We start from the raw sequence: 141,134 nt of genomic DNA on the forward strand, positions 1-141,134 counted from the left end.
CAGCCAGGCATCTGCTCAAGGTCAGGGATGGGGGCCACGTGCTGGGCCAAGAGACTGGGTTCGGGGAAGGTGGTTCTCAGTGCAGGGCTCCTGAGGGGTTTCTAGTCTCCAGGTTGGAGGGAGGAGGTCTGACCAAGGGGGCCTTGTGGTAGGGGAAGCAGCAGCCTCAGGCCTCCGTGGAGATCAGGAGCAGAGCCCAGCGGTGGCTGACTCCACAATCAGGACCACAAAGACATTCACACACGCTCACCTTCCCAGGAACCTGGATAGCTGCTTATCAGGCCACAGCAGCCCCAGTCAATTAAACTCTCCCATTGCCACCTCCCCTCCTGGGTTTAATTTGGGGCATCCAGCTCATCACCAGGCTAGAGGCGAGGATTTCTGCTCTGTGCAGGTCTCACGCGTTTGGTGAGGAGGCAGGTTCTGTGGACATAGGGCCGCATCCTCCTGTCCCCAGCCAGCACTGTGGGCTGGTACCTGCCTCAGGGATTTGTTCTTGAGGCCCAGGTGCCTGTTTCCCCATGAGAGGGCTCAGTGACGGTCCTCTGAGCATGAGGTGGGGACCCCAGCCCTAGTGCCCCACCCCCACCCCCAGAGCCTGGGGCCTTTCTGTTGCTTGCTGCCAGAAAGAATGGCTCCTAGAGACCCAGGCCTCCCTCCTCTCAGGGCTTGTCTACTGTACAGAGGAACTGGGTCCACTCACAGCATGTTCACCACCTTGAGTTGGGCACAGTGCCAGCCTCTTCCCAGCCATGGTGCCTCATTTCATCCCGAAACAAGCCCACAGAGCTGACGCCACCTCTCTCATTCTACAGATGTGAAGCCCAACAAAGTTGTTCAGCAGGGTGGACAGGGCCACTCGCCAGCTCAGAACATGTCATCGAGGCGTTCCAAGCCTCAGTTTCCTTACCTGTAAAATGGGAATAATCACACCTCCCTCACTGGGCTGCTGTGAGACATACTTAGTTAACAGCTGCAGCTTGGGCTAAATGGTGGCATGAATTACCATCACCGTAAGAGGCCTGGGGCCTGAACCAGGAATGTCTGGCTCTGAAGCTCAAACTCTTTCTTCTGCTTACACTCCTGGCCCCAGTAGACGGCAAAAGCAGGTCCTAAAGATGGGCTCCAAGGCCTCTCTGGGAGATGTGCAGCCTGTGGGTGTGTGTATGCCATTCAGGAGAGAGCAGAAAGCTGGGAGAGGAGCAGGGCTGGGAAGCCTCTCCTAGGGTCCTGTCCTCCTATCAGTCATGTTTCTCTGTGTCGTTCTCTCACCTGGGCAAGGGCCAAGCCCAGAGATGGCCCAGAGATGGCTGGGGACCAGGCCAAGGTCACACAGCAGCCTCCTAGGGCCTAGCCAGGCCCCCTTCCAGAGGAGCCATCCTCCAGATGAGCAAAAGCCTCACGTCTGCTGCTTTGTAACCACTGGCCACACCGTGTGCTTGTCCATATGGGTTGGACACAGTGTCTGCAGGGCATGAAATTCATTTTCTTTATGTTTGATGGAGGATTGACTGCTTGGCTGAAATCCAACAAATCGTAGCAATTGTGGAAACGAGCACAGCCATGGCCCTGGTGTCGGTGTGGTGCACACTCACACACACTCAGGCACGCACAGCCTTGCACACTCATATATGCAACATACGTACATGCTCCAAGTCTTGCTTGCACATGCATACTCACACTATCTCACACTCACACACACATAATCTCATTCATTCACGTTCACTTCTAGTCTCTCACACTCACATGCATTCACACTCACCATCTTGCACACACACTTGCACTTGCTCTTGCTCACACATTCACAGTTTCACACTTGTGCACACATCCTTATACACTAAGATAAATCACACACTTCCACACTCTCACACCTCGCGTGGCTCTTGGATTCCCAGTTCTGCAACATCGGTGATGCTCTTCCAAACATGGGAAGGTCCAAGCAGGAGCGACTTCCCATTCCCCTCCCCAGATCTCATCATTTGCCTGAACCCTTCCGAGCCCAGCTCCACACTTGCCTTCCCCAGGAAAGCTCCCGACTTCACCCCTTCCCACCAGCCTGATGGGCCCTCTCCTTCCTCTCTGGGCTCCTGTAAAGTTAACAGCAGCAGATTTCTCTGCTCTTGTCCAGCAGCCAGTGTTTGCTGAGCACCTATTATGTGCCAGCCATGGTGGGTCGCATGGCCTCCTCCGCTGGATGGAGAGAGTCCCTTGAGGGCAGGGAGGGTGTCACACCATCTGTGCCCCAGCACTTAGGAGGGCCGCGGGCGCATGGTACCTATTCCAAGCACCTGTGTAGAGTAGATGAAGGTGTGCCTCCCAGGGTCGTGTTGGCCAGTGTGCTTCCAGTGACAAAGCATTTCCCAAAGCCAGCTCTTCCTCATGCCATTCCCTCCTCCCAGATCACCCTTGCCCTTCATGCCTATCTCCCTCTGGACATCTGTGCAGATCTGACCCAAGTGCCATCTCCTCTGGGAGGGCTTTGATCAGTTGCATCCCAGAGACCGTCTGCTCTAAGCTGGCCCATGCCTGTCTCCCCATGGGACCCCCAGCACCTCAAGGGCAGGACTAGGTTTCCACAGAACCCTACACAGAGCAGCTTCAATCAGGTTTTGAGTAGAGCACTGCAAGGTGTGCTTTCTCAGTGGAAAAGGCTTTCTCTCCAGGGTGATGAGAGCCAGCCACAGCCTCAGTCTTCCCTCTTCACTGAAGCCCAGGTCCCCACGGATATTGTAGTTTGCTGAGACGGGACAATCTCTTGCCTGGGGCTTGAGGCTCCACCCACTTCCTCCTTCCTGTCTCTTTAAAGGTCATTTTCTCCAGGAGGCTGTCTCTGTTACCCAGAACCTATTTAGGCAGATTCTGGGTCCCCCCAGCCCCCATCATGGCTCCATCCTGCTGTATTATAATTTCCTGTTCTGCGTCTGTCATCCCAGCCTGTGTGCACCACAGAGAGAGATGTTTTGTCTGTCCTCATCCCTGTTGCATCTCCAAGGCCCAGCATGTGCTCAGTACACAGCAGGCATTCAATAAGTGCTGCAGGAAGGGAGGGAGGGAGGAGAAAATATTCACTGGTTTGTCCTCCCCTCCAGGGTCTTACAGATAGTGAAGCTGAAGGGAATCCTGGTTTTCCCTTTCTACAGTGCAGCTCCTCCTGGATAAGGGTCCACTTTGGGCCCATGAGTCTCATTCCGTCTTTGTTTTTTTTTTTTTTAATTAATTTATTTTATTGGCTGTGTTGGGTCTTTTTTGCTGTGCGCGGGCTTTCTTTTCAGTTGCAGTGAATGGGGGCTACTCTTCGTTGTGGTGCCCAGGCTCCTCATTGCCGTGGCTTCTCTTGTTGCAAAGCATGGGCTCTAGGCACGTGGGCTTCAGTAGTTGCAGCACACGGGCTCAACAGTTGTAGCTCACAGGCTCTAAAGCGCAGGCTGAATAGTTGTGGTGCACGGGCTTAGTTGCTCCGAGGCATGTGGGATCTTTCTGGAGCAGGGATCGAACCCGTGTCCCCTGCATTGGCAGGCGGATTCTCAACCACTGTGCCACCTAGGAAGCCCTCTCATCCCTTGCTTGGAAGCTTCATTCCCTCCCCAGATATCCACTGCCCTCAGCACTTTCTCTGGTGCCTGAGTGTCCCCAACTTGGTCATCTGTGCTGTAGGCCACATTACCCAGAGGCTGTGCTCAGGGGTAAGGAGGACAAACCAACCCCACACCTGGGAGACCCCTGACCTGGGGAGAGCTAGCTCCATCTAATTCCCTGATTCCCAGGCCACCGCCACCCCGTGACAGTGCTGCGTCTGCTTCCTTTGATAACCTGGGCTCTTGGAGGAGACAGTTGGGTCCTCTTTAAGCACTGTCCAGGGAAAGAAAGGCAGAGCAGGCCTCTTTGCCTCTGGGCACAGGGAGGCTGGAGAAGATAGCTCTCACCCCTTCCTGGGGCTCCATAGCTGCCAAAGGGGATGATGGGAACTGAGGAGGTAAGAGGCCACCATGTCCTGATGGCATAGTGGGGGCTCATGGTCTGGCCCAGGGTCAGAGCTGGCTCTGAGTCTCCCTCAGTGTGTGACCCCGATTGAGTCAGGTAACTGTGCATCTCCGTGGCACGTAATTCAAGGGCCTCCACCCTCTAGTCAGAAATAGTCTTTCCACAACCCTTATTACTTTCCTTACTACCAAATTCCCAAACATGCCCTTAAATTTCCTGCCTACAGGACCTTGCCTATTGCAATTGCCTCTGCTGGAGTGTCTCCCTCCCTCCCAATACAAAAGGTGGAAACTCTGTCCATTCTTTGAGCCTGAGGGCAAACGCTACTTCCTCCAGGGAGCCTTCTCGAATTGTCCCAATTGCCATAACTTCCTCCTCCACTAGGCTCTCAGAAGCTCCTCTCTGTGGCTTATGTAGGCTCTGCCTACACTCTGGTCTTGCAAAGAGGCACATGTGGCTGGGAAGATTGTTGCAGCTTATATAAGTGATGCCGCCAGGAGTTGTGCAGTGCCTAACCTGTGCAACTCTACATGGCAGGCTTCCTGGGTCTTGCCTCTGAGTACTACGCTGAGGATCCCATGGGATTCTGAGCCTGGGCTCAGTAGGACAGTAGGCTCTGTTCCAGCTACTCACTCTCCCCAGGTGCTCTCACTAAGGCCCATGGTTTAAAATACCATTTCTAAGCTGATGATTGACTCTCAAATTGACATCTGTAGCCCTAACCTCTGTCCCAAGCTCCAGATTCATATCCCCAAGTGTCTGCTGGGAATCTACACTTAGAGGCATCACAAGCATTACAAATTTAATCCGGCCAAGCCAACCTCGTGATTCCTGCTGCACACCTGTCCTCTCATTCTTCTCAATTTCAGTAAACCATCAACCCTCAGGCTGAATTCTCAGAGCCATCCTTGATTCCTCCCTTTCCTTCTCCCTCTACCACTAATCCATCAGCTTGTCCTGTCGCCCAGGTTAAGAAATATGGACTCATCTCCAGATCTCTTTTGCCTGTGCTGTCACCTACTCCAAGACACCAGCATCTCTCCCCTGTCTTACCTGGGGTTCCCTCAGGATCAGAGCACAAGAGAAGGACTTGGGTGCCTGCAGGTCGTTCATTTGGGAGATGAGACAGGAAAGAGGGGAAGCCAACCCAGGGTGTCCTGCTGCTGTGGCGGCTGCTGCTGTGGACCTCTGTAGCCAGCCCTGCCCTGGGGAAGGTCTCTCCAAAGGACGGCAGCCTGGGACATGTGATCATTGACTTTTGTCCCCGTTGATAGACAGTTGCCTCTTGAGTCTTGATTTCCCTGCCCCCTCGTACTCCCTGTTGTGCAGGTCGAATGAGCTCTTCCAAGGAGAAAGGCAGAGAGGAGCTGCAGGCACTTGGAGGTGTTTGTCCTCAGCTCATCAGCTGCAGCTGGAATCACCAGTGGGCTGTGGGGAGCGGCATGGGGCACCAGAAGCATCTGTTACAGCTGCCACAGCCGCCCCCTTACCCTTGCCTATCTGCATAGGACCACCAGGGCGATCTTGTAAAGGACAAACTGACCCTATCTCTTCATTGCCTGAGACCTTTCAAAGGTCCTCGTTGTCTTGAGAATAAAACCTTGGCTGTGACTGACCGGGTCACCCTTGGCCTCCCTGCCCTCATCCCCACTTTCTCTCTAAACTCCAGGCACACTGGTCTTTTGGGGCCTCAGACCCCACAGGCTTACTCCAAACTTAGGGCCTTTGCACTCGCCCACCCTCTCCCTGGACCCCCTCTCCCTGAAGTCTGCATACAGCTGGCTCCAGGTTGTTCAAGTCCATACTCCCAGGTCACCTCCTTAGAGGGCTCTTCCCTAGCCCCATAGTCCCCCATCCCCATGCTCTCCTTTTCTTTTCCTCAGAGCACTCACATCTAACTCATTGACTTATTTGTCTACCTATTTCTTGCCGCTCTCTCCCCCTAGAAGCTAATTAGTCATGGTCATGTATTTATCTCCAGGGCCCAGCCCACCCAGCACCTGGCATGTAGCAGATGCTCAGTAAATGCCTCCTGAATGAATGAATGAATGAATGGAATGGGTCCGTTTCTCTCAGAAGCAAGCAGAACCTGAGTCAGGGATTCTTGTATACCTGTTAGATTAGAGAATGCTCTCTGGTGAGCCCTGTAACAGAGTCAGGGAAACAGATTAGGGCAGGAAGAAAATCTAGGCAAGGGTGTGGGTGCAGCTGGAGTGTAGCCTCAGATTTCCCCCACCAGGGCAGAGGTGTGGCTTTGGAGACGAATGCACCACCTTTAGACAAGGATGACGCTTGTGCGCTATGTCAGGCATGGCTGAGGACTGCCCCAAGCAGAGGCGTGGGGTGGGGGAGGCCATAAGCAGCCAACACGTGCAGCCCCTGGGGGAGGTGCACAGGCCTGGTGAGGGGTTAGGGAGGGCCACCAACAGCATTCATGGCAGGAAGGGACTGCTCTCCTGCCGCTCACAGACCCCCGGGCTGAAGGGGCCACTCATCTCAGGCTGGGGGCTGACAGCAGCAGGAGGGACCAGATGACCTATGGAAGTCCCTTTTAGCACAAGAAGGCTCTGAGTCCCACAGAGCCAGGAGAATGGATGCCCACTGGCCTAAATGGAGGCACCTCAGCCAGGATATCTCAGGGAACAGAAATCCCTCGTGAGTACCAAGTCAGGCTCCTGATGGCCCATGCCTGTCTCCACACGCCTCCTCATAACTGACCTGCATCCTGCTTGTTGCATCCTGAGCCACTTTCTCTTTGTGTCTTCTCACGGGCTATGAGAACAGTGGGTGGGCTTTTCCCCCAAAACAACCCCCAGAGTCTCCCACCCCACCTGTAGGTCTCTGAACCTGTTTGGTCATAGCAGTGGGTGGCCATCCCATCAACCCATCACCGACTACAGTAGTTTCTCAGTGCAGCACGAGTTCAACCCCGCTTATTTCTGAAAAATTAAGGCCCAGGAGACAGTGTTCCCACAGCCAAAAAGTCTGAGGACGCCTTGGGAAGATGCATTGCCTCCTGGTCCCTCTCCTTGGGTGTGTCTAGGTGATGAGAGAGCAGGCCAGGCGGGCGGAACTTGGCATTGACAAATGGCCCAGCCTCCCCCCAACCCTGCACTTTCTCTTGCCCCGATAGCTATTGACAGCTGGGGCACTTGAGTTTTTCTCTTTTCTCTGTCAGCTCTTTTAATGGAAAAATATAAAGAAGACTCCTATTGATTCTGTGTAACCGATAAGCTGTTCACTCCGCGGCCTTTTTAATCAGGAACCGAGCCTGGATTAAAGCCCAAGGGAAGAGAAGGGCTGGGAAAGGAGGAGCACAATTCGCACTCTGGGGGGGCTCCCCACCCCTCCCAACAAACTTGCGGAGAGCCTCCAGGACTAGGGAGAAACGAATAATTTAGGAGCCTTCTCCTTCCTAAGGATGTTTGCTGCTCCTAATTTTTGAAGCATATATCCCTAACATTTACACAATGCTTCGCATTTACAAAGCAATTTCCGTTTGTAAAACCCTTCCACATTTATTGTCTTCTTTGATCAGGCTGTTTACTGCAGGGGACAACCAGTCCAGGAGTCCTCCCTCCACTTACCAAGCTGTGCACCCAGGCTGTGGAAGCCCTGCTCCCCACAGTCCTGGGAAGTAGTCTGAGCAGAGATTTTGGTCCCATTTTACAGATGAGGACACTGACGTTCAGAGATATTGTAATCCCCCAAGGTTGCACAGAAAGTAAGCAGACAGATTGGTCAGGGTGAGAACTCTGAGCCCCTCCAGGTGCTCTGCTCCTTAGAACTGAGTGGTCACCTGGTTGCCAAGATACGGGGCTCACCTGTCAGCCTCATGCTCACTGTGGATCCCAGCCAGATTCAAAGAAGAACTTCCTAAGAAAAAGGGTGATTGATCATTTTAATATGCTAACCAGAAGATTTTCCCTTCCTCAGAGAACACTCATCTCGGGCTAGGGCCTGACAGCAGAGGGAGGGACCAGATGACCTCTGTAAGCCCCTTTAAGCACAAGGAGGCGACGACTCCCAGTGTGCCAGGAGAATGGATGCCCCTCAGCCTAAATGGAGGCACCTCAGCCTCCTTGTCTTCTTTTTGGCAAGCACCAAGCCATGAGTCATAGAAGGTGCAGGGAAAGTTTATTGCATTATCAATATTTAATATCTCCAGGGAGGTGACATCAGCAAAATTGCCTGGCCTGGCAGAGCCATCTAGGTGGACAGTGGGACAGGCCCTTCATCTCCTGGACACCCCATCCTTCCCACACAGCGGACAGGTGACATTTATGGGCTCCTGGAAGAGGCAGGTACATGGCAGAGTGTAACATGTTCCTCTAGCACCTATGTGCTGACCTGGGGGGCCTTCCTCCCTGTGACTCTTCACTTGGTCCAGGGTCTAGCAGGGCAGAGCTGGGGGCTGGTGATTATTCCTTAGGCCTGGGACTTGGGGTCTCTGGCTGTTCTGAAATGCCAGATTGAGTATGAGCTGGTTGACAGTGCTGTAACAGGCTGGGGTCCCAGACCACACAGCAGTTTGTCACTTGCCAGGCAGACAATCACAGGACTCAGGTGTCACCAAAGTTAGTCTGAGCCCAAGAGAAACTTGGCAGGTGGCAGGAAGATATAAACTAAGGCAGGGAGTGAATGCCTCATGGCCACCCTGCCCGGCCACACTGCTCCTCTTCATTAGCCATGTGAGTGAGCGTCTCTGGGCCTCAGTTTCCTTCTCTGTAAAACGGGGGTTGTGGTCTCTGTCTCATAGATTTGTTGTAAATGTTGAAAAGGGATTCCATTTGATGTGTTTCTTGCTCAAGGCTGGCCCAGGAGGGACCCAATCCACCTTCAGTTCCAGCCTCTCCCCTCCACCCCAGGTGGGGGCAGGGGTGGACCCAAGGTACCCCGGGAGCAGGTGGGAATGCAGGGCTGCTGTCAAGAAAGGGAAGAAAATGGATGTGAATGAACTTGTAGGTTTCTGGCTCTCTGGGTGCCTCATTTAATCCCCATTGATAGCTGGGGAAACTAAATTCAGAGGCTAAGTGATATGTCCAAGCCAAAGTCCAAACTTATGACTGTTTGGCTCTTTTTTGGTGTCCTTAAAATGCTCCCAGTATAGGGGCTTCCCTGGTGGTGCAGTGGTTAAGAATCTGCCTGCCATTTCAAGGGACACAGTTTCAATCCCTGGGCCGGGGAGTTCCCACCTGCCGAGGAGCAACTAAGCCTGCATGCCACAACTACTGAGCCTGTGCTCTAGAGCCTGCGAGCCACAACTGTTGAGCCCATGTGCCACAACTACTGAAGCCCACATGCCTAGAGCCTTGCTCTGCAACAACAGAAGCCACCACAATGAGAAACTCAGACACCGCAATGAAGAATAGCCCCTGCTTGCCACAACTAGAGAAAGCCTGTGTGCAGCAATGAAGACCCAATGCAGCCAAAAATAAAGTAAATAAACAAATAATAAAATAAATCTTAAAAAAAATGCTCCAGGTAAGGGTAAGACTGGGCAAACTGAGGCAGTGGCAGAGGCAGTCTCTGCAGCCATACAGGCTGACCCCAGGGAACATCCAAGAGTCTGTCCCTCCCAGAGAGGACTCCTCTCCCATGGGCCTCTGGGGCGTGGTACCCACTCCCAGTTTGACCGGCACACTACGCCTCTCCATCAGGAACGAAGTCCTGAAGGACAGGCAGTCCTGTGGTGCCCAGGAAGTGGCTCCCACCTCCCTCAGGGGGACCAAAAGGACTATTCCTGGATGCTGTTTCAATAGCAGGAAGAACCCTAGCCCAGTCCTGGGTGGCTGTGCAACTCTGGGCAAGTTACTGCTGCTCTCTGGGCCTCAGTTCCCTCATCGCTAAAGAAAAGGACTAGCTGGGTTATCAGCATATTCTCGTACATGACAAGCTTCCCGGAAAGCACAGCATGGTGTCTGCCCACAGAGAGTTCCATCCAGTGGCAGAGATTCCCAAATGAGCTGACTGTGACGATGCTGCATGTGACGAGCTGGGAACAAGTGTTACCCAGGGTCATCCAGACAAGTGATTCCTAGCCCAGCCTGCCGGGCCAGGTGAGGCCACTGAAACAGGGCACCTGCTGGAGAAGATGTGATGTTTTGGAGCCTTGGTGTGACTCAGCCAGATAAGAAGGAGGCAGCCAGGGGACTTCCCTGTTAGTCCAGTGGTCAAGACTCCACACTTCCAATGCAGGGGGCACGGGTCCAATCACTGGTCAGGGAACTAAGATGCTGCATGCCGCACAGCATGGCGGCCAAGAAAACTTAAAAAAAATGAAGAAGAAGAAGAAGAAGGGGGCAGCCAGGACATACAGGTAGCTGTTGGGGTGGGGTCCTCCAGTCAGTTGTGGATCCCAAGGTGAGAGGGTCAGGCAGCGAGTCTGGGAGGGGTCAGAAGTGGTTTTCAAGGCAAAGGGAATAGCAGACAGGGGACTTGAGATCGAGTCTGGAGTTAGGGGCCAGTGTGGCTTAAACTCATCTTCCTGGACGTTAGGAATGACTATGTTGTGCAGGTTAGAAAGGGGGCTGAGCTGTGCAGAGAGGAGTCTGTCGTAACATATTACTGCAGACTGGTGGCTTAGAACAGCAGAAACGTATTGTCTCACAGTTCTGGAAGCCAGAAGTCTGAAATCCAGGTGTCAGCAGGGCCGTGCTCCTTTTGAAGGCCTCTGGGGGAGGATCCTTCTTCACTTCTTCCAGCTGCTGGTAGCTGCCTGTAATCCTTGGCATCCCTTGGCTTAAAGCCGCATCACTCCAGTCTCTGCCTCCACTGGCACAGGGTGTCACTCTGTGTCTCTGCTCTGCCCAAATTTCCCTCTTCTTTAGGACATCAGTCATTGGATTAGGACACACTCTAATCCAGGATAACCTCATTTTAATGGATAATATCTGCAAGCACTCTGTTTCTAAATAAGGTCACATTCCCAAGTGTCAGGTGTACATGAATTTTGAGGAGACACTAGTACATGAGGGTTGGCAGGAGCTGCCCTGATCATATTTGAGAAGTGCCATCATTCTGCTAAGCCCAGACCTGCTGGTTCCACATAGGGCTTGGCAGGAATGGCTGTGACAATGGATTGGAGCTTTGTTGGGCCTTCGGGGCCTATTTTTAGCAGGTAGCTTGTCTGTTTGTGTAGCTTCTGGTGAGTGTAGGAAAATCTGAGCAGTGGGCCAATTGGGCCAGAAAAGTATGCAGTTCCGCCTGCAGAGTAGGGTGGTGAGAGGCAAATACAGTACCCAGGAGCTCTTGTTCTAATCCTGCCCTCATCTGCTTCCCTGTGTGACCCTGGGGAGACTCTCCGAGCCTCACCTTCCCCACATAAGACCCTAGGGCTGCGCCTGGCTGACTGCTGCAGGTCCTTACAAGAGAGGAAATTTGTATTTTAAGTCTGATGCTCCCCAGGATAAAGGAGTCAAGCCCAGGGATGCTAGGGACCCCCCTGAGGCTGGCCCTAGGAGATGACCACTCACTTGGGAAAAAGCTGGCCACTTGTAAGCCCCTGACATGGGTGGAAAGTGCTCCTCCCCACCCACCCACCTACCCACCGCATGATACACAGGCAAGGTCATTGTTTCATTTTTAGAGAGAAATCAGGGTGTCTCCTGTGGCTGAGTGATGCAGACGAGGGGTGGAGAGTGGGAGCATGAAAGGCAGCCGCAGGGACGGAAATTGTGCTTCACCTAGCAACCCTGGCTCTGCAGTTCCGGGGCTGGGGCATTTGAGAGACGCATCCCCAGTCAACTCAACGTTAAATATACACTGGCTTGGCCTGCCCGCACTGAGGGCAGAGCAGGCAGCCACGTGACAACGCGGGAACTCTGTGACACCCCACATTCATGTCCACCCAGGAGGCTGGTCCAGTCTCCACCTGGAGGTAGCATGCCCTACCCTGCTGCTGGCCACCCCTGGGGTCTATGGGTAGTCAGCAGGGCAGAGCCAGTTGGCCAGACTCCCAAAGACAGAAGCCCCTTGATTCTGAGTGTATATGGACACACGGACATGCATGCACACACACACACACACACACACACGTGCCTGAGTACAGGGTCGTGTGCAACATCACACATTTACAGTATACAGACATGCCCCCATCTACCCCCATTCACAGGTGTCTACACTAATATGTGGATATACACCAAGTCTCCCAACCGTGGGTTCCCACCCACCCTCCCAGGCCCAGTCAAGGCAGGCACAGCTCAGTGTGGCCCCAAGTATGTGCCCAGCAGACGCGGCTCTCATCCCTCCACCTGCTGCTGGGAGATGGAGCCTGGCGTAGGCTGTGACCCTCTGTGCTCAAGGAAGGTGTGCAGCTCGTTTCTCGGCCCTTCGCTGCCCCTCACCCCACGCTGACCCAACACACCCCCATTGCCATTTTGGTACTCATACAAGCAACCCTGAGATTAGAATTTGGGGGCAAGTGGTTTATTTGGGAAGTGATCCCAGGAAACTTCATGAGAGAATGAAGGGTGAGGCAGGGAGGGAGGAAAGGGAATGAGGCGTGTGTTCATGATGGGTTTGTGCTGGGAGCCCGGATTCTTCTGGAAGACTGGGTAGCACACACATCAGAACTGCTCCCTTCCTCAAGGGGCAAGGATGCCCAGGTATTTATCCATTGGTTCCTGTCCCTCATTGCTTGAGGATGGTCAACTTCACGAATATCTGTTCTGCTCCCCTCAAGGGCCAAGCATGCTCCTCAACCAAAGAGCCCCTTCCAGAAGAGATACTGTGCATGGGCAACCCTGCCGGGGCTGGAGTAACCGCTGGGAGGGACTGAGGGGGCATCCAGCAGCCACCTGTCCTGTCCCACCCTGACCATGTGTGAATATCCGTGTGTAAGCTGTGCTCACACAGGCACTCTCACATGCTCACACACACATATGCACACATCCTAGTGATTCTCCCTCCTCTCCCCACCTCAGTCCTCTCTGCTTCTAACTACCTGGTCACTATTTGGCCTGGAGAAGTAGGGGACCTGGGCCTTCCATCACCCAGGCTGCCCCCATTCTCCTGGCTCTAGGAACCCTCATTCCCAAAGCCCCTCTGCACTGCTGTCCTCCACCAGGCTCTCAGGTTTCAGCACCTGGCTTCAGCCCAATCTATCAGCCGCAATCTGGAGCTTTGAAGCGGGAGATTCCCCAGACAGACAAAGGGGCGACTGCAAGGTGGGGGGGCCCTGGGGTGCCAGCCCAGGTGTGCGGCGATTATCTTGGGGGCCTAATCAAGGTGCCTTGTCCGCAGCTCGGCTGGTGAATGATGGCTACCCGAGCCCCTCCCATCACTCCCCACACTGGCTGCCAGGACAGCGACAGACACCTGCTAGGCCCCAGACCCCTTCCCTCCCTTGCCTGGCTTCCTTTTGTACTAGCACAAAGGGGCACAAAGCCAGGCCCCACCTGGAGGAGGGAGACCCCAGGGCTCCCACTTCTCAGCTGTGGCCATCTCAGCCTGTGAATGCCAGAATTTTGTATTGAGCGGGGAGCGCCCACAGAGAGACTGACAGACAGACAGCAGCCCAGGATGAGCAGCAGGACAGGAGAGGACCCATCCTGGACAGCTGCCCAGACGAGCTGCCCCCAGGAGTGTGGGTGCTCAAGACAAAGACGCAGAGCTGGGTACAACTCCACCCTCCCCAAGGACTCTGTTAAGATTTCCTTTGTCCCCAGAACCCATTTGGGGAGTAGGACCAGAACCAGCCCCCTCTTTTACAGGAGTTGGGGAGAAAGAAAGTTCAGAGAAGTTGAGGGAGCCAGCCATATTCACACCAGCCCTGGGCCCCAAAGCTAGACCGCTCAGTGCCTGGCTGGGACACCTTCTTCGGACACCTGTCTTGGGGCATAAGGCAGGCTGCCCTCTGCAGGGTGGGCACGTGGATCTGATGGGGAGCAGGCGAGTTTAGTGGGAGCCAGAATAGACTGGCCCAGGCTGACCTTGAGCTGCCTCCTGTCTCCTGGCCCGTCACCTTCCCTCAGGGGTCAGGGGCAGCCAGGCCATCACCTCCCTTTCTTTTTTTTTTCCCTCTTCCAAACTGTCTGAACCCACTACATAGCAGGGCTGTGACTCCCACATAAATATGTGCAGTGGAGTTGTGCAACATGGTGGCTCTCGGCTTTTCCTCAGAGGCTGGGGAGACACAGAGAGACAGAGATCATCTTAGTCCCAGGTTCCTGCTGGAGAAGAGTTAGAGGAACACGAGTGGGACTGAAACAGAGAGAAGCCCAAGTATTGATAGAAAGTGACAAAGCCTGGAGAGAGACCAGCCCGCTACGCTCCTCAGCATCCAGGCCATTAAGATGAGCCATAGGCTTCCCTGGGACCATCCTTCAGAATGGGGGGGATGGGGGGGAGAGCACTGCGATGGGAGGGAACACATTATTCACAGCTAAAGAAAGACTCATTACTTTCCACCAACCTTTGGCTGGTATTGAATATACCAGCGTTCCCCTCTTAACAAATGGCTTCTTGAGGGTTTAATTAACTTCTTAGTACCCTCGGGCAGGCAGCCTGGCCTCCACCATTGGGTGAAGCCTGAGTCAGCCATGTTGAGGGCCAGTGATGGCCTTTAGGAGAGGCAGCTCCTGCCAAAGTGGAGGGGGGAGGGGGGAGGGGCAGTGCCCTGCTTGACTCGACCCTCTCCCATGTTACAGATGGGAAGACTGAGGCCTTGAGAGGAGAAGGCAACTTGGGCAGGCTGCCCAAGGTTACACGGTAAAATAGGGGCACAACTAGGCCTTGCATTCAAACCCTGAGCAAACAGGAGGACACTTAAACTTCCGGAGCCTTACCTATGCCTTCTCCTAACAAGGCGATTAAACTGCAATGTGTACACAGCACAGAGTGATTCTGTAATTACTGGTTTAACTTGATCAAGACTCAAGGCAACAAGGAAGGGAGGGAATATGGGGATATGTGTATAAAAACAGATGATTGAACCTGGTGTACCCCCCCAAAAAAAAAAAAAAAAAAAAAGACTCACGGCAAGTTGGCCTGCGACTGAGTCCTTTCAAATCATCAATCTCACCTTTCTAAACAATGATCAGGCCCTTGCAATGTATCACATGCTGTGCTAAGCCCTTTCACGTATTATCTCATTTAATTCTTACAACACTCCCAGGAGGCTATCCTCATTTTTCAGATGAGGAAACTGAGGCTCAGAGAGATAAGAAACATTCGAAGTTCACTTTGCCTGAACTCCTAGGCTATACTGCCTCTCTAGAGAAGAACCCATGTCATTGGACCCAATCTTTCCACTGAAGGGGAAGCTGAGGACCTGCCCAAGGTCACTCAGGTCAGAAGTGGACTCATGGCTTCTGATTCTGTGCCCAGTGAAGGCCCCTGCAAGCATATGGCATATCCCATCCTCTCTGCTTCACTCCGTGCTTCCCCTACACTTAGCCTCCTTTCGCTCTGGAGGGGCCAGGCCCCCGGCTTCATGAGCCACACTGAGAAGCCCCAGGGAGCAAAGGGTGAATCCAGGTTCAGGAGCCGGACCCAGGCTGAAATCCTGCTCTGCAATTTTGTGCTATGGTCCTCAAGCAAGTCTCTCCCTCTTAGCAGAGCCTCAGTTTCTTCATCTGGCAAGTTAAAGCGTGCCTCATAAGACATTTCTGAGGATTAAGTATGTGCTTAAAGCACTTAGGGCCAGTGTCTGACACATCATGGACTGCACTCACAGCAGAATCATTGGGGTAAGGGAATCCCTCCCTCCCTCCGTCACCCAGCACCAGCAGTCCCTCACAGCTCCCCCCCCCAAATCCCCAGGGCTGCCACCAGCCCTCGCCCCCCTTTAGAATTGGGGTAGAGAAGCCCTGGAGCACACTAGATGCCAGAACAGAGCCCTCCCTGCCCAGGGGGAGCAGGAAGACCGCCTCTTGGGCTGTGGGCTAATTAATTGTACTGGGCTGACAGCAGAGAGGGGCTGAGCTTTTTGCCGACGAGTCCAGAGCAATGATGGAATAATGGGCTCTAATGCACTGGTCTTCTCCGGGGACCTGTCTTTCATCCCCAACAAAACTAATTAATGACAGCAATAAATAAACCAATCCAGCCCGCACTGCCCGGAGCAGCCAGGGCTCTTGGAGAAAAGCCTGTTGCTGGCCAGCCCAGAGAGTGCTGAGGCCCAGGGTGCTCTGTGCAGCTGGGGTGAGGGCTCTATGATGTGGGGTGGGGCAGGAGGAATCAGGCCCAAGAGGTCCACTCCATCCCAGGCTGAAAATTGGGCAACTGTGAGTTTTAGTCCCAGACTAGCCACCATGTCGCTGTGTGACCTTGCCAGGTTATTCTACATCTCTGAACTTGGGAAATTAACCCTATTTGGATAAAATGTGTATAGCCTATAAGCCAGGGAGGGTCACATTTCCTTTTATGGTTTAGAAAGTGAAATAAGGCCAGGCATATCACAGGAAGGATGTCCCACTCATGGCCTCAAGTCAGTTCATGCTGTAACACATAAAAGCACTAATGTCAGTGATTTTAAACTTTTAGCATGGATCAGAATCCCCTGCAAGGCTTGATGAAACCCAGACTATGGCCCTCCCCCAGAGTTTCGGAGCCAGTGGGGCCTGAGAATTTGCCTTTTCAGCAAGTTTCCAGGGGATGCTGAGGCTGCTGGTCAGGGACCCCACTCTGAGAATCTGTACTCTAGATTGAATGCCAAAGACTTCGGTTCTCACCCTGTCTCTGTTTCTGGCTAACTTGGGGGTCCCTCACTTCCCCTCTCAAGCCTTAGTTTCTCCATCTGTACATGTGAGTATGTGTATGTAGGGAGACCGACCTCTTATGACTCTGGGGTCTCTGCTCTGCCTTTGGAGGCAGCTCGAGACCTCCCACGTGGCCTGTGACTTCAGGGCCACCCTCTGTGCATGCCTCAGTCCTCTTGGGCTAAACTGGCTCAAAGCAGAGGGAGCTGATAAAAGAACCAGCATATTTTCAGGAGCCCCCACCCCAATTCATAGTGAACCACATGCCCCCAGGAGATGGCAGCCCCCCAGTCAGTGTGGGAATCCTTGCTTCTTTGCATATCCCCACCGAGTGGTCCCTACCACTTCTTGCACACCTCCACTAACAGGGAGCTCACTCCTTCCCATGGCGGGGCATTCCATCCTAAGGTCATAAGAAAGGGGTTTTTTGTTTGTTTGTTTTTAGCGCAAGTTCAAAATCTGCCTCCCCATGATGGATTCCCTTGACCACTTCCTCCTGGGTCTCAGTTTCCTCAAAGGTGCCTTTCATCTTGATATTAGAACACCTGCATTGGAGACTAGTCCCTACCACTCATTGCTTGGGGACTTTGGGGAAGCCAATGTGAGCTCTGAGCCCCTGTTTCCTCCTCTGTAGGAGGGGCAAAAATGGGATAAAGAGGTGAGAACCCAGAGCAAGGTGTAAATGCGAAAGGTTCTAATCACTATTGTGTGGTGACATGGTGCTGCCCTGAGTCTGGCTGGGAATCCCATTTCCAGGTCAGTTGACTTTTCCTGAGGCCTTTCTGTCTTCAGCTAAGAATGAGCTACAGCCCCCTCCCTGGATATGGGGCATTTTTAATCATAAGTTACCCCCTCTCTGTCAGGACTTGCACCTGACTCCCTTAGAGCCTGTGGCCAGGGCTCTGGAGTGGCCCTCCACTGAGTCTTCTACCAAGGCCAGCAGCCTGGGGTGTCCGCAGACTGGATGTTGCACACGCGGCTTGAGTCCTGGCTCTGCTTCCCTGAGCAGCAGCTTAGCACCTCAGGCCTTGCCCGGGATCTCACCCGTGTCTGAGCCTCGCAGCAGGTCCAACAGAAACTTCACGCCCCTCTCTATATGGTCGGGGTCCTACCTTCAGGCAGCAGAGATACACACTGACTGAGCAGAAATGGGATCTATTGAATGGACACTGGGCATCACAGAATCTCTGGGAAGGGCTGGAATACAGTGTCCAGAATGCAGGCTGAACCACCATGCCACCAAACCAGTTTGGGGAGGGCACTGCCACAGAGCACAGATCATCCAGTGCTCTGCCTCCAGGCCCACAGGACTGCATCGCTGCCTACTGCCTGCGCCACCCCGGATGCTCATGTAGCTGCCCTGCGGCCCCTGCCCACCACCAGAATGGTGTTCCTAGAGTCTTGCTTATGTGTGTCATGGCCCACTTCATTAGCAGACCTCAGCTAATGGGTCTGCGCCTGAGCTGCCAGACAGGCTGGGAAAGTGACAAGCTGGGACATTCAGCTTCTATAACAGCGAATAGGCTCTGACTTCCACCAGGAGTGGGAAATCTTCCAAATACAGAAAGAGGGTTCAGATCTGGGCTAGGAAATGCTAGTGGCCACTCCCATTCAATGCAACCCACCTTTGGCAAGCACTGATATGCAGCAAGGTCATGGGCAGGAAGCAGATAAAAATAACAGCTCACCCTGGGCACGTGCTGTGTGCCAGCTGCTCTTGTAAGGGCTTGTCATGGATCATCTCATTGAGGCCTCTCAGTATCCTTAAAAGGAAAGTCCTTTTATTATTATAACCATCCCCTCTGTTTCACTAACAAGAGAACAGAACCAGAGAGGTTGCCCATGGTTGGGCAGCTTGTGAGAAGCAGACCCCAGGCTTGAGCTCTGCTGTTTGGCTCCTGGGCTTGTGTTCCTGGGGCTCTCTGCTCTCCCCCTCTGACTCACATACGGGATACCCAGCCACCATCCTCAGGGAGCAAGAGAAGCACACACCGCTGAATACAAGGCAGATGGAATACAAGGCAATGGACTGGAACCATTGAGCAGCCAGGGACTTGGCTATAGAGGGTGTAGGGTTGCTGTGCAAAGTTAATAACGTGGAGAATGTAAAATGCCTAGTGCAGATCATGGCACACAAAAAGTATTTTTAAAAGTTCCAACTACCATCATCACTGCCACCATCATCACCATCATCATCATGGCCACCATGGATGCCTTTGTTCATTCTGGCCTTTCCTCCTGGACCACCCTTCACTCCTTTCTCATTTACAAAGGGTTGTAAGCGAGCATGGGTCCTACTAGTACATCCTCCATGGCCCAGCTCAAATGCAGCCTTCTCCATTTAGCTTCCCTGATGCCCACAGTCAAGGACTGCAGGAAGCCTACCAGTGCCCTCCAAGTACCACGTGTGTGCGTGTGTGTGTCCTCTTCTCTCTTGCACCGAACTTCAGAATTCTGCAGTTCACCAACCCTTGCTTCCCTTTCACACTCTTTACTTCCCTTCATCTACCCCCCAACTTCTCTGAGCTGCTTTCTGGGTAACCTGGCCTATGGCACAGATGATCAGACGGGGAACACTCAGGCCCCTGAGGAAGTACTGGGGTTACCCACTCCTGTCTCCCTGGCCCCCATTAGCTGCCTCATAACCTATGTCCCTTCCCAAAGTCACAATCTACCAAGTTTAATCCACATGGCAGTTCCTCTCCTATCCTAGATGAAGGCACAGACAAGAGGCCTCACATCTGGTTTTGAGTCTGGGTTCTGTCACTTTCTGGGCATGTGTCCCTGAATGAGTCACTCCGTCTTTGGGGGCCTGAATTGTCCCTCCATCTACAGGTTGTGTAGATGCAGGAATGGACGATTTCCCCATCCCTTTCTAAGTCTCAGCATAGGTAGGAGAGCGGTTTGGGCCTTGCTCATATGGCCTTCCTCCCTTCTAAACTATAGGTGTTGTATGGTGAGTAGACGGTCATTTAAGGTGGCTTTGCATAGATCAGGTCTCCTCCTTGCCCCCAACACCAGCAGCAGTCTCTCTGTTCGGCAGTGGCTGGCTGGGCTGGGGGCTGAGGCAGACCCCATGCTAGGGGTACTTGGCCCCGTCTCAGCTGAAAGGCTCAGAGCAAGGGGCTCCCAGCTCTGTTGCCTTCAGCTGAGAGTCTTAGAGCTCTTGGCCCGAGACCCCGAGGGGAGGGATATTTACGGTTTAATAACTGGCCTATTGATTCTCATTTATTTGCCGCCAACGGGGCTTACCAAGGAAGTGAAGGCGAAAGGGCTGTGTTTGTAAATAAGTCTCCAGTTGACCCATCACTCAGCCTGCCAGGCTTGCTTCTGACCAGGGAGGTGAGCTGGATTAATATAGCACAGAGCCCTCTGCTTAGCTAAGCCCTAACAGGCAGCCACAGGGATACCAGCCTGTCCAGGCCAGCCCCTGGGGCCCTCCTGAGCCCAAGTCCCTTCCCTGTGCTCTTCACAGTTAGCAGTGCACTTCCATATCTATGATATCTTTTGGCTATCTCTTTTGAAGGAGGAAGAGCAGGCTTAGTAGCCCACTTAACAGATGAGAACACTGAGATTGACAGAGATTTTATACTTTGTTTGAGGACACACTGCTAGGAAAGGGTGGGTGAGGCAAGATTGCAACTTGAACAATGTTGGCTGGCTGACTCTCTTAGTTAGCTATTTCTGTGTAACAAACCAGCCCAACATTTAGTAACTTAAAATAAGAACTGGTATTTCTCATGAGTCTCTGGGTCTCATGAGTCTCTGAGTTTAGCTGATCTGAACTAGGCTTAATTGAAGTGGCTGGGCTCAGTCTGTGGTGAGTGGGAGGATCCACTTAGGCCGCTGCTATAGGGCAACCTCAGTGCGGACACCTGGGCTCTGCTCTGTGCGTCTCTTGTATCCCTCCCACAGGCTGGCCTGGGTGTGTTCTCACGGAGGTGGCCGGTGTCCAAGACAGCAGGGCCAAATGAGCATTTTAAAAATATATATATATATTTATTTATTTATTTATTTGGCTGCGTCAGGTCTTAGTTGCAGTACACGAGCTTCTCTAGTTGCAGCATGCAGGTGTCTCTATAGTTGTGGTGCGTGGGCTCCAGAGAGCGCAGGTTCAGTACTTGCAGCATGCGGGCTTAGTTGCCCCGTGGCATGTGGGATCTTAGTTCCCTTGCATTGGAAGGTGGATTCTTAACCACTGGACCACCAGGGAAGTCCCCCAAATGAGCATTTTAAGTGGCCTCTGCTTGTATCAAGTTTGCTACTGCCGCACTGGCCAGAGCAGGTCACTGTTGGAGAGCACTACTTACAGCTGTAGATACAGCAAGGTGTGACAATTTCAGGCCATTGACGCCATCAGTCTACCACACTTGCCCAAGAGCACTGCACTTTCCACAACTTTCCAGCATTCTGCCCTTTCCCTTGCAAAGAATTGAAGGCTGAACAAGGAGGGAATCCCATTGTCTTTCTCCAAGTCTGGGTAGCAAGGCCAGCCCTCTTGAGAAGCATGAGGCTTGGTCTGGGTGGCACCAGAACGTAGAACTGAGAACTAAAGGTTTGGGCTTAAGATACAGAGGAACTTTCCAAAGACCGAGGCTGTTCCACAATAGAAAATTCTCCTTAGAGTGGTAGTGAGCTCCTGGTCACCGGGAATGTGTAAGCACAGATCGGATGCTGACTCCATGGCTGCAGGAGGGATTCTGCCTCCAGTGAGATTGGATGCAGACTAGATAAGCTCCAAACTCCCTTCTAGCTCCACAAATCCAGAAGTTTATAAAAGAGTGGGCCAATCACTGCTAACCCAAAGCTGAGGATTGCTGCTATCCAGCCTCTACCATCTCTCCCAGTCTGGCTTCAGGCACAGTGCAAATCCCAAGTGCAAATCCAGGACAGAGTTGCTTTTTAGCAGAGAGCAAAAAAATCATGAGAGACTGAGAAATCTCCCCTGCAGCCCCATGGAAAGGAAACGAGAGGGAACCCTGGAGCAGAGAGCCCCCAGCCAGCCTCAAAGGGGTAGCCTGGCAAAGGGAAAAGTGTGGACTCTGGAGCCAGACACACCTGGTTGGAATTAACCTCAGGTCAGTGCTCATTCCTCCCAGCCTCGTGCCCTCACCTATAAAGGGATAACGTTGCCGTGTTGGATGGTTACATGAGGCAATGTAAGTGAAACGTCCATGAAGTGGAACATAGATTCAGCAATGATATTTCTTTTCTTTTAAATTTAAACTTTAATTTAATTTGGCTACATTGGGTCTTTGTTGCTACATGCAGGCTTACTCTAGTTGTGGCAAGTGGGGGTACTCTTCATTGCAGTGCGTGGGCTTCTCATTGCAGTGGCTTCTCTTGTTGTGGCACACAGGCTCAGTAGTTGTGGCTCACGGGCTCTAGAGCACAGGCTCAGCAGTTGTGGTGCACGGGCTCAGTTACTCTGTGGCATGTGGGATCCTCCCAGACCAGGGTTCAAACCCATGTCCCCTGAATTGGCAGGCAGATTCTTAACCAGTGCACCACCAGGGAAGTCCCTTCTTTTCTTTTTGAGTCACAGCAGATAGGAGCAAGAGCTGACATGAAATCCATGTTCCCTCAGGCCTACTGTAGCTACTTGCCTCTGCCCCTCCCTGTTCGTCCAGAGGGGGCAGCTCTGACTCCTGGGTCTGGGTGGGAGGATGTGGAATCCCCAAGGGAAGGGCAAGGCCAGGCCAGGGGAAGGAGGCTCCTGGTCAGGACACCCCCTCACACCCCCCACCCCGCATCTGGCAATCAAGACAGGGATGACAGCAGTAGGCCCAGGGCTGACTGGAACAATACACCAACCGCCTACCCCCTCCTCCAATTCCGGCCTCCCGGAAGAGCCCCTTCTCTGTGGCAGGAACCTCATTAATGGAGAGAGAGGAGGGGAGGGGAAAGGGGAGGGCGGTCAATTGATGGCCTTTCCCACTTTCCGGAGCCTTGGGAGCTTTCTCAGATAATAATAGTAGCAGAACCTCGACTTTGGGCAGAGCCTCAGAGTTCTCCCCGAGCCTGCTAGGCTCTTAGTGGAGCGGGCTCAGGGCAGAGAGGCGCAGCTGTCCTGTGGTGACCTGGCTGGCCTGCCGCCTGACCACAGCCACCCGGCCCACTGACCCACTGACACAGGCAGTGACGGACAGACACAGTGAGCGTCCGACTGACAGACTTGAGGGTTGGCTGATGGTGAGTGAATGACACGCATACGGATTGATTGGTGGAAGACTGTCTCACGGACTGACTGACTGATACAGCATCTAACTGATAGGCTCAGGGGTTGCCTAACTGCCTTACTGACTGTGCACTGACAAACTTACTACCTGACTAGTCTGCCTGACAGACTCAGGGATTCCCTGACAAAGCACTGTCTCCCCAGCTAAGTAGCTGAGAATGTCTATCTGGGATACTGATTGCCGGGCTGACCTTCTTATCACTGACTGTCTTATGACCGACTGACTCTCTCACTCACTGACATTATGATTGACCAACTAACTGACTGATTTACCAATCGACATGCTGATGCCTGGCCACTCCATGCCCCAACAGGCCTCTCACACTAACCCTTACAGCAACAGGCAGCAGACCCACTGACTGACTGACAGCTGGGCCGACCTAGGCAGCACTAAGTGACTGCCTGACAGCGATGACTAAAACATTGCCCGATGGACCGCCCTACTAACAGCCCAATTCGCTGGCTGACGTTCAAGCGGACAGGCCCACTCAGTAATAGTCAGCCTGACTTGTGAGCTTGATGGACGGACCCACTGCTTGACAGCGGTGCTGCGGCTCAGCAGACCCCAGCACTGACAGCTGGCGGACCCTCAGCACGGCCACAGCCTGCTGTGCCAGCTGACAAGACCCAGTGGGCTGACAGGCATCCTGGCTGACAGGGGAGAGCATTTTTAGGAATCCTTTGGGTTCCTTTTTCTTTCTCCTCCCTGGGCCCTTATCTCCCAGCTCAGCTTTTTCACCTCACACTCTCTTTAAATTTTATTTTTTATTTTTTGTGTGCTTCATACATACAAAGGAATGTAGATAACATACACGAAAAGCCTAAAGAATGAAAATAAAATGAACATCTGTGTGTCACCCCTTAGCTCCAGGGCTGAAATAGTGGCCCTCCGCCTGCTCCACCAGGGGAGCTTTGCACAAATGGCCGTGCCTGGGCTGCACCCCCAGAGATGCTCAGCTAACTGGCCTTGCATCACTGCTTTTTTCCCCAGCCTTATTGAGATATAATTGACAAATAAGAATCATATATATTTAAGGTGTACAACATGATGCACATATACATTGTGAAATAATTACCATAATCAATCCAATTAACATCCCCATCACCTAACATAGTTACCTTTTGTGTGTATGTGTGGTGAGAACACTTAAGATCCACTCTCTAAGCAAATTTCAAGTATACAATACAGTATTACTAACTATAGTCACCATGCAGTACATTAGATCTTCAGAACTTATCCCTCCTGCGTGACTGAACTTTGTACCCTTTGACAAATATCTCCCTGTTCCCCTCTCCCTGCCACCTCTAGCAAACACTCTCCTACTCTGTTTCTATGAATTGGACTTTTCTAGATTCCACATGTAAATGAGGTCATGCATTATTTGTCTTTCTGTGCCTGGTTTATTTCACTTAGTATAAGGTCCTTCAGGTTCATCCCTGTTGTCTCAAATGGCAGGATTTCCTTCTTTTTTAAGGCTGAATAATATTCCACCATATAGATGTGGATATAGATCATGTCTTCTTCATCCATTTGCCTGTCAATAGACACTTCAGTTTCCATACCTTGGCTATTGTGAATAATGCTGCAGTGAACATGGGAGTGCAGATAGCTCTTAGAGACCTTGATATTATTTCCTCTGAAAATATAACCAGAAGTGGGTTTGCTGAGTCATATGGTAGCTCTATTTTTAGTGTTTAGAGAAACCTCCATGCTGTTTTCTATAATGGCTACACCAATTTACATCAATGCTTTGGAACAGCCCCCCAAGTGAGCCTGGCAGGGGGGTGCTGTGGCAGGGTCAGTGATCCTAGGTGCCATCACAGTTACTTGGCTTAGCTCACTACCTGAAGTGTGAGCCTCACCTGCAGCGTCAGCCTCACCTGGGAGCTTGTAGGAAATGCAGACCCTCAGCCCCCGCCAGAAACCCTCTGAATGAGAATCTGCTTGTTAAAAAGACTCCCAGGTGACCCCATGTACATATCAGTGTATGAGAATCCCTGCCTTAGATGGTCCCTGCGTCCTCCCCCCTCCAGCAGGTGACCACTGCCTCTTGTGTACTTCATCACCCTCCTGCCCTTTTTTGTGGTTTCACCTGAACCATCATGCTGAATTTGCCTGCTTTGGTTCTTTATAGAAGTGAGATCACTCAGCACACGTTCTTCTGCGATACTTTTTTTTTTTTGGCCCCTCATTTTAAATTTCTTTATTTTATTTTTTATTTTTGGCCACGCCATGCAACTTGTGGGATCCTAATTCTCAGACCAGGGATCGAACCCCATGACCCCTGCATTGGAAGCACGGAGTCTTAACCACTGGACCACCAGGGAGGTCCCTGGCCCGAATTTTATTTTGTAGATTTGTCCATGTTGTGTTGCTATAGCATCCCCATTGTGCACTGCTGTATACTACTCAAGTGTGTGAATACACCCCAGGGTACTTGTACGTGCAGAAAATGGATACCTGGATTATTTCCAGTTGCTGTTACTTGGGGTTGTTGTTTGGCAGTGTGTTGTTTGCTCCTACACTCATATTTAGCGATTTCTGCTGGTGCATGTGTGCCAGAGTTTCTCTGTGGGATAGGCAGCCAGTGGGAGTGCTGTCTGGCTTGTTCAGTCGTGTCAGGTGCCCCGCTTACCCTCTCCCTGTGCCCACAGCTTCTCCTCCTCTCTTTGTCCCCCACCCCCACCCCTTCCCCAGAGAACAGAACAGCAGAGCCTCTTCGTTAGCTGCTGCTTCCCACACTGGGGCCACCGTGTTTCCCTGAGGACAGGTATCTGGGATGTGTCTTTTACCCCCTCCGCCTCTCCTCTTCCCTTCTCTTCTCCTCTGTCTTGGCAGCCCAGGCAGCTTGGGAGGAGGCGTGTCTGGATTTTCCTGGCTCCAGCCTGGGCTCAGGCAGAGGGACTGTCAGGAGCTTGAGGGACTTGGGGGCTGATAAGGGAAAAAGACTGTATTACTTGGGAGATCAGGATTGCCATATAGACATTACGAATAAGAAAAAAAATGTCAAATTGTAAAAAGAAAAAAACTATTAGGGTTCTCCAGAGAAATAGAAAGTAGGAGATATAGATATATAGATATAGATATATATAGAGAGAGTTATTATAGGAATTGGCTCATGTGGTTATGGAGGCCAAGAAGTCCCACAATCTACTGCCTGAACATTAGAAAACCAGGAGAGCTGGCACCATAATTCAGTGAGAGTTCAGAGGCCTGTGAAGGGGGCCTGCTGGTTAAAGTCCCAAAGTCTGAAGGCCTGAGAACCAAGAACTCTGATGTCCAAGGGCAGGAAAGATGGATGTCCCAGTTCAAGAAGAAAGAGACAAAATTCGCACTTTCTCCACCTATTTTTCCTATTTGGGCCCTCCCTCAGCAGATGGGATGATGTCCGCCCACTTTGGTGAGGGTGATCTTCTTAACTCAGTCTTCTGATTCAAATGCTAATCTCCTCTGTAAACACCCTCAGGGATGCCCCAGAAACACTGTTTTACCAGCTCTCTGAACATCTCTTAGCCCAGTCCAGTTGACACATAAAATGAAGCATCACAAGTGCATAACCATGGAGAGCAGTAGCACAAGCTTTATGGAATGGTACTTGGACGGGGTTGCAAGAGAAGGGAGGCCCTTCATCGCATGAGACCATCCAAAGTTTGTGGCAAGGGGACCATCATCCAGAGGGGAGGAGGATGAGGGCACTCCCGGGGAGAAATGGGGACACGAGGAGGGGCTTATGTGTCTAGGTACTGTCACTCTGCAGCACAACAGGGACTCTCTGGGTCTGAGCCCTGTTCTATCAATGGCCAGCAGCTGTGGGGGAGGTTTTGTGGGAATAGGCAAAGCTAGTTAGGCAGGGCCTAAATAGTTAAAAATCTGCTCATTTGGGCTATTTTTTAAACTATTAGATGTGTAACAATTTGAGATCAGGGCTGGCAGTCTTTTGAGCTAAGCAGGTCTCGGCCTGCAGTGGAGAGATAAATAACCTAGGGGCCAATCCACAGAGGTCATCTTTGGCTAATTTATATATATAACAAGGACTCCAGGAGATAGAGCCAGATGAAGGCCTCTTTTAGTCTAGAACCCACAGCCCCTACCAGGTTCAGGGTGGGTCTGAGATGAGTCACACAGCCTGACAAGCCTCCATTTACATTGCTGTAAAAATAGTTTATAAGAAGCAGCATGCACAGTATTCCCTCCTTTTGCTGCAAACACCTCCTATGTACCAGGCCCTGTGCTGGTTCCCGTGTCTGCCTCCTGAAGCTCTGGGAGCACTGGACGCTGTCCAGTGTAGCCAGGACCCTGAGGGGCTTTACCAGCTTAAGCTCTCCTGCAGCCCTCCTGAAACCTCTACTGGCCTCCTCTCACTTACAACCCACAACCTTCTCAAGTGTTCACTTACAACCCACAACCTTCTCAAGTGTTGTCCGTGCAAATGCCCTTTCCAGAGAGGCATCAAGGCAGAATGGGAAGGAACTTTGGAGTCAGTTGTCCAATGTTTGCAACAGCAAACACGAATGGAGCATTTACCACTGAACAGACACGGCATCAAGCATTTCCTCCAAACATTGTCTCCTTTTGTCTCCACAACAAACTTCAATTGAATTAGGTCCTATTCTCTGCATACATAGGGATGTGTGCGTATTTGTAAACAGAAGGTAGCACACTATGCATGCAGTTCTGCACCTTGATTTTTTTTTTTCTCTCAACAATGTTCCCTGTAGATTATTCCATTTCATTACATATAGAGCATTTCAGTGTATGGTTATACTATAATTTAGCACACAAACCTCTCTTGATGGAGATTTAGATTTCTTCCAATATTCCTTTTACTCAGTTTATTTTTTGGAAAAATTCCTAGAAGATAAACCTCAGCATCACTTTAAGTAACTCAAGGAATTGGAGCCACTGGGGTGCGATCCAGGTGGGAAGGAAACTCAGACTATGATTCTTGGAGGAGGAAGGGATGAGAAAGAAGGGGAGGAGGTTGCTGAGAGGGGAGGTAGGAGGGAGAGGGGTAGAGTAGGTGGAGGGGTCCCATTTTCGGAGGTAGCAGAGTAGAGCCGGGGCTGGACAGAGCTGTGGGCTGCATCCCAAGGGATGCTTTTGGGCTGCTCAGGTGGGTGTCATCAAGGAAGCAGTGGTGGAAGCCATCTATCCAGTGTGTTTCCACCTTTCCAAAGTCTGTTCCAAATTAGCCTGCTTTACCTCTCCCTGTACCTCCTCCCTCTGCAAGCCACCCCTCACCCCCACTACGCTCAGCCTGGGAAAAACCAGTCAGAATTAATAAAAGCAGCAGATTGCTTAGAGACGAAGGGCGAGGGATGGAGACAGTTTGGGGGCCTGATATTTCCCTCATGTGCAATAATCTGGTGGTGAGATCTTTTCCCTTTCCTGGAGACTTTATTAATATTAGCTCCTAATGCATAATTACCTGGCAAGCCCAGGGGGCTGATGCATGGGTCCCCGCCCCCTCTCCTCTCCCCTGGGCCAGACCACCTGCTCCCCGGGGCCCCAGGAGGGCAGAGGTTCTGGCAGAGGAGGCAGAGTTGGCTCTTCTCACATAGGTGGAGCCATTACGGTGGCCTGGGCTGCTGAGCTTCTGGCCTCCTGCTGACCTTGAGCATTTCACTGCCCTCCATAACCCCAGAGGTGACTGTATTTTTCTGTAACTAAGCCTAATTTCTACTACAGGCTGCCATTCAGCCAGAAATCTGAAACATAATATACGGCAGTTCAGGATCCTTCTGCTTGCCCTGGCATTCTGTCACAATCCAGGGAGGCCTAGGTGTGGGGGAATGGAGGGTGGGTCCCCCGATGCTTCAGTGTCAGGGAAGGACTGTCATCTGTCCACCTGTCACATCCTCATTCCAGTGATGTCTCAGCCTCTGCCACCCCACCATCGTCATTTGCATCACAGCACCTGACCCCATGGCCCTTCCAGATCCCCTGTCATTTCCCACACTGCCCTGGAGACTCCACACAGGCATTTTTTCTGCTCCCACATGATGCCAGGCAGAGGGAAACTTGGGGGTCCCGCCAGGTGGCTAGGGGGAACAGTAGGTATAGATCCTCTCTGCCCTGGGAGTTCTCACACACGATGGGGGTAAGAGAGGCAGGGAAGCAGCAGCAGGGTCTGTCCTCTAGGACCCATGAATTCTGTCTTGCCCTTTCACTCTTCTCACCTCCTCCTTGCCAGGCAAGGAGACTCTTGGCAGAGTCTGGGGAAACAGTGGGGCACCATCTAGCAAAGGTCTCCAGCTACACCTGTAATCTGCTGCTTCTACCCCAAGTTGTTCAGGAATTGACTTTGTTCTGCTGTACATCCTGGTGGTCAAAGAGGGGAAGGGAAGTGGAAATCGGAAACACCAGGGAGAGATCAGCCGTATTAAGCCCATGAGAGGCAGAGTAGCTTAGTGATTACAGTAAGTGGGGGTTCTGGAGTCAGATGGCCTAGGTTCAAATCCTGCTCTGCTGCCTGCCAGCTGTGCAACCTCAGGCAAGTTACTTCACCTCTCTGGTCTTTGGTTTCTTCTTCCATTGACACCGACAGTGTTTGCCATAGTCAAGATTAAACAAGGTAGCACATACAAAGTGCTTGGCACAGTGCCTTCCCTAGGAAACCTTCAGAGATCATTATTAGTCCCTTAAAAACCATCCCCCCTGCCCCCTTAGATAAAACTACAATGTTTGATGAGTATTTGATTAATATCTGTCTCCCCTGTCACACTACAGTCTCCAAGAGGGTAGGGACAGGGTTGCTTTACTGGGCTGCTTGCTGGTTTGGGGGTCACAATTGTGTAGCCCCAGTGCTGACACTCTGGAGATCTTCCTGTTCCTATTTGCCTCCCTGCCAGCTCTGCACATGCCTGACCTTTCCCACCTGTCCTGCTCATGCCTCTTCCAGGAAGCCTTCCCTGATATGCTAATTTAGATAAATCTTCCCCCACTAACACCCCCTGGGTCCCCACAGCCCCCATTGAAAGTGTGGCTCCACCTTCCACACCCAGAGCAAACCCCTTGAGGTCAGGAGCCGCGTCCAGCTCACCTCTATCTCCTGGACTGGATCCAGCTGAGGGGCTCCAAGTAAAGCTGACCTTTTGCCTTTATTTGAGCCCCACAAAAGCTCAGAGAAGAAGACAAAGCAGATCCTATCCCCGTGGATAGGATGGGGGGTGGAACTAAAGCTCAGGGAGATTAAGTGACTTGCTCAATATCACACTGCTCTTTGTGGGGGGTGGGGGACTGGGGGTTGGGCCGAGTTCCTGGGGGTCTACCCTGTGCACATCTCTGTCACCACTCACCTTCCTCACCTTCACCACGATGGCAATCAGAAGCTGAAGGCCCGGGAAGGAGAAGGAACTCATCAAGGCCACACAGCAAGCCTGGCTCAGAGCCCTGGGATTGGGGCCGCCAGGCTCGGTCCTTAGCTTTGAGACCAGGATCTCAGGGTCCTGGCTGGACCTCCCCTCTCTGGGCAACCAGAAGCCGGGACGCAAAGTTTCCAGCCAGGACCTCAGTCCATGATGGGCCAGGCCACCTGCTCTTTGCTGCTGGACTGAAAGGCAGCTCACTCTGCCCCCTGGCTGGGCTGACCTAGATCAGCAGAAAATAACTCGCTCCGGTAAAATCATCGACTCCCTGCCCTGTCCCCTAAGCACATCCACTGAGCCCAGCTTGGGCCCAAGCCCTCAACTCAGCAGGAACTGGGAGCACAAAGAGAATGAAACTCCCTGGGTGGGGACCGTGGCCTGAAATGGGCACCACACCTTTCCTGTCTCTCCTGGAGCCATGGAACTGTCGTTTAGTCTCATTTCATCCTCACAGTAACCAGGAGGTGGACATTATTGGCCCCATTTTTCTGAGGACAAACCTAAGGCTCAGAGATGGGAAATGATTCACCTAAGCTCACACAGGGCAAGAACAATGCTGGTCTGCCAGACTCTAGAGTGGGTGCTGGTTTCATGGTCTGCATTGTGCTTCAGAAGGTTCTGAAGTCCTGCTTAGGGCCCCTTCCTCCAGGAGATCCTGAGCCCTGGTCTCACAGAGACTTGGCCTCCTTGGGCACTTGCAACCTTGGTTTTATCTCCTGTCTGCCCCCATACTCACTCTGCCTGGCAGGCTAGGGTGCTGGCTAAGGGCTCAGGCTCTGGGCTGCAGTGTCCTGGTATTGGATCCTGGCTCCACTCCTTAGAAACTGATTTGGGCCAGTGACAACCTCAGTTTTCTCATCTGTAAAATGGGACTAATAATAATAGCATCCACTTCCTGGGTTGTTGCAAGGTGGCTGTGTGGGGACCTGTGGCACACAGGAGGGGTACAGTGAGTGCTGACTGCTACTGTTGGCCCTCTTCTCATGGTGGTAAGCTGGTTTTAAAGCAAAGCAACTGGCATCCAAGGACACTCCCCCCCCCCCCCCCGCCCCGCAATCATTCCCCCTTTCCTACCCTCTCCCAGCTGGACTGCAACTTCCTTGCAACTTCCTGTACCCCCCACATCCCAGCCCCGTGTTGAATCTTCTGTCACTGCTCAGGTGGCACTCATTGAGTGGGTGGGGGGTTGGAGTGCTGGCTGCCTTCAGGGGAAGAGAGGGATGCCAATGGCTGGAGTGGGAGGGGAGCTGTGTCCAGAGCAATCTCCTCCTCAGCTCTAGTAAGGGAGCTCCGGTGTGTGCTGGCTGTTTGTTGAGTAAGGAATGCACAAATGAACAAGCAGATGGTGGGAACTGTGGGCCCAGTGGTGGGTGGGGTGATTCTAGAAACCAGACTGTGGTCAGCTGGGCTGCTTCCCAGTGAAGGTCACCCTATAAACCCTCTGGTTGGCTTTGGACAAGCCATCTACTGATGTCAGGGCAGAGGCTATGCATTCACTTCCAGCAGATGGCTGGCAATTACCCATTTGCATACTTCCCATGATGGGGAGCTCCTTCCCACCTCCCTCACAAGCAGCCCACTGTATCCTGGATATGCAGACAGTATGGGAGGTCTTATTTAGCTTAAGCTGAGGTTGGCCTCCTTGTCACTTCTATCCCATGGTTTTAGCTTTGCCCTTGGAGCCACCCTGGACATTGCTGTCCCTTCTCCCACACACCTTCCTTAAGTTGGGCTGAGAGCTTGGAGTCTGGGCCTGAGTGCATGAGTGTGACTCCTGTATCTGAAATTTTCTAGTAGCATGGCCTGAAATCAGTTATCTTTCCTCTCTAAGCTTCAGTTTCATCTTCCACAAAATGTGTGTTTTAAAAAAGATTCTGTAAAGAATGTTCTAGGCCAAGGAGCTCCTCAATACCAGATTCCCTTCCCTACATGTGAGAGGGAGTGGCAGAAGTGGCCTCAACCTACCAGGATCCTGCCACCCCTTTTTCAGAGGGCAATGGGGAGCCATAGAAGCCTTTAGACCAGAGGCATGGGCTGACCTGAGGTGATCTCCATCTGTTATTTTACCACACTCTCAGTCAGGGCTAAAGGGGCTCAGATGGGGCAAGAGTCCTATGATCAGGGGCTCAGAGGAGACTTCCTTGAAAGTCTGAGGGGACCCAGAGCTCACTGATGTTGGCACAGCTCCTGAATATTTGCCCTGGCAAAGCTGCACGCTCCAAGGCTAGTGTCTTTAGTGTCAAATGCTGTCTGTATTTGCTTCCTGGTGAAAGACAGAGTCATCACCAATTTCAGCCACATCAGTGGGTCCAGCAGGTGACAAGCCAGTGGCCCATGAGCCACCTCTTCCCAAGAGCTTGGAGGTGACAGGCCAAGAGCCTAGCAGTCGGCAAGGCAGGGCAGAAACCCCTTTCTAGCCTCCCAGGGCAAGGCAAGACCCAGCTCCCGAAGGGATTCTATCCCAGACAATCAGAGTCTCCTTTTGTTCACACAGGATCAGAAGGAAAGAGAAGGACCAAGGTACACATCCTGCATTTCCTGGCGGAAGCCAGAGTCTAAATACCTAGGTGTCAGTCCTGGCTTTCAGTGACATTCAGCAGATCCCTTAATTTCTGTGAGCTTCGGTTTCTATATCTATGTCATCTCTGCATCTACTGTCTCTATCTATCATCTATATCTATCTATCTATCTATCTATCTATCTATCTATCTATCTATCTAATTAAAAGCCCTTATTGATCTCAAGGGTTGTCATTAGCATCCAATAGGAGAATAGATTGAAACTGTAAAGCCCTTTACCTGTAAATGGAGTTATAATCACTGTGCATTTGTATATGGAGAGAATCCCAGATAGCATTTCAGTGAGATGTGGGGTCTTAGGAATGCCTTCCCCTCTCTGAGCCTCAGTTTCCTTGCCTCCATAGATATTCTCTGAGGCTCATCCAGCTCCAAAACGCCAGGTGGTGGATTCCTCCGTGGGAAAATGGACGTGCTGACAGGCCCTCTGTGTCTGCAACATGATCTCCCGTCTCAGGGGAAGCAGGCTCCCCGCCGGAGCGGCTGGTGATTAATACGCCCTGAGTGGGGCTCCTGACCCGCTGTCAGGGACATCAAGGTAAGTGCCCGTCAGCAGGCTGAGGCCTCCGTCGATGAATAAATAATAACAGCACTGAAGTAATGGGATCTGGGGAGGCTGCTTAGGATAATGGAGCGACAGATGACGTGGCGTCGAACCCCAGGGACCAGAGCTGCCGGATGAGCTGGCAGGAGGGGTGGCAGGAACACGGGTGTGTGCACATCCCAGTAGTGGTCCGTCTGCCGACCGTGACAGCGATAACCCCTGGCTGGTCCTGGATGACTCTGCGGCACAGTGGTTCATGTTACAGCCACGAGTGCAGGCTTTGGGGACACAGAGACCCGGTGCCCCTCTACATGGCTGAGCCTCAGCTGGTTTCCACATCCGCACAATGGTCATGATGGGGGGGGTTGGGAACGAGGAGGGTTGTGCATCATGAGCCCCCGCTAGTGCTGGCGTCTCTGTCCCCCGAGTGCTCACACTCCGTTCAGCTCACTGAATCCTTAACTCAAAACTGCCGTGTGGAGCAGGCCAGGCAGGGATGGTGCGCATGCTGCTTTGGGCCCAGCTGCGTGCTTAGGTGACACTGGGGAGTCGATCTAAGTCCCGGAGGGTCTCACAGTCATGAGGGAGGGGTGGGCAAGGCAAAGGGTGCATCCTCAAAATAGACCCCTAAGTGAGAGCCGCAGTGAGATATCTCTATGCACTAGCACAGCCCAATGAAAAACGCTGACCATACCTTTTGTGTTGGCAAGGATGTGGGTCACCTGGAACTCACACATTGCTGATGAAAATGTAAAATGGTACAACTGTTTCACAAAAGGTGTGACACTTTCTCCTAAGTCCAAACATAACTGTCCTTGACCCAGCAATTCCACCCCTGAGCGTTAGCCAAGAGAAACGAAAACACACATCTACACAAAGACTTACACATAGCTTTGCTTATAATGGCCAAAGCCTAAAAACACCCAAATGTCTATTGACAGGTGAAAGGATCAATACATTGAAGTATATCCATGCATTGGAATACTGCAAAGCTACCAATACATGAAACAACACTGATCAGCCTCAGAGATAATATGCCAAATGAAAGAATCCAGACACCAAAGAGTACATACTGGGACTTCCCTGGTGGTCCAGTGGTTAAGACTTCACCTTCCAACACAGGGGCTGCGGGTTTGATCCCTGGTTGGGGAGCTAAGATCGCACATGCCTGGGGGCCAAAAAACCAAAACAGAAAACAGAAGCAACATTGTAACAAATTCAATAAACACATGTAAAATGGTCCACATCAAAAAAAAAAAGATCTTTAAAAAAAAAAAGTGTATACTGCGTGATGTCATTTACGTGAAATCCTAGAAAAGGGAAATCTAGTCACTAGTGACAGAAAGTAGATCAGAGGTTGCTTTCTGGGGCCAGGTTAGGGTGGGAAGACTAACCGCAGAGGGCAAGAGGGGACTTTCTGAGGTGATAGAAAGGTTCTCTAGCTTGACTGTGGTGGTGGTTACATGAGTATACACATTTGCCACAACTCATAGAACTCTACCTTTCTCTGGGTGTATTTCATTGTATATAAACCTCACTTCCAAAAGGTTGATCAAAAACCAAATCAAAACAAAACACAAGCATCAAAAAACAAAATTACTGACCAGAGTAATCCAAACAGCTGGCGAACCCGAAAAGCATATGACTTCAAAGAGTGACCAACTAGAAGCTCCCATACAAGCAACCCATTTGGCATGAGGTCGGTGTCTGACTTAGAGGGAGGGAGAGGCTGTGCTCTCTCTGAGCTGGCTAAGCCATGGTGCCAGGGGGCATGGGTCCATCGCTGAGCTCTGATGGAGGTACAGGCCCTCCTCATGGGCCAGTCTCCTGTTCCCTCCTCCCCAGAAGTGCTCCTCCAGCTGAAGATCAGCCAGCTCAGGGCTGCCAATAGCCCGCACAACTTCTTCATGAAAGTTCAAAAAGGCTCCTCAGGGCTTCCTAGTTTGTGCAGTGGTTAAGAATCTGCCTGCTAATGCAGGGGACACGGGTTCAATCCCTGGGCCAGGAAGATCCCACATGCCGTGGAGCAACTAAGCCCGTGAGCCACAACTACTGAGCCTATTTGCCGCAACTACTGAAGCCTGCACTCCTAGAGCCCGTGCTCCACAAGAAAAGAGGCCACTGCAATGAGAAACCCGTGCACTGCAACGAAGAGTAGCCCCCACTCACCACAACTAGAGAAAGCCCTCGTGCAGCAACAAAGACCCAATGCAGCCAAAAATAAAATAAATAATTTAAAAAATAAACCTTAAAAAAAAAGGGCTTCTCAGCTAGAGTCTTAGCTTACCAAGATGATGGTGACTTTGTGCAAAGAAAAAGGCTCCCCTTCCTCCAAGCAGACATAGCTCCTTCCCACTTGGTTAGCAGAGGGTGGAGTGGATTTCAGCCCCGGCTTTCCCCTTGATCCAGGCCTTTTGTACATGACTCTTCCTGGAGACTTTGGACTGAGCCACTATCCTAGAAACTGCTCTGTTCTGTCTGCCCTTGAGCAAGCCACTGCCCCTCTCTGGGCCTCAGATTCCACATTTGTCAAATGGAACCAAACAGTTGCAAAGATCTAATGAGATGAGAGAAAGGAAGTTGCTTTGAAAAGTGTGATATGATTGACAAATGCCAGTGTCTCTCTAGCACATTGGATGGATGGATGGATGGATAGATAGATGAACAGACAGATGGATGGACTGCTGAATGGGTGGGTGGGTAGATAAATGGATAGACAGATGACAAGATAATCTCTACATTCTAGTTCTAGGTTCTCTATACTCTCTGGAGCAGTGAAAGGCAGAGAGCGAGATTTGGGGCCCACTCATCAGTGTCTTCTGACCTCCCTTTTGGTCCTCCCCGACCCCCACCCCGCCATACTGCCACCATTCCCAAATATGTGAATCCCTGGCTTGTGACCATTGGGACTTCAAATGCCATGGGCAGTCCCTCTGCTCAGGCCAGTGGAAAGAGTTGGGCATGTGAATTATAGGAGTTAAAGAAATAAGCCTGCTCCTCCCCCAGCCAGGGCCCCTCTTCCATGGGGTGGAGGGCCCTGGCTAAGGAGCTTCTTTTTCTAGGCCCTGATCTATAATGAGATACTGATTATTCTTGTCTCTTAGTCTCTTTCGTGGATGGACAGAGATGAGACAATTAAAAGCGTGTTCCCAGCCACCCTGGAGAGATTCAATGAATAATAACAGACTTCCAGCTGCAGTCTGGCTCAGACCTTGGGAACAGCCAGCTCCAAAAAGGCTTACAGGGCCCAGTGGAATGACTTAATTTTCTGGAGAACAATGGGCAGGAGGGAACAGAGGGCCTGCCCTCCCTTTAACAGGTGGAGTGCTGAGTGTCTCCTACAGGAGGGGCCACTGTTCTCTGACTCCCCCAGCCTGCTGCCCAGGGCCACGCTGGAAGAGTCAGGGCAGGGGCTGCAGAGAGCAGGGACTCTGTAGTCAGGTGGAGCAGGGCCACATTGCAGCTCTGGCGCTGCCCAACCTGTGTGGCCTCAGGATGAGTCTGAGCCTCTCTGACCTCCTATTTCTGCATGTGTGTGATGGGTTGAAGATGAAGGCCCACCCTCACAGGCCCACCCCACCTGAGCACAGGTGAGATGCTCTGGTGTATCTGGGAGAAGCCCATTTCATGCTTCTCAGTGTCACAGGAGTGAAACCAGAGGGAAGTAGCTCACCCAAGGTCACTGGGCCCTGGAACTCTGGTCTCAGGACTCCTCAGCTGGAATCTTTGCCTGGTAGCGCTCCCTTGTCCTTGTAGGCTCCACCCATGTGCCTGTCCTTGAGAGCTTTCCTGAGCCCCTAGAATAAGTGAAGTCCCTCTGCCCCATCCTGCATGGATACTGGAGCACATCTCAAATGAACTTGTTTCCCTTGAACATCTGTGCTCCAGGAAACGGAGCATCCCCCAAGGGCATTTTGGAGGTATCCCCAGTGCCTAGCGCAGTGCCCGTGCCTAATAAATACTAACTAAACTACCTTGAACCGTTCTTTGCAATGCTCCCACCCCAGCCTTTCAGCTCCCAAGTGTAGGTCAGGGGGAGTTCCTGCTTGGAGGGTGGGGCAGAGGATGGTCAGAACTGCCCGCAGGCAGGCCGTGGACTTCCAGGCAGAGGCGATCAAGCCCTTGTCCTAACTCTAGCTCTGCCCAGGCAGCACTGGTCTCCACTGACCAGCCAGCTGGTGTTCTTACTGGAAAGTGCAAAAATAGCTGCACACCAGAGCCCATGGCAGTAAGGTGAAGATGGATGGAGAGCCAGGAGAACAACGAGCTAATTAGGGGAGGTGAGTGATGAGCTGACGCCAGGTGTTTACTTAGTAAGCAGGAGTTTGGGGGTGAGGACAAGCGTGTGCATCAGTCTCACCCTGGCACGTGGCTGGGGTCCAGGCTCCCCTGCCCCTGTCTCTGCCCTGGGCTAGGGGGCCACCTTCCTGAGGCCCCTGTGTCTCAGAGAACTGGGTGGGGAACTGTATCCCCTCCCACGGAGGCCAGGTATTCCAGGTTCATCTCCCATCAACTCCTGCCTCCTCCTTCCTCACCCCATTCTTCATCTCCTGGGCCCAGGTCTCCAGGGTAGAGGAAAGAAGCTGAGCATCCAGGGTCCTTGATTTCAGGCCCTCTGTCAGGCTTTAGTCAGCACAGCACTTGACAGCTCACCAAGATCACACAAACCACATCAAACCCCAGACCCCCTCCTGTTAGGCAGAGCAGAGACAAGGATCTCCATTTCAGAGACAGGAAAAGTGGAGGCCCGGACAGCATGTGAAAGGGCTGGGATACAAACCTGGGTCTTCCGACTCCCAGGTCAGTGACTTTTCCTCATCTGAGCTCTGCTGCCACATTGCCTGCCCCCTCAGGGCCTCAGTTTCCCCATTTGCACGAAAGAGGATTTCTTGAAGGAACATCAGCTCCCTTCACCCTGCCTATCACCAACTCCTCAATGATGTGGCCCAGAAGAGCCATGGCTGTCAAGAAGGGCAGGGCCACAGCTCATCCCATAGGTCCATCCATAGCCTTTTTCCCAGACTTCCTGGTACCCATTCATCCAATCTTGCACCTTCTGTGACCTTGATCAACCAGTTAAGCTATTTGGCACTGCCCAAGAGTCCACATATGTGTATCACAGCCTGTCTCCCTCCCATGGCCACATGCACTGCATGCAAATTTGCCCATGGGAGGATTTGCCCTCAACACTGTCCTTCAGGCCCACTGAGTGGGGCTGTAGTGCAGGGCTAGCACTGACTTACTGCACTGATCTGAATTTTTTCTTGCTCTATCAGTTGGTCCTAGAGATTACCATATGCAGACGTAAGTCCAAGTTGAAGGAAGTGCATTTTTGGTGCAGTGGAATTTTGGACCACCTTGTCATGTACTTTCTTGGGCATTTTCTTATTTGGGATGCTCCTGCAAGCCAGAGGATTCATCACCCCACTGACCAGCCATGGGCTCCTGTGGCTGCTGGGTTGACGAGTGACCCAGCTCCAGGTGCCGTCCTTGGGCTTGCTTGGCTTTCTAAGGCCAGTCTGGCACTTAGTCTGAGTTCTCCTGGAAACAGAACCTGGGGAAAGTCTTGCTTGTAGGTGGTTTGGGGGAAGGTGGTCCCAGGGAGCAGGTGGAAGGAACAGAGTCAGCAAAATAGGGAAGGAGGGAGCTAATAAATGCTGTGTTATCAGATTGGCAACTGCTACAGATAATTGGGGCTCCATCTGAGAAGCCTTATGAAATGGTTCACAACTGTCCCAGAGTGCAATAGACACTGGGAATATTTATCCACCAGCTTCCATCTCCCAGTGGTCACAGGTTGCCCTACATGTGTTAACTGCCCCTTAAACACACACACACACACTCTTCTGGTTGCACATGCAGGAGTGCCACATGGGTTTCTGAAGGTGTCCCATGCATAGCGAGTGGCATTGCTCATACCTGGAGTAAGGGGGTCATTGCAGGTTGCACCTGAGGGAAGCTGGCCAGACCTGTGCAGAACGGATCACCCCAGCAGTGGCTGGAGTGAGAGGTGTGGCTGAGTGAATCGAGGTGTGTACATAGATGCCTGCTTCAAGGTGTAAAGGCAGAACTCAAACTAGACATCTTCAGTGCAGGCAAAGGCTGAGAGGCTGACAATCGACCTCAGCCTGTGACCCCATGCCTTCCTGGGGCCATGCGCGCCCTGTGACCATGACACCTCTGTGCAAAGAAGCCCCAAGAGTTACTCAGGAGTAGGTGGAGGATAGCCAGAGGCTGACCAGAGGGTCTGCGCTCACTCTGGGGGAGGCATGGGGGATAATAGTGAAGCCCATGGGAGGGACCTGTGTCTGCCTTTGAAAAATGGTCCTCTTGTTCCTGTCTCACCATAATGAATGGGGCCTGGTCAGGAGCCACTAGTGAGGCCTGCACACATCAGCCATGAGGCCAGGAGACGCCCAGAAAGGCTTTCCTGTCTGCCACAGCAGACCTGTCCTGTTGGTGTAATTAACCTGCGCTAATGGAGTGAGCCCACGGCTCGCTGTGAGGTGGGCTTTCAGGACCGCTGGGGCCCAGGGAGGATGCCTGTGATGCCCCCTGCTCTCCCCACACCAGCGTTCCCCTGATTCATGGCCCCTCCCTGGCCTGGGTCACATTGGGAGTTCCTGTGGTGGGGAGGGGAGAGGGAGCAGTGAGGATCCGAGGGCATCTTGGGTGTGGCCAAGAAAGCCCACAGCACCCCTGCCTCCACTCTGATGAATCACTGAACAGGAAATTCTCTCTCATTCTAGCCTAAGTATGCCCATGGCATCTGTGGCCCAGAACTCGGAGAACCTGATTTTTGTTCTGGAGTTTTAGGGTAGAATAAGTCTCAGCCCCACATCCTTCCCTCGTGACCCTCCTGGGAAATGAGGGTATTGGGGGCAGAGCGTGGCTCCTGGAGGACCCGATAAAAGCCAGCCTTCCCACACATCCAGAACCAGCCACGCACTCAGCCACTCAGCTAAGCCCTTCTAGGAGCAAGGGCCTTGGGGGAGACAGACTGGGTTCTGAGTAGCCCTGATCAAGTTCCTGCACCTCCCCAAGTCTCCATCTTCTCAGCTCTGACGAGGATGGACACGATTGCCTCACAGGGTTGTCACCAGGAAGAGAGCCGAGTTATGAACAGTACAGTGAATGATGGTTATTACTATTACTAATAACCAACAATGAACGGTGGTTGTTACGATAACAGGATGGAGATAGACAGGGCTATCCTGCTGGCCAGAGAACAATGTCCAAGGCCCACAGCTGAGAAGAGAGTTCAGTAAGGGCCCACATTCTGAGGCCAGAGAAACTGCAGCAGGGAACCACTTCCCGAAGGGCCCTCCATGACATGCCGGGGCAGCAGACCCACCACCACTACCACCACCGATGTCAGAGGAGACAGAGATCTAGAAAGAAGGGGGGTATTTTCCCTCCCAGATGCCAAAGATGAGGAGAACAAGACTAATATTGAGTTAAATGGGAGCTGCAGGTTTTAAATGAAAAAACTGGCTTTTAAATAGCAGGAGCGAGTCTATTTAACAATCAAGTCAGGAGGATGCAGTTAATGGAGCTCGCTACTCCGGGCTGGGGTGTAACAGAGCACAGTCAGTTATTGGCGGGAAAATTAAACCATTTCATGTTCCTATCCTTATCAAACATCATTATCATCATTTATTAATTAATGAATCAGTATATTCATTGAGTACCTGCTAGAGGCCATCCTTTTATTAGGTGCGCTGAGGATGCATAGTCAGGGAACTTTGCCCAATCATCTCCCAGCTCCCTGTCTACCTGGGGAGGGGATCTGGCCCTGTGCCCTCAGATAGAGGCCAGGCAGGCTGGGTGCCTGAGTGCCCTTAAAGAGTGATGGGCCAAGGGCCCCCACCAGAGTGGCTTCCTGTGGTACTAAAGGTACCACATCTGAAGAGTAAAGCAGGCAGAGAAGGGCCAGATCTGCAGCCACTTCCAGCTTGGCAGTAGGAGGTGCAGCCAACCTGGGCTGGTCCCCAGATCTCCATGGTCCCTGGTTCAACCATCTTGGGTGAAGCTGGTCATGGCAGTGAATTCTGCCCCAGGCTTAGTCCTGCCTCTCTGTCTCTCAGCCTCCAGAAGTAGGATGGTGAGTGGGCATCTCTCCAGATTCATGGAAGCCAGGGTCTGTCTCTGCCCTACCCCACATTCCTGCCTCATAGCTCCTCAGAACAGGGCCATCCTCTCATCTCCAGCCACTGCCAACTGACCATCCATCAATCTCTACCAAAGTCAGTGGGTGTCAGGTGGTTTAATAGGGACTTGTGTCTGTCTTGGACAAGACATTCCATGGTCCTAAGGACCCTGAACAATGCCTGACATATAACTGTCATTCAAGAAATAGTTGTCCAGTGAATGGACGACTAAATGGCTACTGTTTACTAAGTGCGTGTTATGAGCCAGAAGCTGGGCTAAATGCTCTACATGGACAATCTGAAGACAGGCCGTTGGAGGGGTTGAGAACTGTGGGGTCTGCTGGGAGCTTTGACCTTACTTTCTCCTGCTTCTCACCACCCCTAGCCTAATGAACCCAGGGAGAGATTGTGAATGGCTCACTCCCTTTAGAGCTTAGAGAGTCCTGAGGCTGAAGTGTCCATCCTGAGTCAGCATTAAGTCTTCTTTGTCTCCCTTCAATTTCATTTTTCTTGTTTAATGTTCAGCAAAAGGAAAAAGTTCCACTTTATATCAGATATTATATACCCAGAAATCCTATTATATTCTCCCAAGAATACTGTAACAAAGTCATAAGGCAGTTGACAAATTGGGGGAAATATTTGCAACAAATATAAGAAACAAAGAGTTAATAGTCTTACTACAAAGAGCTCTTCAAATCATTGGGAAAAAACAAGAATTCAAAGATTGATGGCCAGTAGACTAGAAGGAAATTTAAAGAAATCATCAGCTCCACTAATAATCCAAAAAATGCAAATTCAAAAGATAATAAGATGCAATTTATCACCTAGCAAACTGGCAAAGAGTCTCTAAACCCAATGTTGGTTGGATGTCAGAAAAAGATCATCATGATGGGACATTGTGGGTACGAGTGAAAACTGGCACATCCTTCTGGAGGGCGATTGAACAGGAAGATATGAAAATCTTTAAAGTGTTCACACTTTTTAACCCAGTGATCCTATTCCTAAGTGTTTATCCAAAGAAATGCCTTACGGATGCTTATGTAAATGCTGACGAAGTGTTATTAATAAATGCCTGGTTGTTCGACAGTAAAGGATTAGTCAAATGAATTGTGGGACCTCCCTACGCTGGAATACCATGCCCCATGAAGAATGATGGATAGGTGTTCACATCTTTAGGCCATCTTTAAAAAGGCTCAAGAAATTAGTAGCAATGGGGGGCCCCTTGGAAGGAGAATGAGGGCTGGGGGGACAGGGGAGGGAAGGAAATTTATTTTTCATTCCATCTTCTTTTGTATTGTTTGAATTATTTATCACATACATGTATTAACCATTAAAAATAAAATCAATTAAGATTTAAAAGACAAAATGATGTAGAAATACATTTTTGTCAGGAAAATAATTAAAATAGACTTTGAACATCTATCCACAATAATAACCATGGCAATTGCTGGGAAGAGTACTCCCACCCTTTCCCATGCTTTGGCCCTTCTTCCCACCCCCTTTCTTCTCTTACATCCCATAAGGGAGGAGGCGTTTCTACTAGGAATGGTCCAAGCCCAGGATCTGAGGGGCCACCCTCACTAGAGGGCCAGTTCATTGCACTGAAAAGCCACAGGTGTGGGGCTCCTCCTCTGTTCTGCTTCCTCTACTCCTGTCCTGGCTGCAGAAGGTGGGCTGGTCCTGCCCCGAAGAGGCAGCTATCTCAGATTTAGGGGCGAAGGGACAGAAAGCCACTCTAAGTCTTCTAGGCCTGGGTTCTTCATCCCAACCCTTACCAGAGTCCCAGATCTGTTAATAAATTTATGAATAGAGTAGCAGTTGGAGTCCCATCCAGCTGTTGTTTCTCAGACATGACTTTCTTCGTCGGGAACTCGGCATGGAGCGTGGGTGAGGGGATCACCACCTGGGAATTTCTGCATGCCTGGCTCTATCTAGTATCATAATAGACCAGAAACTTCACTTGGAACTCAGAGTAATTCTCTCTGGGTAGTGGGACTATAGGATATTTTAATTTTCATGTTTATGCAAATCAGCATTTCCTAATCTTTCCATTATTTAGCAATTTAAAAATACTTTTCCAAAAAAAAAAAAAAGGAAAAAAATTCCCTCTCGGACAGCCTTACAGAAGACAGGGCCTTGGCAATGTTTTTTATGAGATAGACACCTGCCCCCACAACTTCCTTTTTAATCAGGTCATCAAATTCTCCTAAGAAGTCTTTTGTGGACATCAAATTACCTCCGTGCTTGCAGGGGATTAGGAAATGCCAGTTTTGATCCCAGGGGATTGGTTTTTGGAAGAACCATGATTCTGAAGTGCAGAGGGGCTGTGAGAGAGGGCATTCGAGTTAACACATATTAATGCCTGACATTTGTACAGCATCCTGCGATTTACAGAAAGCGTCCACATCCATTATCCCCTTTGATCCTCCCAGAAACCCTGGGAGAGGCAGGACTTCCTCTGGGAATGGGAAAGGAATTATTAGTAGTCCCATTTGACTCATGGGGAAACTGAGGCACAGAGAGGTTAATTGCCCATGGCAGTAGAGGCAGATCATAAATGCAAGTTGTCTGGCTCTTCATGCCATACCCTTACACTAGATTTCCCCCCCAAGTTTGAACCTCAGTTTCCCCATCTGACAAATTAGGGAAAAAATAGTACCTACTGCCCTAGGTACCTAGGGTCGTAGTGAGGATTAATTGAATTAATACAGGACGTGTCTGAAGACCGTGTCTGGCATACAGTGAGCATTGACTAAATTAACTGTTATGAAAAGTGGCAGATAACAGGTCTGTGTTGCACTAATTCCTAGGCTCACTGTACCAAACTGACTCCTGCACATTTGCTGAGAGCCTCCTCTGCAGGGGGCTCTTGGAAGGGAGAGCATTAGATGAGATAGAGGGGCTGACTGCATTGGGGTTTGCCCTCTAGCAGGACAGAGAGGCAGAGACACTTCACCACAAATCAAGGCAGAACCATGGCTTTGGATCTCAGGAAAGGGGTCTTTATTCTTCCTCCAGGGGAAGCGTTCTGGGAAGGCTTCCTAGGGGAGTCACAGGGGCTCCTGGCTGCTGTAGTCCTGCGGGACAAGGACTGGGTGCCAAACTGGGATGTGCAGAGTGGCCTGACAGAGATGGTCCATTCCTGGCCATGGTAAGGACGCTCCACCCTCCCCACCCAGCACAAAGCCAGAGGCAGACATGGCTTGGGAGAGGCTGCTTTCTAGAGTGGCTTCCCCCTTTGCAAACCAGGCAGCAGGCTGGGTATAGTGTCAAAGAATCTATGGGGCTGGATAGAGAGGGCTTCCTGCTGGAGCCAGCTCCCCCAGTTGTTACATTTTCAGAAATTTTCAGAAAGACAAAAGCAGCCTCTCCCTGCCCCCTCCCGCCCCAACCTCTATTTGCCAAGCAAGCTTTCCAAAGTCGGGGCTCATGTTTGAAACCACTCAGTGCAGAGAAAGGACAATGAGCCGGTGGAATCTGCCTTCCCCTTCCTATGCCCTCCGCACTCCGTTGCCGCCAGCCTCACCACAGGCACTGCATGCCAACCACCCATCAGGTCTGGCTCTCAGGAAAGGCTCCAAAGAGCAGAGTGCCCACACCTCTTGTAAGTAATTGCTGAGAAGTCCTTAGATCTGGGGAGACACACAAGCTACCCTTAATCACCCCAATGTCACTGCTCCTCTGTGAAGCCCAGAGGGGCACCCCATCCTGCTTACTGTGTGTGACCTTGAGGATGTCAGCCAGTCTCACCTGCAGGACGTATGGGAAGGACCCACTTCACTCCTGTTGTCCTGGCATGATGAGTACCCCCTGCCTGTCTCAAAACTGTCCTGGTTTAGATGATAAAGTATATGGTCTTCTTGTGTTACCCGGGGAGTGGGACTAGTTAGGCTATAGTTCTTCGTTGGCGGTCCAACAGGATAATTCATGTGAAAGTGCTTTCTGCTTTGTCAACTGTGACACATTCTGTCGTGTAAGGAATTGAAGATCAGTATTTTTTTTTAAATCACTGTTTTAATACCTTGAAAAGAGGCACTTTTAATAGGATGAGCACTAGGATTCCTTTGGCTTTCTAATTCTGCTGGCACTTTTTCTTAACAAGACTATTCCACACTCTTAGTTCAGTCCTACTTCAGGCAAAATTAGCCAAAGGGTCCGCCATGTGCCCTAGGACCTAAAAGGCCGCCGTCTTGCCACAGCTGCATGTTTTTCGATGGTCTTGCAGACAAATTCCCAAACCTACTAGTGTGTGGAGTGTTAAAGGCCCAGTTCCTGTCACCAGGGCTTCCTGCTGGAGCCAGCTCCCCCAACTGTTAAATTTTCAGAAATTTTGAGAGCCAACCGACCTTAGGTTGATAGTGGGAAATGGGCCATGGTGAGGTATTTACACCATGGAAATCAGCAAATACTGAAAAACAGGGCTTTTTTTCTTCTTTTTCTTTACTTTTTTTTTTTTTTTGCTGGAGAGCCAGTTGTTAAATATTTAGCATGACACCACTGCTGAAGGCTTACAGTGATGAGAGGCTAAGAAAAAGGTCCCATGTTAATCCCAAGGCTAACATGTGTGCTGCCTAATTCCATCTCCTCTCCTGATTTCTTTCCAGCACTGGACCAGGGAGACCCCAGAGATCCCGATTTGATGTAGGATCAGGAGGAGGAAAACTGCAGTTTGATGTAAACGTGATGCCTACCTTCAGTTTGGGAACTTTCCGGGGCTCAGAGGGCAAAATTAATGGGCCAGCCATCTGGGGTGCCCCGTGCCTGGTTCACTGCCCTTTCCTCAGCTCTCCTGTTTGCCCATGTGTCCACACTCTCCGAGATTTGCAATGTGTTTGCAGGTGCAGCCCCTCAAACAAATGAGCCCGGGTGTGGGCACTGGGGCATTTCCTCCCTGGGCAGCCACAGCTACAGCCCACTACCCACTACTGCCCCACCCACGGCCCCAGCCCTGGAGAGAAGGAGCAGTGCACGGAAGGTGAGGAGACCCTGGCTCTGGTCCCGTTTCTGCCAGTGTGGAGGCCTCACCCTCTCGGGGCCTGTGTCTGCCCTTCTGTAAAACAAGAGGAATGAGGAGACACTTTTCCTCTCTTGGCAGTCACACTGGGAATTCCTCTTGGAGACAGCACTGTGTTTAGTTGGAAAAAATATATGTTGGTCTGCCCCTTGGGGTGAGGAATGAGACCCCGAGGAACAGGATAATGGTACAAACTGTGGTCACAGAACTGCCTTCCCACAGAGCCTGGGTCCTGTCTGTGAGTCCCCCCTGGTGTGTTGCGCCTGTTGGTGGAGCTGAGTTGGGGGGCGGGGAGGGGGGGACGTGGGTGAGGCTAAAAGCTCTCCATAATTAGGGCTGGGGAATGCCAGGTCCTGGGGGAAATGCAGGAGGCGAGGCAGGCTTGTGGGGAGGAAACCCAGGGGACTGACCCTCCATGGGGAAAAGAGGAGATTAAAAACAAAGCGTGGGACCCTGTGGTGCCAAGACAAAGGAGGGGCTCTGGGGAGAGAAGACTTAGCTAATACAGCTTTTCTTTTAAATTTCTATTGAAATGTAACATATGAAGAGAAAGCCCACAAATCACGTAGTTATAGGTCGATGGATCTTCACACAGTGAAGACACTGTAGAGCTAATTCCAGATCAAGATACAGAACACGACAAGCACGCAGAAGCGCCTCTGGTCCTCCCATCAAGGAACCGCTGCCCTCACGTCTAGCACCAGATTGGTTCTGCCTGTTCTCACCATCGCATAAGAGAACACACAATGTGCTCTTATGTCTGGCTTCTTTCACCCCACGTTTTATCTGAGAGATTCAGCCTGTTGTTGTGGTTGTGTGTAGCTGCAGCTTTCCCATCATCGTTGCTGTAGAGTATTCCGTGGGATGGACAGTTCACAGTTCACTTAGCTGTTCCACGTGGAAGCACATTTGGGTAGTTTCCACTTTTGATGGTATGTATAGTGCTGCTCTGAACAGTCTTTGGTTGAACACACATACACATTTCTGGGGGGTGTACACCCAGGAGTGGAATTGTTGGACCCGTGCATGCCCATGTTCAGCTTTAGTAGATGCTGTAGAACGGTTTTCTAATGTAGTTTTTCAAGTTCACAGCCAGCCAGCTGCTCCACATTCCAACTCACACTGGTATTGCCTGTCTTTTTGGTTAGAGTCATGCTGGTGGGTCCAAGGGAGTGACTGCTGTCACCTCTGTAACATCTCCAGAGACGTCTGTGTTGCTCACCAGTGCAACACTTGGACAAGGGATTTAGGGGGCAGGGGGTGTCAGAGGGATGCCAAGCTCAGCCCTGAATGGGCCATCTAGGGAAGGCAGAAGCTTTTCTCATGGAAGCAGAGCAGAGGCAGAAGAGGGAGCTGACGTCTGCAGTCCAGAAGGGAGCTGACTCCATGAACCACCTACCACTCTCAAAGGGCCCAGAACTTCCTGCCCAGCTCAGTTTGGCTCTCCGAAAACTGTCCCCTGTCCCCCTTAACTCTCACCCAGTCTGTGAGCTATCCTCCTCTCTGTATCTTCTGCCCCCTCCTCATTACCCCCAATCCACTGCAGGGCTCCCAGCCCACTTCCCACCCACTGGACTGCACCCACCCTCTCCCCACTATCAATCTCCCACATAATTTATAGGAGCCATCAAAGTTAATTAATGCTGCAGTTACATAGCCATCCCAATGTAATTATTGTGTAATTGGATTATAACTTAGGTAATTTCCCACAAAGCACCTATTGCTTATGCAAGAAAGCCAGGGCTTTTTACCCAGTGATGGATGGGGGGTATTAGGGCCAGATGGGGAGACTAGAAGACTGTGTGAGGCTGGGGGATGCCACCATGAGGAGGGCACAGCCTGTGAGCCCCAGGGTCCTGTCCAAGCCTAGGGGTGAGAAAGGCAGGTCTCTGAGGACCATTCCTGCCCTCTGAGCCTCAGGCCTTCCATCTGCATGACTGGCTTAGGCCAGGCCACAGCCTCCTCCTCCTCCTGGATGCTCTGCCTCCACCTCACAACTAATTTCAGCTGGTCCCACCCAGCACCATTGGAAGCTCTCTGTTCATTCAGGGTGAACTGCCCAAGTCACCTGCCCCACTCCAGCCCCACAAGCAGGGGCGTATATTTCATACCACAGGACTCTGCTCCCCAGCCACGGGGCCACATGGATTGGACAGCCAGTTAGCAACAGGAAGAAAAGTGGCCAGCCATCCACAGAGAGAAGCAAACAGGGTGGTGCAGCCAGGTCACACCCCTCACTCTCCTGCTGAGGAAGTGATGAGGTAACCCAGGCCCTCCACTGCCTGGGAGGGACCCCCACGGCCTTCTAGATTGGGGTGAGGCCAGCTTCATTGTGCTTCAGGGCTAAGAGCTTTAAGCACAGCCAGACCAGCCTTCACAACTTGACTCGTGCAACCACTTCCACCCGTGTGGTGTGGAAGACCTCAGGCCAAAACTCTTTGGAGCCTCAGTTTACTCATCTGTTAAAAGGGAATCATTATGGCATTATGTCAAGTTTGTGGTTGTGAGCAGCAGAACCCACTCCAGAAAACTTACGCCAAGCAGGGGACTTGGAGCATCAACAGGAGCCCAGAGGCCAGGCTCAAGGACAGATTTGCAAGGGATACAAGAAGCAGAAGCTGGTAAACAGCAACGGCCTCATGCTGGCTACTCACTTCCCAGAGGGTCAGAGGAGGTGGGAGAGAGAGGTGAGAGTACGTGCCCCCTGGGCGGTCCTTCTACCCACATTGTAACTCCCAGGGCTGCTGGGCCCACAGCTTCTCTCTATGGGTGTGTGACCTTTCTTTCCTCTGCCCCCTCAGGCCGCCATGGAAATACTCCACTGTTGATAGCCAGATATTATATCACCCTTGTCACCTTTCCTTAGCCCAGACTGTTCCCACTGAACTCTGCTCAGATAGCCCCTAGGCATGTGCCGTCTGTTTCCTGCAGGAACCCCAGCTCATGGGGGCTCCCTACCACTGCCCTGAGGACATCACCCCTCCAGCTCCTCCAGCCCAGGTTCACCCACTGAGGATCTGAAGCAGGGAGGGTATCTCATTGGTGGACTTGGGTCTCAGCTCCCCTCCTTACTGTCCCTACCTCGGGTGGGAAGAAGAAAGATTTACCCCCTCAGTGTCTGACAGTGAGTGCCTGGAATTGCCCTTCCTCCACGACTTGACACAAAAGGGGCTCCTGGGAAGAGGGATGGATGTGAGCACTAACCATGCTTCCTCTTATTCTCTGCAAATGTAAAATAGTGCGTATAAAATGCTCAGCCCGGTGCCTGGTGCACAGTAAGTGATAGCTAGTGTTATTGGACTTATTCAAGTGGAATCCTGGTCTGTCATGGCCACAGATATCCTCAAGCAGACCTCATTCCTTGGGGCATCCTAAGTGAGCCTCTCTCCCTTTTCCCTAGGATCCTGGCTATGCTGGGAGCAGGCTCACTTTGCAGGGCTCTTCTCACTGCATGCAGTTAGCCCTGAGCATGTGCAAGAAAGACGCAGGACCTGCCTGCATGGAGCGTCTATCCTTGAACTCAGTGTGGCTGCTTCTCCAGAGACTCTTTCTTTCCACAGGCATTTACTGAGCAACTTCCATGTGCCAGGCTGTGTACTGGGCACTAGGATAGAGCAGAGAACAAGACCGACAGAGTTCTAGCCCTCAAAGCAACAGATGCTGCACATGTGGTGGTCACAGGGTGGTGACTGATACGTGATGACATCTGTACTGTGACCTGGACAGAGAATAGGAGTTTGGGGAACCATCCAAGTCTGCCCACCCAGAAGGTACGTATTTCTCCAGTATCTGCATTCTACTGTGTTCCCATCCTGTGCACACAGGTGAGTTCAAAAAGTGTCCTGTCCTCCAGGCACTCCTGTTGCCAGCTGCTCATAACCAAGCCAGCTGAAGCCTGCGACAGTCAGGGCTGGAGATGCTTAAAGAAGGGAGCATTCCCTGTGGGCTTCCTGGAGGAGGCTGAGATTTAAAAGCAATGGGTAGTGATCAGGCCAAAGGATTCCGTTTGGCATCGCTGATCCACCGGGGGACTCCCTGTGGGTTCTATGAGCACAATCTGGGAGGAGCCCCTGGGGTGCTGGTTGTGTGAGGGGCCACCAGAGGCTGGACGCAGGATTGGCCAGCACTCCCTGTTCCACAGGCTAGAGTCCAGTAGGGGCCACGTGGACCTGCCATGCCAGAGTTTGGTTGGTGTTCTCTGTGTATGCAACACACACACACACACACACACACCATCAGACTTGGTCCTCCTCACATGGGCACCTGCCATGAATATGTTCGCTCCCACCAGGCATGTTCAACCAGTGAATTTCTAGGTTCCTCTTTCAATCCAGGCTTTACTAGTCTTTCTGGTACATTCACGTTATTTTCTCTCTTCAAAAACAACATGCCTGGAGATTGTTCTATCGAAGTGAGAAGCCTCCACGGGTAATGTTTACATAGTTATATTTAGATATATTTAGATACTGCTTGTCCCAGTCCCCATCTGTCTCATGCCAGCTTCCCGCCAAGCAGAGCCTGAGGTGGGGATTCGGGGGCACAAGATTACAGAGAGGATGCTTCCTCGGGAAAACACGCATGAGGGGGTGGAGCAGGATAGGAAGGGGAGGGAGGGGTCTCAGTTCTGGTCTGGCCTGACTGGGAAACTCTGGAGGGTAAATCATCTCTCAGCAAAGTTATCCTCCCTGAAGGCACTGGAAAGAGGCACTGGAAGGAGGAGGGGCTGTTGCCTTCCCAGCTCTGACATCAGCAGCTCTGGCTGGCCCTCGGGAGTCTCTGGAGTTGTAAGCATTGGTCACCAAACAGCAGCTGGGGAAGGGGTGGGCCTTGGACAAAGGGGCCCTGGGTGGGCCCAACAGCACTTTCCACAGCATCTGTTCCCCACATCGGGCCCCCTTAATCATTTTCTTCCCATGAGCCTGAACGATTTTAACTGTCCATCCCTCTACCAAAAATAACAACAACAACAATTCCAGCCTCTAGTCTGGAGCCAGCACAGAGTAGAAACATGTTAAATCTGTATAGGAAGAGAATGAATGGAGAAAGAAAATATGAATGCCCCAGCCCTGCCCTCTGAGTGCCCCAAAGAAACCCCTGGTTTCTGACTGAGTTGCCTGGAAGTCCCTCCTCTGCTGAAGGGCTGGGGGAGGGCCAGCAGGAAGAGCCAGACCTGGGATCTGCTCTACAGTCAACAGCTGCAGGATTCAGAGCAGGTCACATCCCTACTCTGGGGCTCACAAAACTCAGAGGGGAGGCGTGGCTGGCCAGTCCTGCACTGCAGGGGGCAGGACAAGGCCGGCCCAGCCTGGGCCTGGCCCAAGGCCCCCACAGGTCGCAGGCAGGTACTCCTGTGGCCCAGCAACACCCCCACTGCTCACAGCCCAAGGAGTCAGAGAAGGGGGCAAAAGTGCTCATGTGTGCTGAGGGCCATGGTCTCCTGGCTGGGCCCTAGCCTCGGAGCCACTCCTGGTGTGCCCTCTGTACCAGACAGTGGCCACTCCCTGGTCCCGCAAGGACTAGGGAAATGGGGGTGCTGGGAACACCCCCAGACAACCCCCAGCATTCAGTGTACCCACAGCTGCACTCTCACTCCCTATAGGTGATACTGAGCCCAACCCCAGGGCGCACAGAAACATCGGGAAGGTGTGCAGGGGCGAGCCTGGGGTTTCAGTGGGTGGATCCACCCACATTCCTGTGCACATCAGTGTGTAAGGCACTGTGCTGGCTGCAGTGACAGGGAGGAATGTTACCTCCTGTGGCCTTCATGGTGTCTTCAGATTAATTAGGGAATAATACAGCCATTATTCTCAATATCTATACAGATCTATGCTGTTTACCAATGCCTTGTCACACATATACACACTATCTTTGAAATCCTTTCCACATTGTTCAAATGGAAGACTCTTTTTTTAAATTTTATTTATTTTTGGCTTCATTGCTGCGCGTGGGCTTTCTCTAGTTGTAGCAATGAACAAGGGCTACTCTTTGTTGCAGTGCGTGGGCTTCTCATTGCGGTGGCTTCTCTTGTTGTGGAGCATGGGCTCTAGGCGCACAGGCTTCACTAGTTGTGGTGCGTGGGCTTAGTTGCTCTGCGGCATGTGGGATCTTCCCGGACCAGGGCTCGAACCTGTATCCCCTGCATTGGCAGGCAGATTCTTAACCACTGTGCCCCCAGGGAAGTCTCTCAAATGGAGGACTCTTGTCCCCATTTTATAGACGAGGAAAAATGAGGCCCACAACTCCAAGGTCACCCAGTTAATAAGTAGCACAGACTAGACTCAGAATCAGACCTCCAGACATTAAAGGCTCATGCTTTCCACTGAGCCACACTGAAATAGGAATTAATGAGGCTGGTGTCTTGGAGGCAGTGAAACAATATCATAAATAACCTCAGGGGCTCTGAGCTTTCTTTTTTAGTGATTGTTTTAGCAAAGTCAGAGGCATGTGGAGCATGGTGTTTTGCAACTTACTTCTTTTTTTTTTTCCTTAACAGTATCTTGTGAACATTTCCCCATGTCGTTAAATATTCTTTTACTGGGCCATCATTTTTAATGGCTGTATGGTATTCCATCACATGAATGCACCATAATTTATTTAACCAATCTCTTTGTTGGACCTTTAAGCTATTTCCAGTTTTTCACTCTCATAGACAAGGCTGTGATGAGCATCCTTGTACATAAATCTTTGCACCCATTTCAAATTACATCCTTAGGTCTAAAAGGATACATTCTTTTTAAAAAGGTTTTTGATGTCTATTACCACATTTCCTGAAATTGATCATTTTCCCTCATCCTCAGATATGGTAAAAAAAAAAAAAAAAACCTAACAGAATGAAATTTTAAATACTACAAAATTTTAAAATTTGCATCATTTTCCCAAATCAGCAGGTAATCAGTTGTGTAACTTTGGCAGGTCACCTCTCCTCTCTGGTCCTCTGCAAATCCATGTATGAAACAGGGGTTAGACAAGCTGGCCTACATTTCCTTCTGATTCCCTCCTCATAGGGCACAGGGAGAGCTCCAGACTGCTCAGGTCACAAGAGAGAGCAGGCCCGGTGGGCTTCCTGGAGGAGGTAGGGTCTGAACCAGCCTTGAGAGATGCATAGGGATTAGGAAGAGGACATGGAGGGAAGCGTGAGTCCAAGTAGGGTCCCAGCATCCTCTGCTCTGCTGAGCTTGAAAATGGACTCCTGGAATCTTGTGTCCATCTCAGGGGTCAGCCAGAATGCATGCTGCACAGTCTTCCCAGACAGCAGGTCCCAGTTATCCAGCACAAAGGATAGGAGAGCCTTTAGGGACATCTAGACCTCAGGGACTGATGCATGAATGACACAGGACCTCCAGCAGCTTCCTCTGTTGCCCTTCAAGGGAGTAAAAGTCCTGTCTTTGGAAGCAGGTAAGCAGAGATTGTCACCTGTGAGCAGGGACCCTGCCCCAGGGAGGGGATGGAACCAGGTGGCACCAAGCCTTATGACTTTCTGGTTCTAATAAGTGGGATTTTGGCCAATTGATATCACCTCATTATGCCCTGATTTCCAAGCTGAAAAGCAGGAGTAACACACACCACATTCATTCATTGAATCATTCACCAGTTGACCAGATGAGTCTCTACTTGGTGTTGGGCACTGTGCTAGATGCCAGGCATTCAGCAGTGGGCAGAGAGTAAGCTCTTCTGGAGCTGACACTCTAACGGGAGACAGGGACTGGAGAAATGATCACTAAATGAATAAACTGATATGTACAAGGGCTCTAAAGAAGTACAAAAGCTGTAAGAATATGAAATGGTGAGTATGAAATGATTCAGCCTCTGGAGGGGGTTGGGAAAGTTTTCCAGAAGAAGGGACATTTGTGATGAGACATAAAGAATCGGTGATGACAAATGTTGGAGAGGGTGTGGAGAAAAGGGAACTCTCCTGCACTGTTGGTGGGAATGTAAGTTGGTACAGCCACTATGGAAAACAATTTGGAGGTTCCTTAAAAAACTACAAATAGAACTACCATATGATCCAGTAATCCCACTCCTGGGCATATACCCAAAGAAAACCATCATCCCAAAAGAAACTTGTACCATAATGTTTATTGCAGCACTCTTTACAATAGCCAGGACATGGAAGCAACCTAAATGCCCATCAACAAATGAATGGATACAGAAGATGTGGCATATATATACAATGGAATATTACTCAGCTATAAAAAGGGATGAGATGGAGCTATATGTAATGAGGTGGATAGAACTACAATCTATCATACATAGTGAAGTAAGTCAGAAAGAGAAGGGCAAATATTGTATGCTAACTCACATATACGGAATCTAAAAATGGTACTGATGAACTCAGTGACAAGAATAAGGAAGCAGATACAGAGAATGGACTGGAGAACTCGAGGTATGGGAGGGCGCGGGGGGTGAAGGGGAAGCTGAGACGAAGCGAGAGAGTAGCACAGACATATATATACTACCAACTGTAAAATAGTCAATGGGAAGTTGTTGTATAACAAAGGGAGTCCAACTCGAGGATGGAAGATGCCTTAGAGGACTGGGGCAGGGAGGGTGGGGGGGACTCGAGGGGGGGAGTCAAGGAAGGGAGGGAATACGGGGATATGTGTATAAAAACAGATGATTGAACCTGGTGTACCCCCAAAAAAAAAAATTAAAATTAAAAAAAAAAAAAGAATCGGTGATGAGTGGATGAAGTCTGGGGAGAAGGGAAAGGCATTCCAGGCAGAAGGAACAGCGTGTAAATGGCCCGTGGCAGGAGGGATCGTGGAATCACTGAGGCCTTCCCAAGCCAGTAGCTGGTGTAGAGAGCACAAAGGGAGAGAGGAACCGGGTTTGTTGAGAGGCTGCCAGGGGCATATGGGGAGGTAGCCGCGGAAGGGTTGCGAGCAGGGACAGGCGCCCTAGCCATCCGAGCTCACGGTGGAGAAAGGATAGGAAGAGGGGAGATCAGGGGAGCAGAGGCTGGGAACACATCCTGTGATTCTCACTTGCTCAGGTGGGCAGCCAGGGGGTCGAGTCTGTGCAGGTGCCACTGTGGGGGCACAGCTGCTCCTCCTTCCTGGAGCCCCAAGGAGCTGGAACTAGCTGCTTCACCGTGCGGGCCAGGGGCCGGGGCTCTGCCGGGGAAGGGGTCAGCCTTCGCTTTACTCAGCACTCAGCATGTGGCAGGGAGTCAGGAGCAAGCCAGGGTCCCAACACGGACCAGCTGTCCTACTGCTGTCACCTGGGGCCCTTTCATGTAGAATAAGACTTCAGCACCGGCCTCAGTCAGACGGTACACACACACACACACACACACACACACGCGCGCGCGCGCGCTTGCTTCCTTCTCTTGCACACGCAAAGGGAGCTTTTGGGATGTCGCTGGAGGCCTTGGGTGACTTTTCAGCCCAGCTCAAGTGAAAAAACAATCCTCCCCACCCATGTGCTGAGTTCTGACCTGAGGGAGAGATACTTGGGTGCAGCTCAGGAGCCTGGACAATGTCCAGCCCTCGAGCTGGTACTTCCACCAAAGTCCTTAACCTTCACCATGACACCAGCAGGATTAGGTGCCCCATTGTGGCAGATGGGGGGTGGAGGGGGGGGAAACTTGCCCAAGGCCACAGAGCCAGCAGGTGGAGAAGGTGGCTTCTACCCAAGCCTGTCAGCATCCCAGTCCAGGCTCATTAGATTAAGCCCAGCTGCTCACCGGGACACACAGGAAAGCACTATAGGACTAGAATCATAGGAGAGAGGGTGAAAGCTGACAGCTGGCTTGGGGGTGAAAACCCTTGGCTGGGAATGGACAGAGCTGGACTCCCTTCCTGACTTACTCACTGACCTTGGCTAATCACTCACACAGCAGCTCTCTGCCTTGGTTTACCCATTTGTACATCAGGATATAAAACCTTGCACGCACAAGGAGGGGTGAGGATCATGGAGGGAGTCTGTTTCAAATGAAAACAAAAGCCTGGTACAAGCAGTGGATGGTGTTGTCAGTGTCATTATTAATGTCATTAATAATAATGCTGGTAATAAATTGTGAGGCTGCCAGATCACGTGCTAAATAGAAGGGTGACTACTAATTTACCCTCACATTTGTCTGGCACTCTGGGCTCCTCCAGGCTTCTCCCATCCATCATCCCTTTAATCATCCCACAGCCTGCCCTCTGAGGGAGGCCCAGGGTAGGGGCTGCAGGAGGCCAGGCCTCAGGGATCAGCAAGTGCCACCCCCTGTATAGATGGAAAGCTGAGGCCAGGGAGGGAGGGATCACCCAGGATCACGCAGGGGGGTGGGGGTTGGGAGGAGCTGGGACTTGGGCCCAGCTTCCTGATTCTGAATGCAAGCTGTCCACCTCCCCACACCAGCACCCACCCACCCCCATTCATCCAGAAGAATCAGTACCTTCAGCCTGGGCTCTCATGGAGACAGAGACTGTGCTGCCCAGCTCCACAGGCCTCCCTCTAATCACTCTCACTTCTCCCCTCCCCTGCCCACTCCCTCCATTCCTGGGTTCAGACTTTGTTAGTAACCCTCCCTGAATCCAGCATGCCCCGAAGACATAACCCCCACACACAGTCCTTCCCCCACACGCTCCCCAGCTGGAGGCTTTTGGTGGTTTCCCAAAGCCCAGACTCCTAGGCCTTCATGATCACTGGGGTCAGACCCTAGCTAGCAACTGCTCTGCCCCACCCAGACCCAGCTCTCCAGCCAGAAGGGAACACTCACTTTTCTCCAAGTTTGCTCTGTTTACCTGCCTCCACAACTTTCCCTTGCAGTGCCTTGCCTGTGAAGCCAGCCCCCAACTCTGTGGACTCAAATCTTTCCAAAGCCCTCCCAGTGCCTCTTCCTTCAGACTTGCCCATTTCCACATGCAGATCCCCACACAGACAGGTGGCCCCTGCATTGTGAACCCCCCGGGCTCTTGTTCTTTCCTCTCTGCTGGCACCTTCATTTCAGACCTGGTTTTTGCTAAATGTGTCTATTCCCCCTGTTCCACGCCCCCTTCACACCACTCCCCTCCTCCAGGCTGGGAGCTTTTTGAGAGAGGAGTTTTATCCAGTCCAGGGAGTCTCATGCAGAAACTCACATATCAAAGGGACTCAACCACTGTCTGTTGCATCAAAATTGCATTCAACAATCCCCACACCCAGCAACATTACTCCCAGGCACACGCCCAGCAGAAATGTGTACATATGGTCTCCAAAATCCATGTCCTTGTACATTCCAAGCAACAGTATGCAATAGGTTAAAACTAGAAACAAGTCACATGTCCATGAACCAGAAGTGGATACATTGTGGAATAGTACACAGCAGGGAAAATGAATGAAATACTGCCATACACATCAGGCACACGTGAGTCTCACGGACATAATGCTGGGAAAGAGGCGAGACATAGATGAGAACACATTATATGATTCCAGTTATATAAAGTTCTAAGTCATATTAAACTAATTTAAGGTGACAGAAGCCAGAACAGTGGCACACTTTGTGGGGAAGGAAATGTCAGGGAGGAGGCAGAAGGGAAAGTTTGGGGGTGGTATAATTATATGCTTTCTTCAACTGGGTGCTAGTTTTTAAAAATTGAATTGAATGATGTCAAGCAAATTACCTGACCTCTGAGGCTTTTGTTTTTCCAAATGTTAAAGGGACACAATGCCCACCCCAGCCTCCTCCAGCTATCCCAAGGCTGTGTGAGAATGCCCTGGGGCTAGGGATGGGGAGTGTCCCAAAACCTGAGAAGGGTCCCGGAAAACGCCCACCTTTCTCTGGACCTGAGATCCTCAGACGGCTCCCAACACAAACCAGTTGACCTTGAAATTGCTTGTTCTGGGCAGGCAGCCAGTGCACCCTTGTCTGGCCTCAGATGGACAGATGTTTGCCTGGCAAATGACTTGGTGGCAGAGATACTACACAGCTACTTCTGCTCTCTGGTTCAGTGATACACTGATGTCTTAACAACCTGCAGTCAGAGGGAGGGCATGGAAATGCCCTGATTTGTAGTGTCTGCCAATTTCCATGGTATAAATACTCCCGCCATGGCTGATTTCAGGCTGCCAACAGGACATCACTGAACAGGCATGGAAAAGACATAGGCACAGTTAGTTCTGTGCTGGGCACCATGCGAGGCATTGTACACATGTGATTTCTTCTAATACTTGCCACAGTCCTATGACATAGTTACAACTAGCCCCACTTTACAGATGCAGAAACTGCAGTGCGGAGAGGTTGAGTACTTGCTCGAGGTCCCACAGCTAAGATGTGCAGGAGTACTTTCTAAGAAGTATGGGGATTCTGACCCCAGAGCCTGGGCTCTCCCCCAACCCCAGGCTAGCTCACCCAGTTGTCTCCTCACCAAGGCTGCTCTGCCGGGGGCCTGGGGACCTGGTTCCTCTAGGGCCATTCTCCCCCAGCTTGCTCTCAGCTTCCCAGCTCCAGGACTTTGCTCTCCCAGAAAGGAGGCTTGAAGAGAAGAAAGAGCCATCACTGAGATTCTCTGACTGTGACCCCTCTCCACCAGCCCTGCCCCCCGCAGCCTAGCCTCTAGCACCAGGGCCTCTGAGGAGCCCCCACCCAACCATAATCCCCTTGTGACCAACCTGGTTAGTTCCAGCCCCTGCACTCACACCTCAGGTGGACCACAGGTCACAGGCCTATTCTGCCCCTTCCCTTCTCACCCTAGACCCCCAGGGAGCGGACTTGTGAGAGCCTGAGAACTATCAAGGCTCACAGCTGAGAGTTGAATGCATCCCCTGGGGAAATTCCCAGGCTCTCAAGAATCCCTGGAGAGCCACTGCCCCCAGAAACTGAAACTTGGTTCCAGCTGCAAGTGACAAAGGACATAATCACTCATGGGGTAGTGGACTCACTCAGCTTACCTGCCTACTCCTGGATCTGAGTCACCTGAGAAAACTATTCTTGGGTTGGGGAAGGAAACATGAAGCCAAGGGCTGACCACGAGCCCTCTCTCTGTGGCCTCATCCCCTTGAACCCCTTCCCCCTCAGTCGGGGCCAGGGAGGCACGATGTGATGAGGGTACTTAAGAGCCAAGGTCAGGTTTAGAACCCAGGAGTTCTGTGCTTCCAACCCAGGACACCAAACAATCAGTCTAGAGGCGCACAGCTGACTGTAAAATAAAAATGATGTTCCTCGTGTGGGTAGCGAAAAACAATAACAACAACAGTAGTCACACTTTCCAAGTCCCACTGTGAGCCAGGCACTTCACACCCTTCTAATCATTGCTGCTAATCCTCACAGCCTACATGATGGGTATTCAGTGCCATTTGCCCAAAGAGGAGCCTGAGGCGCAGAAGGTGAGGTCCCCAGAGTCAGGAAAGGTTACCTGCTTATGTTCCTTGTTGGTCTCAGTTGTGCCCATGAGCAAATTCAGCCTTTGTCCAGCTACTCATAGGATCCCTGAGAGAGGCAGAGCTGGCATCGGGGAGACCGAGGCCCTGGCTCAACCTCTCCCAGCAGGCCAGGAGCAGAGCCAAGAAGGCAACCTTGGCTTCCTGGCCCCCGAGGGTGACCTCTCTGCCCACAAGCAGGAGTGGGTGGAGTTTTGTTGTTCCCGTGGAGGCTTGACCTTCATTACAGAAACCAAGGTTTTGGGAAAAGTTTTCAATTAGCAATAATCGCACCTCGGATAAACCTCATTGGCTACGATACTGCCACTGCGCAAAGCTAGAAACCAAGGTTTTGAAAGGAAACTAGCGCAACCTCAGGGCTGCCTTCACAGACAAATGCTTTGGGAGTCACTCAGTGGGACCACCCCTCACGGGGCTCGGAGCTCTCAAGCGCACGGAGCCCTTTCTCATGCATTGTTAAGTTTGATCCATCAACAAGCCAGGCAAGGATTATTTACCCATTTTAAAGGTAAAGAGCCTGAGGCTCTGAATGGTGGTATGTTATCCTCTGAAGCTCAAGCATCCCACATGCAGCCCTAAGAAGAGGCGTGTTTGCAGGCAGCATGATGACAACTGTCACAGGGCCGCATGCATCTGAATGCCCTTGGTCCAAAAGGCACTAATGAGCTAGAGGGAAGGGCAGGGACTTGGGCACGGCCGGGCCCTCCGGGTCAGGGCTCTCGCCAGAACCTGAATGGACTGGGGTGAGCAAGGAGCCCCAGGAAACCGCGGCCGGGAGGCCACCACCAGGCCTCTCTCCCAGTGCACTAATTGGAGCTGGGCTGGGTCAGAGGGGCCACGGGGCCCCACCAGAGCTGGTGTTTGCAGCCAGGCAGGGGGCAAGCAGTCTTTGTCTTGCCTTCAGGCCCTTTGTGTCTGACCTCAGAGCAGAGGCCTGCACGAGGTTGCCCCTGGGGGCCTGGAATCTGAGCTAATGAGGCAACTTCTGGGCCCCACCAGTCCACTGTTAATGGTATGCTGGGACGACAGGTGCAAACCAGGACTGTCCCAACAAAACAAGAGGCACAGTCACCCGCCTGTACAGTCAGCATTGTCCCCATTTAAAAGACAAACCAAGGGTCAGAGAGATTGCAACTTGCCCAGAGACACAGGAGGCCAGAAACGGGACACAGACCCAAGGCGGATCTGGCTCCAGTTTTGCTCCTGCCCCTGGCAGACCCTCAGCCCCCACTTGCATAGTAATATCTCTCACTGATCACCACTCACCCCAGGCCAGACACTGTGAGAGCACTTTACATTCATTATCTCATTAAATTCTCATCATCAGCTTAAGAAATGGGACAACTAACATCCCCTCTAAGACAAGGAAATGGGGCACAGAAGGGCTAATTTGCTTGGAGTCACACAGCTCAGAATGTTAGAGCAGGGAGAACAAACCCAAACAGTCCAGGAAGTATGTGAAAGAGGCTGGTGTGGGAGCCCCAGAGCCAGGCCACCTGGGAAACATTCCACTGTAAGGTGCAGTGGAGGTGAGGGAAGAGTGGATGAGTTAATGGAAAAGAGTTAATCTTGGAGGACTTTCTAAAGGAGACAGCCACCGCCTATAGGAGGGGCCGGTATGGAAGACCACAGCACCACCTCAGAACTGAGCTGCCTCCCTCCTCCCAGTACCTCCAGGCCCCCAGCAGATTGCAGAAAAATGCACGTTCCAGGTTTGGCATCCAAACCTGGAGGGTTGAGATCTTGTGTTTCCACAGCAACCGTATCCTTAACAGCATCCAATAAGGACATTATTTGGCTGTAGTGAGCACACATGATCTTTTGATTACCGCCGAAGGTATTGAGAGGCAGCCCTCTCCAAGTGGCTCCTCCTCCTTGGGAAAAATGGATGCTTCCCCACAAAGGTGGGAGGATGATAAGGGAGGAAGAGTCCTCACACAAGAGAGGAAGAAATAGGGGGTGGGGGTGGGAATCAATGTTTGCATTAATGGAGTTGCCTGTTCAGCGTTTCTCCTCTTTTATAGATTGAGATAACATGCTCGTCAGGGATATCTTCATTTCCCAGAGCAAAGAAATTAATTACACACTAATGGCATGATGCAGAAATTAATTTGTACTACCATCTCAAATATGTCGTTATTAATCAATTGACAGTGTGAGGCTGGTGGGGAAAGGTGTCCGTTAGGGTCTAGGTTGCTCAGGCTGATCTGGGGCTAGACTCACAGGCTGGGGTTGGAGGCTGAGGGCCAAAAAGGGGGCCTGGGTATGGTGTAGGAAGAGCACTCAACCAGGACAGAAGGTGGCTCTGGGCAAGCCTCGGGGTCTCAGGTTTCCCGTCTGCACACCAGGAGGCTTGGACTTGAGCGGTATTTCTGAAACCTCTTGTAACTGCAGAGTTTCTTCAATATAACAGCAAGCAGAATCCAGCATCCCCTTGGCTCTGCCCCAACCCCCCACCCCAATTCTCCCTTGGTTATGGTCCCCAAACTCTGCAGAGCACAGTTGGAAACACTTGTGGGCAGAAGAAGGCAGAGCTGAGGGGCTCTGGGTCTCCCTTGCCTGCCCCAGCCCATGCGTCTTAGATGGCTGGTTCTCTGGGGTGGGGCCTTGGGGGTTTGCATCCTTTAGGGAGGCATTTCTGGGCCCATCGTGCTCACTACTTCACCTTCAGTGCCTGAAACTGAGTCTGGCACACAGTAGGTGCTCACTAAGTGTTGTATGAATAATGGTTTGGCTAAAGCATGCAGCTGGGAGAGAAGAGCCCCCTTGGAATGCAGGCATTGTGGCTCCAGCGCCTATGCTGTCGCTCACCACCTACCCCTCTCCCCGCAGTCCTGGTTAATAATCTGCTGTTTCTCTCTCACGCTTACCGTAAGTCCCCAACGAGCTTTCCTCCCCTTACATGGCTTGATCTAGTGTGGTGGGCAGAGTGCACATCGTTATTCGCATTTGACAGGTGAGGAAGTGAGGCTGCAAGAGGCCAAACCAGCACAAGGCAGGCTGGCTGGGGTGGGGTGGGGGGGCGGTGAGGAGGTACTCACCTGACAGAACATGGGGCCCACTCAGCCCAGCCCCCCACTGAAAGGAACGCCCAAAGAATCCGACCTGTGTGCAGAACAGTTCATTAGTCTGGTGGTGTTCCAGAAGAGCCACAGGGACACGTGAGAACTGAGAGTTTAAAGGAACATACACAAAATTTTACAGAGAGGGAAACTGAGTCCCAGAGAGGGGAAGGATTGACTAAGACCACCCAATAAAGGAAGACAGGGATTCCCTAGGAATTTCATACCACCTGAGGACAGCGCCTCCCTGCCCTTGCTGACTCAGGGATGGGTCTCGCTAGAACCTGGAGGCTGGACAGGATGACCCTCAGCTGCTATAAGGCTGGAAGATGCCGTGAGTCAGAAGTGAAAGCAGCAGATGAACTGGCCGGGAAATAGCAGAATCGAAGATGCTTTCCCAAGAGATCTGTGGGCTTCAGGAGAAGCAGCGAAAAGAGCCGTGTAGTGGAGGAGCTTCTTCCCCCATGCTGGCCTCATCCCTGCTCTCTTCTAAGGAACCAACATTTATTGAGCACCTACTGTGCCAGCCATCTCCCACTTGTCATTCTGCTTAGCCTTCAGCACCACCCCATTCACAGGAGAGGAAACTGAGGCTCAGAGAGGGAAGGGACTCCTCAGAGTCACCCAGCCTGGCACAGGGCCCATGGTGCCCGGGAAGCAAGAGAGCTGCGGAGCAGGTGTGAGAAGGGATGGGGATGAGAAAGAGAATGTTCAGCTTGGTTTCCCTGGTGACGTTGACTGCCCACAGCCACTCTCACCCGAGACAAATAATAATTATAATCCTCAACATCGATGGACACACAGCGGCTCTCCATACCCAGGGGAGGGGGAGGGGACCAGGCAGTCAGCTCAGGCTTTGGAGCCAGCAGGGCTGTGTCCTAGCCCCAGCTCTGCCCACTGTGGAACTTTGGATGAGTGAGTCCCCGTCCCCACATCAGTAAAGTGAGTTAAGCCCCCAGGTCTGGTGTTGGCTTGGTTCCAGTAGAGGTGGGTGGGCTTGAGTATAAAAGATGGAGTTAGGCTACAGTGAGTGCCTGTGGAAAGTGGTGAGCTTATTGGGTTGGGTGGAGTTTGGACTGAATTGGACAGGAGAGTTGCCCCTGAGTGAGAAGTCTCGGGGACTCAGTCTCTGTTTATGGAGCCATAGCAGCACCGGAGACCATATGTGTCTGGTTCCCTGTTCCTTACTCAGTGCTTATTACAACAGAACTAGCCTCAACCCCAGGGAAAGTAAGGCATGATTAAATGTGTGTTGCTTTAACTGCCTTGGGAAACCTCTCGGTAATCCTCCCAGGGAAGCCCCGTCAAACTGCACAGGGCTTGGCTCCTCTCTCTGTGCAGTCATGTCCCCTCTGCTTCCTAAGGGGTCCCCCTTAAATGATCTCACCTGTCATCTGAGGGACCAATGGGAGAGGGTTTGCCCAAGGATGGAGGGTACTAGGTATCACAGGAACTATTGGCAGGACTTTGGGACCGGATCAGAGCAATGGTAAGATAGATGAGTGAAGACCGTTATAGGCTGGGGCATTCTCTCTTCTGCACATTTCAACACTATGCTGGGGGTCCACACCTGTCCTGGGGGCCCAGGATTTAGAACCTTGGGAAAGTCTATCTAATCCTATTGTTAATTCCTGCTACACGTGGTCCTCCTCATGATGATGTTGCCTTTCCAGAGGAGCCCTCTGGACATGACTCTCCAATGCCAACATATGAGCTCTATGGGGATCTCTGTTTCCTTGGTAGTCCAGGGAGGGGGGGAGACATTTTGAAAATTCAAGGACTTTTCATTCCCATCAAGTCACAGCGTAAAGGGAACTGCTCACTTCCTCTAATTCAAAGCCAGGCTCAAGTTTGGGGATGTGCCTCCAACACCTGCCATGGATATGTTACCTCAGGGAAGGGCTCTCTCTAGAACCCATTTTCCTCTGTGTACTATGTGGCCTCTCCACATGGCTAGCTTGGGCTTCCTCACAACATGGCAGTCTCGACATACTCAAATGTCTTACATGGCAGCTCACAGCTCCAAGAAGCCAAGGTAGGAGCTGTCAGTGCTTATATAGGCTTGGCCTGGATCTGATACAGCTTCACTTCTCCTGCCCTCCTTGTCAAAGCAGTCACAGGCCAGTCAAAATTCAAGGGAAGGGACTTCCTAGGTGGCACAGTGGTTAAGAATCTGCCTGTCAGTGCAGGGGACAAGGGTTTGAGCCCTGCTCCGGGAGGATCCCACATGCTGTGGAGCAACTAAGCCCATGTGCCACAACTATTGACCCTGTGCTCTAAAGCCCGTGAGCCACAACTATTGAGCCCATGTGCCACAACTACTGAAGCCCACACGCCTAAAGCCTGTGCTCCACAACAAGAGAAGGCACCGCAATGAGGAGCCCATGCACCACAATGAAGTAGCCCTGGCCCTCGCTGCAACTTGAGAAAGTGTGTGTGCAGCAGCAAAGACCCAATACAGCCAATAAACAAATAAAATAAATAAATTATCAAAAAAAAACCCAGCTCAAATAAATATCAGTGACATCATTGGTAACTAGCAAAAAATGTATTTAAAAAAAAAAGATTCAAGGGAAGGGCAAACATACCCACTGCTCCATAGGAAGAGGGTCTAAGACATCATGGCCCTATTTAAACCACCACAGATGATGTATTAGTTTTCTATTGCTGTTGTAACAAATTACCACACATTTAGTGACAAAAATCACAACCATTTATTAGGTCAGAAGTCTAGGCACAGTGTGGCTCAGCTGGTTCTTTGCTCTATGATTCAAAAAATCAAGGTTTTCTAAGGGTTCTGTGGATAAACCTGCTTTGAAGCTCATTCAGGTTGTGGACAGAGTTCAGTTCGACGTGGTTGTAGGACTGAGTTTCCTGTCTTCTTGTCTGCTATTTTCACCTTCTAGAGGCTGCCTGCCTCTTTGTCTCATAGTCCCCTTCCTCCATCTTGAAAGCCAGCAATGGAGGGTCAAGTCCTTCTCAAGCTTTGCATCTCCCTGGCCTCCTCTTCTGCTTCATCTCTCCACTGACTCTTCTACCTTCCTCTTCTGCTTTCAAGGACTCCCATGATTACACAGCATCCATCCAGATAATCCAGGATAGGCTATTTTAAGGTAAGCTCGTTAGTAACTTTAATTCCATCTGCAAAGTCCCTTCAAAGCAGTAACTGGGTCTGTATTTAATTGAATAGCCAGAGATGGGAATCTTGGGGGAATATTTTCAGAATTCTGCCATCTCAGATGGCTTCCTAGAAAGGATGAAAAGTGGGCTGGGCTCTGTAGGATAGTAAGATCTGGAGGGCCACAGAGAAAGGGGTGTCCTTGGCAGGAGGTGCAATAGAGGCAAAGACATGGAGGCAAGACTGTCAGGGCATGCTGGGGAAAGGTTCACCAGATGGGATGCTGTCAGGCTGTCTGAGGAGGAGGTAGAGGGCAGGGGCATGGTCCCCAAAGGGGTCCACACTGAAGAATTAGAACTGCAGAGGGAACCAGCACTTTGGTTCAGAGCTAATAAATGGGATTTCAAGCACCCCTCTGGGGGGGGCATGAAGAAATTCAGAATGCCCTAAAATTGCATGGGAAATACTATCTATACATGGATACATGCATTTTTTTTCTAGAGAGAAGCTTTCATCATATTCTCCAAGGAGTCCATGACCTACAAAAGGTACAGACCGTCAATCAATGATCCTTCATTCTACTTATTCTTATCAGAGGCCATCTATGAGCCAGGCTCTGTGCTGGGCACTGGGGAGACCAACACAAACAGAAAGCCTCAGTTCTTGCCCTTCATGGACTTAGAGTCACATGGGGTGTGGACAAGTGATTGGACATTGACAATTCAGAGTGATGTAGGCTGAGATGAGGAAGTAGAGATTATCCTAGGAGCAGGTGTGAAATGCACTAAACTCAGGCTCAGAGGTTAGCAGGGGCTTCCTGGAAGAAGTGACACCTGAATGGTGAAAGAAGTCAGCAGGCGCAAGGTAGCAGGTGGAAGCCATCAGAGAAGAGGATTCCAGGCAAAAAGGGTTCAAAGGCCTAGAACTGTGAAAGAACACAGTGCCTTTGGGGGAACGCAGCCATCCTGCTCTTCTTCCGAGCATTCTTGAGCACTTCCTCCCACTACTCTGGATCCAGATAGGTCCTAGCTATGCATACTTCCATTTAGTCCATCCTCTAAGCCTGACAGGTTAAGAAAGGTGGCACATTTCACTTGTGTTCTGTGACCTTGGGCAAGTCAGTAACCCCCTCTGGGCCTCAGTTCCCACCAGTTGAATAAGGCAGTCAGAAAGTTCTTGAAGGCCGTGGAGCTCAGTCTATGACCTTGTGTGCCCTATTTTGGGAATGACCTTGCCCTATTCTAATCTCACCAAAACAGCAGAGCAAAGCAAGCTGGGCCTGCAGGGGGAGAGAGAAGACCAGGCTGTGACGTGGTGGGCTAGGGGAGGTGAGAGAGGCAGCCTGCTCCCCACCTTCCAACACAAACCCGCCACTAATGAGGCCTGTCTTTGGAGTAATTAGCCGCAATCACAGCGCGGTGCATTAGGCAGACATGGCCTTGGTGCGGTTGTGATTCCCAGGACGCAGGAGCCCAGGTCTTTGAACACTGCATTACGGCAGGGGATACGTCCTAATGTCACTTAATTACCCCCAGACAGCCTCAGATGTAATCGAGCCTGGATGGGCTGGCGGGAACGGGTGCAGACGTCCAAGGAGGCTGATGCGTTTATAATGATGCCACTTTGCAAGACAAATCTGGCCTTAGCGGGCTGAAGATGAGGAGGACGAGGTGAGGGTGGGAGAGAAGAGGCTGCAGCAACATCCACTCAAGGAACCCTTCATTCCCCAAACCCTAGGAAATCTTGACCCTAGATTGGCTGGACGTCTCCATTCACCTGCCTGAGGCAGCAGGAATTTGGGGGGAAGGGAGGCGTCTTTACTTTCCATCCTTCATCCAAAAGCTGTTGGGGTCAGGGTTTTCCTCTTTGTTCTTTCATTTCCAGCCAGTGGTGAATGGTGGATAAAGAAGGAAGCACTGGCAGGAGGACAGCTGAAGACAGTACTGGCAGGGGGGAGGTCAAAGGACACTTCAGAGAGAGTGGAAGGTGGGGTGGTGCCCTGGAGGATGCTGTAGATGAGTTTGAAAGAAAGACCCCAGGGGTAGGAAGATGAGCTCTAAAATACAAATCTGGACCCTGAGCTTCAAGGGCACACTCTCAGGACAGTGCTCCTGTCATTGTATGTCCCCCCAGAGGCCAGAGCCCCAGTGATGCAGGAACCTGGGGTCTCCGAAAGGTCCTTGAAAGCAGGGACCATGTCTGCCTTGCTCAGCTTCATATTCCCAGCACCCAGCACAGTGCCTGGCCATAGTAAGTGCTCAAGAAATATATATCAGTATGAATAAGTGAACAAATGCCACTCACCCACTTTTCCCCTTGGACTAGTCATTCCCCTCGCTGGACCTCAGTGTCCCTATGTAGGAAATGGAGCTAATGATTCCCAGATCACCTCCCAGGGCTCCAATGGCACCTGTCAAGGCACTTTTAATGGGTGAGTGCCCCTAACAGAGGTGAAGGAAGCCACTGCAGCTGGGGCCTGCTCTTCCTCCTGTTTCCTCAGCCAAGTCCCACAAGCCCACCTCAAGCCATACTGACCGCCTGGACCAGTGAGAAGTGAAGATCTCAGTGGCCAAGACTGTAGTGAAACTGCTCTAGGCTTAGAGAGGCCAAGGACTCATTTGCCCTTTTCTCCCTCCCTTTTGGGCCTGTCTTGTTCCCCACACACCAGGAAAGCGGGTCTCTGGCATCTTGAGTAGTCATGCTTCCAATAATTTCAGGAATGGCTGCCATAGAAGAGAAACTTCTCTGAGGACGTTCTCCCTGAATAATAATGGAGGGGGTGATGCCACTCAGGTGAGGGCTTGTGCGGGGTTTAGTTCCAAATGCCAAGTACAAAGTGCTACTAGAAAAGGCATTTGGGATAATGCTTTCCATAGATTATTAGACAGACAGGAGGGGCTTGGAAGACAACCTGCCCTCATGGGGTGTGATCTAAGGCTCAGAGGTTTGGGGGTGGGGGTAGGCCGATGGCTTGAGCTGCAGAGTGAAGAGGAAGAGAAAGTGCAGACAGCTCATCAGGGCCTCCAAGGCTGGACAAGAAGTTGGGACCATACCCTCCCACCCACCCTCAATAGGTGAGGACAGTGATACAGTGAAGTATCTTCTTTTCTTCTCTATCTCCTGGACCACCTGGGACCCGTGGCTTGCTGTGTGAATTTGGTTAATTCACTACTTTTCCCTGGGTCTGTGCATCTCCACTTAGGCAATAAGCAGGTGGGATTCATTGTTGCTCTGTCCCTTCTAACTTTGACATTCATCTGCCTGTCACACAAAGGGGGCTATGGGAGGCACTGGCTCTCCCGGGGATCCCTGGCACTGCACCCCAGAGCCCACACATTGCCTCCCTGGGGACCCAGCAGTCACTGTGACCCACAATGACATTGAGGGACGTGCTGCTCTCTACCCTGCCCAATGGGCCATGTGCCAACACCTGCCTTCTCCCCATGAGCCATCCGTCACTGTCTCTGTGCGTTGGTAGGAAGACAGCTTCATTAGCTCCTCCGGAGCCATCCACCCCCTGGTGCAGAGACAATGGAGCCCTCCCATCCGCATCCAGCTGGGAGGGCTCAGATCCCTAAGAGTGGTTTCTAAAGGGCCATCCTGCTGTCCCTGCTCCCTGTATAGTTCTCCCGCCTGAGATCATAGGCATTTTCCACAAGGCAGGAGGCACCAGCCCCTCAGGATATATCCCCAGCAGCTCTCTCACCACCTGTCACCATGCCTGGAGTTCCACCATGAGAGCGGTCATGGAGGCACTTCCACCCCCACAAGTCTATCCCAACACAAAACACCTCTGGCATGAGGAGGGAGAGCATGGGACCAGAACAAAGCGTTGAAGGTGCTGCTTTCTCTGCTATGTGACCTGGGAAACTGGTTTCCCTTTCCTGGGTGTCAGTTTTCCCATCTTTAGATGAAGGAGTTGATCTAGAATCTAGATCATCTCCAAACATCTTTGCATCCAATATTATGAATTTACATGGGGGAACTCTGGAGTCCTGAAAAGACACCAGTATTTCTGGGAGAAAGGAAGTACTTTAGCCCACTCCCTCTGTAGGAACTGAAGCTGCAAAACACATGGCTCAGGTTTGTGAGACAAAATCGTATCAGTTAATGAGGTCTTGACAAGTGGTCCCCAAATAGCACTTCCAGTTACCAGTCATGGCCTCAGGAGCTCTACAGAGCAGTGGGCAGTGGGCAGAGTGTCCCACACCAGTGCCTTGGTGTCTGGGCTGATAATAGATGCAGGAAGGAAAGTGATTTCTTACAAAGGATCTTCTAGACCCATAGGAAATAATTCTGCCTTCCCTACTGAAATGGAGAGGGGATGCATACAGCCCACTTCTGGGCCATCTTGAGTTCCTCGTGGGTTTAATGGAAAAAAGAGAGTCACCACCTTCCTACCTGCTTGCTCACCCCAACAGATGGAAGCCCGTTGGTTTTCAGAGGGCGGGGGAGAGGCAAATCGCCTGTTTTGCAACAGTATGTAAGGAAACTCCTCCGTGTCCATGAACAAAATCACCTTGAACCCTCCAAGACTGAGCTCCAAAGAAGGAGCCTCTCTTCATGAAGCAGTCTGGGCTGTAGTGGGGTGAGCGGATGGGAAGCTCCCTGAAAGGTCCCTAAAGTTGAAGCTGATGCAGCCATAATAACTGTGAGGATGTTATCTCTGACTGATAACAATGAGGATGTTGGGTCAACTTCCAAAGGCTCTGAGCAAACAGGGAGATGGAGGCTTTTGTACCTGATCTGGCATGTCTTGGCCACCCCAAGGAGAAATGAGGCAGGGTCCTGTGTCTACATGAATGTAACCTTGCCCACTGAGGCCAACATGGAGAGGAGCCCCAGAAGGATTCTGTGTCAGAGAAGGGGCCACAAGCCTCAGCTAAATCTTCCCTCACTGATAATCTTGAAAGACCAATAGTGGTTTTATTAAAAGTGCTTGGTGGGTCAAAATACCACAAGTACTCACCCATGCCCCATTCACAGTCATGAGAAACTGCAGCAAGCCACTGATCACTGACTCACAGAGCACAACCCTGGCCCTGCAGAGCCATATAAGACATAGCCCTGCTCTCAAGTCTGTGACACAAAAAGCTGGAATCATACTAAGTGTAAGTCTACTGTTGCTTAATGAGGGGCCCAGACAGTCAGCTCTCTCCCAGATTAAGAATAGAGAGAGCCAGAGGAGAGAGTCTAGGGGTGGGGATGGCAAAGTCTCAGGGGCAAAAAAGGAAATTGTGTCTAGGACTGGAAAGAAGGCTCTTCTGGCTGGGATGAGGATAGTGTGAGGAAGTGGAAAGGGATCAGAGAGGGCCTTCAGGGCCTGCTTAAGGAATTTACAACTTGATCCTACAAGCAGAAGGAATCTATTAAAGCCTCTTGGTAGCAGAAAGGTCTAGAGCTTGGAGGGCACTGAGGGGACCCCTAATCCAGCTCTTCATGTCACAGGTGGGAAGCCTGAGGCCCAGAGAGGTGAAAGACTTGCTTCAAATCATCCAGGGTGTTTAGAACCAGGGCCAGGCATAGTAAATTTAAGCCACTGTTCACTCTGTGCCAAAAGTAATTGTTCTATGCAGAGAAGGAGCACTCCTGCCACTCCAGCCCTGGGACCTCTGTCCCCTCTGGGGCTAGTAGATGTTTGCAGAAGTATCTGTATACTTTGTGTACAGCTCCCAGCCACCCAGCCTCCCCCTGGTGCCACAGGGTGCAGTGGGATTTCAGAACCATTTGATCATGGACAGTTCCCACCTGCACGCTTCCTGCTAGCCAGTTTGTAGGAGCTTTCAGCACCCACAAGCCTCAGACAGCTCCTGACCACTCAGTTTCCCTGCCAAGAAGCCCTGGAGAAGGGGTGAGGAAGCAGTGGGGAGAGGGGCTGGTGTGTTGACTTCTATTATCAGGGGACCCAGATGTAAAGTGAATGCCTGTGATATTTATCCATGTCATCGCTAATAATAAATGGCCTGATTTGTCAAGTGAGGACAGATTCAAAGATGTCAATTAAGAAGAGAAAAAAGCCCAGCTGTACTGTATTTATGTGCTGTGCAGATGCTTGGTAGAGAAAAGGAGTCCAGAGCGGGGGCCTCCATGTCCCCGCCCCACCCTGCTCTCACTTTCCTTCCACCTCACCTCCCTTGCCTCACCCCCCTCTTCTGCCTCTCTCTTTCCCCCATGTTTTCTCCTCACATCTTACTGCACCTTTTTTCTCCCTTTTCCTCTATTCTTCTCTCATCTCTCTTTTTTCCTTCTCCTCTCAGTTCTCACCCCTCCCTCTCCCAGCCCACTGGAGATTCACCTTTCACTATTACTCTTTTGCTTACCAATACCTTCTCTTTGCCTCCCCCGCTACATTCCTGAATCTCTTCTCCCAGGTCCCTCTCCCCTGAACCTCCAGCTGCTATGACCCTCATCTTTCCAAACTGGCTTCCTTCGTGATCTCAGTTCACAAAGCATATTCTGGATTCGGAGTGTTAAGCGGATCTAAGTCATAGGAGAAAAATAGGAAAAGCCACCGATCTGAAGGTTTTAACCTAAACTACAAAGTGAGCCAACCTTACAGAGGTTTTTGCATTGAAAAATAGTTAAATAAAGTCTTAGGGAATCAGCTTGACTGGGTCCCTGAATATAGATTAAAACTGAAAACTAGCACCTGCACCTAAGCAAAAACTTCTGAATACTGTATTCCCTGACCCTGAACCGATCATGTCTCCATGATATAGGACTTTCTCAGGAGGCTGAAAGGTTCTAAATAGCACTAAGAATCCTACTTCTATATCTTGGATCTCTCCAATTAAGAAGTCACAGAGAAATGCCCCCAGGGTGGAAACCAGCCCTACAAGGGCTATAGTACTCTAAGTGGGGTCCCGGAAGGATGGCACATTTGTTCATTTTGGTACTTTTTAATGGGACCAAGGGAGTTCAGAGAGAGTGACAATTTATCAGCCTGGTATTCTCCACCCACTGTCATTGTGGGAAACTGTTGGCCTCTTCTAGAGAATACATCCCACCCAGACACCCCAAGCTGAGGTATGTGCTCTTTCTGTCTGCCCCACTAGGGTCGTGACCTCCCTTCTCTAAGCAAAAGTGAAAATGGTTCTCTGAATGGTTCTCTGGAAATGGGTCTAGAGCTACTTATATAAGCAGATACCCCTCTTTCTAGACCTCCACCCCCAGCCCTACATCCTCTCCAGCCCACTGTGATTTCCCATTGCAGAACACCAAAGACTGACCTGGGACTAGAGCTGGGTTCACTCTGGCTGGGATCAAAGGCTAGAACCCAGCTGATCCCAGGATGGGTCAGTCTATGGTCAGGGAGAAGGAGAAGCCACATGGCTTCCAGCAGACCACTAGCGTTTCCTACATGTCCAGAGCCAGGTTCCCTGGGCCTCACTGACTGGTGTGGACAGGAGGCCCTTTAGCCATGTCCTGAGATGTCCTTGCATCCATAGGAAGTGAGGAAACCTGTCTCCAGTTGATGATAACTCTTCTCAGATGACCACACCACCTCTAGGTTTAGTAACTGCCATTACCATCTTCCTTCTTTCCATCCTCTGAGAGCCAGCTGAGAGCATCCCCCACTGATTACCCTGAGGAAGTACTTCAAGCCTCTCTTCAAAGGACCAGGTTTTCCCAGGTACTCTTCTTCTTTCCAGGCTGCCTATCCAGAGGCCCAGCTGACCCATCCTTGGTGTGGCATTGACAACATCTGTGGCTTCTCCAGTGGCTGTGATCACTAAGACCCTTTGGAAAAGCCTAGGGTCAGGAGTCAAGTCACCTGGCTCTAGCCCCAGCTCGCTGCCACTGGTAAAGACTTTGGATGGTGATTTGTAGTTTTCAAAGCAGTTCCATATTCATGACCTTTTTTCCCTCATAATCTTATTTAATTCTTAAACAGTCCTAGTTGGAGACAGAGACAACTTGGTTTTAGTCCCACATTCCAGGAGAGGAATCTGACATTCATCTGGAGCCTGAATTAGAATCCAGACCCCTTGCCCAATGTTCCTTCCTTTGCTCCACATCTTCAAAGTCAGCTTCAGGGACAGTCTGAAGATGATAAAATGATGACAAGATAATGTCTGAAGCTGATCTTTGAGTCCTTGGGGAGTCGGATGTCATAGACAAAGAAGTGATTGTCACAGCCAGTGTCTATGTTAATAGATATATAAAGTCACTTGCCAATGGCTCTATTCAAACTCACACAGTCCAGAAGTGCTGTAGGAATATGCTCTTTAACTCCCAAGAAGAACGTGGGCCACTGAAAATTACTTTGGGCTGGTAAGATGGCAGCGTTTTCTGCAAGCCTTTATCTTGCCCCTCTCTTCTTTATGTATCACCGGAATAATAATAATATAATAATAATAATGATAATAAGCATTTATTGGGCACATAATGTATTCAAGCCACTGGGCTAAATACATTCCATTCATTGTTTTGTTTATTGATAACAATAATCCCATAGTACAGGTACTATTTATTATCTCCCCTTTTTCAGAGAAGACCAAAGTTCAAGGGGGTTAAGTAATTTTCCCAAGGACACAACTTATAAGTGGCAATCAGCACTTGAACTCAGATTAGTTTCTCCAAAGCCGGAGCTTAGGGCCAAATTTTCCCTTCCCTTCTGTCTTGAGATCAAGCCCCCAGGCTGATGCCTTGGTGAAAGTAGACATGGAGGCAATTCTTCCATCAGCGGCTGACCCCAGGATGTGTTCAGCCAGGTAGCTGATGACTGAGGTTTAGTAGAAACTAACCTCTGCCCTCCTTTCTAGGAAGTTCTTCCTGCTCAGTTACTGCAGCAGATGCTGTTGTGCTCCACCCATATCCTCTCACCCTGGCCATTTCAGAGCACGTTGGCCCAACTGCCAACTGCCAGCATCTTCATTTCTTTTCCTGAGGATTTCTCTGATAGCTGGAGTCCTCTTTGTTGACTATGTCGGGAAGACCAGATATGCCAGGGAATTGATGTCTCCGGGAGCAGCCCTCAACCAGTGACTGATGGGAGCTGGTGGATAAACTCCCCAGCTCCCTCCCTCCTTGAGTGGTCCAACACTGGAGTATGTTCTGTTTCAGCTCTCAGAGCTCCCCAGCTTCACTCCCTACATGGTAACTGGCTCAAAAATGGTCCCACTGCCTTTCTTTCCCTACTAGTATTCCTGCATTTAAATACAGGTTTCAGGCTCGGCTTCTGGAAGAACCCAGACTAACCCCCCTCATCCCCACTCTCAGCAGTGTCCTCGGTACCCAGAACCGGAAAGTGGCAGGGTGACCTGATCAGGGTGCAGATGCCATTTTCCTACTCAGATCCCCCAGTGGCTCCCCAGTGCCCTCCAGATGGGGTCTAGAGTCTGTAAGCTGGCATTTGATGCCCCGTGTGCGCTGAGTCTGGTCATCTCACCATTGGCTAGCCCTCTTCCCACTAGGCTTCAGCCATGAGATAGTTTCACACCTCCAGAATTCTACCCACACAGCTCCCTCCACATGGCAGGCCCATCTCACAGCCCTGCTCCTCTACCTGGTGACCATCTGTTCATCTTTCAAGCCTTCACTCAAGGGTCATTTCCTCTAAGGAGGTCATCCCTGACCACGTCCCTCAGAAAAGTGATGCATCCTGCCAGGGGGCCTCCAACAGACCTGCGCCTGCCTCTGTCCCAACCCCCGTGATCCATCATGGGGTTGTCTGTCTGCGGGGCCACCTCCCCAACCAATGCTGAGCTCCTTGAGGGCAGTGACCAGTCCCGATTCATCTTCAGTTGTCAGGCCAGCCTCCAAATAAATATATGTTGAATGAATGACAGTCCGTCTGTGAGATGACAGGAGGAAGGGCAAAGAGGAGGCAGCTCAGGTGGGCTGCTGCTGGACCTCACAGTGTAGGCTATGTTTGGTTCTATGATGGTCTCAGAACCTGCGCCTGCCAGGCTCCAGCAGCCCCATGACTGGGCCCAGTGAGTCACCTGGGGTGCTCTGTCTTCCTTTCCCTCAACCCTACCTGCCCTGGCCAGTCAGCCAACATCTAAACTGGGGTCTCCTCTGTAGCCAGCCCAGTCCAGGTGATCAATGGAGATGGTCTGATATTCTGGAAAGAGCACTGACCTAGATTGAAGCCCACCTGTGAGCTTGAGCAAGTCACTTAGCTTCTGTTTTCCCATCTTACCCTCAATTTTCCCAACTGTGATGGGGAATAATACGAGGTTCTCCCTCCCAGGGCACTGTAAGCATTCAAGATGATTACCACAGAAGGGCCCAGCACATCTCCTAGAAGGTGGGTGGTGCTCCAGAAGTGATTATATGGGATACGGGAGATGTGGGATGCATTGGGCAATAGGAGGGACTTTTGCCAATTTTAGCGCAGTTACTCTGCTTCACAGATGAGCACACAAAGGCCCAGAGAGCGGTCACCCCCAACCAAGGTCACAGAGCCTGTCAGGGACAGACCTGGGGGTCTGAGCTCTTGGGTTCTTTCCACTGCACCAAGTGGCTTCCTTACAGCCATGGTTGTTTACTTAAAATAGTTTAAAATCGGGAATTCCCTGGCAGTCCAGTGTTTAAGACTCAGCACTTTCACTGACGAGGGCCAAGGTTTGATCCCTGGTCAGGGAATGAAGATCCCACAAGCTGCATGGCGCAGTCAAAAAAAAAAAATTGTAAAATCTCTTCATTTCTCACCTGTTCCCATGGACAGGGGAGGGAGGTCTTTGCACAGAGTTTACTGAAGTTTCCCCAACCACCTAACTACCCTAACCCTGGCAAGCCCTCCACACCCGTGGCTGCCCACACCTGCAATGTGCCCCACCTTCATCAGCAAAGATCTATCCACTCCCCAGGCTTTGAACTCCGGGGCTGCAAGACTGAAGGGGCTGAGAGGAGCTGGAGGGCTGGGGGGGTGGGGCAGGGGGTGTCTTGCTCCCACTGTTCCCTCCCCAGACCTCAGGGTCTCTCAGGAAGAAGACCAGACCTTGAGACTAGCTGGGGACAGGATGGTCTCTATTCATCCTACAAATGTCTGCTGACCTCCCATGATGCCCCAAGCTTGGTGCTAGGCTTTGGGGACCCAGAGCCAACCCAGTCACTATCTGCATCCCAAGATGTTCGGGGTCAGTGTAAGGGGGGAAAGCAAGAAAAGAAGGTCCTCTTTGTATGAGAGCAAACACTCCTCAAGGCAAACCCCAGGAATGTGGGAGTGTGGGCAGCAGTGGGGTTGACTGAGCTCTGGTCAGGTGTGCCTCCCTTCAGGACCACAGTCCACTCACCATCTCAGAATATGTCTTATCTCCACCAACAAATCTGAATACCACAGGGCCCAGCAGCGAACCCCAGATCTTCCAGGGAATGTCTGTTATGGGATGGACTTCCAGAGGGGAGCCCACTTACGGAGAAGGAAATAGGAGACAATGCTCTCCCCTCCCCCAGCCTTCTCCCTCCCTCCCATCCTCCACAGCCCCAACTCCTGCCCCCTCCCCCTCTTGAATCGTCCTATTAATAACTTGTGATAGCATTAGCTTTTGCTGTCACCAGCACTGACAACTCAGAAGCCCCCGAGAGCTGTCTGCAAAGGCACAATAAATGAGAACTCTTAATTAACACCTTCCTTAACTAAATAAATTAATTTTATGCGGTCATGATGTCAGTGATATGACTTGCTGATGACTGAGGCGACTTGGAGAGACTTGGCAAGGGCTGCAGGACAGGCGTGCCTTGTTAATCTCTGCAGGGCATTAATGGGCAGCAGGGCCATGGATGTGAGTGCCTGGGGATGGTATCCTGCACAGGGAACCCAGGACTGGGCAGCAGTTAGGCAGTCATGTGGTGGAGCACCAGATGGGAGGGCAAAGACTTTTCCTGCTTTGCTTCTTTGCCTCTACCTCCTGAGTGGCCTTGGGCAAGCTTCTTCACTTCTCTGGGCCTCTATTTTCCTTATCTGTAAAATGGGCATCATCTTTTGTCTGTTTCTCAGCACTGCAAAGAAGATTAAAAGATGTTGGAAAGGAAGGAGTTTTATAAACTGTAAAGTTCTATGCACATGTGGAAATCATAATGCCATCCTCTTTGGCTGTTGTAGAGTCAGTGCTAGTGGGGCAGTTCCCCTGCGCTTCCCCTCACAATGCACTCGCACGAAGAAATGATCCTGGATCCCTGGGTAGCCTTGAGGTTCCCTGAGGACACCCTGGGGATAAGGAGGATACCTCCAAGGCCAGTGCCCTCAGAAAGCCTCCAGTATTCACCCACTCAGCTAACTGCTGCTTAGAGCAAATGAGGCCAGAGAGCAGAGCTGTTCCCAGTAGCTCTCATCAAAGAGAAAATGCCATGGCCCCAGGTTGACCCTGCCCCAAACTGAGGGAACCTCTGATCCAGCCTTGGGCTGAAGTCCTAAAATCAGCCCCAGGCCCTGACCTCTACTCTAACTCTGTCTTAGAAGTCAATCCAGCTCTGCCCAGGCCCTGACCAAGCTCTTCACTGAGGATCCAGTGTGAGCTCCCAACCATTGCTGGAGCCAGCCCCTGACTCCAAGCCCTGGCCAAGCCCCCAGTCCAGCCCTCTCTGGCATCCCTCAGTCCCAAATCCAGCCCACGTGCTAGCTCTGTGCCAGGCCCAGGATTTCCTCCTCCCAAACCCCTCAGGACTTTGCTGTGCTCTAACCTGTGTCAGTCTCGCCCTGGGGGGAGGGGGAGAGGCCCCCACTTCCCCTGTGGTTCACACTTCAGGCACCTTCTACAAAAGGCAGCACCCTCCTGCCTACTCTATCCCCCCAACACTTGTATGTCATTAGCCATTCTCCCCAGTTAGCACCATTCCCAGGAATCTGAGCACAGAGACATCAAGCAGTTCACATAGGACCACACAGCACAGCCATGACCGAGCAAGGACTGAGGTGGTCACCCAGAGATTTCCCTCTGAGCGGGAGGAGGAGTTTACTGTGTTCACCTTCCTGAGCTGGGGGATCAAGAGTTCTAACTCATTCACTGAGCCATTCATTCACTCAACAAATATTTACTGAGTACCCACCACATGCCAGGCACACTGTGGGGGCGAGGGGTCAAAATAGACATGGCCCTGCTCTCATGGGGCTCACAGGCTGGGTAAAGACCCTTGAGAACTGCACCAAACTTTTCACAGTTGCTGCTTCACTTACACACACAACCACACACGCGCGTGCGCACGCGTGTACACACATACACACACACATACACACACCCCAGGCTGGCAAAGTGAGGACACACCTCAAAAGGAGCATGCGGAGCTGACCTCAGGGAGCCCCTCCAGCCACTTCATGAGCACAGGAGCTGGGAGAGGATTTCTTTGTCCATCTATGATGCTACCACAAAGAGGCCCTTTTTGGTGGCTATGGGAACACAAAGTGCTGTAGTAGTAATCAGGTCCATGCAAAGAGAGGATGAGCAATGATGTCGTGTCCCCATGTATGGGGCTGACCCACAGAGGCCCTGCCCAGAGCCTGCATCTTGGCCATGAAGGAATAGCCGTGAGCAGAAGCTGGGCTGGGGCTGCAGAAAAACTACCACGAGCCCCTCCCACCTATGGGACTCTGAGCCCTGGCAGGATGTCAGAGAGGCTCAGGCCAGAAGCCCAGGGCTAGGCGTGCCTGGCTTGTAACATCAATGGATTGAAGGGCCTCACTGCCTTGGCTTCTTGGCATCGTGCAGTGTTTGAGCTCAGGTCCCCCTTTCAGCATGTACCCCTCAGTGCAGCTTCCCTGACTTCCTAGAAGCCTCCTCAAACTTGAAGTCGTTCCTGGAACACAGCAGACTCAAGCTTGAGTCCCAGTTGTGTGTGAGAGCCATGTGACCTTGGACGAGTCACCTAATCTTGGGCACGTCAGTGTCCCCGTTTAGGAGATGGGGTTAATAGTGCCCTTCTCACAAGGCTATGCCAACATTAGAAACAGTCACTGTGCTCCGTTCAGGACTGGGACACGGAGGCTGCCAAGCCATTGGGATGTACCTACTAAGTTGGGATATACCCCTTTGGGGAACAATAACATGCCCTGAATAAACTGACCCTACCTGGCTCCTGGTGGCCCCTTCCCCCGAAACCATCACCAGGGTCCAGCCCTGAGTTCAGTCTTCTCTGTTCCTTCTCCTGTGCCTCCACACTTTGAACTCCTGGACTGTTCGCCTAATTCATCCAAAGGAATGACTTCCTAATGGTGGAATTATGGACATCAGGGCATCTCAGTAAGATGGGGTTTTGTGTAAAAGGGCCTTCTTAACACCCCTCCAATCACACCCTATGGACTACCGTTCTTCCCTTCAGGGTAGAACTTTGCCTACACAGAACCCTGGGCATGCTTTGAAACCTGAAGCCTGCTCTTCAACAGGGGGCTTAATGAAAGTAGCTGGGACAGCTGTGGTTTTAAGGATGACTCCTGAGCCCAGAGAAGGGAGGAGTGGAGGGACTGATTTGGGGTCTTCCTGGAGATTGGGATCTGACATCAGCCTGGCAGTTAACAGGCAAGGTGTGGAGTAGCTGCTGGATTCCAGGCTCTCCAGTACCTCCCAGGCTCGTCTCCTTTCCTAGAGGAGGGCCTCTACGGCCTCTGTGCTACTTCCGCCCCCTGCCTCCTGGGGCCTTGGCCACAGCTCCTGAGGAGTCCTGCTGGCCATAACTCTTGCAGGGCCACAGGAGGGGGCCCAGCCAGCAGGGCTGTGTGAAGGAGCAGAAGGACCCTCCTCAGGCCCACAGCACAGCACTGGGGGCAGCCTGGGCTCCTGGGCATCACCCTGGCCGGATAAAGGATAAAGGGAAGACTCTAGGGGCCTTGTCGAGCCCCACTACCTCTATCTCCACATCTAGATAGGGAGGAGGATGTAGCAGGGGCTTCCAGGGACTCTGGATTTCCTGAGATTCAGTACAGCGGGAGCAGAGAGCTGTCCTGCATTCTCCGCCCACTCTGCTGACCAAGCCCAGGGGACGCTGGCAATTGGGATGATTTAGCTCAGCATCCCCCTAACCAACCTCCACCCCAGCCCGCCCCCCCCCCCACCCCGCCCCATACCTGGAGAAGAGAATGGCTCATGGGGATTACCTAAAGGGAGAAGGGATGGGCTTTCAGAGAAGTGGGGCTGTCCCAAGAGGGCCATGCCACTGCCTTAAGAAAGCTCAGGATAATGGGGGCTCTGTTTTCCTTCTGCCCCTCTCCTCCCCTCTCTGGGTCTCCAGGCCTGCCGACTCTTAATAAGCTCCTCCTCCTGGCCTCTAGAGTTTGGCCCGCCTTCTGGCAGAGGCCAGTGGCAGCAGCCACGGTGCCTCATCCTGGGAGGAGGCAGGAAGGACACCTTCCTCTTCTTCACGGGCCCAGTAGCTCAGATCTAAAGTAGAATATCTGATTCCTCCTCCTTTACCTCTTCCCTGTCTCCTCCTCCTCCTCTTCCTCCACCCTCCCCACCCACTGAAGGATAGAATCCTTCCAATGCAGCTAACTGTGCCCTTTGCCAGATGGCATACAGGTGGTCAGATTAAATTGATCCATCCATCTAGCCATCTAGCCAGCCAGCCACCCTCCCTCCCCCCATCCTCCACACCCATCCATCCATCTGTCCACTCAGCACATCCTCTGCCCTTGGTGCCAGACCAGGGTCCAGGCAGACCAGAAAGAATCCAACAGAGCCTCTGTCTCCAAGGTCCTCCAGGCCAACTGCTCTGGGACAGAGCAGAGTAGGCAAGGCCCCAAGGCACCCAGGCACCAGCATCTACTCTTCCCAAAAAGACAAGGGTGAAGGCAACTAGTCACCCAGGGAGTGACTCGGGCAGCCCCCATAACCACTGACCAAGAGGCCAAGCAGAAGGACGCTTGGAGGTCATTCAGGACAAGCCCCCATTGGACAGGAGGAAAGTGGCCAAGTGAAGAGATGGCATGGGCGGAAGTTGGAGGTAGAAGTATGTCAGTGCACGGTGCCTCAGGGCAGGCAGGGGACAGAATAGTCTGGCTATAGAGCCTTGCAGGTGTGGGCAGGAGGTGGTTGCCCCTGTTGCTGTCATCCGCATTCCATCACCAGCTCCTCTCTGCCTTGCATGGCGTGTAGGAGTCACCCAGACCCACTGATCTGAGTCTCTTCCTTGCTCTCCAGGAGGCCCCTCTCTCTGGCCAGCTGGCTGGCAGTCGATAGACGCATTCCCAATTTCCATTACATCTCCATTGCCCAAATTTCTTTCCCTCATTTTTCTTGTTAAAAGACAGTTTTTTAAAATGAGTCCCTGAGCTCAGCCCTTTCCAGCCTCGTTAATTTCGTGCCCCACCTCATTTGTTCAAGGGACCTAGTTTCCCCTCGCCCGCTGCCGCCTTCCTCCCGCCAGCTATATTGGGATCTCTGCTCCGTCCTTGGTAACCTTGTGTGCTGCTCAGAGTTCTGCGGGTGTTTTTTTCTGCCAAGGAACTCTGGACTCAAGGAACCACAGAGGTCATCTGTTCACATCCAACGCCCTCCTCATGCCCGAAACTAGAATCCTTTTCCTGCACCCCCTGCCCAAGGTTACCCCATCCCAGTTGCATTCCTCCAAGGAAAGGCTGCTTACTGCCCATGAGACAGCCTGTGCCAGTGCAGGGCAGCTCTAACTGGGCCCAAGTTCTTCCTGAAACATGGAATGGACCAGACACTCCTTGACGTTCCCCTAATTCACTCTGTTTGTTTTGTCCGAGTCAAGTTTCCCAGATGATACCATCAGCCCCCAAGAGCAGAGATTATGTCATGCATTTCTTGTGTCCCTTGGACCACATGTTCTTTGGGTACCTTAGATGTGCAAGACATATGACAAAGCAGCATCCTTTGCTTGCATTATTGTCAGTGGTGGGACTCTCACACCTGTCCCTGTGCCCTCAGCAGCCACTGGGGGAATACTGCTGACCTAGACACTTCCTCATTTGAGCTGAAAATTGCCTCTTGACCCTCCGCAGCTCTGGAGCTAGCTCTGCCTTCAGGAGTTACCCTGGGCAAATAGAATTCCTCTTGCTTGAAGGGACAGACTTTCAGACATTTGAGAGCAATGATCATGTTCCCCCCAACTCCAACTCCAACTCCAGAATTCCTTCAATCATCCTGCCCCAGCTTGGTGTTTGTGGCCCAGGCACCACCACTCCTCTCCAGGGGACATATGGCAGTTTGTTCCTGCCCGTCCAAGAGTGAAGTCCCTGGGGCCGTGGTCAGAGCAGAGCAGGACAGATGTCACCTGGCAATGCAGCATGAGCTGGCCCTAGAGCCTTGGCAGCTGCTCTTTGCACTGTTGGCTCCTGTGGCCCCCCCCCCCGCCTCCCCCAGGAGAGCCAGGCGCTGAGCGGTGTCCCCTCTATCCATCTCAGGGGTACGCAGCAGGCAGGGCTCAGGGCCCTCTCTCACCCACGAACCCCCAAAGGAGCCTATGCCTGCTCTCTCCACACCTCACTTTCCCCTCACCCCTCACCCCTGCGGTCGGCCTCGCCCACACACCCCAGGGAGCTGCTCTGACCGGGGTCACCACCAGCCTTCCGACTGTCACCCGGGGCCCCTTTACAGCAGCCCACGTTGCTGGCCCCCCTCATGGCTTTGGGGAGGCACGGTGCTCTTCCAATCCTCCTCCAACTCCCAAGCAACCCTTGTCCCCGTCAGCTGCTCTGGCTCCCTCTCCACTCCTTCCGTGCAGAACCCCCACAATTTGCACCCTCAGCCCGCCCTGCTCACCCTGCCCTCTCTCCGGCTCATTCCATGGCTGCAAAGGCCCTCTAGGCGGGCCATTCCCCATTGGACATTTCTAGCATGCCCTGAGCTATGAACAGAACTTTCACCACTCTTTGAAACTCTGCTTCTCCTTCAAGATCAGGCCCCAACTCCCTCTTCCAGGAAGCCTTACCCAATGTCCTGTTTGAGCTGTAGTGGTCCCGCCCACATCTACCAGGTGGCACTGGTTATAGACTGGGGTGAACACATGACAGCCTAGGGCAGATCACGTGACCTGGCACCCAGGGCAGCCCAGTGAGGCAGTAGCCCCAGACAGGGCTCGTTGGGATTTGGCTTGAGGCTGTGGCCAGAACTAGAGCCAGAGTCTAGAGCAAGACAGATGAACAGGTAAGCGGACCAGGAGATGGGGGAGGGGAGGAAGACAGCCCCCTGAGGGAGGAGCAACCAGAGCTACTGGCACCTCGCTCCACCTGACCTTTCCCCCAGTGGGCCTCTGGGTCTGTAGCCTCTTGGAGGAGCCTCTGGCCTTTGTGAGTAAAATGTTCTGGTGGCCCAGGCAGATGAACCCCCTTCCTCCCGCAGGCTTCTATGCAACCCTTGCGTGTCACGTTTCTAGTGCATCTCGTAGCCTCTCAGGGGAGGTCTGGTTTCCTTCCTGGTTTCTGCACAACCTTGGGCCAGTCACCTCCACTCTCCCCACCTCGTTTCCTCCTGAATTTTAGAGAGGCTTAAAGTTCAGGGTCAGGGGTGTGAAGCTGGGAGCACCCAGCTGCTGCCGGGAACCAGGCTGTGAGGGGAACCTGGCACCCCTACAGGGCTGGTCAGAGGAGACAGAGCCTGGGGCCTGGGCCGGAGGTGTCCATTCAGGACTCCTCACCCACTGGGCGTGGGTGCCTGACGGACCTGCCTCCCCCCCCCCCCCCAAATCTCCGAGTCCCACGCGTGCGGCAGTGCAGGCCTCTCCAGTGGTTCTTCATCCTGACAGGCCGTCGCTCTCTGCTGCTCCACCACCTTCTCTGGGAAGGTAGTCCTGGGAGTGGAGGTGGACGTTGTGTGCAGGAGGGTGAGGGCACGGAGGGACATGGAGGTGCACAGGGGTGTCTGAAGGTGCGTGCGTGTGGATGCAGGGGGTGTGGGTGCACAGAGGGGGTGTGGGGGGTGTGTGCAGAGTCGGGTGTGGGAGCCGTGCAGGAATCTGCATGTTGCTCAGCGTGTACGTGGTAAAGGCTGGCTGTCCACCCCCTGGTAAGCTGGGCAAGAGCCAGGCCTGTGGTGGGGTGTTCACGTTAAGAATCAGCCCCTGTGTCCCCTGAGGTGTCAGAGCTAGAGGTCCTGACCACACAGCAAATGGCAGGAAGGGAAGACTTGCTCCGACCCCAGTGAGGACACCGAGGGTCAGAGAGGGGCCGTGGTTTACCCAAGGTCACTGGGGAGATGAGCATGGGGTCTGAGTTTCCTGGCTCCTAGGCTGTCACTGCCCCTTCTGGGGCCATCTGCTCCCACCCTGCTCCCATGCCACCTCTGCTGAGCCACAGGCCACACCGAGGGCTGAAGCCCAACTATGGTGAGCTTCGGGGCTCCAGGCCAGCCCCGCTGAGGACTGATGCTTGGACAGCAGCTCTGTTTCTCCAAAGAGGCCTGGGGGCCTCCACACTCTAGGTCTGCCCTCCAGCTGTGAAGAGCAGCCTTGAGCAGGGGGAGGCTCCCACCTCAGCCCACCCCACTCTCCACCCCCTCCACCCTGCCTTGCAGGGAGCAGAGAAGCTGGGCTGGGAGGAACCAGTCAGGGTGACAGACAGCGGCCAGGGCTCTGGCTGGGGACAGCCTAACAGACAGCTGGGGCAGGCAACACGCAGGAATCTGGTGGAGGGCAGGTCCCTCATCCCTCTGCCCACCTGCCAGAGAAAGAGGAAAGGAAATAGTCTTTCCTAATTTTAGCAGAGAGTCCCACATCCCTGGAAACCTCTTAGTCTTGGGCAAACCAAGTTGGTCACCTGTAGCTTCCTGACAGGCCCTTCCAGTGGCTTCCATGTATGCTGGAACCAAAGAGGATGAGGAAGAGTCTTAGAGGCCATCCAGCTTAATCACCTTGCCCCTCAGCTCATTCTTACAGCCTCTGCTTGAATGCCCCCAGCTCTGGGGAGCTCACCACAGCAGCAGGCAGCATGTTTGTTATGGAACATCTCTGATGTGCTGGATAAAACAGCGGGGCCTAGAAGGCACTGACTGGAGAAGATATGCCCCAGATGTCCCCCGGGGTGGGGGTGAGCTCAACCTAAAGTGTCTGAAGGGTGGTGACCTAGAAGGAGGAGCAGGCATGTGTGTTCTCGGTGCTCTAGGGGATGGAGGTGAGGCAGGGGAAGGAGAAGGGGAGAAACAGCCTCAGAAAGGTACCTGTCAGCCTCCTATCCGAAGAACTTTCTAGCACCCCCCCACCCCCCGCTTCACCTGCCAGCCTGTCACACTCCTGCCTGAGCCCTAGACCGAGGCAACCCTTTCCCTCCTGCCTTGCATTCCTGGTCTCCTCCAGGCCCCCATAAACCTGTCTTGTAGAAGTCGATGCAAGGTCTGGCTGTCGGCCACGAAATCGTTCTTGGGCCTCCTCTCCGGTCGTGTGTGGCTCCTAGAGAAAGCCGGAGGGGGACAAGATGCTGGCATTCAGCTGCTCTGTAAATCTATCGAAGATATTTTTTATCACTTCCCGACATTCCTCTGTAAAAGCCACTCAGCTGCGTTTACAAATTATAGAATTCATTTGATGTCAGGGCCCTGGCTAATGGCCTGAGTAAATCCAGCAGGAACAGATGGGGGCCCTCCCAGCTCAGTTCCTATCTGGCTGTGCAACCCTTGGCGACCAAGTCACCATGTTTTAGCCTCTGCCTCTCTGTCTGTAAAGTGGGGATGCAGGGGACTGTGAGATTTAGTGAGATCACAGACCCAAGTGCCTGGCTGAAGACCTGACACAGAGTAAGCCTTCTGTAAAGGATGATGGTGATGACGTGTATCAGAGCGTGTTTGGAGCCAAGGGTTGGGAAAGGGCAACGAGTGCAAAACCCCAGGCCTGGGGTTCCCAGCCTCCAGCCTGCACCTCCTGTATCTCAGGGCACCCTCTGGAAGCAACAGGTCTTATGCATATAGAGGGATTATCATTTTCCTCCCCACCTCCTTCCCCTTCCTCCTCCTCCTCCTCTTCCTCCTTCTCCTCCTCCTCCCCTTCTCTTCCCCTCCCTCTCTTCTTCCTCCTCTTCTCACACAGCAAGCTTTAGATCCTCTCCCCATGCAGAATACTTGAGTCTTCCTACATCAAGACTGCTCGAGCCCTTGGAAGTTCAAACCCTGCATGAACTGATTGGTTGAGGTTTCCTGGATCCTGGGTTAAGAAGGATTTTGAGGCTGCTTCCAGTTGATTAGTGATGTTTGCCTTGCCCCTTGAAGAGTGTGGGGTAGTCCCAAGAATGGTCCCGTGCCTTGCCATCCTTTCAAGTTCCAACTCCCTTATCCTGTAGATGAAGAAGCTGATATTCAAGAAGGGGAAAACTTAGGACTGGGGAGTTGAGAAAGGGGAGCCTAATATTTCTAAAGCACCCACTGTGTGCTTTAGCCGTGTCCATACACCATCTCACTGGACCCTCCCAACAACCCTGACCATTTGACAAAAGCCCTGAGGTTAAAGCAGTCACCCTGCAAGCTGGTGGCATCATGGCTTCCAGGAGCCACTGTACCAGATCCCAGGGTCTCAACGGGACAACCGTGATGAGATCCTTGGAGCTGGAGGTGCAGGGTGCCGATGGGATGGTGCAGCAGGAGGCTGCAGGGGCTCACAGAGAGGGGATGGATCATCTTGGGTTGGAAGCTTCTTCTGGCCGGAGTCTCTTCTCTATCATTTGAGAGGTAAAACGAAGTAAATTATTGGTAGTACTGGAAACACCAGTCGTCCTCTGATTTGAGCAATGCTGGGAACTTTTCTGAGAGGTTTCACATCTGTGACATCGTTCGAGCAGCTGGTAGGCCCTGGAAAGGTGCACATTGGTGGCTCAGCTGTCCCATTCCATAAAGGTGAGAAGAGAGGCTCAGGGAGGTGATCTGACCCACATCCCTAGCTCCTGGCCCTGCACATGGTGCCATCGGCCTCCTCCCTCTGGCTGGGAAAGCTGGGCCCATGAACTGCCGGGGACGTTTTACCTTGCTTCTTAGCTTAGCTTCTGCAGCAAGGAAGTCACTATCTCACCCCCTTTCCACACTCCTCCTCCTCATCACCTTTCATCCTGAGCTACTCTGTGCCAGTATTGTACCAGCAGCATTACACACAGCATCTCGCTCAATTAAGAGCCACGTGAATGTTGGGGGGGGGGTGCAGTGTATGTGCTCTCATTAGCCCCATTGTACAGATGAGGAAACTGAGGCCCAGAGCACTTGAGGCTTCAGTGCCAAGACTGTGACTGCAAATGTTTGCTCTTTCAGCTACAAGCCTCTGCTGCCTTCAGCTTTCCTGCCCCCACCCCGTATCAGGTGAAGGGAGTTTTGGCCAAATTTTGGCACAGAAGCACCCACAGGGCAGAGAAAGTCCTCACTCAGTTTCCTCAGCTGAAAATGGGGGTGATGATAAAAAGCATCTCCCTCCTTGGGGGGCTGAACAAAATGAGATCAGGGATATGAAACTGAGCCTGACACAAATAAGCAGCTTTACTATTTTATCAGCCTTTCTGTTGCTGCTTCTGCTGTGTTGATGTAACACAAGATGACAAACAGGTCTTGAGAACCTCAACCGTGCTGTATCCAAGGCAGGGACCGAGGGGGCTGGGCTACCGCTGAGAGGATTTGGGAAAATCAGGGCTCAGGAGAGGCAGAAAGATAAAGGACTGTTGAGGTTTTCCATTTTTAGCCAGGATTTTGTGGGAGTGAAGTGTGCGAGGGTGGCTCAGGGCTGGGACCAAACCAGGGCTGGATTCCGAGCATTCGCTGGCAGCCCCAAGCGGCCCTGCCTCCACGCCGTGACCAGCCCAGCCCCCCAGGACCCCATCTCCCTGCACTGTCATCTCCTTGGTTTGCGAACCCAGCCAATCCTGAGGTTTTGATCAAGCACCCTTGAGGCGCCTCCTTCTGAGCAGCAGTGGCGCAGGGAAAGGCCTGCGATGGAGCAAAAGGCCAGGTCTAGTCCCAGATGGGCTGGTTTCTGGCAGCTCCCTCACTTCCTGGCAAGGACCCAGCACACAGTGGGCCCGCCAGAAAGGTTCTGACGGATGCGCGCTTGCGCGAGTGAATGGTGACTGAGTGCATGAAGCACCCTGGCCCCTCTGTTCCTTCATCTATAAAAGGGACGGGGGCTTCCTAGGTGGCGCAGTGGTTGAGAATCCGCCTGCCAATGCGGGGGACACGGGTTCGATCCCTGCTCCAGGAAGATCCCACATGCCTCGGAGCAACTAAGCCCGTGTGCCAAATAAAAGGGACGGTAACAACTACACTACAAGGTGGTCGTAAGGCCCAGAAACGGTACACACATAACACTTCCCACAGAGGGCTTTGTGAGTGCCCGTGAGCAGGAGCTATCATTATAAGGAGAGACCTTTGTCCCCCCAGAGATCACTAGCCAGTTGCCTCTCTGTGGTCAGCCTTCACCCCAGCTTTTGGATGCACCACAGGTCAGCTCCTGAAATGCAATCACTGACTAATAAAATCCAGAGGCTTTGTGTGCAAGCGCACACATACACACACACACACACACACACACACACACACACACACACAGGTGCGCGCACATGCGCTATTAGGAGCAGATGCTATGGAAAATCAGGATGGCGTGGATTTGAAAAATTCTGCCTGCATTCTGAGTTTTGTTTCAGAAAATGAAGTCATCATGTGTGACACAAATCAATATAAACATAAATGTCCACCCGCCCGGCCAGCCTGCAGTGTGAAGGCGGTCACAGTGGCGTCAGCCTCCGGATTGTGCCGGCTCACCATCTCCACCTGCAGCCCCCACCCCACCCCAGGAAGAGTTGGGGAGGCTGGGAAGGGAAGGGGGCTCTCCGGTGTGCCTGTGCCCCAGCCATACCTGTGGCCCCACAAGAAATGAGCTGGGACGTCAGATCTGATAGATTTTTCGGGCCAGCCTGGCTGGTTCTCAGCATCAGAGACCCTCTGTGTTCTAGGCAGAAGTGGACTGGATTCTGTCCCCAGATCTGGGCCATGATGCATCACCAGGGACTTGAAGCAGCCCCTCCTGGGAGCTCCATGTCTCCAAATCCCTCGGGGAGCCCCCACCCTTCCCTCAACTCATCTTCTCCTTTGGCAAACGTTCGTTATGGATATGTCCTGTGCCAGGCAGAGGGGTGCAGCTATGAACTGATAGCTACAGTCCTGCCCTGTGGGGCCGACAGCCCCAAAAGGGAGCCTGCTCCACCAGGCCACTGCCCAAATCAACTCCAGTGCTGCTCAGGGCTCTGGGGGCATGCACAGTGCACGGTGTGGCATGAGACAGGTGGATGACCCCAGGTGACGTGGGGGTGGAAATGTGCGGGAATGGCCTGTGCAAAGGCCTGGAGGTGGAAGAGAATGGAAGGAAGGTCATGTGCTGGAGGCAGGGGCGGCATCCCACCCTAGGTTCCCAGTTCCCCGGGTCCCCTCACCCCATCCCTGTCCACCACATCCACACATGGAATTTCTTCTTTGCACACGCACCCCCCTTGCAGATCAACTCATGCCAACAGTGCCTGGGGCTGCTCCTGGTCCAGCACCCAGCAGGGGTGGTGTGATTTCAAGTCCTGGTTTAGGCCCACCTGGCAGCTCCATGTGAGACTTCCTGGGCTCCCACCCGCCCCCACGCACACAGCAGCCACACGCCGGGGGAGCCTGCCGTCCCTGCCAGCACCTGTGACTCCAAGCAACATTGCACAAACTGTGGCGTCTCCAAAGCCATGACACTTGTGGTGTGACTAGCAACTCACTGAACTGGGCACTGGCCAAGGGCTAGGGTGGGAAGAGTCTGTCAAGAGCTGAGTCTCAGCACCTCATAGTTCACCCCCAAAAGAGATGAGACAGGCACTCGAGGCCTAGGGGCTAGAGTACTGGGAGCCAGGGCAGGGCAGGTTATGCTCCAGGTGCAAGCTCTTTCCAGCCTGACCCTAGCTCCTCTCGCCACCCCTCCTCTCTCCATGTCCCCCATTGCCCTTGTCCCCATTAGAGGCTGAACCAGGGGCTTCATTCACCCTCAAGGGTCTGGGGACCTGAAATGAGACCAGCCTGCCCCCGAGGAAGCTGGCCCAGGGGAGAGTCACAGTGAGCAACTCAAGATGAGTCCAAGGCCACTACCTCCAGTAAGCAATCCTGCCTCTCAATAGAAAAGAAAGGCTTGCTTCTCTGGTTTGAGAGACAGAGACAGAGAAGGATGGGGAAGAGGGGACCTGGAGGCAAAGAGACAAAGGGAGGGAGATAGAAATAAATGTGGTGTCATCACTCATTGCTTGTCTGTATCCCTAAAAGGCCTCTCATCCGTCTTGCCCTGCATGGCACCCAGAACAGACAGTGACCCAGAGCAGGGCCAGTGAATGTTTGTTAAATGAAGGAAGGAGAAAAGTCATCAAGCAAAGAACGAAGGATAAGAGAAAAAGGTAAGCCACAGGTCGAGAGAGGAGCTAAGTCAGTCTCTGTCTCTTGCTTTGCTTTATATTTCATTGGGTAGAGGGTGATGTGTGACAGGCCTGGCCTTTCTAACCCAGGACATCGGGCATCTCCGGTGAAAGGGGAAGCAGCCTGATGCTGAGTTCCTTTCTCCCCTACTTCCCACCCACCCAGGCTACCCCAGCACCCACAGCCGCAGCCAAACCTCTGCCCAGCCAGGGGACCATACTCACCTGCTCCTTCCCCCAGCCCAGCCCAGGTCATCGAGTATCCCTGAGGGGCCGAGGAGGCCAGGGCAGCGCGTGGCCCAGTCCTCTGGGTGGCTCCAGAAAAAAAAGAAAGCATGCACGTGTGCGTGTATGACTTATGGCTTTAATCTCCCTGATAGAAGGCCTTTAAAGATTATTTCAGGGATGAAAAAAAATAATCCTGGGTAATGAATCACGGCCTTAAAAAGCTGATAAGCAGTGGGGAAGCTGGCGGGGCCTGAGTTCCTGATTTAATTAAAGTCTTACAGATACTCCCTGAAACAAAATCCATTGTAGCCATCAAGGTGATAAAAAGACTGCAGGTTCCTTTAAACTAACTCACCTGCCTCGAGAATCTTCTTCCTGGTGAAGAGGGCGGGTGAGGCCAGGTCCTCAGGCCCCAGGCTGTGTCACTGCAGATGGCCCAGTCTAGGGCCTGTTGGGGACCCCAGGGAACAGAAGGTGCCTTACGGAGCCCAAGAGCTAGAGCAGATCAGAGCCTGGAGGATGCAGGGCAATACGCTCAGACAGGGAGCAGGACACTGTGTGGCCTTGGGTCACTCACTGCCCCTCTCTGGGGCTCAGTTTCCATGTCTAGTATCATGGGAGCAAGAGATGAGGCCAGCTGGTCTGCAGGAGGCATCCCTGAGCTGGCCTTCTCTGTCCTGAGACCCTTGTTCCCTGGGGAGGTGAGGAGATATGGGTAGTGTCTCCACATGGAAAGCCCCTCCCCTGGACCTACCCAGAGAGAAGGCCACCCTCAGCCCTTGTTCTGCCTTCCCTTCCCTGCTCTTTCTGGTCCCACTCATGCGCACGACTACCTGGTAAATGTGCAATTGCCGACACTCTGAGCCACTGCAGCCCTCTGAACACCCCAGTCCAGTGAGGGGCAAGTGGAGTGTATGTGTCCAGCCAGAAAGGTGGGTACAGCCCTCAGAGCAGGCAGGAGTCATGGATTCCAACTGGCTCTACCACCAGGCTCTACAAAGACTCCAGAGAAACGCCGGGTGGGCTGGAACTAGAAAGACAGAAACAGAGCCCATGAGACTGTGAGGACAGTGGCTGGTGATCTCTGTGTCCCCAGAGCCTAGCCAGTCCTCAAGGAGTGAATCAGACAGGTGGCTGGGTGGATGGATGGATGGATAGATGGATGGATGGATGGATGGACAGATAGACAGATAGATGGAGAGGCATCAAGGGGAGGTGTCTGTGAGCTGAGGCTGGGTCAGCCTACCTTGGGCCAGCTCCCTCTCTGACAGCGCTCAGCCCTGACAGCCCCAGCCAGTGCCCCGTGCTCAGTGCAGATGACTCAGTACTCAGCGACTCGTCTTGTCCCCCATGATGGCCAGTGCCACAGGGTCAGGGTTGCCAGACAAATTTGAATTTCAGGTTAATGATGAATAATTTTCAGCATAATTATGTCCCAAATGTTGTATTTATTTGCTACATCTGGCAACTGCCCACAAGTTGTCCCCTACTCCCCACGCCTGGCACAGAGCTGTCCCAGAGAGAGGCCCCCACGTGGGCAGTGTAGACAGTGAGTTTCTCATTCAAGGCCTCCCCTCGGGGCCCCAAGTCCTCTGAAGCCTCTGCCTGGACTGGAGCTGGTGGGTGGGTAAGGAGAGAAGATTCCACGAAGAAACAGCAGGCCGGGATAAGGTGGCGCTGAGCCTGGTCCCCTCAGAGGGAAATTCCTCCTGGCCTAGTCTTGGGGCTGCAGGTGGGGCTCCTGTGGGCTGGCTGCCACCTAGTGGGCAGTCTCAGAATTGCAGGCCATGGTGCCCAGAAACGATGAGACAGGTGAACGCCCACATACAACGGCCTCCTTATACAAGGTTAGGATGATCACCCACCTGACAGGAAAGGAAACTGAAGCCCAAGGTCATCCCAAAACCTAAATCCATGTTCAGACCCCAGTGTGGACATAACCTAGTCCCCACCTCCAGGTCCCCCCTCTCCTATTCACAGACACTAAGTGGCCCCCCAGTGCCTGCCCTGTCATGTCCATCTCCTGCTCGTCAACCTTCAGTGGCTCCCTATTGCCAGTGGAGTGAAGCAACCCCTCTCTGTGCAGACATTCAGAGCCCTCTACAACACAGCCCAAACTTCACTTCCTGGACTATCCCTCTGCCTCTCCAAACCCTCCTGTGCTCTGCCTCCTCCCAGCCGTCCTTTCTCCTTCCCCCCATCTCCGCGGACTCAGAGGTCATTATGCCTCCTCCTCCTCAAAGATGAGGCTGTTTTTCTGGAGGCAGAGAGGGCAGGGAGAGGTGAAGGGAAAGACTTGGGGAGAGGGGAGCACTGGGAGGCAGCCTGAGGACGGGGGGCGAGCCTGGAGGTGTGGGTGCCTGCTGTGAGCTGAGACTGGAGGGTCAGGCAGGGATGAGGCCCTGTTGACCTTGCAGGTCTCTGAAGGCAGTGAGGGTTTTATCCTGAGGGCCACCAGGAGCCCCTCTTCTGGGGGGCTGGGGGTGGGGATGGGTAGGCCCATCCTTCGGGACCCTGGACTCCTCCATACAGGATTGCCTACCCAGCCCTAATTCTGGCCAAATGGGGCAACGAGGGGTGAATGAGACACCAGAAACAGAAACACTAGGTCAGCTAGTGGTTTTGGTGCAAAAATCCCACCCATAAATGCAAGGCTCAGAGGGCCTGCCTCTCCACAGTTCCCAGGTGCTACCCTGTCCCGAACAACTGGTGGGTGTAGAGACCCCCGTGCCAGCCCCGGCCAGCCCAGGCAACATGAGAGAAGGGCCTTTGCTGTGGCCTTGATAGCAGTGCTGGCCTTCCCAGGGGCAGGGGATGGATTGAAGGACCTCAGCCAGGAGCGGACCCATCTCTCACACGGACCGGAGTATTTCCAGGCCCACCCATCCTGGGAAGTGATCTGGGGTTGCCAAAAGGGCACCCAGTAAGTGAGGGGGCAGTTTTCAAGGGGACCACGTGAGGGAAGGCTTCCTAGGGGAGGGGACAGGGAGAGAGTCTGCACGTGTAGGAAGTGGCAGAAGCAAAGCTGGAATGGGTCAGGAATTGAAAGTTGTAGGAGGACAGGGGCAGCATCTGCCTGGTATGCACAGCACCCACCCTCAGGAGGGGCTCAAGAACTAGGTATTAAAGGTCGGACGGAAAGAGTGGCTTTGATTGGACGGAGGTGGGAAGGACAGATGTGCCTGGTGGGGAAGATGGCTAAGGGGTGTCCCTAACTTGGGCTGTGGGTAGCACTTTGCGGTCGGCACTGGCCTTCTCGGTGGTATCACGGGCAACAATGCTGCTGTCGCTGTATCTGTCCAGCACGATGTGGCTACACCCGTAGGGCACACGTGCTGGAGGGAATTCTCTCCCAGCAGGCCCAGCAGAGCCCCAAGAAAGCAGGCCCTCAGTCTGGGGCAGAAGGGAAGTTACCAAGGGAGGGGATACAGTAGCTCTTGCCTCGGTGCCCCTGGGGAGGCAGAGGAAGTTGGACCAAGGGCAGAGGAAGGTCATATGGACGGGGATTCTGAGAAGTGCCACAGGGTCTAGGAAGCACTGGCATCAGAGCTAGGGGCCCCTGGGATTCTGTCCTGGCTCTTTGCCTCTCAGAGCCTCAGTTGCCTCATCTGTCAACTGGGTAGATGACCCAACATCCCCCAAAACTATGGGTGGCCAGGAGTGACACTGACAGACACAGAGCTGTGCGCAAATGCCAGACCTCCTTGAAGGAGGAGTTCCTGGTGAGGCTGGGGATGGAGTCAAGTCTCCACCTTCCTTCTGCAGGAAGAGTCAGGCAGGGCAGGGAGCCCTCCTCCTGCCTGGCCTCCTCCCCAGACCCCCCACAATGACCCCATTGTCCCTCGCCCGCCCAGCCCAGTCCTGCCTGCCCCACACAGTTGCTGGTTGTGCCTCCTCCTCACCCACAAGCCCAGGAGGAGGCTGACCCTGGGCCTCCGAGTGCTTGCTCCCGACAGAGCTCCAAGTCCATTGCTAACCTCTGGTTGTTCTCATTTATCAGAAAACTGAGGGCCTCATCCCCGCCACTGAAAAATAAGAGAGCACTGGGACCAGAGCTCTGATCCTTGTCCTGTCTCCAGGAGATGAACAGGGGCTTCTCTGGGTCCTGCAGATTAGTCTGGAACAAGTCCCCAGGGTAGCCCAGAACCTATAGATTATCTCTAAACACACATGTCAGCCCAGACTAGCCTAGAACTTGCTCACAGTTTAGCCCAGACTCACCCATTAACCCAGAACACACACTTTAGCCCAGGTTAGCCCAGAGACACATGGTAGCCCAGAGTACTTGGTCTGGCTTGAAACACCCGCTAGCCGAGGACAGCCCAGAATCAGTCGGTTCAGGACATACAAGTTAGCCCAGGTTCATCCATAACATGTAGGTTTTCTTGGCACACCCAGGACAGATTAAAACAAATAGAATTGTCCAAAATTATGATTTTCAAAAAATTTTTAAACCTTCCTTCAAATGAAATCTCACCCAGAACCCAGTACATAGAACAGATAAAGTGGAGCTGTGTGGTTGGAGGGGGACAGGGCCCAGGCAGTGGCATGCTGGTAAATGTGCAACTCAGCATCCGCGGAAGCGCTCTGCCTTGTAGCGTTTGCTGATTTCCATGGTGTCAATACTTCCACCAATTTCAGGCCACCAACCTCTAGGCACTGACTGTGGAGCTGGGAAGAGATGCTGATAATTGTCTCCACCATCCAGGCGAGCCAGCGCCAGCACCACAGCTGTCCGCTCACCCTCCCAGGCTCTCCTGGGGACTCCCCATGACCTCAAGGCTCTCCGTGCAGGGACCCCCAGAGCTAAGACACAGAGGTCGTCCCAAGTGTGGGGGTTTACTAGGGAGCATCAGGCTTCTGAAACCCTAGCAGAATCCAGAAAAATGCCTCCTGGCCCCTGGCAAGCGTGGGGCAGGTGGAAAGTAGAGTCAGTGGGGAGATCTGGCCCCAGAATTTCCCACATGACATGAACCAAGCTCTGTCTGCTCTCTGGGTCTTGGTCTCACCTCTGCCAATTCCCACCTCCACCCCCTCCCCAGGCCTGGCACCTGGCCCTTGGCAGGCAGTGCCCCGGGCACTGAGTCACTCTCCCTCAACCCTGAACACACCTGTCCTCAGCCAGCCAACATCCGAAGGAGTGTGCAGACTAATCACATGGGGCGTGAGTCCTCCTCTGTCAGAGCTGAGTCCTACGTGTTGTGCAGGCAGCAGCCCCGCCCAGCGCCCGGCCCCTTCAATAGGTGATGCTCCAAGGAGCAACAGGAGGGGGCCCCTCACCAGCACCCAGAGGACTGGAAGAGCCCAACCTATGCTTTTATATTTTAATTTAATTTTTTTAAAATTATGAAATGTTTTGAACATTCAGAAAAGGACATTTAGCCTCTACCTGGATCTAACTGATGTTAATATCCAGCCAGGTTGCCCCCACCAGGATATGCCTCTGCTTCTTCTGAACATGCTCAGTGCCCCTCTCCCAGGGCCTCTCCCTTCTCATACTGACTGCAGCGGGGCAGGGGTACTGACGCCTCCCCTCCCAGGCAGTGGCTCCCTGAGGGCAGAAGTGGCTTCTCTGTGCGTCTGCATTGTGCTCCTGTCACACACTCATCTGGCATCTCATCTACCCTTATAACCACCCGGTGAAACACAGGTGATGAAAGATTTATTCTCCCCATTTCACAGAAGAGGAAGCTGAGGCATAGAAGATAAGACATTTATCTGAGAGCACACAGTATATTGGGAGCAGGCCAGCACTAGACCCAGGTCTGTCCCTGAAACAAATGTTCTCTTCCCCATCAGTCCCTTGGTGTACCCTCCTGTTCTCCTCCCCTCGGGGCCTCCAGGAGGGGCTGTCATAACCATGCCGTGTCGATAGCATGGGACCATTGCAGGCAAACTGGGCTATGCCTCCATCCTACCTTTGAAAACATACCAAGAGTTGATTGAGAACCAGCATCATGTGCGGTACAGGGCAGCTGTGACAAAGAAGACACCATCCTGCCCCAGAGGTGCACACAGAAGCCAGGTGCCCCTCAGCATACATTTATTGCATCCAATGGGCTACGTGCTCTGATGCGTATAAAACACAGGGAATGTTAAGTACGGAGCAGGGGGCAGGATGGGCCAACTTCCTAGAGGAGGTGGAGTTTGATTCAGGTCTTGGAAAGCGAGCCCCAGTGAGATGAAGAAGAGGGGGAGATTCCACCTGGTAGAGGGCACCCCACATTCAAAGGCTCAGTGGTGGCAAAGTGAGGGGTTCTGAGTGGGTGACAAAGATAGAAAAGCACGTTTCCTGTGCATATACCCTATAGAGTAATCAAATCCAGAATATATTTTAAAAGGAACAAGGAAAAATATCTCCAGATCAAGAAAAAAACAGACAACCCAATAAGAACACTGGCAAAAGACTTAGGCGGTGTACCAAAGATAATCTCTGGCTATCCAATAAGCATGTGAAAAGTTTTCAACCTCATCAATCATTAGCGAAATGCAAATTAAAGTCATAATGGGATACCATTATTCTCCCACCAAAATGCCTAAAATTAAAAAGGAATGATAACTCCCAGGGTTGACGAGAATGTGGAACTACCAGAAGGCTCATACGTTGCTGGTGGGAGTGTTAATTGGTTCAACCACTTGGGAAACTGTTTGGCAGTATTTACTGAAACTAAACACATGCCTGTGTGATGATCTAACTTCCACACATAAGTATTTACCCAAGAGAAATGAAAGCCAATGACTGCCAAGGATGCGTACAAAAATGGCATCACAGTCAAAAGCTGAAAACAGCTCCAATGTCCATCTAGTGCAGAGCAGATAAATAATTGATGGCACATTCTTTCAATGAAATACTACACAGCAATGAAAAAGAACAAATTCCCCATACAGGCAACTGTGTGCCTGGATCTCATAGACGATGCTGAATGAAAGGCAAACAGAATGAGTATGTGCTACGTGCTCCCACTTAAACAAAGCTCAAGAGTAGATGAAATTAACTTTGGGGATTAAAGTCTGAATACTGGTTACCTCCGGGGAGATTATTGACCAGCAAAGGGGCACAGGGGAACCTGCTGGGCTGTTGGAATTTTTCCATATCTCAATTAATGGGACATTTACACGGTGTATGCACATGCAGAAATCCACCAAGCTACCCATTTAAGATCTGAGCACTTTATACTAAGAAATACATCAATAAAATGCTCTTTTTTAATCCTTCCAGATGAAGATGGAGAACGGAGTGGAGAGGGCAGGGGGAGACCCAGGACGACCACTTGGGAGGCTTTTGCAGCACCCCAGGTGAGAGAGAATGAGCGAACCAGCAGGAAACAGGTGCCAGGTGCGGGCCTAGCCAGTCATGCTGCAAGAGGCTAGAGGAAGAAGTCAGTGGTGTGGGCAGGTGGGGGAGGCTTCTGGAAAGAGAAAGAGGACAAGTAGGCAGAGGCAAGGACTCCTTAGAGCACTGAAGCATTTCAACATGCCAAGGCATCATCTGGAACGGGCACCCCAGCTATCCCGTACCAATGCTCTGCACAGTCTCAGGGGAAGGTGAGCTCCCCACCCTGGGCAGAGTTCAACAAGAATAGCCAGCCCCATGTGTTGAGCCCTTTGATGTCCATGGAAGACCCTGTGCTGAGGGCTTTATAGGAGCTGTCTCATCAAGCCTATGAAGGATGCCTTATTCTTCCTATGTTACAGATGTGCACTGAGGCTGGGAGAGCTGAGTGGTGGCTCCCGGAACCCAGCCTGTTACCCCACACTACTGTTAACTATCATGACACACCAGAGGTAGAGGATAGCTTTTCAGGGACAGCTTGGCAGGGATACAGCATGGTAGAGCCAACTGGGCAGAAGTGAGCTGGGAGAATGGGGCTTCTCAGCACTGCCCAGGAGTCCTGGGCACGTCCAGGTTGGGGAATGGGCAGGTTAGATGAACATGGCAGTAACTTTAAACCCAGACATGGAGCAGAGGGAGCCTTGGAAGGTGCCGGGCACTGTCCTCAACCCTCACACCCACAATGGCCCTCTGAGGTGAGAACTGTTATCCCCATTTTACAGATGAGGAGATGGAAGCTCATGGTGGTCAGCCAGGGAATGGCAAAGCCCCCAGCCCTGCAGTCCCCAAGCCCAGCCTGTCACACTAGACTCTACACCTCCGCCCGGGTCCTGGAGAGTATGCCATTGCCCAGTGGACAGGGCAGAGATGACCAATTCTGAGAGACTCAGAGAATGAGTGAGAGGGGAGAGAGAAAGAAGCAGAGACACAGAGAAACTGAGAAAGCTACAGAGGGAGGCAGAGCGGGCGGGGTGGCACACAGTGCCAGGGCAGGAGACGGAGCAGATGTTCGCCAGCAGCTGTGAACTTACGAGACAGACGTTGCTGACACAGGCTTGTGGGGCGGGGGCCCGCCTGCCTTCCTGCACCTGCTCAGCGCCCACCTTGCTCCAGGTGGCTAGGGCTATAAATGGGGGGAAGGTCAGCAGAGGGCCAGGCTGGACTCCCCCAGGGAGGCCCCCACCCAGACGGTGTGACCTTGGGCCTCAGTGTTCTCATCTGGGCAATGGGCCTCAAAGACCCTGCCATGTCCGTCAGGCTCCGAGCCCCAGGGCATGTCCCCTGCATTCAGCCCCACTCCTGCAAAGATGCCACTCTGCAGCACACACACCCCCCTCGCCCAGCCTCCTGGCTCCTTGTGGGAAATGTGGCCAACTCGGCACCACCAGTCCAGGGTCTCCATCTTCCTCTCCAAAGGATGGAACCAAAAGCTGCCTGCAGCATCTCTGTCCCTCGGGGTCCTTCCCACTCTCCTGAGGCAGACTTTTTCTTCAGCTCTGGCGAGGAGGGAGGTGTCTTGTGACTAACTGGAGGGGCTGATGTGGCAGTAGGGTGAGGAGGATGCCAGGGGAAATCCATCGACGTCATTGTCACCCCTGCTAAAACTGGCTGGGCTCAAACCAAGCTCCGCCGCCTAAGAGCTGTGCGGCCTGAAGCAGGCCACTCAAGCTCTCTTGAGTTGCTCATGTCTCATGTGGAGATGAGGCTGCCCACTCTCCAGAGCTGGAGTGAGGACTGGCTGAAGCCCTCACTAGAAGTGTGAGAATCCTGCAGCCCAGTGCCTAGCACTCTGTGGCATAAGAACAGCTCCCCGGGGAACAAGAGGAAGGACAACCGAGGCGTTAGGAGTGACCTCAGATGATGCTGACTCCAACCTTGCATCCGAAAGATGGAGTCCCGGAGAGGACAGCTGGGAGGCAGGCCACACGGTCCCCCTGGCCAGTGCTCCCTGGTTGGGGAAGGGGTGGGGGTGTGGAGGTCACTTAAAGTCACTCCTGCCTCTTCTGCAGACACAGCAAATGCCTGCTCCACGATGGCATCTGGGGATGCCAGGCAAGAGTGGGCACAGGGAGCACATCACAGGCCTCCAGAACTACGGCTCCGTTTAGAGGACAAAAGGACAGCCTTCCTGGGGCGCTGGGCAGGGCATCTGCAGGAGGAGGTGCTGCTGAGGTGGGAGCCGGCTGGTAAGGCCGGGCCTCCCCCTGCCCGCTGTCCACTGAGGCCCCCTCTCCCTGGCAGAGGCCCCAGGCTTGATTAAGCTGTCACTGCCACTTGCAATGTCACTTCTGTCGAAAGGGACAAAGGTCACAGGAAGCACAGGTTCCTGAATCAGCCTGCCCTGATGTCAGCAGCCTCCCTGGGTCTTTAGTGCCCATCAGTTGCCCCGCGGGTGCCCGGCCCAGCCCCTGCCCGGCTGACACCACGGAGGGAGGCACTGCTCACAGCCCCTGTTTAATTAAATCAATAAACCACCAATGCAAATCTGGCTAAAGGCCAGCTCTTTACGGCTCTCCATGCCGAGAGGAGGACTGAATTAACAACTGCAGCAGGAGAACGGTGGAGGTGAGAAGGGAGACAGAGGAGGGAAAGGAGGGAGAGAGGAAGGCCAGCCTGGGAGGGGCTCAGAAGCAGGGGGAGTGTCCAGCCCCCAGACCTGCCCTCTGGACCACATCATGACCCATATCTCAGAAACCCTCGCATCCTGTACCTGCCTTCCGTCTCTCCTTCCTGCTTCCTGCCAACATGGCTTCAGGAAAGGTTCTACCATCAGTCATTTGTACCATAGTGAGAACCTAAAGCTGGACCAGGCTTCAGAGATGCCCTGACCCAGCTTCTTTTTAGGGATGAGGCAGCGAGGCCCAGAGACCGAGTGCCCCAGGCGTCCCTTCTGAGCCGCAGGCCTGTAGCCTGGCCTGCATGCTGCTTGGCCTCCCCAGGCCTGGGGCTTGTGCTGCCTGCCCTCCCAGGGTGGGTAGGATGTCCAAGTATCTGACCTGGTAGAAAAGCAAGGCACATACGAGTACCACGCCAGCCAGGGCAGGCTGCCGGGGGGCAGTCCTGTGGGCCCCTCCCTTCAGTGCCTTGGGGTCTTGGCCGAGTAGGACCCCCGCAAGGGCCCAGACACACAGCTCAGCTCACCCTCTGCTCTGCACTCCTTGCAGGACCTGGTTATCAGGAAGCCCGTCTACTGGGGGAGGCTGTGTGGCTTGGAGTTGGCACCCTGGCCTTTCCTGGGCCTCAGTTCCTCCATCTGGATCACGGCGGACTCAGAAGTGATTGGCTGTGGGCGACTTTCTAACTCACACTCTCTGCATCGGGGTCCATGAGAGGAGACTTGCCTCTGTGACCAGCCTGGGAACGGGCCTGAGCTGAGACCACCTATATTTGGAAGCAGAGCCACTCCAGCCACCACCAACCTGCTGAGTGGGCTGGGCTCTGGGGTCCAGCCGTGAACCCGGTGCTCCCTCCATTTTCCCATCAGTAACATGGGGATAAGGACAGGTGTGGCTCCCACAAGTGGGAGGATGTTGCACGAATGAATGCTCTCAGAGCCTCAGATGAGAAAAAGAGGAGCGTCTACAGGGGCCAGGAAGGCAGCCTAGGGACCCCGATGCCCAGCTGGATGCCGGGACCTGCCCCACCTGTCTGAGAAACACCCCTCAGCAATATAGCAACCTCTAGTGCCCAGCAAAGACCTTCCCAGAACTCACCCCCGCAGGGATCTTAAGAAAATGCTTCCCCAAGAGGAGAGACTTTGGGCCCCCAGGTCTCTCCTCTGTAAATGACTCTGACGCCCTATGACTTATTTTCCAACTCCGGGGAAAGTGGCAGCATTTTACTCACGGCCCCTCCACCTCTCTGGGGTTTATTGAGTCTTCATGTGTGCCTCGCACTATGAGGTTTACAGAGAAAGCATGGGCAGAGTGCCTGCCATCAGGAGCTTCTGTCTCCCCTGGGCAGACAGAAGGTAAAGAAATGAGAGACGTTTAGCATCGACAGGTACACAGATGTTAAGATAAATGGCCACATGGCCCAGATGCCTCCGCAGGGAAAGCAAACATGAGGGACTACAGTCTTCTCTTCCCTGACCCTGGCAAACATCACTAATCAATCACATACCTCTTTCCAGCTGAGCCTGGATGCAGCCTCCCCAGTCCTTCTGTCATCTTGCTCCAGACAGCCCCCAGCCTGGCCCCTGGAGTTAGCAAGCAAATGGGGATCTCCTCCCCAGAGGTCTCAGGGTTATGGCTGGGCTGGCCACGGGAGGCTTCCTGAAGGCGGAGGTCTTCACCTAGGTCTTGAAAGAAGAATCTGGGTCGTTGAAAGGAAAGGAGAGGTGCTCCAGGTGGCAGGAGCAGTGTGAGTGGAGATCTGGAGGGGAAAATCCACACCGCATATTCAAGGACTGTGGGATCAGCCAGCAAAGGGGAGAGACGCCCGGGGAGCAGAGTGAGGGAGAGTGGGAGGTGGGTGGGGTGCCCCAAGTCAGGCCAGTCCCACCTCTCTCCCAGGTCTGGTTAGCTGGACCCACAGTGCCATTGCTTTCTGTACCCACTCCCTGCAGGGGCCTGGGATGAGCAAGAGGGCCCTGGCCATGCCTGTCAACCTCCTGGGTGACAAGGAAATTTGCAACCTGGTTAAAGTGACATGTTACTGCCCATTCTGAGTTGCAGGGGAGATGCCTGAGATGCATAAAGCACGTCCACCAGCCTGGCCCCTCGGGTGACTTACAGTCATGTCCTGCCCAGTCCAGTCGCTGGTCCAGAACAGCCCACAGCACAGGGAGAGGCGGCGTCCATCACCACACACCGGGGACCAAGTGCAGAATAGCCAGCTCAGACACCAGCCATTGCCCAGGCTTCCAGAACCCAGGAGGTAGGGGGTGCACGGGCCAAGGACAGGAACACGACCCGACCCCTTTCCCTTCCCTTGGAGCCTCTCTCTGGAAAACAGCTCTCCACTCACACTTTCCTTCGGAGCCTCTCTTAGCTTTCACCTCTATCAGGGAGCCCACCAAGATTTACCCTTAAGACCCAACCAACTGTACAGAGTGGCAGGAGGCCTATTTCTAGTTCTGACCCAAGGCTAGCGTGTGGAGGGACTTGGGCAAGCCACACCTGTACGCAGGCCTTGCTTCTCTATCTGTCACCAAGGAAGTCAAACAAGAGAGTCTACGGGCCTCCAGCTCTAAGAGCTCTCCCGTTATTTCCGAAAGGAGGAGTCTGGCTGGTTGCCTGGCTGGCCTAGGGCCACTGGGTCATCTGGATTCCTTCCACCTTGTCCTGCTGCACTCAGAGCCTAGCCCAGGTGCTGACTGGCAACCCGAGGAGGGTCAAAGACCAAGAATCTTGGATCACCACAGCTGGAGGGGCCTTCAAAAACCCCGCCTTACCCAGGTGGGCAGTAGAGGCCCAGAGAGGGCAATGACTTGCTCAAGATCACACAGCGAGCCACCCACAGCCAGGACTCATACTGGTTGGAGTCTTGCTTGGTGATGTGGTTCATGGGTACTGTTCTTACTGTTGCATCCCTGCCACTCACAGGGAGCCCCCTGGGTGAGAGTGGAGGGGCTCACTGACCCAGAAGGGGGTACTAAAGAAACAGAAGAAATGGCCCCCACCTGCCAAGAACCTCCAATTAAGATAAATAGGAAGAGCTTCCAGTGGGAAATGGGAGTCAGAGGGCGTACCCTCCCATCTAAATCACTCCCCACCAGCTCCCCACTGCCTGTCATTCCACCATAAGTAAAGTGTCCCTTTGGGTTAAAAACTGCCCACTTTAGAGGAAGTTACAAAGTATTTCCTAGTATCTCAGTATAAACGAATCTGTCAGAAGACTTTCTCTGGGGCAGTAAGGGCTTGAGATCAAATAAATGATCCAAAGAGCCACATTCCTGCTTCCCTTTGGGGTGTGGAGAAAAGTTCCTAGAATTCTCTCCCCACAGGCAACCCTGTGACCTCATGTGCTAGCTCACAGCTTACCCCAGCACACGCATGTTTACACGCGCGCACACACACACCCCCGCACGGCCAAGACCAGAGGGAAAGCATCAGCCTAGCATCAGAGCATCAGCCTCGCATCAGCCTCGGCATCAGAGCAGGCTTTCTTGATGGGGTTGTTTGTGGGGAGCTGCCTAACCCTGGAGGCATCTAAGCTGAGGTGGTGGAATGATGAGGGGGACGTTTCCATCCCAGAGAGACTCAGACATTTGCTCACTCACCTACCTCCTCCTCCTCCTCCCCCTCCCTTCGCCCAGGACCTGGTGGCCTGTGGACGGTCACAGATGCCCCTTCTGTGCGCCATCTCAGCCCTGCCACCAGGGCTTCAGCACTCGGGGTGCTCCCTGAAGGGCCAGAGGACACGGGCTGCGGCAGGGGTGGCCCCTCGCGGGCTGATAGTCCCGCTTATCAAGAGGCTCCAGGGCCCCCAGAGCTCCCATCCGTCAGGTCACAGCCCAGCCCTTGGCTGCAGGCCCCTCACCAGCCCTTGTTGGGGTCATTAATAGAGATGGCCTTTGGCCAGGAAAACAGCAGCCTCAAAAGGCCTTCACTCAGAAAGAAGTCTCCCACTTGCCCCCTGGAGGGTCACTCAGTCAGGGCACAGGGGACCTGGCCTGCATCTCTCTCTCGGTCTCTGTCTGTGTGTGTCTCTCTCTCTCTGTCTCTGTCTCTGTCTCTCTCCATTTCCTGAGCGTGCAGACTCTCTCTGCTTCTCTAAACTCTCTGAATTTCTCTCCATCTCTCTGTCTTTGATTCTCTGCCAGTTTCTCCCTCGGGGTCTCTTTCTGTATCTCTCATCTCTTCTCTCTCTCTCAGCCTCTATCCCTCCGTGTCTGTGTGTCTTCTTTCCCTGTTCCCCCACCGCCACCCCTCTTCTCTCTTCCCTGCTGCACCCCAGCCTCCCAGCCCCGCAGAGCTTTGCACTCATAAGCCAGTGCTGAATCAGTGTTTCTCAGCGCAGTTGTGAGCTGACATAACTATCACTGTCTCCGCGGCAGAGCCCCGCCTGGGCAGCCCCCTCCCATTATTTCCCCACATTTCAACACCTGGATTTAAACATCTCCTGGGTGCTCAGCCCTGAGCCAGACCCTAAGGTAGGGAGGGGAGGGGAGAGGCAGCTCAGACAGGGAGAGCCAAGCTGAGCCATGCCCCGGGTACTTTCCATACGTTTTCCTGGGTCATTCTTAAATATCCAAGGTGGGTTTTAATTTTCTTGTTGTACATACAAGGAAACTTAGCCCCAGAATCAACGCAGCCCGGGGACTGTCTTGGCCAGGATGAGAGGGGCCCAAAGCAAAGACCACCCATGGGAGGGGTCCTGCATTGGGCGAAGGAGGTCCGGGTCCAGTACCCTCGATGTGCCCAGCCATTAGCCAGCTTGGGAGAGGAAGGCTGGGTGAGATGCCACAACAGGTCCTGAAGGTGCCGCTGCTGGGAGTGGTGCACCAACTGTGTCCCTTGAGGGGACACCTGACTAGTGCACCTCTGTGGCCACCACGCTGACCTCTTGGGGCAGAGTCCTTCCAGGTGTTGGCAGATCCACCCCACACAGAGGAAGGGGTCCTCCTCCTTCTCCTCGGCCCCTCCTGGGCAGCCCCAGCACCCTGGTCTCCTCCCCAGGACGGGACAGTGGTGTTGGCCCAAAGGCAGTGTTTCCAGCTGGGGCGGGACAGCCTAGCTCAGGGCAGGACCCTGGCTCCCAAGCCTGCCTCAGCCACGTACTCCGCCAGGTCCCAGAGGAGCCCTGGGTCCACCAGATGCCCAGAGACTCACCACTGTGGACCACAAGGTGGGCTCTGGGTCTCTGGTTGCCCTCAGTTGCCCCAGCCGTAGCTTCCTGTGGTGCATCTGCAGATGGCTCCCAACCTGAAGGCAACCACCTGGAGTGGGGGTGGCAGCAGGCACCGAGAGCCCCCCAGCTCCCCTGGCTCCAGGAGGGAGTAGGGTGGGGGGCTTCAGACTGTTGGGAGACAAGTGGGCAGAGGTGTTTCGCTGAACAAAGGCCCTCACACGGCTGAACGTGTATGACACACCCCCTACCCATCATCAAGAACTGCTCAGACGGCTGGAGCCATCCCAGGGTAGAGCGGACTCAGGGAGTGAGCGCCCTGTGGCTGGAGGCATTCAGCACACCTCAGGGACACCTCATCCTGAAAACCAGCGACCACTTCAAGTGTGTTCTGGATGTGGTGGCCACCTGATCAGGAAGAGGGGGAAACACAGGACAACTCCCAGGACTCTCCTGAGCAACAAGGAGCCCTGGCTCTCCACTTCCTCACCATAAGTCACTTAACCCCTCTGCCTCAGTTTCCTCATTTCTAGATGATGAAATAATACTACCACATCATAAGCTCATTTTGAGGATTGAATAAGTACCTGTATATCGATTAGAACAGTACCTGGCACCAAGTAAGCCCTCCGTAAATGTAGGCTATCATCACTATCGTTTTGTAGCTATGACGAGGAGGAGGTGGGTGAATGGGTGGGTGAATAGGTGAAAGAATGGCGGATAGAAGGAAGGGAGGGAAGGAAGGAGGAAAGAAGGGTGGGCGGATGGATGGATGTGTGGATGGATGAATGAAGGGAATATTAATCCCCAAGTGAGAAAGTCCTGGAAGATGGACACAGGAAGAGTCCAATGTGGGACATGCTGCATTTTGAGTGCCTCTGCAAGGCTTCACATCCAAAGCATCAAGGCAGCTGAAGATTACAGGCTGAAGGCCAGAAGTGTGGTGTGAGCTGGGGATGTGGGCATTCTCAGCCACAGGGAAGGAAGCACCCTAGGAAAGGGGGATGAATGGGACAGGAGTGGACGGGGACCTGAAGCCAGGAGAGCAGGCCAGCTAGGACTCGCAGTGGCAAGTGCCAAAAAACAAAGTCCAGTTGGCTTCAGGAAGAATATATGTATTGGCTCATGTGACGGAAATATCAGAAACAGTTGGGTCCAGGTGCTCAGCTGAGGGCTTGGGACTCGCTCTTCTCCTTCCATCACGTGGTTCTGTTTTCCTCCCTGTGGACCTCTTCCTCAGGCAGCCTCTCCCTGCGGTGGCTGAGGCACCCTGCAGCTCTACTTGACATCCCACCACCCTGCCAAGAGGAAAGACCCCCTTTCCTGGTCCAGAAAATACTCAGGATGGGCTCCACTGGCCCGGCCTGGTCACACACGCATCTCTGAAGCCCAGAGCTGGATCGGGACTAAGACAAGGTAGGGGGTAGGGAGGGGTCTGAGGGAAATCTGCGTGTTGGTGGCCAAAAAAGGTGGGTGGGCGCTGGGTAGGCACCCCCACAGCTGCCTGCTTCACTGCCACCACCAGCAGTTAATGGAAGAGAGGGAGTGGCACCCACAAAGCTTGTCTAGAAGTCGGGGAGGAGACCTAGAAGCGTTCAAAGTCTTGGACACCAAGAAAAGACCAGGTTTCCAGAAGGAGGGAGCAGTCACTGGGCCAGCTGCTGCCACAAAGGGGCCACTAGATTAGCCACCAGAGGTCAAGTGTGACTGTGGCAAGAACGGGCCCCACCCAAGAACTGCTCCCACCCAGGAGAAGCCATGGGGGGGAGGGGGACCCCAGGAGGGGCCAGCATGGAGGACAGAGAGTCGGGAGGCGGAAGGAGGATGGGAGGACAGGACAGGAGGGCTGCAGGGAGGGCAGAACAGGCGGAGACCCCAGGAGGAGGGCCGGAGAAGAAATGAAACAAAGAAAAAGGAGAGGAAAAAACCACCGCCTGCGCCCTTCCTCCCCTCCCCCAACACCGAAAGTTAAAAATAGGTTGTGTGGTGAAAGGGAGACAGAATGAGAGCGGTCGTCTAAAGAGAGAGGTGGTAAAGGAGCTGGAGACCCGAGGAAAGTCCCCGCAGGCCTCAGCGAGGATGAGAGCAGCAGCAGGGAAGACAGAGGCGGCTGCATTTCCCCCCCAGGCAGAGACCTGAGCCTCCCCTTCACACGTTTGGTCCAGGTTGGAGGGGCTGAGCCCTGAGGGAGGGCTGCCGGATCATAACTCCACCGAGCCCAGGGTCTGGGCATGCACGGCTGGCAGGGTGGGAATTTTAATCCCAGTTTGCAGATAAGGAAACTGAGGCTCAGAGAGTCACCCGACAGGCCTACCAGCTCCTGGGCTCCACCAAGAGGACTTGGCCATAGAGCGGCTGCTTGGTGGGACCCCAGGTTTGGAATTACAGCCGCAGGGGTCCTGAGTGCCGGCACCCAACATCAAGGCGGGCAGAGGGGAAAGGGCGGTGGGTGAGCCCGCAGGTGATCTGGCCACACACCCCGCGATGCCTCAGCACCTTCCTGCCCTGGCAGCTCTGGTGGGGAAACTGAGGCCAAGGGAGGGCAAGCTCTCTGCCCAGCTGCTCACTTCACCAGCGGCAGAAGTAGGCACTGAGAACCAGGAGATCTTTCTGTTCCCAGCTCAGCCCTGCCCTAACCGGCTGGGCGGCCGGGCTAGACCCCCCTTCCCAGAGCTTCAGCTCTCATCACCCCTTGTCCTTCCTGCCTGCCTCCTGGGCACGCCCGTGGAGCAACTAATTAGTGGTTGGTTTGCAGAGGCAAAGCCCCACGTAAACAAACACAGAGGGTTATTAGCCCGCAGAGCCCGAGAGGAAGACCAGCTAGGAGCTGCCTCCCTGCTGACAGGGCTGGTTTCCCTGCCTGACTTTAGGGCGGCATTACTTTTGTTAGCAGACAGTGTGATTATTGGATGCTGTTAATCTCTTACGTTTATAGATGGCCTTTCTTCCAAGGATCTTAAAGCTCTTCTGCATTTAACTTCCCCTTGTTGCCGGGAGGTCAACACCACAGCAGGGAGAAATATCCATCTCCATGTTTTTATAAGGCACAGATAGGTTAGGCCACTTGCCCAGGGCCACACAGCAAATCAGCAATAGTGCTGGAGTCAGTATTCACAGTTTTCTGAGGCCCAGGAAGGAACCATGTTCTGGACAATCACTGATTCTCTTGGCCTTTCTCTGGCCAGCTCAGAACAGGCCCACCCCTTACTTTTGTCTAGTGCTTTCTTTCAGATTTGACCCCCTTGATCAAGGCAGGGCTGGTAGAATTATTACCATTGTGCAGGTGAGGACACTAAGGCTCAGAGAAATGAAGTGACTGACCTTGAGTACTCAAGATCACACAGCAATGGGCAGGGAGAGGACTTGAATCCAGGTCTCTGGACTCCCCATTCAGTCCTCTAACGAGGGCAGCTGCCCAAATCCACCCCAAAGCTGAGCTGGAAGGGTCTGGAGAGAGCACTGAGGTGGGTCCAATACCTAGAGGAGGGAAGAAGACGCTGTCCTGTTGGTCTTTCCTGCAGGAAGAGGGGGAGCGGGCTGAGCCAGAGGCAGCCGGGGTGGCCCTCTCCCTCCCTTGCCCTACAGGTGCTTCTGAAAGGGGACAGCGAGGAGGAACAGGGTGGCCCAGACTGGGGGTGGGCGGGAGATCCTCAGTGGCCTGGTGACAAGGCAGACGGCTCCCCTCTCTGTGCCCTATTCCACAATTGCTATAGGAGGAAGGGGCTGGGCTAGGTGAGCCCCAAGTTTCCCCAGGTTCTGAAGTTGCAGAGGTTTCTAAGAGCCCAAGGTCTGCTCACAGGGTCCAGCCCCACAGAGCCCTGCCAGGATCTTTAGACGGGAGGCAGCCTGCCCAGCCCCTCCCATGTCTGGGCAGCCCACTGCAAAGGGAAGAACCCAGGCAGTAAGGCAGAAGACCTGGGCCCTGGCCCACTGTACCACCAGTACGCAGTGACCTTGGGCACGTCCTTCACCTCTGGTCATCTATCTCTTCATCTACTGAACAAATAAGGGAGCGCCCTCACATCCCTTGTGGCCCTGGGGCAGTTGTGACGGAGGCTCCTGGGGGAGCAGCCCTCACAACTCAGGCTGGTTTGGGTGTAGAGGAGTCTGATTCAGACATCGCTAAACATAGATTGCCTGGCCTCCCCAGGGCCACCGGGCTACAGAGAGGTACCAGTTAGGCTGTGTTCATCTTCCTTCAAGCCATTGGCCCCAGAGCTCCCACCCAGGGTGCGCAGGCCTTGGGGGGCTCAGATGGGGAGGGCCGGCTCCTCACAGGCCTCAGCTCTGGACCACGCTGGCAGCCAAAATCCCTGGTTAATGATGACATATGGGCTTCCCTGGGATGCAGGGCAGGTAGGACGTAGGAGGGCTGGGACTAGTGGAACTGTTAAATGGGCAGGAGCTGGAAGGAAGAGTGATTAATTATCTAGAAAGATGAGGAAGGTGAACTAGCATGTCAGCCCCGTCTAAGCTGGATTCTGAAAGGCACCTGCCGTGTGGTGCCCCCCATTCATATGGAGAACAGGGTGGCCCGTCCACTTGGGAACTGGCTGGTCCCTGCCTTGCCTGTGGGAGGGAGGGCTCGGCCATGCATGGGCGGGCCCTGAGTGGGGGACCAGGAGAGGAAAGGAAGGGAAGGGGTGAGTTGGTTGGAATCCTTGGTGCGTTGCTGGCACAGATTAGTAAAGGGGACCCTTGCCCATACCACCATCTCTGCTCCCCACTGGGCACCCATGGGATCTCCCAGGTAGCAAACCAGGAATCAGGAGAGCAGACAGCTCCCTCCGTAAGGGAGGAAGCAGGAGGTTCTGTGGAGGCCAAGCCATCCTGTCAGGCCGTCCTCCCCATTCTGTGGCCCCGGGGCTCGGGAGGCCATGCTGGCCCTAGTCAGGAGCCAGGGCCTCGGGGACATGCAGGCCTGAGTTTGAATCTCAACTTTCCAACTTTGTGGCTACGTCTCTCTGAGCAGTTCAACCTCTCAAGCCATGGTCTCCTCACCTGTAAACCCAGAGACAACAAACCCTCCCTCCCAGGAAGTTTGTGAGAATGAATAAGGCAAGATGTGTAGTGTCTGTCTCCTACCTTCACAGCTCTGCCTTGGCCCCAGGTCAAGTCACCGTAGCTTTTCTCCCAGACCTTCATGACCTGACGCCAGCCCTTTCCCCTCTACTTCCTCCTCCATGTGCTGCCAGGGCGACCTTCCTGAAATGCTCATCTGATCCTGGCCATTCCTGGGCTTAGAAATGTCAGTCCTGGATATGGGATGAAATCAAAGAGTAGCTATTAACTTTGTCCAGATGTGACCATGATAGTGCAATTATGTGTTCTTAAAGCATCCCTAACTCTTAGACACATATCCCAAAATAGTTATATATGAAATGATATGTGATTTGCTTCAAAGTAATCTGAGGGTGGGGAGGAGTGGGTCGGGCTAGAGCAGACAGGAGCTCGGCAAGCTGTTCATTGTTGAGCTGGGTGGTGGGTCTGTGCGGGTCATTATCCTAGCTCCCCGCTTTTGTGTGTGTTTGAAATTTTCTATAATAAAAAGGGTTTTTTTTTAATCTGGAGGGAGAGAAGATGAAAAAATGGGAGAATGTGATCATTGTTGGCGGGCACATGGGGGTTCATTGTATGACGTACTTTGGCATATATTTGAAAATTTTCATAATGAAAATTGTTTTTCCCCAAGAAAATTCTGTCTGATCCTCCCTGGTGCCCCAGGATGGAGCTTCTTAGCACAGCTCCAGGGCCCTCTGAGAGCAGCGCCCTCAGCCCCACCATGCCTCACAGGTCCCAGCACCCCCGCCCCTGTACCTGACGCTCCAGGACCCGGGGCTGCAGTCAGCCGCCAGACACTGGCATCTCTGCCAGCCTCATGCATGGTGCTCTGTCCCCCAGCGTCTGCCATGTCCCCCAACCCTGGCAGCCAAGAGGACAACTTCTCACCTTGGTTAAGCTCAAGAATCTCCTCCTTCAGGAAGCTGGTCCTACTTCTCTGGCCTCCACCTGGCGGCACTGACCACAGCTGCTTTGCTGTCCCCGCAATCCATGTGGCCTGGGACACAGGCTGCAAAGGGTGGGGTTTGTCTGAGCGCCCTCAGAGTCCAGCCTGAAGCCTGAGGCTCAGTAAATGTCCACTGCGTATTAAAAGGTCTCACCTAATTTAGGATGTAAATTCACCTGGCTGCCTAAATCCCAAAGAATGGGTATCGTTTCCTGAGGTCGTCCTGCCCCCTGTTGTTCAAAACAAGCATTGCAGGGATGGCTGGAAGCAAAACTGGATCCCATCCCCACCACCCCAGTCCAGGTCCAGCATCCCACTTCCCCCTCCCCTGCATCACTGAGCAGAGCTCTGCACTAGGCCCTCGGAGGGAAGCCTACCACTGCAACATGCCTGTCACCATCGACTTCTCCCAACCCCTCCGGGCCAGCTCTGACAGGGCTCCCATGGCAGCCTCATTGAGGACTCAGCTTAGGAACAGGTCACACCTGGCCTTGGGCCACTTGACCTTTGCTCAGGCTGCCTTCTCTGCCTGGAGGCCCCCCCCCCCCCCCATTGAATCTTCTAGTGAATCTTGAAGGCGTCTACTTCGCTGTCACCCACAGGTGGGCTTACTCTGTGTCGCTCCGTTGCAGCCCGGCCGCGTCCCTCTGTGATAGCACTTGTCGCCTGCATGAGTTGTATGAACTTCTCCTTCTCTAAACCAGAGGGTCCTCGAAAGAAGACCCTGGGTCTCAGCATGGCAGAGACTCATTAAGAACTGAACTTGTGTGCTTGGTTTCCACTACTATAGCCAAAAACTCTCTTCTGTCCTTGGGAAGGAAGGCTAACTCATCTTTTCCAGATGACGGGTTTTGTCCTCTTATAAAAGAAACTAGGACTTTCTAATGTCTAGACCTGTGCTATTCAGTATGGTAGTTATTGGTCACACATGGCCCTTAGACAGTTGAATGTGTCTGACAAAGCCCTCGCCCATCATCAAGAACTGGTCAGACAGCTGGGACCGTCCCAGAATGGACTGGACTTAAGGGAGTGAGCGCCCTATGACTGGAGGCATTCAGTGCACCCTGGGGGACGCCTCACCCTGAAGACCAGCAGCCACTTCCAAGAGTGCCCAGGACCCCTGGGTTGCTCCTAGCCTGCCTCTCATGCCTCATTTTATTCGATAACATTTCCTAAGTGCCTGTCTGAGACAGATGCTCTGCTGAGCCTGGGATATGATGGCAAAAGACCACCTATCCCCTGGGGGACAAAACTTCTGCTGTCACCACTGCCCCAATAGAGAACCCCTAAGGGGACAGGGTAGAGGAGGAGTCCCCAGAGTATATATCACCCTTCTAGTCATTTGGGGTGGAAAGTCTCTACCACATTTTAAATTCATTTGAGAATATCTGAAGTGACACTGCTTGCCTCCCAAGGGTGTGAAGCATTTGATACCTGCAACCATCACCTCAATATCTCCTTCCCCACCTTCCTGGCACTTGGCACAGTGCTTGGTATGTGGAAATCAAACAAGTACAGGGAGGAAGGAAAGGAGGGAGGGAGGGAGGGGAACTTGCCCTTGATTATCATGCAACTGGGGAGACAGTGCATGAAAACAGACACAGGGACCAGAATTATGGACTCGCAAAAGCTTAGAATTGGAAAGGACCTTAAGGCCATCTGCTCAAAAGCTCAGCTCACACAGCAGTCCCCACAGCAGCCCTACAGGGTCAGTGCGTTCAACTACCACCGTCCAGGTACACGGAGCCTTCTGCTCTTGAGGAAGGCCCATCCTGTCCCATGTGGGACAGGCATGACTGGTTCAAAGTTCTTCTGATCCACAGAAAAATATCAGAACTAAACAGAGAGTTTGTCAGCGTGGCTGGTGACAAGATAGCATCACAATTCACACCTCTCCTATACAACCAGCAATAGCCAATTAGAAATGTAATGGGAAAACTATCCCTTGCACAATGGCTAACCCAGACTATAAAATACCTAAGAATAAACTTAATGAGAAATGTCCAGGTCCTATATGAGAAACACAATAAAACTTTACTGAAGGACATAAAGAAGGCCTGAATTAATGGAGTGATATATCATGCTCCAGGATGGGAAGACTTAGTAATATGAAGATGTCAATTCTTCCCAAATTAAATCTATAAATTCAATGCATTCCCAATCAGAATCCTAAAGGGATTTTTATAAAAGTTGACAAGCTGATTTTAAAGCTTATCTGAAAGAGTAAACAAGCAAGAATAGCCAAGAACATCTTGAAAAAGAAGAAAAATGAGACTTGACCTATGAGATATCAAAACACACTATAAACCTGGAGTAATTAAAACGGGGCGGAGTGATGGATTAAAGGAGCAGAACAAACCATCCAAGAACCAAGCCACATGGATTATGGAAACTTAGCATAATACAAAAGTAGCAGTCAGATCAGGGGGGAAAAGATGGACTCATGCATTTTTGAAAAGTATGGGATGATTGTTTATACCCTTGAGAAATAAAGTAATAAGTTGTTATTTCATATGATGCCCAAAAGTAAATTCCAGAGAGATTAATAATCTAAACAGTTTTTACCAACTGTCAAAGTATTAGAAGGCAGTAGAGACAAATATTTGTTAATCTTGGGTTGAAAGAAGTCCTTTCTAAGCAAGGCATGAAACCCAGAAGCCGTAAAGGAAAAGTCAGGAGGATTCCACTATCAAAAAATTAAACATTTTTCTATGTCACTGACCTAAAAAGCAAGGGGGATTCAGAGAAAATAATTACATATGTAATAAATAAGGATTATCATCTTATAAATCAACAAGAAAAGGACAATCTTAAATTAAGAAAAATAAAAGGAGGACTTCTCTCGTGGCGCAGTGGTTAAGAATCTGCCTGCCAATGCAGGGGACACAGGTTTGATCCCTGATCCTGGAAGATCCCACATGTTGTGGAGCAACTAAGCCACAACTACTGAGCCTGCTTGCCCTAGAGCCCGTGCTCCACAACCAGAGAAGCCCCCGCTCACCGCAACTAGAGAAAGCCCGTGCACAGCAATGAAGACCCAATGCAGCTAACAAACAAATAAATAAATAAATGTATTGTTTAGGAAAAAAAAAAAGCAGACAGCAGGAAGGTTAGTGGAGAGGAAGGAAAGCCAAGAATGTGTGTGGTGGTGAACAGGGTATCACCGAGGGCGTCAGGGCTGATCCCACAGGGGACCCTGACCCTGACCCTGAGAGACTGGCATGCATTAGAATGGTTCCACCAAGGGGCGAGCATGTGGATATTTACCCACTGAGCCCCGTCTCTATTGGTTGAAAGCGGGGTATTATCGCCTCTCACTTGCAGAACAGAGTGCCTTCAAATGTCCTCAGGTAGAGGGAGGCAGAAAGGCACCAGTGGGAAGAGAAACTGTATGCAAATGACCTCCAACGTGGGGTTGGGAGGACACAGGTGGCAATGCTAGGCACTTGACATCGAGTATCTCATTTAATCGTTACAAAAGCCCTACAAGGTGGCTATCATCATCATCCCCATTTTACAGCTGGGGAAACTGAGGTTTCAAATGGTTAAGCAATTTGCTCAAGATCCCATAATCAGGCAAGTGGAGGAGGCCGACCTCAGAGCAGACACCCCAGTTCCTGTGGTTGCCTCCATGTGGTGCCCTGGGTGGATGCAGAAGTGGGTGGGAAAGGTAGCTTTTATCTTCATCTTTATACCCAACCGTATCATCCCTGCTCTTGTTGTTTTTGTTGTTTTTTTTACTATTAGCATATGTTATTTCTCTAATTTAAAAAAGTTTTGGGGTTTTCTTTTTTTTCTTTTAGATGCTTATCCTAGGAACTCGCAAAAAAATTAGTTGTACATAAATGTTAGCATCCCCGAGTTGTCATTTTAGACAGTTCTTCTTGAATATAGTGTATATGTTGCTCAGTAGCCATCTCAGCTACCAAAACACAATACACAAACATGGATCGGGAAACCATTTGTTGAGAGGGTATTAAGTGCAGAGCAGAGTGCCAGACACCATGGGGGATTCAGAGATGCCAGTTTTCATCCTTTAGGAGCAAAGAAAAGAAAGGACAGGAAGTACTAAGGAAAGAGACCAATAAACCATGGTCAGGAGCTGGGTGGTTTCCACGGGGAAGGAAGGCTCCCTGGCAGGGGTGGGTTTATAGGGAAGCAAATAAAATCTCAGGACACTTCTCTTGAAGGGGACCCACCCAGGATTGGTCATGTGGTTTTGCGAAATTTGCAAAAGAAAGATATTTTAAGTGCAATAGATTAAGCCCCTTGTCTTTTGTCACTCCAACTTTCCCTATGTCACACCCCTCGTGGTGCGTTGTGTTAAACTTTGGGCATGTTTGGGGATCATACTAAGGGCACGTTGAATTGGGGATACTGTTAATTTGGGCTTAGAGGGATACAGGAATGAATGATTGTCAGTTACATCCATGTCTAGATTAGTTATTGTTAGCTGTTCTGGTTATAGGAATGCCTTCCAGAAATATCCCCACCTCCTTCTGTGCCAACTCACCCAGCATTGTGAGGTGACATAAAGGTGCAGGGCCGGAAGTTGTGATGGGAATACATCCCACAGCCCCTGGCAGAGAAGCGCGTGGGTAATGGAAGAGAAAGAAGGCTCGATGTGTACGGAAACAGCGTCTAATCTTTGGAAATTTCTGCCAATCATCAGATGTGTAATATTTGTAAGCAGATGATTTCTTTCTTTTTCTTTTTTCTGTGTTTTTATCTTGGAAAACTTTCAGTGTGGCTTCTGTCACTTCGCTTAATGGTTTTGAGATTCATGAGTGTTACCGCAAAGGTCAGCGGTCCATTCCTTTGTATTACTGACTAACATTCCAGTGTATGAATGGACCACATTGATTTATTCACTTCTCTTTTGATGGACATTTGGATTATTTCCAAATACAGCTGCTATACACATTTGCATATAGGTTTTTTTCCCGTGGACTTGTTTTCATTTCTCTTGGAGCGGGATTGCTGATTCATAAGGTAACTGTTTAACTTCATAAGAAATTGCCAAATTGTTTTCCAAAGAGCTGAACCATTTTGTATGTCCACCAGCAACACAGGAGAGCTACAGCGACCCCACATCTTCATCAGCACAGGTGGCATTTTTTTCTAGTCCTTCTAACAGATGTGTAGTGGGATCTTGTGGTACCAGTTGGCATTTCCCTAATGATCCCACAGGAAGAAGGTGTCTCTACATACTCCCCACACGCTTGCTCTTCTCTCAGGTGTACACTACTAGTGCTAGGTTCCTGGTAGGGGGCTGGGAGTGGGCTCTCTATTGCCCTGGGTGCTGGAGCTTTCTCAGTGTTGCTGTCCATCCCCACCCCCACTCTCAGCCCCATCAGCCAGACTGAATTATATCTGTGCAAGTTTCTTGCTTCTCCCCAGAGGTAGTCGACCTCTAGTGGTATTGGTATATGATCCCAGGCCCAGAACTGGCAGAGGGATTTCTTTTTTCCTCCTATCAGAAATGAAGCCACAGTGCATCTTTATCTGGGCCCTGGGAGTGACAGGATTTGTTGGCCCTCTCCTAGTAATTTATGGCTTTTGCTCCTTTAAGACAAGGGTCTGGACACTATAAAACTCCTAGAGGAAAACATAGGCAGAACACTCTATGACATCCATCAGAGCAAGATCCTTTTGGACCCACCTCCTAGAATCATGGAAATAAAATCAAGAATAAACAAATGGGACCTCATGAAACTTAAAAGCTTTTGCACAGCGAAAGAAACCATAAACAAGACTAGAAGGCAACCCTCAGAATGGGAAAAAATAGTTGCCTATGAAACAACGGACAAAGGATTAACCTCCAAAATATACAAGCAGCTCATGCAGCTTAATACCAAAAAAGCAAAGAACCCAATCCACAAATGGGTGGAAGACCTAAATAGACATTTCTGCAAAGAAGACATACAGATGGCCAACAAACACATGAAAAGATGCTCAACATCACTAATCATCAGAGAAATGCACGTCAAAGCCACAATGAGGTATCACCTCACACTGATCAGAATGGCCATCATCACAAAATCTGGAAACAACAAATGTTGGAGAGGGTGTGGAGAAAAGGGAACTCTCCTGCACTGTTGGTGGGAATGTAAGTTGGTACAGCCACTATGGAAAACAGTTTGGAGGTTCCTTAAAAAATGACAAATAGAACTACCATATGATTCAGTAATCCCACTCCTGGGCATATACCCAGAGAAAACCATAATCCCAAAAGAAACATGTACCATAATGTTTATTGCAGCACTATTTACAATAGCCAGGACATGGAAGCAACCTAAGTGCCCATCAACAAATGAATGGATAAAGAAGATGTGGCATATATATACAATGGAATATTACTCAGCTATAAAAAGGGATGAGATGGAGCTATATGTGATGAGGTGGATAGACCTACAGTCTGTCATACAGAGTGAAGTAAGTCAGAAAGAGAAAGACAAATATTGTATGCTAACTCACATATACGGAATCTAAAAATGGTACTGATGAACTCAGTGACAAGAACAAGGACGAGATGCAAAGAATGGACTGGAGACCTCAAGGTTTGGGAGGGGGCGGGGCGTGAAGGGGAAGCTGAGATGAAGCGAGAGAGCAGCACAGACATATGTATACTACCAACTGTAAAATAGATAGCCAGTGGGAAGTAGTTGTATAACAAAGGGAGTTCAACTCGAGGATGGAAGATGCCTTAGAGGACTAGGACAGGGAGGGTGGGAGGGGAGTTGAGGGAGGGAGGGAATACGGGGATATGTGTATAAAAACAGATGATTGAACTTGGTGTACCCCCCAAAAAATAATAAATTAATTAATTAATTAAAAAAAAAAGACAAGGGTCTGGAGAGGACTGCAAGGTTGGCACTTTTCCCACAGCAGCAGCCAATCCCCTGCTTGGCTGGGGGTGGGGTGGGGTGGGGGGTGGGATTTGCTCTCATCTCTTGCCCTTCCCCCACTCTTTCTCCTCAACACTCAGTGGAGGTCCATAAATAAAAGCTGCTCTGGCGTGCAGACTCTCCCCCTGGTATCTCGGGGCCCCAGCTCTTCCAGACTGTGTGCCAGCAGACACCTGGCTTCCAACAATTTAACATTTTAGCTGATTTCTTCTCACCCACTTTTATGGAGGCTGTGTGTCTTCCCCCTCCCGCCTCCTGCAGGGCACAGGGGAGCCTCCTGCCTCCCATGGGTATCAGATTACTTGGTTGCCCTGTGGCCTCAGCTCCCTGGCCAGCTGAAGAAAAGTGATGATTTTGTATTATCTCCAGGCTTTTCTCATTGTTAGTGTGGGAGCAACACTCTTTCCAGCTGCCCTCACCCTAGTGGAAGCCTAAATCCTCTTTTCTGTCTTTGAAACCTCTATTCTGCCTTCTGCCCACCAACATTCCCAAACTAATGCTACCTGTTTGAGGTTGGTCTTAACACTCCACTTCGAGGGACCAATTTTTATTCAAGAATCTATTTGTCCTGTTATCAACTGCTGTATAACAAACAACGTCAAAATTTAGTGGCTTAAGATAAGAATATTCTACTATTTCGCATGGTTTGCCTGGTTTCTGCTGGGCAGTGTTCTTGCTTGGGCTCTCCCACGTGATGGCAGTCAAGTGTCTGCTGAGGCTAAAGTCTGGGCGGTCAGGAAGCCTCACTCCTGTGACTGGGATGATTAGCAGAAGCCATAAGTCAGGAATCCTGGGCGTCAAGTTCACCGGAGGGCTGTCTTTGGAGACTAGCTAACATCTTGCTTAATACTGCATATAACTATGGAAAACAGTTTGGAGGTTCCTTAAAAAACTAAAAATAGAACTACCATATGACCCAGTAATCCCACTACTGGGCATATACCAGAGAAAACCATAATCCAAAAAGAAACATGTACTTTAATATTCATTGCAGCACTAGTTACAATAGCCAGGACATGGAAAGGAGACCTTTCACACTTAGGTCTTAAATTTACCTAACTATAAAGGTAACAGAAGGAAAAGGGACAATATTTTTGTGGCAGGGGTGGGAGGGGGCTTGTCAAATAAATCTTCAAAAGCACAAAGTTACAAAGTAGAGGAAAAAATATAAATCTGATTATACCAAAATATTTCTGCCAACAAAAGACATCATGGAAGAAGTCAGTGTACAGATGGCTGAATGGCAGGAGATATTTGCAATATCTAAAACTGACAAGCAATTAATGTGTCATAGAGTCCCAAAAAGCAACTTTAAAAAAGCACTGTAAATTCTAAAAAATAAAACTAAAAAATATAAAATGTAGAAGAAAGCATAGGAGAAAAATCTTTGTGACCTTGGGTTAGGGAAAGATTTCTTAGTTACAACATCGAATCATCAATTCATAAAAGAAACATTTGATAAATTGGATTTCATCAAAATTAAGAACATTTGCTCTTTGAAGAACATTATGCAAATAAAATATCTGCAAATCAAAACTGATAAAGTGCTTGTATCCAGAATGAAGAACTCTCAACCAAAAAGAAAACTAACAACTCACTGTTTTTTTAAACAGGGCAGGAAATTGGAACAGGCAATTCACAAAAGACTGACAATTGGCAAATAAGTGCTGAAGTCCAGCTCCGGAGGGTCCAGGAGTACCCAAGGGATGAGTGGCGTCGGCGCAAGGCAGAGACAAGGAGGCCTGTGTCAGAGCTTTGTGTGTTTATATAGTAAGCATATCTCAGAAAAAATCTTTTATGACAGAGCATATCTTCCCTCAGCATCTACCAGTTTTTCTTTCGTCAGGTTTGGCTTGCAAACCCTGTGACTCTGAGGTAAGCATGTGTAAATAACTTCTTAATCTTATATTTTAAGCAAACTGTAGCCCTTAGCACCTGTACCTATGCCTAATGTCTATGTCTATACTTATGCCTGCTGCAATCATGAGCATTCCTAAGTTTAAAGAAAACACAATAAAAGCCAAACCTCTCTTTTCTCCAGCATTTAGTAGCCTGAGGTGCCTGCCTTTTCCACCAAGGAGTGATGGGAGGGGACTTGGTGGGGCAGAAACGGAGAAAGAATGTGTCAAACCCTGGTTCTTTCCTGGGGACATAGAAACAGGGAGGGGAAGTGGGTGGTAATAACCTAAACACTCCTCTCATTCCTGGTTCCCTAAATGGTGCCCCTCTTCCTAGAAATATTTCTGAGTTTCCCCCAGGGGGTGTTCTTCCAGGGGAACCTTGCTTCGGAGGGAAAGAACATGCTGGGCTAATCAAGATTCCTAGTAAGCATAGTATTACAAAGAAACAAAGAACAGAATGTAAAATGGGTGGAGATGGTCTGGGGCCTGTCTTTGCTGAGCGGTTCCCTTGCGATTCACCTTGCGAATGCCCTTCCAAGGAGTTCTCGCCTTGCAGTCCTCCTTGGAGCCTGGTGACCTTGTCACAGCATTGGCTTGTCCAGACGGCTCCCAACAAATAAGCACATGAAAACCACAGTGAGATACCACTGTGCACCAGTTAGAATAGCTAAAATTTAAAAGACTGACTTGCATAGCAAGTATTCGCGCACCTGGGAGGGTGCAGGGGAACCTGAAGTCTCATACACTGCTGGTGGGGATGTAAAATGGTCGGACCACTTTCAGAAGCAGTTTGGCAGTTTTCTAACAAGTTAAAAGCATATATCTGCCATATGGCCTAGCCATTCCACTCCTAGGTATTCACCCAAGAAAAATGAAAGCATATATCCATACAAAGACTGGTATGCAAAAGTTCGCAGCAGTTTTATTTGTAACAGTAAAAAATTGGAAACAACCCAAACGTCCAACAATTGAAGCATATCCATTACAATATAGTATTATAAAATAACTTCTACTTAGCCATAAAAAGGAAGAAACTATTGATATGTGCAACGACATGGGTGACCCTCAAACTAATTATGCAGCGTGAAAGAAGGCAGATATAAAAAGAGCATAACCTGCGAGATTTCCATTCACATAGCATTCTAGAACATGCAACCTAATCTATAGTGACGGAAGCAGGTCTACAGTTGTCTGAGTTGGGAGGAGGCAACTTTAGGGGTCACGGTCATGATCTTCATGGTGGTGACGCTTGCACGGATGCATACATAGCCAAAACGCATCAAACTGTACACTTTTTAAATATATGCAGCTCACTGTGTGGGTCAATTCCTCAATAAGGCGTTTTTAAAAAAGAAAAAGTAATCTCGCGCCTGGCGTCATACAGCTGGTCGGTGGCAGAGCGCCGTGCACACGCAGAAGCCCCAGCTCCCCGCCGCATTCGCACGGAGGAAAGTGCTGGAAGGGAGCCGCGGCTGTGGTTAATGATTACGGGTGGGCGGCCCCTTGCCGGCCGCGCTCCCGCCCCGGGGCGGCCCCGCGCCACGGCTTCCCTGTGCGCCCGGCGCCCCGCTCGCCCGCGCCGCCGCCACCTGCTGCTGCCCGCGTCTGCGCCCGCGTCCGCCATGGTGAGGGGGTGCGGGGGGCGCGCCGCCGTGGGGGCGGCCGGGTTAGGCGGGGGCGCGCGGGAGGGGCGGAGGCGAGCCGGGGACCCGCGCAGGGCCCTGCCCCGGTCCCCGTCCCTCGGAGGCCTTCGCAGAGCGGCCGCGAGGACTGCTCCGGCGGGGGGAGTCGGGGGCTCTGCGCCACCCCCACTCCCTGGTGCAGCCCCTCGGGAAGCTGGAGCCGGGAGAGGGGCGGTGGCGGGCCCGGGGTGCAGCCAGGCGGGAGCCCAGGCCAGAGCCCGCTCGGGGCCTCAGCCCCGCTGGGCAGGGGTTAGAGGCTTCTCCGGGCGGTGGTGGGCCGGCGTAGTGAGCCCGAAGACACAGTCCCTCCCGGTGGCACGGTTCTGTCCTACGTTGGGGGCTGGGGTAGGGGCGGGCGGGACACGCCTGTGTGAGTGTGCAGGGGAGGGGCGACTGAGTTTGCGTGTGCCTCTGCCTGCCTCTTTACTGCTCTTCTCACTTGCGCTTCTGCTAAGCCCTCGGTGCTGTCCCCCGACCTCAGAACCAGCCCCCGGTGCCTAGTTTGAGGCCCGTGCCCAGCAGTGGGGACATGGTTGCACAGGGTCATCTGCCCTCCAGACTGAGCTTTCCCAGAGGGGAGTCTCAGGCCCTGTGCTCAGCTAGGGAGGCGAAGGTAGCAAGGAGAAGAGCTTCCAGACCCAGGAACCTTTACTAAACAACAAAAGCGTTAGGTGCAAAAGCATTAGGAGCAGTCGGGACCGCGGTGACACCTGGGAGGGCACTTTGAAGGCTGTGGCTGGATGGAGGAGGTGGTGGGTGAACATTGTGACGTGCATTGAGGCCCCAGAGCTGCAGAGCGTGGCTAATCAGCAGCCCCTCTGCACACTCCCAGAGGCCCAGGCCGAGTGCAGGCCTGACCTGTGATTTACTAAGCAAACACCGCCCCTGCCCCTTCTCGGATCCCAGACCTCAGAGGGGCTTATCAGTTCAGCCCCAGGCTGTGAAATGTGGGGGATTCCAGAAGACTAAAGACAAAAGGGCGCCTCTTAGGAGCCTGCTAGCACCCGCACACTCCTTTCAGAGCCGGAGGAGTAAGTGGTGGGTTCTGATGCCTTGGCTGCCATGTGGTCATCCGGTTGCCTGGATACATGGACCAGGCTTAGCAGCCACTGAGACAGGGCCAGCTCTGGAGGAGAGAGGGGGTTGGGTGGTGATGCAGATCTTGACTGCCCTCCCTGGCCTTGCAGAGCCCAGGAGGGGAGACAGACCCAGCCAGAATGGTCCAGAGAGAACCCGCACCTTCAGGAGGGAGAAAACGGTTGAGTTATTAGGGCCCTCTAATTTTTCCAGTTCTGCCCCAAACCTGAAGGCTTGTCATAAGCCTACTTGCTCCAGGAAGTCTCCTTTTAAAAATGCAGATAATATTCCCTTAATAACAGTGGAGTTTATTAAAGTGTCTGCTGACTCCTCTTGCTGATTCCTTAAGTGGAAATTCTTGTACCTTTTCCCCATCAAGCCAGGGCCGATGAGTGGCCCAAGGCCACCTGGCTTCCAGTTTGGGGGCTGCCTCATGACAGCTAAATTAACCTCCCCCACGTTCTCTTCCCAGACCTAACAGGTTCACTTTTAATTTAGCACTCTACACTTTCCGTCCTTGCGTAGATCTACTTCAGGTGCCTAAATTCTGGGATCCCTTAAGCTCCTCCAGCTGGATCTTCCTAGAAGCTGCAACTGACCTTTGCTTTCTTCTGTTCTCCAAGAGAGGGTTCCACGCACGGCTTGAATCGTGCCAGTTTGGGCTGCCTCGAGGGCATTTTGCGCAATAGGAAAATAGGCTGGGGCACTGGCTTTGCCATTTGCTCTAAGCCAAGTTACTTCTGCTTTGGGGACTGAGTTCTGTGGCTCCAGCTTCCCAAGCTGACAGAATAGAAAAGAAGGTGGAAATCTGAGAAACGTAGGCCTGGCAGCTGGGAACCAGAGGCTGCATGGGAGCATTGGGGCGGGGGGGCGTACCCGCTGGGAGGTAGTGCCAGTGGTCATTGACTGGGGGGTGGCTAAGAATCGCCTGAAACATATTTAAAGCACTAGTTCCTTTGCTCGGCCCCAGAGATGTGGACACACGGACCCACCTTGAGAAGGATGCCTGTGCTTTTGCTGACTGGGGGAGGGGTGGGCGGTGGGGCAGGGAGGAGGTCATTTCCCCTCTCTAGGCCTCCCGTTTCCTCTTCAGTACACAGTGACAGTAGGGGCTTGATTTGCTTTTACTCCCCCATGAATGAAAGGGATGTAGTATTTTTATGGAGGGGTGCCTTCTGTAAGGCTGTGGGGGCAGGGGTGGGGGAGGAGTGTTTCTCTGCCCCAGTGATTTGCATTACACCTCAGGACTCTGTTCTCTAAGAACCTATCAGTGCTTGAGCCAGGGCCCCTCCTCCTCGTCTGTTGTGTTAGACCAGCTGCCCTTTGACTGTGTCACCAGAGCTGCCAGTGGAGGCTGGCTAAATTTCCCCAAAGGTCCAGAGCCCTCTCTTCTGTCCTGTAAAACACGAGCGCCCTTGGTCTCCTGTGTTTTCACTCTCTTAGGCTGGCAAAGCACACAGGCTAAGTGCTGAGGAGCGGGAGCAGCTGCTGCCGAACCTGCGGGCCGTGGGGTGGAACGAGCTGGAAGGCCGGGATGCCATCTTCAAGCAGTTCCATTTTAAAGATTTCAATCGGGTATGGCACCAGGGTGGGACAGAGTTTCCTGAGACTGGGACCGATGAGGGTCACACACCAGAACGTGTTCCTTCTCCTGAAATCCTGTTGGCCGGTTTACTTGGAAAGTGTCCTCTCCAGGGATTGGAGGGGGGTGGGGGGGGGAAACGGTTCTTGGGCTCTCCATACCTGGAACTTTTAGAAACAATCCTTAGAGGAGACAGTTCAAGTGGGAAACAGATGGACATTTGAAGACATTTTAGTAGATAACCCAAAGATTGGCCTAGACGCAGAAGCTCTCTGGGGTTTCTACCTTGTTAGTGGTCCTGGTAACAAGACTTCCTCCTGCAGAAGGACCGCCTCAGAACCAGTGGCAGGGTGCTAGGCAGAATGCTGAAAGCTAGAAGGGTCACCTTGTAGGGAGCAAGGCCATCCTCCTGCATCTGGGCCTTACACTGGCCATAAAAGGGGTCCCAGCAGTCCTCTCTCTCAGAACACTAACCTGGGTCTCACTCCATTAAACAGGCTTTTGGCTTCATGACGAGAGTGGCCCTGCAGGCTGAGAAATTGGACCACCATCCTGAATGGTTTAACGTGTACAACAAGGTGAGTGTTACATGCCTAGAACTCCAGCTCATTCTGAAGGCCCCTTCCTTGGACTTCCCTGTGGGCCCTCCTCACCCATAGGTCCACTGTCCACTCCTGTTCCTTTCATCTCCTTCCTAGGACCGACATAAATACCCCTAGAAAATATTCAGTCTCACTGCAGATTAAAGAAATGCAAATTGAAACACTGGTGAGATAACTTGTGGTTAAAGTAGACATTAACGAGGCAAATCCCAAGGAAGGAAAGGCTGTGGGAACCAGGCATGTTCATTGTTAACATCTGTAAAGAGCTGACATTTTCTGGAGGTATGAAAGAATGAACAAGTAATAAACTTGAACTAAGAATACCCATGCACACCAAGGAGATCAGCCTGTGTGCTGAATGAATGGAAACAGTCATTAAATGCCTGCCATGCACCAAGAGCTATGCTGGACTCTTTCTGAAAACATGAAGCCTGGAAGAGATGATCTGTTAATGCACAGTGTTTAGGAGCTGGAGTTGGTTTGGGGTCTTGTCTTTGGCTTTTAGGTTGCTCTTGATATTTGGATCTTTTTTATCCTATGCTGTAATCACCAGTGTTTACGGAGATGTAATGTGAGACAATTTTGCATTGACCTTGAAGACTCATCAGGAAGGCAGCCCCTGGGAGAGACGGTAGTGCCTGCTTACTCTTCTTAGTGTGGCTGAGCCCAGGAGCTGGTGACTCCCTCCCGCTCTTAGGTGCAGTCGGTGGAATCAGCTGGCCCCAAATCTCTGGTTTTGTTGCAGGTCCACATCACCCTGAGCACTCATGAGTGTGCGGGCCTTTCAGAACGGGACATAAACCTGGCCAGCTTCATCGAGCAAGTAGCAGTATCCATGACATAGACCCTGCCCTTCCTCTCTGAGCTCTTCTGGGGAAAGGGAAGGACTGAACTGGGGATCCAGAGAGGGAACAGGGTAGCCCCGAGATGTTGGTGCAGTCAGAATGGCCAAGTCGACCCCACTGCTTCCATTTCGGGGCAAATCCTTGCTGTGGCAGGAGAGGCCAGCATCACTGCCAAGACTGGAAACGTAGACTGTTTGTCCCCACACCACTCTCGTCCTCCTTGGGGCTCTGCGACATGTACACTGATTTGAATAAGTTCTTCCCTTTCTTTACAACTTCCCAGCAACAGTAATGATTTTCTTTCCAGGCCGTGTCTTGCTGCCTTTCTGATTCATTTCCCAAGAAGTTGTGATAGAAACTCTGACAAAGATAAACAAGGTCTTATCTTAGAAACTAGAACCCTAAAGCCATTCTCATCCTATGTGACAGAAACCCGTGTGCTTTTATGCCTCAAATAAAAATATTGTTTCAGTTGGCCTCTGGAATCTTCTTTTCCACACGTCAATTCAATTCGGAGGCAACAGGCATTTAAAGTACCTAGTTTGTGCAAGACAGTTCAGGGCACTATGGGGAAAGGGGACCAGAGCACCTCGTCTTTAAGCTCCTTATCGTCTAAGGGAAATAAGTAGAAAAATAGTTAACTGTTACTAGGCAGCATGAATGAAGTTAACGCCAGATGCAAAGATAAGAAATGTTAACTAACACAAAGTGATTCACAAGGGTGGATCAGGAGGCTTCATTTCAGTTGTGCCTCGAAGACCTGATTAGGATTCTGGAGGCAGAGGTGACTGAGGGAACATCTTGAACAAAGATAAAGGTTAGCTGGACACTTATATACGTGGTGGGATCTACGACTAGACCTTCTTCTTGGCCTGCAGGATCCAACGTGGAGATCTCTCTCTCGCGCGCGCGCGCTCTTTTTTTTTTTTTTACTTGACGCATAGTTCATTTGCTCTGTTGTGTTACTTTCAAGTGTAAATCAAGGTGATTCTCATATATATGTGTATGAGTACAAGTATACACACACACACACATATATAGATATATCTTTTTTATACTTTGCCACAAGATGATTACAAAATATTGAAGATATTTCACTCTGCTTTACATACATCCTTGTTATTTATATATTTTATATGTGGTAATGTGTATCTGTTCATCACAATTTAGCCCTTGCACACTTTCCTGTATAGTAACGATAACTTTCTTTTCATTGGTATAAGTGTTTCTGTTTTTTAATAGGTTCATTTGTACTATTCTTTATATTCCACATGTAATCAGTATCATATGATATTTCTTGATCTCTGTCTGATTTCAAATAGTATGATAATCTCTAGGTCCATCCATTTGATGTAAATGTCATTATTTCATTCTTTGTCATGACTAATATTCCATCATGAGTGTGTGTCTGTGTGTATCACATCTTCCTTAAGCATAAATCTGTCAATGCACATAAAGTTTCCTTCCAAGTTTTGGCTGTTGTAAATAGTACTGCTTGAACATTGGGATGGTTGTATAGTTTCGAATTAGAGTTTTCTCCGGCTACGTGCCCAGCAAGTGGGATTGCTGGATCGCATGGTAACTCTATTTTCAGCTTTTTATGCACCCTCCATACTCGTCTCCGTAGTGCCTGCACCAGTTTACATGCCCACCAAGACTGTGGGCAGATTCCTTTTTATGCACGTCCCCTCCCACATTTATCATTTGTAGCCTTTTTGATGATGGCCACTCTGCCTGGTGTGAGGTGACCGCTCATTGGAGTTTTGACTTGCATTTCTTGAATAATTAGCAATGTTGGCCATCTTTTCATGTGCCTGTTGCCCACGTGTATGTATTCTTTGGAGAACTGTATGTCAAGATCTTCGGCCCATTTTTAAAGTTGGGTTGTTTGTGGTTTTGGTATTCAGTGGTATGAGCTGGTGGCATCACTTGAAAATGAAGCCCTTGTCCGTCACCCTGTTGCAGATATTTTCTCCTAGTCTTTTGGTAGGTTATCTTTTGGTTTTGTGTATGGTTCCCTTTACAGTGCAAAAGAGGATAAGTTTGAGGTCCCATTTGTTTAGTTTTGCTTTTGTTTCCATTGCCTCGGGAGACTGACCTTAGAAAACATTGCTAGAATTTATGCTGGAGCGCTTTTTGCCTGATGGTCTCTTCTAGGAGTTTGATGCTGTCATATCTTGCATTTAAGTCGTTAAGCCATTTTGAGTGTAGTTTCATGTGTGGTGTGAGGGAGTGTTCCAACTTCACTGGGTTCCATGTGGCTATCCGGCTTTCCCAGTACCCTTTCCCCAAGGGACTGTCTGTTCTCCATTGTATATTCCTGCCTCCTGTGTCAAAGATTATGTGACCGTCGGTGTGTGCGTTTATTTATGGGCTCTCGATTCTGTTCCCCTGATGTGTGTGGCTGTTTTTTTGTGCCAGCGACATGCTGTTATGGTTCCTGTATCTTTGTAGTATCGTCTGAAGTCTGGGTGACTTATGGCTGCAGCTTGCGTCTTTGACCTCAGGATTGCTTTGGTAATTCTGGGTCGTCCTTTATGGTTCCTTATACATTTGGGGATTATTTGTTCTAGTTCTGTGAGAAATGTCAAGGGTAGTTTGATGGGGATCGCATGAAATCTGTAGTTGGTTTACGGTGCTATGGTCACCTAAACGATACTAATTTGGGTACTCCAAGAGTATGGGATAGCTGTCCACTTCTTGAAATCGTCTTTGGTGGCCTTGATCAGCGATTTATACTCGTCAGCGTTTATAAGTCTCTCATCACCTCGGTTGGGTTTATTCCTATATGTATTTTATTTCTCGATATGATGTGAAACGGGATTGTTTTGTTCTTTTCACGTCCCCTTTCTGGTATATTTCATTGTTAGTGTGAAGAGATGCAACAGATTTCTGTATATAGTCTTGTATCCTGCTACCTTGCTGAATTTCTCAGTGCTAGTAGTTTTTGTGTGGTGTCTTTAGGGTTTTCTATGCATAGGGGCATGTCACCTGCACACCATGAGAACTGTGCCTCTTTCCAATTTGGATACCTTTTATTTCTTGTCTGAGGGTTGTGGGTAGGACTTCCGCTGCCATGTTGGATACAAGTGGTGAGAGTGGGCATCCCTGACTTGTTCCAGATTTTAGTGGGAAGGCTATCAGCTTGTCACCGTGGAGTATTATGTTGGCTGTGGGTTGGTCATAAATAGCTTTTATTATGTTGAGAGATGCTCCCTCCCTAGCCACTTTGGTAAGAGTTTTTATGGTGAATGGGTGTTGAACTTTATGAACTGCTTTTTCTGCGTCGATGGAAATGATCATATGGTTTTTGGCTTTTCTTTGATTGATGTGCTGTGTTGTGCTGATTGATGTGTATATGTTGAACCATCCTTGTGAACGTGGGATGAATCCAACCTGATCGTGGTGTATGACCTTTTTTTCCTGGGGTTTGGTTTTTTTGTTTCTGTTTTTTGATTGAAGTATGGTCAATTTACAATGTTGTGTTCGTTTTGGTCTATACCCAAGCAATTCAATTAAACGAGTGTATAGCTATTCCTTGTCATTTTTTCCAGTATAGTTCCTTATAAGGTATTGAATAGAGTTCCCTGTGCTCTGCAGTAAAACCCTGCACATTTGTGTATTTTATGTATAGTAGTCTGTAGCTGTGAATCCCAAACTCATAATTTATCCCTCCCTCCCCCTTTTCCCGGTGGTCATCATGGATCTGTTTTTTATGTATGTGAGTGTGTTTCTGGTTTGCAAATAAGTTCATTTGTGTCATAGTTCAGATTGCAGAGAAAAGTGACACCATATGACATTTGTCTTTCTCAGTCTGACTTCACTCTTCTGCTCATCTCTCAGACCATCCACCTTCTGCCAATGGCATTATTTCATTCTTTTTTTATGGCTGAGTAGTATTTCATTGTGCAGAGAGAGAGAGAGATACACACATATCTATATATCTGTATGTCTATATATAGCACATCTTTTTTATGAATTCATGTGTTGATTGATATGTAGATAGCTTCCATGTACTAACTATTGTAATAAGTATTCTGTGAACATTGGGGTGCATATATCTTTTTGATTTAGAGTTTTCTCCAGCTGTATGTCCAGGAGTGGCATTGTTGGATCATATGATGACTATTTTTAGGGTTTTTTTAAATAAATTTTTATTGGAGTATAGTTGTTTTACAATGTTTTAGTTTCTGCCGTATAGCAAATGAATCAGCTATATGTGTTTGTGTATATATATATGTGTGTGTGTGTATATATATATTTAAATATATCCCCTTTCTAGATTTCTTTCCCATTCAGGTCACCACAGAGCAATGAGTAGATTTCCTTGTCCTATACAGTAGGTTCTCACTAGTTATTTAATTTATATGTAGTATTAATAGTGTATATATATCAATCCCAGTGTCCCAATTCATCCCACCCTCCTTCCCCCTTTGTACATTTTATCTCTATGTCTGTGTCTCTATTTCTGCTTTGCAAATAAGAGCATCTGTACCAGTTTTCTAGATTCCATATATATGAGTTAATACAGCATTTGTTTTTCTCTTTCTGCCTTACTTCACTCTGTATGTTAACTCCAAGTCCATCCACGTCTCTGCAAATGACCCAGTTTCATTCCTTTTTATGGCTGAGCAATATTCCATTGTATGTACGTACCGCATCTTCTTTATCCATTCGTCTGTTGATGGGCATTTAGGCTGCCACCATATCCTGGCTATCATACATAGTGCTGCAATGAACGTTGGGGTGCATGTGTCTTTTTGAATCATGGTTTTCTTTGAATATGTGCCCAGTAGTGGGATTGCTGGGTCATATGCTAGTTCTACTTTTAGTTTTTTAAGGAACCTCCATACTGTTTTCATAGTGGCTGTATCAGTTCACATTCCCAGAAAGAGTGCAACAGGGTTCCCTTTTCTCCACTCTCCCTCCTGTGTTTCTTATTTGTAGATTTTTTGATAATGGCCATTCTGATCAGTTTGAGGTGATATCCCATTGTAGGGTTTTTTAAATTATTTTAATTTATTTTAATTAATTTTTTATTTGTTGGCTGCATTGGGTCTTCGTTGCTGCGCACAGGCTTTCTGTATTTGCGGTGGGGGGGGGGCTACTCGTCATTGCGGTGAGCAGGCTTGTTATTGCGGTGGCTTCTCTTGTTGTGGATCATGGGCTCTAGGTATGTGGGCTTCTGTAGTTGCACCGCATAGGCTCAGTAGCTGTGGTACATGGGCTTAGTTGCTCTGCGGCATGTGGGATCTTCCCAGACCAGGGCTCAAACGCATTGGCAGGTGGATTCTTAACCACAGCACCACCAGGGAAAACCCCTCATTGTAGTTTTGATTTGTATTTCTTTAATAATTAATGATGTTGACCATCTTTTCGTGTGTTTGTTGGCTATCTGTATGTCTTTTTTAGAGAAATGTCTATTTAGGTCTTGTGCCCATTTTTTGATTGGGTTGTTTGTTTTTTTGATATTGAGCTGCATGACCTGTCTGTATATTTTGGAGACTAATCCTCTGTCAGTTGCTTCATTTTCAAATACTTTTTCCCATTCTGAGGGTCATCTTTTTGTCTTGTTTATGGTTTCCTTTGCTGTGCAAATGCTTTTAAGTTTAATTAGGTACCATTTGTTTATTTTTGTTTTTATTTTCATTACTCTAGGAGGTGCGTCAAAAAAGATCTTGCTGCGATTTATATCAAGGAGTGTTCTATTTATTTTTTCCTCTAAGATTTTTATAGTGGCCTTACAATTTAGGTCTTTAATCCATTTTGAGTTTATTTTTGTATTAGGGAGTGTTCTAATTTTATTCTTTTACATGTAGCTGTACAGTTTTCCCAGCACCACTTATTGAAGAGGCTGTCTTTTCTCCATTGTATATTCTTGCCTCCTTTGTCATAGATAGGTGGCCATAGGTGCATGGGTTTATCTCTGGGCTTTCTATCGTGTACCATTGATCTATATTTCTGTTTTTGTGCCAGTATCATACTGTCTTGATTACTGTAGCTTTATAGTATAGTCTGACATCAGGGAGCCTGATTCTTCCAGCTTCATTTTTCTTTCTCAAGATTTCTTTGGGTATTTGGGGTCTTTTGTGTTTCCATACAAATGATAAAATTTTTTGTTCTAGTTCTGTGAAAAATGACATTGGTAATTTGATAGGGATTCCACTGAATGTGTAGATTGCTTTGGGTAGTATAGTTATTTTTATAGTTTTCTACATACAGGTCTTTTGCCTCCCTAAGGATGCTTATTCCTAGGTATTTTATTCTTTTTGTTGCAGTGGTAAATAGGATTGTTTCTTGAATTTTTCTTTCTAGTCTTTTGTTAGTGTATAGGAACGCAGATTTCTCTGTATTAATTTTGTATCTTGCAACTTTACTAAATTCATTGATTAGGTCTAGTAGTTTTCTGGAGGCATCTTTAGGATTTTCTGTGTTTATTATCATGTCATCTGATTGATTTGCATATGTTGTACCCTCCTTCTGAGCCTGGGATGAATCCACCTTTAACTTGGTGTATGATCTTTCTGATGTGTTTTGGATTTGTTTTGCTAATATTCTGTTGAGAATTTTTCCATGTATAGTCATCATTTTCTCTTTTCTGGCGTCTTTGATTTTTTTCCTATGTCAGGGTGATTGTCACTTCACTGAATGATTTTGGGAGTATTATGTCCTCTTCAGTCTTTTATAAGAGTTTCAGAAGTATCCGTATAGTTCTTGGTATGTTTGATGTAATTTCCGAGTGAAGACATCTTGTGTTGATCTTTTGTTTGCTGTAAGTTTCTTTTTTTTATTATTAGAGATTAATTTTCACTTCTAGTGGTCAGTCTGTGTAAATTATACATTATTGATTGACTTGTGGTGGACTGTAATTTTCTACAAACTTTTCCATTTCTTCTAGGTTGTGCAGTTTGTTGGGATAATTGTTCACAGTATTGTGTTTGTTTTTTGTTTTTTTGCAGTATCAGTTATTATTTTTCTTTCACTTATTTTTTTAATTTAGGTCCTCTGTTTTTTCTTCTTGGTGTTCCTGGCCAGAGATTTGTTGATTATGTTTACTCTTTCAAAAAAACAGCTCTTGGTTGTTTTGAATTTTTTATTTTTTTTCTTATCTATTTTATTTTCTCTCTGATCTTTATTATTACATTTCTTATGTTACCTTTAGGATTTGTTTGTTCTTTTTCTAATTCTCTTAGGCGGTGGACTAGGTCTTTTGAGATTTTTCTTTATTTGGCTGTGTTGGCTCTCTGTTGCTGCGTGGGCTTTCTCTAGTTGTGGTGAGCAGGGGCTACTCTTCCTTGTGGTGCGGTAGCTTCTCTTGTGGAGCAGGAGCTCTAGGCGCATGGGCTTCAGTAGTTGTGGCACTCAGGGTCAGTAGTTGTGGCTTGTGGGCTCTAGAGCACAGGCTCAGTAGTTGTGGTGCACAGGCTTAGTTGCTCTGTGGCACGTGGGTTCCTCACGGACCAGAGATCAAACCCATGTCCCCCGCATTGGCAAGTGGATTCTTAACCACTGCACTACCAGAGAAGTCCCGAGATTTTTCTTATTTTGGGGGGAAGACTTGTATGGCTCTGTACTTCCCTCTTAGGACTGCTTTTGCTTCATCCCAGAGATTTGGTATGGTTGAATTTTCCTTGTTGTTTGTCTCACAGTTTTTAAAAATTTCCTCTTTGATATCATCTTTCACCCATTGGTTTTTAGTAGCATGTTGTATAGTCTCCATATGTCTTTTCTTCTCCTTTCTCCCTTTGGTTGATACCTAGTTTCATGTCATTGTGGTTAGAAAAGATGCTTCAGATAATTTGTTTAGGCTTGTTTTGTGAGATAATATGAGGCCTATCCTAGACAGTGTTCTGTGTGCACTTGAATAGAATGTGTATTCTAGTTTTTTGGATGTAATATGCTGAAAATATTAAGTTTAAATGTTCTGTTGTGTCATTTAGGATCTCTTTCTCTTTTGCCTTATCAATTTTCTGTCCAGAAGATCTGTCCATTAATGTTGGAGGGGAGGGTGTTAAAATCTCCCACTACTATTGTTTTCCCTTCAGTTTCTCCCTTTATGTCTGTTAGCATTTATATATTTCAGTGCTCCTATAATAGGTAGATATATGTTAATGAGTGTAATATCCTTTTCTTGTATTGATCCTTTTATCATTATATACTGTTTTTCTGTGTTTCTTTATGGCCTTGGTGTTAAAGTCTATTTTGTCTGATATGAGTATTGCTGCCCCTGCTTTATTGTCATTTCCATTTGCATGAAGTATTATTTTCCATCCCCTCACTTTCAATCTATGTGTGTCCTTTGCCCTGAAATGGGTCTATTATAGCCAGCATATTGTAGACTCTTGTTTTACCATCCAGTCTGCCAGTCTTTGTGTTTCAATTGGAGCATTTATCCATTGACATTTAATTACTGAAAGATATTTTTATTGCCATTTTAAACCTTGTTTTCCTGTTGATTTTGTATTTCTTCTTTGTTCCTTTTTGTTTTTCCTTTTGTGATTTGATGGTTTTCTTCTGTATTAGTCTTTTGTTCTTTTTGTTGTTTGTGAATCTGTTCTATGTTTTTGTTTTGTGATTACCCTGTTTTCAAGTATGTTAACCCATTACTACGGGGATGAGTCAAAAATTATCTGCACTCCGGTTATATTAAAACTTCTCTTGACCACACTGTCTCATCAGCTCTTTCCATTCAAGGCTACTGTCTCCCCAGTCACTGCTGGGCAGGTGTGAATGTATTATATCAATTCATTTGTAACTGTGGTGTGAACAAAAAATGGATGCCCCACTTGTGATTTGCACGAAAGAAGAGCAGCATGCAGTGATTTGTTTTTTGTGGTCTGAGGGTGTGCACACTTTTGCCCACACTATCAACACTCTGCAGAAACTTCATTTTGAGGTGTGAAAGCACCCTCTCTATAGTCCTGATCTTGCTCCATCAGACTTTCACCTGTTTGATCTCCTGAAAGCAGCCCTGCGAGGATGAAGGTTCACTTCTGATGAAGAAGTGAAGACAGCCGTGCATTCATGGCTCGCCGCTCAGCCTGAAACATTTTTTAATGAGGGAACATGAAAGCTTGTGGACAGATGGACAGAGTGTATTGAAAAGCAAGGAGATTATGTCGAAAATTGATGTATTTATCTTTTCTAAAGTTAGTTAAAATAAATCCTACAGCCAGAGTGCAGATAATTTTTGACTCACCCCCGTACATCTGCTTGCTTTAGACGGGTAGCCATATAGGCTCAAGCATATTCTAAAAAAAAATCTACATTGTCTTGCTTTCTTTCACACACTTTATGACTCTGACGTCCTCATTCACATCTTGTTTATCCTTTTGCTGTTCATTGTGGTTGTTGCTTTTGTTGCATATCTCTGTTTGTTCTTTAATTCTTCCAGGTCTTTGGTAAACTTTTCTTGCAACTTTTCGATCTTTGCATCTAATCTTTCTTCAAAGTCCTGGATCATCTTCACCATCATTATTCTGAATTCTTTTTCCAGAAGAGTGCCTATCTACTCTTCATTTGGTTGTTTTTCTGGTGTTTATCTTGTCCCTTCATCTGGTACAAAGTCTTATGCCTTTTCATTTTCTGTGTCTTTCTGTGGCTTTGGTTTTCAGTTCCACAAGATGAAATACTGCTGATACTGCTTGATTCTGCTCTCTGCCTTCTTGTGGAGGAAGCTGTCTAGGAGGCTCAGGGGTGCTTCCTGATGGGAGAGACTGATGGTGGGTAGGGCTGGGTGGGTGGAGCTCAGTAAAACTTTAATCCGATTAGGTGGGTGGAGCTCAGTGACACTTTAATCTGCTTGTCTGCCAATGGGTGGGGCTGTGTTCCCACCCTGCTGGTCATTTGGCCTGAGGTGACCCAGCACTAGAGCTTACAGGCTCTTTGGTAGAGCTAATGGTGGCCTCTGGAAGGGCTTATGCCAATGAGCACTTCTCAGAACCCCTGCCACCAGTGCCCCTGTCTCCTCGGTGAGCCACAGCTGCCCCCCACCTCTGCAGGCAACCCTCCAACACCAGCAGGTAGGTCTGGTTCAGTCTCCTATGGGGTCACTGCTCCTTCCCCCTGGGTCCTGGTGAGCACACCTTCTTGTGTGTCCTCCAAGAGTGGAGTCTCTGTTTCCCCCAGTCCTGTGGAGGTCCTGCAGTCAAATCCTGCTGGCTTTCAAAGTCTGATTCTCTGGGGATTCCTCCTCCCATTGCTGGACCCCCAGGCTGGGAAGCCTGACGTGGGGCTCAGAACCTTCGGGACTTCTGCGGTATACCTGTTCTCCAGCTTGTGAGTCACCCACCCAGCTTTTATGGGATTTGATTTTAACGTGATTGCACCCCTCCTACTGTCTCATTGTGGCTTATCCTTTGTCTCTGGATGTGGGGTGGTTTATTTTGGTGAGTTCCAGTGTCTTTCTGTGGATGGTTGTTCAGCAGTTAGTTGTAATTCTGGTGCTCTTGCAAGAGGGAGTGAGCGCACGTCCTCCTACTCCGCCATCTTGATTCTCCTCCATCTGTGGTTATTGCTTTTGGAAATTATTTTTTGATGTTTTTTTTCAATCTCTGTACTGGCTTACTTAAGTGACTTACTTTCCAATTGTCATTTTCTCTTTCCTATAGACCCTTCTATTTAGATAAGACTTTTCAATATTTCTTTTAGGGTAGGCTTTAATATTACTGTATTCTTTTAGTTTTTTCCTCTCTGAGAAATTCTCTCTCCTTCTAAATGATAATCTTGCTGGGTAGAGTACCTTAGGTTGCAGATTTTTCCATCTCAGGACTTTAAATAAATCTTGCCACTTCCTTCTGGCTGGCAGTGTTTCTGTATTGAAATCAGCTCATAGCCTTATGATGGTTGCTTTGTAATTAACTGTTTTTCTCTTGCTACCTTTAGAGTCCTCTCTTTAAGTCTTGCTGTTTTAATTATAATATGTCTTGGTGTAGGTCTCTTCAGGTTCATCTTGTTTGGGACCTCTGTGCTTCCTGTACCTGGATATGTTTCCTTCTTTAGGTTTAGGAAGTTTTCAGCTATGATTTCTTCAAGTACATTTTCGATCCCCTTTTCTGTATCTTCTTCTTCTGGGATTTCTATTGTGCGTAGATTGACATGCTTTATATTATCCCATAGGTCTCGTATATATATATATTTTTTAAGTTCGTCTGTCTGCTATTCTGATTGGGTGATTTCCATTTTCTGTCTTCCAGATCACTTATTCATTCTGCATTATTTTATTTGCTCTTTATTGCCTTTAGCTTTGCTTTCATCTTGGCAAGTGAGTTTTATAATTTTGTCTCTCTAGTTTCTAGTTCTTTTTACAGTGATTTGTATTTCTATCGATAGCCTTTCTTAATTCTTTCAGTATTTTTATTACCTCCTTCAACTCGGGGCCTAGTAGACTGTTGAGGTCTGTTTCATTATTTGTTCTTTCAGGGGATTTTCTTGTTATTTTAATTGAGAATAGTTCCTCTGCTTTTTCATTTCAGTATAATTTCTCTGACTATGAATTTAGAGGAAAGTTATGTACTGTGGTCTTGAAGGGCTGTTTTCATGTGGGAGCATCCTTGTGTAGCCTAATATTTTTGGTGTGAGGATAGTTTTTCGTATGGATGCCTGCCATGTTTTTCTTCAGTGTGTGCTGGACGTTATAGGAGGTGTGGTTGGTGTTGTGGTGACCAGAGCTGGCACTGGAGGTTCAACAGGGCCTCCTCTTTGCTCTGTGGTTGTCACAGCCCTGTTTGGGGCAGGTCTGCTCCCCAGTTGTCGGCATGGAAGCCCCAGACCCATTTCTGAACTGTGTGTGAGGTAGGCAGGACTGGAGCGCTCCCGCTGAGAGGGGAGCCACTGAGTGTTCTTCCACAGGAGCTGTCCACAGGGACGTGTGCTCTGTGCTGTTGCCTGCCACCCGTTGTGTGGCCTCACAGAGTACACTGCTGGCACTGCCCTCGGCCCCGTGTCAGCCGTGGGAGTGCAGGTAGTCTACCAGGTGTACCTCAGGCGCTGTGCTCACGAGGTCACGAACACAGATTGACGAAAGTCAGGCATGGGAATTGTTCTAGTCGCACACCTGGAACTGCCATGTGAGCTGAGGAGTCAGCTCGGGCCCGGCCCCCCAGCTGCTTGCACGGGGCCTGAAAAGCCTGCAGCTGTTAATGCTCGACTCACTATAGCTGCGGAGGAACACCAGTAAGCAGCCCAGGTGTCCTGCAGGCAACGAGGTTACAAAGCTGCCCACAGCAGCATAAACCCACTGACGTCCCAAGGCTCCGATTTCAGCCCTGCCTCTGCACGTGGGCAAGCCTGGCACCTGCAGGCGCTCACAGCTTGTAGAGGCGGAGCCACGCCCATGGTAAGCACTTCCAGAGTGAGGCTGCTGCGGCAGGGCTCCACCCCTCCCTTGGTGTGCACGTTAACAGTGGGGCTTCTCTGACCAACCCATCAACTCTCGTCCTGTACACACGCCCTGTTGCAGCCTGCACTACACCCTAGCCCCTTTGGGCTGTCTCTGTGCAGCCAGCCCAGTCCTCTCCCCAGGTCTGTCCACCGAGGCCCAAGTTTCGGCACCCAGCCCCTGCCCACTCCAGCAGATTGCGCACCTGGGCTGTGGGGTGGCCAGAACTCTGTCCTGGCCTCTCTGTTCTCCTGCCGCAGGCCATCTGGCTGCAGTCTCCTCTGAGCCTCTGAAGCTCCCTGTCCTGGCTGATATCCCAGCTGGTGAAGGGCGTTCCCAGGCTGAGGGAACCTTTCCTCTTTCACAGCTCCCTCCAAGGGGTGTAGGTTGTATCCCAATTCCTATTTTTTTTTTCTTTCATCCTACCCAGTTATATGGTGACCTTTCTTGAAGCTTTGGTTGTACAAGATCTTCCGCCAGTGTTCAGTCGGTATTCTGTGAGAAGTGTTCCACACACAGATGTATTTTTGATGTATTTATGGGAGGAGGTGAGCTTCGTGTCCTCCTATTCTGCTATCTTGATCTCAAGTTCTCAGTAAAGCTTAATGTCAAACCAACAAGGTTCAGACAGTGGTCCCCCATCTGCTTCACTTCTGACATAAATCCTTTTAAATGTGCTTTGACCTCATCACTGTGGATCAGGGGACAAGCCACTAGCTATGGCAGTATGGACTGTTACATCATCTTCTTACCTCCACTTACTCTCATGGATCAAAGGCTATAAAATGCCAACCTGGAGGGCACTGTAGTTACATGGAGCAACTTTATGTGGTACAAAGACAACACTTTTTAGAAATAAATGTTTATTCTAAAATTAATGCAAATAATTGAAATTATAGGGAAGGATATTAAGGAGAGATTATGAAAAAAAATCAAGCACAAAGAAAAGTAAGGCAATTACGACTCCAACCCAAGAGGCTCTCAAACACCTGACTTCTGCTTACAGGCTATAGCTGGTGGCTACCAAGGTAGGCCTCTGTCATTACTTCTGTCACTACTGGGTCTAACTAAAAGCAACTTGTTACTGTCAGGATCCACAGAGAAGGCGAAGGGGCTCATAGCTGTAAGGAGCAGATATAAGCATCAAGACACCACTTCTTGGATGGGCCATGTCTCCTCACCAGACACATCCTGGCCCCTTGTTCTCTAGGGTTTATCCAAAGGCAAGTGGGTGTTCGGGGGGGAGCCAAGTCACTTGGCAGAAAACTGTATAGCAAAGGCAGCATTTCTTGGTTCTGGCAAAGTGTGAATGGGCTGAGAGCCAGAATGAAAAGCTGTGTTACCTGAATGACAGAACTTCGGAGCCTGAATTATCACCCTTCAGAAAGACTTCTTACTTCCTGTTCGTAATGGAACAAGAG

At 51.1% G+C, this 141,134-nt stretch overlaps 1 protein-coding gene, 1 long non-coding RNA gene and 1 other non-coding gene across 4 annotated transcripts; 1 reads left to right on the top strand and 2 right to left on the bottom strand.

Moving 5' to 3' along the window:
• Window positions 1-25,659: 25,659 nt before the first annotated feature.
• LOC130853014 (uncharacterized) lies at window positions 25,660-112,784 on the bottom strand. 2 transcript variants are annotated; one of them, XR_009053636.1, is made up of 5 exons: window positions 112,680-112,784; window positions 111,816-111,985; window positions 110,052-110,207; window positions 103,062-103,313; window positions 25,660-25,852 (listed from the first exon to the last, which is right to left on the bottom strand). It is a non-coding gene; the product is annotated as an uncharacterized LOC130853014 (long non-coding RNA). The 2 variants fall into 2 exon arrangements; XR_009053637.1 differs by lacking the exon at window positions 25,660-25,852 and adding an exon at window positions 65,957-66,081.
• Window positions 60,087-60,234, bottom strand: LOC130854618 (U4 spliceosomal RNA). The gene has a single exon (XR_009054071.1). It is a non-coding gene; the product is annotated as a U4 spliceosomal RNA (small nuclear RNA).
• Window positions 112,785-123,076: 10,292 nt separating the features above from the next.
• On the top strand, window positions 123,077-127,805 carry PCBD1 (pterin-4 alpha-carbinolamine dehydratase 1). Its single transcript, XM_057735709.1, has 4 exons — window positions 123,077-123,171; window positions 125,749-125,880; window positions 126,385-126,465; window positions 127,235-127,805. The coding sequence occupies exons 1-4, from the start codon at window positions 123,169-123,171 to the stop codon at window positions 127,331-127,333; spliced, it is 315 nt and encodes a 104-aa protein (XP_057591692.1). The 5' UTR covers window positions 123,077-123,168; the 3' UTR covers window positions 127,334-127,805.
• The last annotated feature ends 13,329 nt before the right edge of the window (window positions 127,806-141,134 follow it).

This window comes from Hippopotamus amphibius, chromosome 5 (assembly GCF_030028045.1).
Source record: "Hippopotamus amphibius kiboko isolate mHipAmp2 chromosome 5, mHipAmp2.hap2, whole genome shotgun sequence".
NCBI classification, from domain to species: Eukaryota; Metazoa; Chordata; class Mammalia; order Artiodactyla; family Hippopotamidae; genus Hippopotamus; species Hippopotamus amphibius.

Excerpts from the sequence above, each read along its gene's own strand:
- PCBD1 (XM_057735709.1), top strand. Across the intron at positions 125,881-126,384 it reads ATTTTAAAGATTTCAATCGG|GCTTTTGGCTTCATGACGAG; the intron begins GTATGGCACCAG and ends TCCATTAAACAG. Across the intron at positions 126,466-127,234 it reads GGTTTAACGTGTACAACAAG|GTCCACATCACCCTGAGCAC; the intron begins GTGAGTGTTACA and ends GTTTTGTTGCAG.